General features: G+C 36.8%; 1 protein-coding gene across 4 annotated transcripts; it reads left to right on the forward strand.

Annotated features, from left to right (window-relative positions):
* Positions 1-21,292: 21,292 nt before the first annotated feature.
* Positions 21,293-105,359, forward strand: MINDY3 (MINDY lysine 48 deubiquitinase 3). Of its 4 annotated transcripts, XM_038530012.1 has the most exons (15): positions 21,293-21,618; positions 33,835-33,914; positions 37,532-37,592; positions 39,269-39,442; positions 42,778-42,829; positions 43,685-43,799; positions 46,486-46,559; positions 47,414-47,493; positions 59,706-59,776; positions 64,343-64,423; positions 82,387-82,459; positions 96,977-97,049; positions 99,428-99,515; positions 102,705-102,776; positions 104,405-105,359. In XM_038530012.1, the coding sequence occupies exons 1-15, from the start codon at positions 21,525-21,527 to the stop codon at positions 104,552-104,554; spliced, it is 1,338 nt and encodes a 445-aa protein (XP_038385940.1). In that variant the 5' UTR covers positions 21,293-21,524; the 3' UTR covers positions 104,555-105,359. The 4 variants fall into 4 exon arrangements, with proteins under 4 accessions (XP_038385940.1, XP_038385941.1, XP_038385943.1 ...); XM_038530013.1 differs by lacking the exon at positions 64,343-64,423; XM_038530014.1 differs by lacking the exons at positions 21,293-21,618; positions 33,835-33,914; positions 37,532-37,592 and having other exon boundaries at positions 39,363-39,442; positions 42,752-42,829.
* The last annotated feature ends 38,820 nt before the right edge of the window (positions 105,360-144,179 follow it).

Genomic DNA, 144,179 nt, shown 5'->3' on the forward strand with positions numbered 1-144,179 from the left:
AATCTCTGAATCTGTTTCCTTTTTTTTTTTTAAGATTTTATTTATTTATTCATGAGAGACACACACACAGAGAGAGGCAGAGACACAGGCAGAGGGACAAGCAGGCCCCATGCAGGGAGCCCAATGTGGGACTTGATCCCGGATCTCCAGGATCACTAAGCGCTAAACCCCTGAGCCACCAGGGCTGCCCTGAATCTGCTTCCTAATTCTAACAGATGTTACAGTTCATACCTGAACTGTATACCTGAATACCTACAGGTATTTACTCGTGTAACTGTGCACTGGGGAAAGGGAAATATCCAAACATTTCTAGAACTCTGTTAAATACAGAGTCCAAGTTAACAGTGACATTCAGACACTAGAAACATTATTATGGACCCCTATTATTTCAGAGGCATATGGGAACAAGGCAATAAAAAAGTCCTGAATAAGGTGTGACCCACAGTGGGTTCACTGGGTACTGGGTCCATGTACAAACCTCATGGTCACTTCCCTGGATCATGAAAGTAAAATTGGAATTGATATTACTTAAAGATAGTGACTCTAAGGAGGTAATTAGTATTCAATGAGGTCATAAGAACAGGATCCTAATCTGATAGGACTGTTGTCCTTATAAAAAGAGGAAGAGAGAAAGGGAGACGAGGAGTGAGACAAAGAGAGAACAAGAGATCTCTTGTGTCCATGAAAAAGGAAAAGCCATATGAGGACACAATGAGAAGATGGCCGTCTACAAGCCTAGAAAAGAGAGAGATCTTATCAAAAACTGGCATTAGCTTTCTCTTGGACGTGTGGCCTCCAGAATGGAGAAAATAAATGGCTGTTGTTTAAGCCAGTCTGTGATATTTTCTATGGCAACCTCAATAGAGTAATACAGCATGAAAGTCAAGAAGACTAAATAACTGGCTTTGCCTTTCTAATATGTACATATGAATCTTTCTTAAACAAGAGAGTTTTTAGATTATATGAGCTATATTATTTGTCTCAAATATCTCCTTTATGAATTTTGTAGAGAACATTGTGGTTAACCCCTCAAAATCCAATTCCACCTTTCTGCCTTTGTAAGCAACAATATTGTTGAGTAAATTGCTTGAGCTCCAGAAATGATTTCTGATTAGTATAAACCAATCATTGCAATCATAAAACACCTCTTACAGAGTGGTTTCTAACTTAAAGCTTAAACCAATCACAGCATAGCAATCCCCTGGCAACAGAGATGGATTTTTAAACTATTAGCCAAATTAAGGAAGAACACTTCTTCAAAGGTTGAGGAAGAGATGTTCTCTTTATTCCACTAGACATGAATGAGGAAAGAGCCATCATCCTAAAACTCCAAGAGGAACAGATCTTAAAAAAGAGCATATCCTTTGTATACCAGAGAGGAGATAATAAGAATATAGATCCTTGAGGACATGTTTGAACTACTGGATCAACCAATGTTGGCCTTTATTCTACTTCTGGACTTCCGGTTATGTGAACCATTTTCATCAATGATTTAAATCAAATTGACTTGTGTTTTCTATGCTGCAGACAAAAGCATCCTAATTGAAGCTGTAAACGATCACTTTTTCAATAAATACATAATGAAACCTACCATGACCCAGGCACCCTCTGATACATGAACAAAGCGGAAACAATTGCCTTTCCCTCATATAGCTTATTCTAGCCAATTATCTTTATTTGGATTCTCCATCTTCTCTACATTATCTACCATCACTTTACACATTGCTCTCGTCTTGTATATGCATGCTGGAAGACTTATTCCAGTTTGTCTACTTCAGTGCTTAACTCATTTTCTACACCACTAACTATGCTGTTTATCACCTCTGTAACAGAGGTGATATAACAGTCTTTCCTCTGCTCTACTTCCTTATGATGTTTTTGTTTTCTTCACAATCCTCTCCCCATATGAATCCATTTTGTATCATCCATCCCTATTTTCCTCCCTTATCTATCAACATTTAATCTCATATTTTCTATCTTTATGAGTTTTTTTAATAAGTAAATAGAATTTCTTTTTTATACTATTGATGATGCAAACATCTTCAGATGACCTCCTATGGTATTTTCCACTGAAAGATATTGTCTTCCTTCATCTGTTCTCTATGACCTTCAACAATAACACAAAATTAAATTCTCTCTTTTCAACAGTATCTTAAGTTATATAAACTTAATTTGTTATATGTTTATATATAATATGCAATATATATAACCACTTTGCATAAAATTTATCTGAAAACAGGGATCCCTGGGTGGCGCAGCGTTTTGGCGTCTGCCTTTGGCCCAGGGCGCGATCCTGGAGAACCGGGATCAAATCCCACGTCGGGCTCCTGGTGCATGGAGCCTGCTTCTCTCTCTCTGCCTGTGTTTCTGCCTCTCTCTCTGTGTGTGTGACTATCATAAATAAATAAAAATTTTTTAAAAATCCATATTTATAAAAAAAAAATTATCTGAAAACAATGATAAGCAATAATTTTTTCAATAAATAAAAGCATGCTTTCTACTATCAAGGAATATAAAGTTTCAAAGAAGAGAAAAAGTCCAACGTGATTAAAAAATCATTATCTACTTTGCTGGTATAAAGAAGAAAGGGCAAATATAAAGTCTTATGAGCTCTCACAGAATGGGTAAGTACCTGCAAACAAAATTTTAAAGAGCATAATGGCAGATAGGAACTGAATATTAACAAAATAAGTCTGGAATATGCCTTATTTCTGTTTTATGCCAGGAAAAATGGTATTTTCCACTCCTAACTACTCTATCTAGAAGAAGAACCACATCTGAAAATCAGAGATTCTGATTTAATTTAATTTAAACCAAATGAAGACAGAATCGCAGTATGGTAGGATAATTCATGGGGAGAATAGGATATATATCTTCTTTCAACGCAATTTAATAGAAATAACATTTGTACTATTCTGTACACTGCCATTATCCTCTAAACTTCTTCACTTACTATACTACAGAGTAACTATAGTTGTACTTAAAATTTAATCTTTTCAATCCCCATTTTGTAATGAAACAGAACACCCAGGTTAGACAGATCTGGCTTAGTCTAGGCTCCAACACTTATTTTCAGTGTAACTTTTGAAGATTTATCTTAATTGTGAATTCTGAAAAGAAATGGATTGTTACAGAGTTGTATAATAAGAATCAATGAGAATGAATTGGAAAATGTGTCTTTAAACCATAGAAATATGTTTAAAAACAATTACATATTAAACCTTCCATTAAAGACACATAATTTTAAGAATATCTATTAGCTTATTAATAAAATAAAATGTGTTTACTGTTTGATAATTGTATCACTTAATGTATAGCCCCTAACTTGGGTTTCTGCTCCCAAATGGATTGTATTTTGTCTACTTTGAACTGAATTTTTCATCTGCTGACCTACTCATCTGATACAAATGATTTTAAACATGTTTGTTTCATTTGTTGATATTTGTGTTGCCTACCTTTTTAGTACTGCTAAAGAACTATATCATTTTCATTTACTTTTCTCAGATTATCCATATCAACAACATAGGACTAATTAGCTTAGAAGACCTAGCTGTTCCTGAAATCACTGAGGAGAATCATAAGAAGCCTCAAAGTAATCTCTGTCAGGGAGTTCCCACTTTTCATTCCCACCTTCTGTGATCATGCTGTGACTTTGACAACCAACCTTGAGGGAATAGTTTTGCCAGCTTACATAATGAATCAAAGGTAGAACTAGGAAAGGGATGGAGCCCTGCATTTTCCACCATTTGTCATCTTTATGCCAGTGCATACAGGTTTTCCTGTTACAAACTGACCCTGCATGACTTGTTGCAACATGAGAGGATGCCCACGGTGGTGTTACTTCTGGGAACACTTCAGTACAAAGAGATCTCTTGACATAGCTGTGACCAATGTAATACTTAATAGCATCCATAAAGGAAAAAAAAACAACAACAAAATAGGTATTGTCTTGCTTTCCTCAGTATTAAAAAAAAATGCAGTGTTTTTGCAAATACAGAAGTATTTTGAAAATTACAGAATTAAAATGAGAATTTGTGACCATCTAAAATATTAAAGTATATGTCATATGTAAGTAGATATCAGAATATATAGCTTACCTGTCACAAATGCTATTTTTGGTTATAAATTGCTTCATAAACATAATAGCAAAAAAGTGCTCCTACAGTTTCTAAAAGTATAATACACGTTAGAAGAATCTACCCAATTTTATTCCACATGATTCTATCAATATAACAAGTTAAAAAAAAAAAAAACTAAACTAAAATCATGGAGTGCCTGGGTGGCTTAGTCGATTAAGCATCCAATTCTTGATTTAGGCTCAGATTACAATCTTAAGGTTCTGGGAAGGAGCCTTGTGTCAGGTTCCCTGCTCAGTGGGGAGTCTGCTTGTCTCCCTCTCCCTCTGCCCCTCCTTCTGCTCATGCACGTACTCTCTCTCTTTCTGTCTCATAAATAAATCTTTTTTTAAAAAAGAAAATCTAAAATAAAAGTTTATTAGGGTACAAAAGCAATGTCAGAATTATCTAGAAAAGATGAGATACTGACTGATACATACAACTATTCCAAAATGTTTCTTTTTCCTTTTGCAATATTCAAACGATAATACAATGCCACCACCTATTGATGGAATGGGAGAACTGAGGTCCTAAAATTACAAACAGCACAATATCAAATATTCATGGGAATTATAAATCAAGGTACAGAACATAGGTCATTAACCATTGACTAGATGACATATATCAGTAATATGTTTAGGTGGTAATTGATTTGTTCACATCCATTGCTTCTTTGACTTTCTGGCATTCTATGGAATGGCACAGCATTTCTTTAATGGCTAATTATAGTTTGACCATATGAAAATATATAATTAATGTTAATTTTCTTTCAAAGTAAATTTTAAGAGAAAAATATTGTGAGAATTATTTTTTTCATATAACATGTAGTCACATTGGATTGAATATTAGGGATCCACAGAACACATTTTGGGGAACCTAGACTTCATTTTCTGGAAATATGTTGGATTGGATAATATCCAATAAACACATTTTTTAAAGATTTTATTTATTTATTCATGAGAGACACAGAGAAAGGCAGAGACATAGGCAGAGGGACAAGCAGGCTCCCCGCAAGGAGCCCGATGCAGGACTCAATTCCGGGATTACACCCTGAGCCAAAAAGCACACACTCAACCACTGAGCCACCCAAACGTTCCTTCAGTAAACATATTTAAAAATAAACTTTATAATATGGAAAACATACTCTCCAGTGCATACTTGCAAGAAAGGAGGAGACATTCCCATAGACCAAACCTAAAGAAAAGCCCAAAAGAAGAGCCATAAACCAATGAACTTAATATCCCCCAGCTGTCCTGAAGAAATGTGTATTTGTGTTTGTGGGGTTGGAGATTGCTTTCAAAGTTCTTGGGTTTTGTTTTTGTTTGTTTGTTTGTTTGTTTGTTTAAAGAGAGTGACCCAGAGAGAGAGAGAGAGAGAACACAAGCTGGGAGGGGCAGAGGGAGAGGGAGAAGCAGACTCCCCACTGAGCAGGGAGCCTGACATGGGCTCGATCCTGGGACTCCAGCATCATGACCCAAGCTAAAGGTAGACTCTTAACTGACTGAGCCACCCAGGTGCCCCAGTTCTTGGGTTTTAAGGCGTCAAATCAAAAGACAGTAACTTGAACTTCTATGATGTTTTAGATGAAACTGAACCCTTCAAATCGCTATACCTTTAGTAAAGGTACAGGAAAAAACAAACAAACAAACAAAACAGCCACCAATGCAGGAAAATGACAAAGAAGTTTGTGTTGATGTGAAATCTAAATGGATCAATAAAAAAGTTGATCAATCCCTAACTTGAGAATTTGTGATACTGGAGTTTTCCTCTGACAGGATGAAGTTCTTATTTCCACAATCTATATGGTCCAGGAATGTTTAGCTGAGAAAGCGAGATAAAATTAGTCTGTGGCTGCATTACTGCACAATATCACTAGAATATCTGGATGAATCAAATTCAAAATCTCTTTGAAGGAAAAATAATCTAGACTATACAGCCATACAAGATTCTGACAAACAAAGCTTCACAGAAAATATACTTATAATCCAAAATAATAAAACCATCAAGGAAACATTTCATCATAAGTGAGTCAGATAACACACTCATAAAAGCTCTGGCAAACCTGAAAAACAATTATATAATTTATATAATTTATAAATTATAATTAAATTTATAAAAAGCCACTTGGGTGGCTCAGTGGTTGAGCAGATGACTTTGGCTCAGGTCATTATCCTGGGGTCCTGAGATCGAATCCTGCATCAGACTCCCTGCAGGAAGGCCTGCTTCTCGTTTTGCCTATGTCTCTGCCTCTCTCTGTATCTCTCATGAATAAATAAATAAAATATTTAAAATATATATATATAATTATATTCCCCAACCACTGAGCCACCAAGTGCCTTTTTATAAATTTAATTTTAATTTAATTATATTTTGTTTATATTTAATAATTATATTAAATTTAATGAATTTAATTATATTTTGTTTAGTGAACACATATTTTGTGATCTTGTTGCTCATTTAGAAACAGAATTACCATATATATATAATTAAACTAGAAATTAATAATAGGTTAAGAAATATTTGAATACTTAAAATTTACTTGGAAATAATAAATTAAGGGAGAAAAATAATGGAAATGTAACATTTCAATAAATGATGATTATGCAAATAATACATATAAAAACTTGTTTAATTCTTACCAGTTTTGTAGTACGAAATACTACATTAGAAAGTATCAGAAAGATTAAAAAATAATCAAACAATCTAACTCAAAATTAGAAAAAAAGAACAAATAAACAGGAGATAATCATTTTGCAACTCTTAATGAAGTCATTGATTCAGACAAAGATTTTTAGTGGATGCCAAACCATTAGATAAAAAGTTGTCAGAAAATGGAATTGATATAAAGCCCACACATTACTTGTTGGTGACACCTTCCACTTGATCAATATCAGCAACATTAGTAATTAGGCAACCAGCTTTTTTATGTGATGTAATAAGAAACACACAGTATTATTCTTAAAATGTTCTTGCAAAGAAGCATTTTACTAACTTAATAATGTATTCAAATAAAATCTTTATACCTAAACTTGCAATTTGTAGGGAATACCTATAAAAAACCTACAGTGATATCAAATACCTTATACCAAAACTACAAATCAAACAATCCACGAAGGAAACATGATATACACTTTAAAAATCAGGTGTTCTAAGGGAAGACTGATCTGGTGTCTTCAAAAAACTAATGTCATAAAAAAGAAGAGAGGGAAATGTTCTATATTAAAATTTCCTTTAGAGAAATACCATATATTTCCATTGATTGAATTATGGTCTGAAGAAGCTAGATTTGAAAGGCATTGATGAGCTAATGGAGACATATGGATAATATTAAATAATATTGAACTATTATACAGAATGATTAATTTTGTTAGGTGTGATAATACTGTTGTGGTTATGTAGAAATGTGTCTTAGTTTTAGAGATGCATACTGAAATAATTAGGAGCATAATGTTATGACATTTTTAAATTTATAAAAAATTTACCAAAAACAGATGAAACCAATGATGTAATTGTTAAATTTAGGAGATCGGTGCTTATAATTCTCTTGATTTTTTTGCATGTTTGGAATTCTTTATAATAACAGGTTTCAAAAATAAAAAGCAAAGAAAATAGAAGCAGCTTCAGAGCCCTGCTATTTTTTGCTAAAGTGAGCCAGACTTTAGCCCATCTAGGCTCCAACCTCACATAAAGCTGCCTCCTGATGTTACACAATGTGTGGCACTGAAAGGTGTAGGAGTAGAGGTCATTCATCCTTCAGCAAGTGTGGCATTCTGCTGAACAGAAGCCCCAAGAGTGATGATGACACTAATTCAACCTGGGAATTTATGATCATACACGTCTTCCTTCTCTGGTTTTATACTTAGCATTCCGATATGAACTGTGAGTCAAACAAATTTGGACAGCTCCGCTTGAGATAACCAAGAAAACTGGGAAGACATCCTGGGATAAAAAGCCATTTCAACTTTGAAACCAATTTTCTTATCCAGTTTTACCACTGCTGACTTAGTTTAAAACCTACAGAAATTTTTTTTTCTGGCTGTCTCATTCTATCCAGTTTATAAGCTTTACCCAACAGAAACTGCCACATTCTTCTTCCAGAATATGGAAAAAGAATTAGATTATTATATTGGTAAAAATTAAGCAGCTCAATTTCATATTCATTTATTTGAGCTTCAATCTATCCAAAAGGCATTCAATAAGTGCTGTGAAGGACACCTTGATTGGCAAGCCCTAGAAGAAAGGGTAAATGACATTGGGAGAAAAAGGTCTTGAGCATTAAGGGCAAAGTTTGCTACAGAAATTCAAAGAAAACATACTATCTATAGAATGAAACATGAGATGGGCTATGAATAATGATAGTTTTGTTTCCACCTTATTCACCCTTTCATTTTTTTTTCTTGCCTTACTACGATCTCCTTTATCATGTTGAATAAAAGTGATGATAGCAGGCATCCTTTTCTTGTTGCCAATCTAAAAGGGAAATTTTCTAGTTTCTCCACTAAGTATGATGTTACCAAAAGCTTTTTTATTTTTGGTTCCTGTAATGGATGCTTTTGGTTTCCATCAAGATTCTTTTCATTGAACCAGCCAACCCCCAGCTACTGAAAATTCTTGACAGTTAAAATTTACAGCTGTCTTTTTCCACAAAGAATTATCCTGGATCAAAGTGGAGCCATTGGAGCAACCAGTGCCTACTGACTGAAATAGAATTACAAAGACTGACCACTTTGTAAATACCATTGAGACATTGAAGAAAGAAAATGACAGGCTCATATTTGTTAATCAGCAGTCTAAGATAAAGTATGAGACTCAAATTCTCCTTGGCAGCATTAAAAAAAGACCCATTTTTTACAGTAAGGGAGTAACAAAGCAAAAGGACAGATAGAGAATTAATTTGTAATAATATTAGAAATTCAGAAGAGGCCAAATTCTCTTTGGCTAGGTTACAGCCCTCATAATAAAGTGGGATCCTGAGGTTTGGGATGGAGATATGTAGCCTCATTTCCTCTCCTCATGTGCCTATCCACAGACAGCTTAGATATCTTCCCATTATGACAATTGGCTCCTTATAAGGTGAAAGATCCAAGAGATAAGGCAAAAACTTCAGTACCTTTCATGACCTAGTTTTTTATTTATTTATTTTTTAAAGATTTTATTTATTTATTCAAGAGAGACACAGAGAGAGAGAGGCAGAGACACAGGCAGAGGGAGAAGCAGGCTCCATGCAGGGAGCCCAATGTGGGACTCCATCCTGGGACTCCAGGATCATGCCCTGGGCCAAAGGCAGGCGCTAAACCACTGAGGCAAAAAATAAATAAATAAATAAATAAATAAATAAATAAATAAATAAATAAACAAACAAACAAACCGCTGAGGCTCCTGGGCTCCCCAACTGGCATGTTCAACACTGTGCCTGGAAGTTACCCAATTCACTAAGGAAATTTTCTACTTTCCACAGTAGTGCTGAAGGCAGCATGTTACATGGAATCCCCTTCACTCTTGTTTCTAATAGTATTTTTCTCACTGTCCTTTAGTTTTAGAAAACAGGTACCATTACTTCCACAATACTGTGTTGGTCACACAGTTCAGCCCCATTCAGTGGCAGGAAACTATTCAAGGGTATAAATATCCAGAGGCATGAATCATTGTTGCCATCATTGAGGCTGAGTCCCACAGACCGCCCCTTGGCTTTTAATAATTCAAGTCTCTCCTACACATGAATTCTCATAAAGTCCCATAGCCTTGCAGCATCAGATTGAATTCCATGGACCTCATCATCTAAATTAGGTACAAGAATGTATGAGCTTCCTTGAATGCAGTTTCCAAGAACTAGTGAACTAAGATATAGTTATCTGGTCTGCACACCCATCAAAATGGTGGGGCAGGGATAGGGTAAACACAGTAGACTCTTCCACATAAAACTGGTAAAACAGGGATCCCTGGGTGGTGCAGCGGTTTAGCGCCTGCCTTTGGCCCAGGGCGCGATCCTGGAGACCCAGGATCGAATCCCACGTCAGGCTCCTGGTGCATGGAGCCTGCTTCTCCCTCTGCCTATGTCTCTGCCTCTCTCTCTCTCTCTGTGTGACTATCATAAATAAATAAATAAATAAATAAATAAATAAATAAATAAATAACAAAAAAAAAACAAAAACTGGTAAAACAGGAGGTACACAGGAGTTATGTGCCTATAGCATTTCTAAAATCTAGAAGGACACATCAGACACATCTTCTTAGTTCCTCAATTAGGATAGAATGATTCACTGTACTTTTGGATCTACCCTCTGAACTTTTGGTTCCACCCTTTATTATGGAAGCTATCTCATGTTTGCAGCTGGGTCATGTTCTCAGCCTTCTTCCTGTATAAATTTGAGGATTGAAAGTTCAATTTTTATTTTTATTGTCCCTGCTCCTTTCAGTTCAAATTAGTGCTGTTTCCATAAGTATGACTATTTTTAAATCATACATTTGTTTTTTTAAAGTTTTTATTTAAATTTCAGTTCATTAAAAAATAAAAAATAAATAAATTTCAGTTCATTAACATACAGTGTAATACTAGTTTCAGGTGTACAATATAGTGATTAAACGCTTCCATACCAGAAATGAACCCACAACTGTGTGGTCAATTTATCCTTGACAAGACAGGAAAGAATATCCAATGGAGAAAAAATAGTCTTTCAACAAGTGGTGCTGGGAAAACTGGACAGCAATATGCAAAATAATGAAACTGGGCCACTTTGTTATACCACACACAAAAATAAATTTAAAATGGATTAAAATCTAAATGTGAGAGCTGAAACCATAAAAATCCTGGAAGAAAAAAAAAATCCTGGAAGAGAACAAAATATGATTATTTTAAAAATCTTTGTGGTTCTCCTAGGAATCTTACTGAAATTTAATCCATTAGATAATAGGCACACTGCAAGTCTCTTCGAGATTGGACTCCCAGTGAGGCTACTGAAATACAACATACTTCAGATTCTTAGAAGCCCTACTATTTAAAGCAGAAGATCCATGAGACACACCTTTAAAACATTACAAGGACTCTTGTTTGACTGATTTTTCTAAGTTCTTTACAGGCATATTTTTCTTTTCATCTTTAGACCATGTTTTCCTGACCTTTTCCTATACTTAATCTTTGCCTGGAATCCATTTTTAAATGTTTACATCATTCATCATATGGAAAGTCCAGGAATTCTCCAAACCAGCAAATCCTTGATTTTTATGCTTAAACCGTTATTTCCTGAGCATCTCTCTCTCTTCTGGGATTTTACTACAGGCGACAAGAGGAAGCCAACTGGCATGTTCAACACTGTGCCTGGAAGTTACCCAATTCACTAAGGAAATTTTCTACTTTCCACAGTAGCGCTGAAGGCAGCATGTTACATGGAATCCCCTTCACTCTTGTTTCTAATAGTATTTTTCTGACTGTCCTTTGAGCCATCACTGTCCATCTCCTTGAGATTACCTGACTCCTATAAACAGTCTCTTTGCTTTTATTTCACTAACGTTTTTCTTTTAAAGGCCTTCCACCTTTTACCTACTTGCTAATTTCAAAGCAATGCTCACCTTGTTTAAATTTTTGTTAGAGTAGCATCACACTCCCAATACCAAAATCTCTATTGATTATCCATTTCTACATAAACAATTACCCCCAAATGTAGTGGTTTAGCATAACAATAAATATGTTTTACCTCTTAGTTTCTTTAGACAAGAATTTAGGTGCTGCTTGACTGGGTAGTTCTTACTCAGGGTTACTCGTGAGGGTCAGTCAGACATCAGCTGGGGCTGGAGTGATCTGAAAGCACAAATGGCCTGGAGAATCCACTTGAAGATGGCTTGCTCACATGGCTATCAAGTTGATGTTGGCTGTTGGAGGAAAGTCTCAGTTCTTCTCATAGTACTATCTTGGTGTGTCATGACATGTTAGCTGGCTTCTCCATGAATAAGAGATTCAAAGGAACTAAGGCAAAAAATTTAACATGCTTTATGACTTAGCTTCAGAAATCAAACGGTGTCATTTCTGCACTGGTCACACTGCTCGGCCCTATTCACTGTTGGAAGGGACTACACAAAGCCTGAATATCAGAAGATAAGGGGCATTGTGAGCTATTTCAGAGACTAGCTATCCTGAGACTGCTCCCTTCAACCAAGACAGAAAATCAAATACAATACTGCATTCTGGGAGGAATGTCAAAGATTAGTGCCACACTAAAAGACTTACAGGATACAGAATAATGATCCCCACCATAGTCTCCACTTAATTCAACAGTCTTGTCCGTTTTAGGACTGGATGAATAAAGGTGGATGTCAGTAAGATTACTTCAAACAGCTAAATAATAGCCCTTCATTACTCCTAACTGTGGGAAATGAACAAGGGGTAGTGGAAGAGGAGGTGGGCGGGAGGATGGGGTGACGGGCCCTGAGGGGGGCACTTGATTGGATGAGCCCTGGGTGTTATACTATATGTTGGCAAATCGAAATCCAATACAAAAATATACAACAACAGGGGATCCCTGGGTGGCGCAGCGGTTTGGCGCCTGCCTTTGGCCCAGGGCGTGATCCTGGAGACCCGGGATCGAATCCCACGTCGGGCTCCCGGTGCATGGAGCCTGCTTCTCCCTCTGCCTGTGTCTCTGCCTCTCTCTCTCTCTCTGTGACTATCATAAACGAATAAAAATTAAAAAAAATATATACAACAACAACAAAAAGAATAGCCCATCTTGCAGCTGCTTTGTGGGCTTTGGTATCTTCACTACAGTAGATTCATACAACTTTGGGTGTGTGGACTGTGGCTACTGATAAAATAAGTGTGTTTCTTCAATACTTTTCCGTAAGGAGTATCAGACAGTTCACAATCACATAGGATGGACTACAATACATATGCATTTATCTTGCTCCAAATTTGTATTATGTCTACTGCTTTCTGTTAAAAGATAGCCCCCAAAGATCAGGACTATCTAGAAATTCCATGAATATCACATTGGTACAGTATATTGATGATGTATTACCTATTGCTGCATAATGAAGTGTCCCAAACCTTAGGACTTAAAAAAAACCAATAAACATTTATTACCTCACATAGTTTCTGTTGATTAGGAATTTGGGAGAAACTGAGCTTAGTGGTTTGGGCTCAAGGTCTCTGAGGATTTTGTCATCAAGGTGTTGGTGAGGACTACAGTCATCTGAAGTCTTGACTGGTGGTAGAAGTCCCACTTTCATGTTGGCTCACCCAAGTGGGTGCTGATTATGCAGAAGAATACTTTGATCCATATGGATCACTCCACAGGGCTGTTTGAGGGTCCTCATAACATAGCAGGCAGCATCTCCTAGGAAAGCAAGGAAGTTTTCATGACCTTGCCTTGTAAATATTGCTCTATTCAATGTAAGGGGGAATACAAAAAAATGAGGAATAGCAGGGGTAGAGAATCACTGGGGATAGTCTTGGAAACTGGCTACCACACATGACATCATGTTAATTGGACCTGATAACTAAGAAATGGAAAGTACAGTTGATCCTTGTACAACATAGGGGTTGGTTTAGAGGTTCTGACTTCTGATGCAATTGAAAATTTGTGTATAACTTTTGACTCTTCAAAACCCTAACTACTAAGAGCCCACTGTTGGCTGGAAGGCTTATGAATAAAATAAGCAGCGAATTACCACGTTTTGTATATTATATGTATTATAGACTGTATTCTTTTTTTTAATTTTTTTAAACTTTTATTTATTTATGATAGTCACACAGAGAGAGAGAGGCAGAGACACAGGCAGAGGGAGAAGCAGGCTCCATGCACCGGGAGCCCGACGTGGAATTCGATCCCGGGTCTCCAGGACCGCGCCCTGGGCCAAAGGCAGGCGCCAAACCGCTGCACCACCCAGGGATCCCTATAGACTGTATTCTTACAATAAAGTCAGCTAGAGAAAATAAAATATTACTAAGAAGATCATAAGAGAAAATTTATAGTACTGTGCTATATTTTAAAAATCCATGTATTAAAAAAAAAAAAATCCATGTATTAAGTAGACCTGGGCAATTCAAACCTGGGTTGTTCAAGAGTCAACTTTACTCTGCATATCTGGTAAGTGATGTGCTCCAGACGGGGAGGGATAAATTCTGCAAAGATTCAAGGGCCTATCAAAACAGTTAAATGTTTCTGGGTTTATTGGTCTGGACTCTCTGGACTTCCCTCCAAAATAACGGACAAGTTATGTACCTTATACCTCCAACCGCTAAGAACAGAGCACAATGCTTAGTAGCCTGCTTTATGCTCCAGAAGTAGTACTTTCCATACTTATCTCACAATATTCTATCTCACTTATCATGTGGCACATGAATTCTTTTTTTTTAAAGATTTATTTATTTATTTATTTATTTATTCATGATAGACAGAGATAGGGGGGCGGGCAGAGACACAGGCAGAAGGAGAAGCAGGCTCCATGCCGGGAGCCCAACATGGGATTCGATCCTGGGACTCCAGGATCGCTCCCTGGGCCAAAGGCAGGCGCCAACCTGCTGAGCCACCCAGGGATCTCCTGGCACATGAATTCTTGAGTGGAGACTGCAAAAAGATGGTTTGCATTGCAGGTCAGGCTGCAGTAAAATAACTCTGCCCCTTCCTTGTGGTTCCCAAGATATCCCCATGGGAGAGGAAAAAATTTGGGTGGACCCCTCACAAGCCCCAGTAGGGAAGTTGCAGCACAGAACAAAGACTATTTCCTCATTTGTCCCCAACCTCAGTGTGCACTCTGCAATTATGCCAACTGTCCTGGCTAACTCTCAATTTGTCATTGCAGGTGGTATTTCCTCTGCCTGAAATATTTATCATTGTATGTCATGGCTCATTCTGTCATGTCTCTGCTTACATGCTATTTTATCATGAGTTAGGGAAGGACTATACTATAAAATTGCAACCCCCTACTCCTCACTCAGTACTGTCCTTTCTCTGCTCTATTTTCTCCAGAGGATTTAATGAAACACATGAAATTCTTCATTTATTTATTTATTTTTGTATATGATCCACATTAGAAGGCAAATTTGATGAGGGTAAGAATATTTGTCAATTTTTAAACTGTTGGATCCCCAATGTATATATAGGAAAGTGCCTATATAATAGTAAGTATTTATTGGATGGATAAATGCTAGACTCCCAATTTTATTGAATATCTAATGAACATCTTAATTTCAGTGTTCTTGAGATACTAATCATTATCTCTCATTGTGTATGGTAGGCAGACTACCTCCATCCAAAGATGTTCATATCCTAATCCTTGGAAATTGTGATACAACTTATGTAGATTACATGGAAAAGGAGAATTAGGTCGCAGATGAAATTAAGGTTGCTGATTAGCCGATCTTAAAATAAGAGTATTATCCTAGAGCAACTGAGTGGACTCAGTATAATCACAGGAGTCCTTAAAGCTGGAAGAGGGACAAGAGGAGGAGCTCAGAGTGCTGTGGTATTAGAAGAACATAACTAGCTTTTGCTAGCTTTAAAGATGGAAGAAGAGGGTGACAAGCCATGGAATGCAGGCAGCTTCTAGAAGCTGGAAGAGGCAAGGAAATGAACCCTTCCCAAGGCCAAAAGAAAGAATAGCCCTGCTAATGCCTTGGCATTAGCCTGGTGAGACCCCTGTCAGACTTAGGACCCCTCAGAACTAAGGTAATACATTTGTGTTAAGTCACTAAATTTTGTGGTGATTTGTTATGATTTCTATGGAAAATTAATACACTTCCTCCCTATTCTCTTTAGATCTACTTATTCTCCTACACCCTCTTTGTTACCAGGCATACAGTATAATACATGGTCATAACTTCCTTTCAGGAGTAGAGTTGGCCTCCTCAAATCCAGTTTCTATGTAGTTACTTCAGGAAACTTCAGCCTTCAGAAGACTAACTCCTACTTATTCACTCCTGTTTCCAGATCTGGAACCAAGCACATCTAAAGTTTGGATTCCTTTTTGTGTTTCTATTCTGTTTTTGATCAATAGAGATGCTAATCTTGTATTTAGGCACAGTTAAGTTTTATAAAATTTTTAATGTCACCTTCCTTTCATAGTAAATCATGGTAAATTAAGTTTTATCCATTCTGCTTCTAAAATGTCCATGGGATTTGCCCCTTATTGAAATTGCCACTGGTACTGTTCTAACTTAAGTCTTAAGCATCTCTTTAAGGACTATTGCAGTAACTTCTTAACTAGTTTAGCTGTTTCCAGGCTTTCCCATTTTAAACCACTGTCTTCACTGCATACTGCCAGTTCTCATAAGATAAAAGGATGATGTTATTGACTACATTGTTGAAAAATCTTAACTAGCTCTTATTATATTTAAAGTCCGTAGTATTAAGAAACAAGTCGTACTAAGGCCACAGCCTTTGGAATCAAATCACCCGTGTTCTGAACTTTGTTTCAGTACAGGTTCTGGGTTAGAAAAATCTGGGTTTCCATCCTAGTTTTTCCATTTATTGCAAACCCAGGGCAAAATTCTATCCTCCAAAGAGATCATTGTGGTACTTACTCCAGAATGGTGAGGATTCTGTACTGTATGTAATACATATAAATTGCTTAATACAGTCACTGGCATAAAATGTGATCAATAAATATTAGCTGCTTAACTATGTAAGAAAGTATTCAATATTATTAAGATTCTAGCCCTTTATATTAGTCTGCTCAGACTCCCATAACAAAATACCAAAGACTGGGTAACTTAAGTAACATTAATTTTCTTACAATTTTGGAGGCTGCAAATACAAAGATCCAAGTGCCATCAAGGTCAGTTAATGGTAAGGCCTCTCTTCCTCACTTATCGACAGCATCTATCCTTACTGTGTCCTCACATAGCCTCTTGTCTATGTGCACAGGGTATCAGAGAGATCTCTGGTGTCTTCCTGTTATTATTAGGACAGCCATTCCATTGGGTTAGGACCCTATCATTATGACTTCATTTGACTTAATTACCTCTTTTAAGGAACTGTCTCTAAGTATAGTTATATTGAAGGTTAAGGCTTCAACATATGGAATTGGAGGGGACACAATTCAGTCTATGGTACCCTCCTTAACCTGACATTCCTGACTCATCTCCCTCTAGTGATATAAATGCCAGGCTCCTGCCACAGTAGTATTTCATGCCCAAAATGCACATCCTCCCTTTCTTCGCTAGTCAAAATTCTATCCAGTTCAAGTGCAGAAATAACTCTTCTTCCATCTTTGCTACTATGGTACTTTGTTCAAACCATTAGCATAGCTAACATAAGAATATTATTTTTCAGCTGAGTATTTCTTTTACATATGATGTTTTCTGTTAAACTTCATAATCATTGTATGATGTAATTATTATTAATAACTTTCCTTCGTGAATGTGGCAAGTGAGCCTCAAAGAGGTTGTTTATTCATCCTATCAAAATTGAGAACATTAAAAAATGTGCTTATTTGTAGAGGATGGTACTCTTCACTCACTGATCGTGAAACATTGAAAGAGAAGCAGGTTTTATGGGAAAAAAATGTTTTATTTGACACATAGCCAGTTCGAGCTACCTAGAACGTATCCAAGTATTATGGACAAATATTTGTGCAAATATTATGTACCCATTTAATATAGTCTTAGATTAACATACAATTTGGGATTTAATCTTCTCATTCTATAATATTAGCATAGTTAAGCATTAAATGGCAAATAATTTCTTTTGGTGGTTAGTGAAGAATAACGTGTTAGTGAAGAATGATGCTAAATTATTTATTTGTTTATTCTATATGCTCAAAATTCTTTTTGTTTTCACTCATATATTTTAATTTCTAAGCAGAGAATTTTTTTAAATCATGTAAGTGGACAGGATCTGAAGTGAATGACATCTTAAGAGATTATCTAGAGGTAGTCCTTTTATAGATAAAAAAAAAACACAGTATAGCTAAAATGACTCATCCAAGATCACAGTATTCACATAAGAAGTAATATTCATATTTTCTCATTCCAATCAAAAGCCTGCTTTATGCCAGTGATTCTCAAACAGTATTCTGCAGAACATAAACTATGTGAGAAGCTTTGTGAATAAAATCATTTAGCTGTCTTTTAGCCTTGAATACAATCCTTTCTTAGAGACTTGCAGTGAACAGTTGTTTAATTTTGTTTAACCCGGAATTTAATGATTGAGCCCCCTCCCCAGCATGTATTAATGCTAGTAGAAAATGCTTTGGGAAATGATGCACTATGCCATACTTGAGAATGACAATGGTGGGCTTAAATGCTTGGTAGGAGAATTATCCTGCTGAGAAGAGGTTAGACTAATGCAAAGGATACACTTTCATTTGTTTGATGGATATACTCTGTTATTAGAAGATGTAGGGCAAATAAGAATAGTTTTATTAGTAACTGAGTATGGGTTTGTTTGAGTAACTTGCCTAGAACATATTAATCATATTGTAGGGTAGGTTTTTTAAAGATATGATTTCTCCTAGGTAAAGGAATGCAAATACACTAAATTAGGAGTTTGAGGGCTTCCAGTTAGAGAATTGTTGTTTCCATGGTAGTTGCTAGGAACCAGGTAATGAAGTCATTGTACTCTGATGGAAATTTTGGGAAAGACAGGAAACTAAACACAGGGTTTGATAGAGTAATTAATTCTGTTGCTGTGAGGTAGTAAAGAAGGTTAGCAGGAATTAATCATGATGTAAATCTCAGCTCAGTTTTATGGCTGTGCCCTGACTTGAATCTGAATGAAAGGGATATATTACTAATAAAATTTACATATGAACAGAAAGTTTCTGATTTTTTAGTACTCTTTTAGGACTAAACCTCATTCATGCAACCTCTGTACATCTTTTTTTTTTTTTTAAGATTTTATTTATTCATTCATGAGAGACACACAGAGAGAGAGAGAGAGGCACAGACACAGGCAGAGGGAGAAGCAGGCTCCATGGAGGGAGCCCAACATGGGACTTGATCCCGGGACTCCAGGATCAGGCCCTGGGCCAAAGGCAGGCGCTAAACTGCTGAGCCACCCGGGCTGCCCCAACCTGTGTACATCTTAATAATACACATCATTTTAATCAAAACCAGAGATGGTTTTAAGAAAAAAAAATGCTAAAATATGGAGCAATATAAATACTTCAAAGTGAATCTACATAATTTTCAAGTAATTATAATAACAGAAAGGTATTATTGTTCTGTACTATATATAAATGCAACAAACTTGACTGCTTCCAATATGTGTTATGTTTATATATAATTAGTGAATAAGAGAATTTTAAATGAATATTAATTTGCATTTTTATTGTATGTAAGCAAGTTCACACTTTAGGTGTTATAACTAATGAATGAAGCAACATAAATAATTTAACATTAATCAAATATTCCTTGTTAATAATATGTCCTAATTAAAAAATTTTAAACACTGCAAATAAAGAATATAGCCTAAAAGTGGAAAAGACCTATCAATGGACTGAAGATTTTGCCAGTCACTGTCGCTGGAGACTTAGAAAAATCACAGATCAAGAAATATTCTGTTTTTAAAATTACATTTTGGAAGTTTAGCCTTTTCCTCATATCTAAAATCAAGTCTATAACTACTATCTGTATATTAATGGAAAGAAAACAATCGTGGCCAACATCCCCGCCACTCACACAGGCTCTACAAACATAGACCCTTCTATGTCTTTCAGGAAGTGAAATAATCCCTTAAATTGTAAACCGCCAAGCAAATATTAGATGTTTAACTTGACCAATCAAATACTACTTCCCCTGATAGCTCATGTGCTGAAAGGTAATGAATTTTTAAATTTCCGTAAGGCAAGTATTAGTCCTTCATCTAATGCTTATTGCAATCCAGCAATGTTCAATGCTCCCCATGCTAAGTACTATGAATAAGACAAGTCCTTGACTTTCATAAATTTACATCCCAAGAGAATAAGTAATTCTTCGCAAATCCCAGGATGATGGTAACCATCGTAAGCAATTTCAGAAGCTAAAATTTTTACTCCAGATTGGAATGACCAGAATCATTTTTATTACAAAACGACATTTACACTATGTCTTGAAGAATGGATAAGATTTGCTTCGCAAAAATAGGGTCAAGAGAATCCCAAAGAGAATAAAAACTAGGAGGCTTATAGATATGGTTCAGGAACTCTGAGCAATTCTTTTAACTACAGCAAAGACGGCTGAAGTCAGAAATAAAGCATAAAGGAGCAAAGCCCTTTATCTGCAATCTGTAAGGAACCCATCCGATTTTTGCCCTTCTCTTTTAAATTCAAACCTTAGCCAATTCGTTCTCTTCTTTTCAAGCCGCACAAATGCAAATGTCTGCACAAACCAAGTGCAGCTGGATGCTTGTCAATGACTAAACCCTGGACTCCCCTCCACACATCCCACCCTTTCAAAAACTGGAGATGAAAACGCTCTACCTCTTCCAGACAGGCTGCTTTGAATGTCTATAAATAGCTTTGTAATCCTGCATTACATCTGGTAGAGACTTTTTTTTTTTTTTTTTTAAGATTTCATGTATTTATTCATGAGACAGAGAGCGGCAGAGGCACAGGCAGAGGGAGAAGCAGGCTCCATGCAGGGAGCCCGATGTGGGCCTCGATCCCACGACCCCGGGGTCACACCCTGGGCCTAAGGCAGGTGCTCAAGCCCTGACCCGCCCCCCCCCCCCCGCCCCACCGGGCGCCCCCAGGTAGAAACATTCCTAATGCAAATAAAACCACAGCCTCCGGTTATGTGTTGAATAGTTGGTTGGCCTTTACATGACTTACGGAGGCACCCAGTCTGAGTCTTCGAATTATGGGTGGCTCTCCACACAGACATGGATGTTTCCTCACCGAGACCCAACCACCGTCTTAGAGCCGTAGCTCAGTAGAATCAACATCACACATTTTAAAGGCGAGGCTCTGTTCCTACGCCCTACGGGCCTCGGAGCCTGCAGCCAGGACCAGGGCAGCGCGCCAAGGGAGGTGCTCCCGGTTGGTGACAACAGGCCCACGCCCAGGGAACGCGGCGCGCCAGCCCGGGCGAACACCGAGCACCCCACCTAAGGCCGGGGCTGAGACCTCGCAAGCCCGCGGCCTCCAGGGAGGTCCGAGGCTCTTCCGGCCCGCCACTTCCGCTTCCGGCGCGGCGACTCCCGGGCCCGCCCGGCGTGGGGGGGGGGGGGGCGGAGGCGGGGGCGGGGCGGTCGCGAACAGGGAGCCGGAAGTGGCCCGGCACTTCCGGTACGGGGAAACTCCTTGCTGCCGCTCGGGGCTGGCTTGACAGGCGCGGTGTCTGCAAGTAGCTCGGTGTCTCCTTGCGTCTTCCTCACGTCCACGCTCCGAGCTTCGTTTGCCGCAGCTGTCCCGCCACTCCTGTCTCCGCAGGCGCCCCTTCCCCATGTGCCGGGGCAGGAGTCCTGAAAGCGAAGACCCGCTCGCCGGTACCCCATCATGTCCGAACTGACTAAAGAGCTGATGGAGCTGGTGTGGGGCACCAAGAGCAGCCCCGGCCTCTCCGACACCATCTTCTGCCGCTGGACGCAAGGTACCCTGGCTGGGCTCTGGCTTCCCTGCACAGAGCCTCGCCGAGACGCCTCTGGCGCCACAGCCCCCCCCCCCCCCCACGGCTTAACCCCCCTCCCGCCCTGCACTCTTGTCCCACTTGTCCTGCTCGGGTCTGAAACTGGACTTTCTAGAAACGCCCTGCCTGCCTTGGGGGTGGGGGTGGGGGAGTGGTTGAGCTGGAGAATGGTTACAGCGAGATGGTTACACTCAGGACCCGAAGTGCCTCTGCCCCTCCCTGGGCTGGAGACACGGGGTGGTGATGGGATGGGGGGGGGGGGGTGACACCGAGGGCGTGCCCTGTGCGCCCCCCCCAGTCTTCACCCCCCCCCAACAAGGCTTCACGTTATTGGTGTTTGCTTTAATTTTGGGAGAGAGAGCCAAGTCCACTGGAAAGTCAAAGAGCCTTTGTTGTTTGTATCTTTTTTTTTTTTTTTTTTTTTTAAGATTCTATTTATTTATTCATGATAGAGAGGCAGAGGGAGAAGCAGGCTCCATCCCGGGAGCCCCGACGCGGGACTCGATCCTAGGACCCCAGGATCACGTCCTGGGCCAAAGGCAGGCGCTGAACCGCTGAGCCACCCGGGGATCCTCCCCTGTTTGTATCTTAACGATGTGGTTCGACGTAGGAGTCGGTGTATCAGTAGAGGGTTGCTTGCTGTCAGGTGCCCTCCCGACCCAACGTATCCCGGGTTTGGAGATGGGCTTAGTGATCTCTGAGGGTTAAAAGGAGCGTGGATCATAGCATTTCCTGTGCTGGTTTAAGGTTCCACACAGGATTTTGGAGTTACGTAAGGAGTTTTTTATTCATACGAGTACTAATGAGATAAAAATTGCCATTTATTGAATTTCTGCGCTGTGCCAAGCTCTGCATTAGGTACTTCATACTAGTAGTTAGTTACCTGTGATTCTTAAATTATAACGAAGCACTGCGTCGCACACTAGGTAAGGTGACTTAGGAAAGACTTACAAAGTTAAGTGAGGTGAAGAGCCTTTGGAGTAGGAAGGGTCGTGTAATGGAAAACATCACAGGCCAGTAAATGATAGCTGTTCAGTGGTTGTTCAGTCGTTTATTTAGACAATACCAGTTCTCAAAGGATTTAGGGGAATTTTAGCGTAGTGACTCCCAAGTTCCTATTTCATAGTGTGTGTTTTGTAACAAAAATTCGGGGTTTAAGTAAATCCCTTCCTCTCTCTCCCAGATATGGCTCATTTAAGAGCTGGTAAAATTAGACCATAATGTATTACGGGCAGCTTATTGAGTCCATCACTCTTGTTTTGCAAATGAGGAAAATGAGTGGTGGGGCTAAATGAACAGGCCAAAGTTGCACAAGTTGATAGAATGGGAGCGAATTTACAAGTCTCCCAGTTCTTAATATGGCTCTGTTTTCACTTGTTCCTTTGAGTTTCCAAACCTTAACATGTAATTAGTTTGGCTCTTTTTACACATTTTAATTACATCACTGAAGTCATATTTTCTGAAATCTTGGACGCCTGCATTTGCAGATTTTAAAGCTTACCTTCTACTTTGACTTCATTTATCCTAATAGTGAACTGCCCTGAGGTATAAGGGGCTTTGAAGATTTAAGAAAAATTGTACTTCCTGTGTAATTAGTCAGCATTGATTAAGCATTTACAACATAGAATAAGATAGTATTGAGCCTTTATGTTAAAACTGCAGATTCCGGGAGAATTCGGAGGCCTTTCTAAGGACTGGTTAAGCGAAGACTTTGGAACAGGTGTATTTTGGTCCCAGGTTCAAATGATTTGACTTAGTTAAGCCTCAGTTTCTTTCTCTATAAAATGCAGATAATAGTAGTGTCAACCTTACAGGGTCGTTGTGAGGATTGAAGGCATGTAAATCCACTGAGGCACTTAGCACGATATCTGACATTGGAAATTCTTAGGACTTCATTTAAAAAGTATTTAATTGGAAGGCTAAGCCAAAGATCACTCTCTGGCCATGACCTGATGATTACAAGAAATTATTGTTTATTTGACGAATACTTTATTTTTACTTTCATTATTTTTTTTTTATTGAAGCAAAGAGGATACGTGATAATTATTACTTAAAGTACGACGTTATGACATATGAGAATACTGTGCCAAGAAATTCCTTAACAGGATTCATTCAGCCACCACCTTTAAAGATATCTTTAAAGATAAAGATTTTTTTTTTTAGAATATGTTTATATTGTGGATATATAATTCTTCATGGTCTTATATTGATCAAGATTTTCAGGCAACCAAATATGTATTTTTAAGTTACCACCTCTGAATCAGAGGGAGGTTGTTAATTGGCTTTGCTTTGTTAACTGCCGTATTCATTTATTCATTTAGAGACAAAAATCATTGCTGACGATTGCTTTGGCAGTCATTTGGGATTATGAGAATAGGCACAAGACACTGCTGCACTTGCCTTACAGCATTTGTAATGTGACACCACCTTTGGCTCTATTTCCTAGTCTGTAACTTTGCTTTGACAACTGTAATCTTAAGAGTTTTTTGGAAGCAAGTTAAAGGTGTAAGATGTTTGGGGTAAGTATTTGTGAAATTATGTTTACATTTTTGAATTAATATTGATCATGTTAATTTTTTTTTGACACATTAAGACAAGCTGCAGGAGTTGCTGCAGCACAGAGTTGGATTTTTTAAATTAATTTGGCAGTTTCAGGTAATATGTGAAATCAGTGAGCCACAGAAGTGGCACATCGTTGTTTGAACTCATTTGGCAGTTTTAGATAATTCTCTCCTGCAGTTCCTTTTTCTTTGGGGGGAAAAAAGTTTGGTGGGGTTTTTGTTTTGTTTTGGGTTTTTTGCCAGTTTTTCTTTGAAAGACAAATTACATAATTTAAAGATTTGCAGTTGTTATTTTCTGACTTGGAAATTGAGTCTCCGGCTTTCTTTCCTCCTGCTTAATTTTCTGTGATCATTTTTTAAGAAAAGTATATTTTCTACCTCATTCAGAAGCACCATTTATCCTCTTTGTCCTTCTTCCCACAAACTACAGCAGTGTTCCAGGCCTCTGCAAGTCAGACTTGGTAGGTAGGATGGGAAGGAAGACAAGTAAGAAGCATAGCAAAATGAAGTACATGTAATAGTTATGAGCATAGTTATGCTCATAGTTATGCATAACTGAGTTATGCAGTTATCTGAAGAGTGTTCCAGGCAGAGAGACTAGCTGTTATAAAAAATGTGATGCAGGGGGATCCCTGGGTGGCGCAGCAGTTTGGCGCCTGACTTTGGCCCAGGGGCGCGATCCTGGAGACCCGGGATTGAATCCTACGTCGGGCTCCCGGTGCATGGAGCCTGCTTCTCCCTCTGCCTGTGTCTCTGCCTCTCTCTCTCTCTCTCTCTCTCTCTCTCTCTCTCTCTCTGTGTGACTATCATAAATAAATAAAAATTTTTTAAAAATGTGATGCAGAATATTCCTGGCTTTTTGTTTAAGGAGCAGGAGGGAGACTAGTTCAGCTGAAGATGCAATGAAGGAAAGGAAGAGTAATAAAAAATGATGTGAGAAATCCCTTTCAAAGAATGACCAGTAAAGCCTTATAGGCCATGATAAGGGCTTTGGCATTTATTCTGAATGAAATGAGGGGTCATTGCAGGGTTTGGAGCAGAGAAGAGACATGGCATGACAAGTTTTTAAAAGGACTGATCTCACTGCTGGGTTTGAAGATAGACTGTAGTGGCTTGAGAGAGACAGCAGGATCAAATGAGAGACATTTGCAGTAGTGGTGGCTTAGTTGGACCAGGACAGTAGTGCTAGGGATGGTAGCAAGTGGTAGATAAACCAACTTCCAGCAGAACCAAAATAAGAGTCATCTAGAGCCGACAGGAATAAGTACTAATCTTATAAATGAAAACATTTTGACTTATTGGGAATTTCTGTTTTCTTTTTAGTATTGATTGTCTAGTTCAGTGTTCCGCAAACTTTTTCTGTAAGAGAGTCAGCTGCATTTATTGTTCTGTCTCAATAGTAATCTCTGCCATTGCAGCAAAAGCAGCCCTAGATAATATAGGTATGGCGGTGTTCCAAAACAGCATTTACAGAAACAGGTCAACCCCTGATCTAGATTATAAGCTCTTAGAAACTATTTTTTTTCCTTTTTTCCCTTTCCCCTAAGCTTTATTTATTTATTTATTTATTTGTTTAACCTATAAGATTAACCCAAGAAGGAGAAATACATTTCCTATTTATATCAGTTCATTGTTTTGGGGGGGGGCTTATGGGAATGGGTTAGGGAATAGAGCTACAGTTGATTGAATTTGAACCTGTGGTATATGACAATTTTTGTTATGTAATATGAAAAAAAAGTTTAACAAATAACTTAGGATAAGTGAGGGATCAGTTAAAATATAAGTATCAAATGTATTTATAAGTTAATACATTTATTATTATAATAATTAACATTTTACCAAAGTAATAATGGTAAGTTATTATTATTACTACTACTACTACTACTATTATTATTATTATTATTATTATTATTATTATTATGAGAGAGTTAGCATGCATAAGCAGGGGGAGTGGCAGAGGGAGACAGAATTTTCAGCTGGCTCCCAGCCCAGGGCAGAGCCCAACTTGGGGCTTTGTCTCATGACTCTGAGATCATGACCGGAGTCGAAACCAAGAATCAGACACTTAACCGACTGAGCTACCCAGGCACCCTGAAACACCAGTATTGATTAATTTTTTCCAAAATGAGGGTAATGTGGATCATATCATTTCAGAAGTGTTTGTTGTTGGACACCTTTTATTTTTCTCAAGAATGGATATTCTTTTCTCCAACCTATCTGAATCATGTCACCTAAAATCCAGTTTTTCTAAACTTAAAATTTACAAGTTTATATGACAAAGTTAATTTCTTGGTACTTTGAATACATAATGTGTTTTTTTAGTTCAAAGTAACTATGATAATTTCTTACATTACACCATGCTTTACAGTTTCTGGAAGTCCTGTTTAATCCTTGCAACAAACATGAGAGATAACAAAGGATAAATGTAGTTTTCCTTATTTTAATAGATGAGGAAAATAAGGCACAGCTCAGATTTGATTTAACCAGTATTATCCAGTTTGTAATGATGATCCAGGTCTTTCTATGGGCTTTTGTTTACTTGAGAGCCTAGAATTATGGAGGCAGAAGTTAAAAATTGGTTTGAATGATATAGATACAGAGTAAGTCATGTAAGAGTAAAATATGGGAAAATTACGAAGAGGTTCATGGCTCAGGTTTAAATTAGTTAAGAGGTATAAAACAGATTTCTCTGTCTTCAGTACTATGAAATGTGATACAAAATTACATATTTAGGATTAGATGGCTAATTTCAGATCTAATCAGAAAAAAACATTTTGTGAAAAGACAATTCCTTTTAAAGATAGGAAATATTGAATACATGAATACAAGAGAAATAACTATATCCTAAAAAATTTAAATTCAAGTGAAACCTTATTGTAAAGGGAGAAGCCTACTTAGCTTACTCCTATTTTAGAATACTTAATTTACATTTAGTTGACTTTATTTCATTTTGTGCCCTAATAGCCTTTGTTCATTATCACTTAACACAGTCAAACATGTATACTGTAATTATACAGAATATTAATGTAATTAAACAGAATTTGGAATACAGCAGATCTGCCTAGAATTCTCTCCATGAGGTTTTTATATCTAGCTTACAAAAGCAACTCACTATAATGCTTTTCAGCTATAAGTCCCACTCATGAATCTTGAAAACTACATTACATTATTAGTAATTCTAAGGAAGGTAAGAATGCATTACTGATTCATGTTTATTACATACCCCGAAGTTTGACAGAACCTAAGTTCGCCTCTACCCTTAGGCCCAACATCAGGGATCCTTTCCTTATTTCTAGTAGGAACAGAGCTAGACGGACTGGGGGACCTCTTGGCTGTATCTCCTGTTCTAGGTTGGACCTCTGTTTGGTTATCTTGACATGATAACCAGCACCATCAGATCTCATTTGTCCTTATTAAATTTGTTCTGTGCATTGTACTGTTTCTCATCCTCCCCGTAGCCTGTTGTCTATTCTGTTTCTCCCATGCTGCTGTGTATCGATGGAGAAAATTGTGGTCAGCATCTGCACAAATGTAGTCCTCAAACCTTAGCTGAGCCCTCAGTGTTTGTCTCAGTTCTTTATCTTGTCAGCCTTTCTTAACGTTTTTCAGAATTAACATTCTCCTCAATTTTCTCTCGTTCCCCTCATTCTTACTCAGTAATATCACTTCCTCTTTGCCTGTATATATAATTTAGAAGCCTGTTAAGATTCACTTCTAGGCCAGTGGCTCTGAAGATTTTGAACTCCAGGCCGTATTATACTCTGAAAAATTATTAAGGACTTCAATATGAAAAATAAAATTAATGAGACCTGAGGTATTGTTTTACATTCCTGTAAATCTCTTTGATGTCTGGCTCATTAGAAGATAGCTGGATCCTCACATTTACTTTCTGTTCAGTCTGTTGCGGTCATGTTGTTAGGAAGTGTAGAAAATCCAGCCTCACAAAGATTGTAATTGGTAAGGTGAGAGTCTTACAACAGCCTTTTCAGATAATTGTGGCCATCTGTCTTTGCTACTACACCACAACTTGACAGGTGGTAGTTTCTTAGAGGTTATTTGCAATATGGAATCTGAGCCACATGAATTCATTGGGAATTCATTCCCAATGAATGAATTTTTTGTACTCTGTTAAATTGAAAACCATTGGTTTTGTCTTATATTTTGAGTGGACCTTTACTTGAGCATTTATTTCTAACACTGTGCATTAGTTCTTTAGGAGTCATTGGTCCACTGGTTTCTGCTGACATTTCCAAATGATAATACATTCCTTTTGACAGTATCAACAGTCCTATTACTATCACCACTGGTGTCATTAGAAAAATATCTAAGAATTGAGTCACTGTGTCAAGTTCACGGTGCTGGATGCGGGTTTTCCAAAATTTTAGTTATTGCTTGAAAGCCTGAAATTTTATCACTGGCAAAAATAACTGTCAGTTATTTTCCTTGAAGTATCAAGCTCACATCCTTCACTTCATTCACTTCTGAGAAAGGGTTTGCCACAAACCCAAGTCTGAGTAATCATAGTCTGTCAGTAGCCTCTCAGAATAAAAACAGTGCTCTACAAAAAAGTACTTCCAGCTTGCAATTCCGAAAATTACACACATGCTTTTTCTTGAGACAAAGATCAGTCATCATCAAGGTATGTAGCAGAGGTGCTTTATGGATAGTTGCCATTTTGTCATGCAGAATATTTTTTAAAAGAACACTTTATTCAAGGTCAAGATTTAATAAAAGTAGCATCAGTAAGGGCATTCTTTAGTTAAATGGCTTTTTCTTTATGTTTGAAAGAGGGTGGTTTTATTTACCAGGATGGTGACTGCTAGTACAGTTAATGACACTGCCTTCATGTGTTCTAAGACACCAACAGTAACACCCACCATTGCTATTGTACCGTTGCTATGAATGTCAAGTGTAAAGGTCAAATAATGTCTTAGTATCCTCATATCCTTATGAGAATTATTTTTACCTCTAGTAGATCCCTTGAAAGGGTTTCAGATTTCCAAGGTTCTGTAGACCACACTTTGAGAACCTCTTTTTATCCAGTCCCGTCTCCTGCCTCCATCACTACACCACCACTCTTTCAAGACTTGGAGTCTTTAAACGTCCTCCTTCTCATATAATCACTCTTCTCTTTTTAAACTCATGGCCCTCAGTCTATATAAATAATAATTCTTTATCCAGCTACCCTTTTCAGGTTACCATTTTTTTTACAATAATTTTTACCATTATTTTTGTCCAACCTAGAACAGGAGATACAGCCAGGAGGTCCCCCACTGCATCTAGCTCTGTTCCTAATGGAAATAAGGAATGGTTTAAAAAAAAAAAAAAAAAAAAGGTGAATCTCTTCACTTGTTTAAAAGTAGATCGCATTTACTTTTTGTCCTTGGATTCTGAATCACACCTCAACCCTTTAAAGTGGTTTTTCTCTCCAGTGCTCTAGGTTTCTTTTTTTGTATTTTCAGTAATGTGCTTAATCCAGTGTTTTAATTTATGTTTTTACTCAGTAGCATTTGTAGCAAATGACTACTCTTTACTTCCTGGAGGACTTCAGTGTGTTTGTTTTTCTCTTACCTTTCTAATCTTTGTCCTTTGCTCACTCAGCCTCTGCTTATTTTTTAACGTGCCCAACTCTGTCATCTTCGCTTTACATGTTCTCATTTACTTTGACTGCCATGTTGAAGATAATTCAGATTGCTGTGTTTAATCCTAATCCCAATTCCATCATCTTTGTTTTGCATTATCTCCTTTACTTTGACTGCCATGTTGAGGATGATTCAGATTGCTGTGTCTGATCCTAATCCCTGCCCTGAGTTCCAGACCCATATTTCCCCACTTCTAAATGTTGCCAAGTGGTTATCTCACAACTAAACTTGGCATACCTAGAAACAAAATCCTCCGCTATCTTTCCTTGCAGCAGTCCAGAGAGCATGAAGTACACAATATACTAGGAAAACAGTAATAAGAGAACAGGCAAGATACATGTAAGGCAAATAATAAGTAAATAAGCAATAATATAATATAGTAATCACAGATTATGAAAAATACTGGTTGTGCTGGGGATGGTAGGAGAGACCTACTTAGGTAGGATTATCAGGGAATATCTCTGAGGAGTTAACACCTAAAATGAGTCCTTAAGAATGAAAAGGGAAAAAAAAAGAATGAGAAGGATTCAGCTTTCTGAAAAGAGAAGGGGAAATGAATGGAGAAGGAATAGAGCTAACATAAAGATCTTGGGATGTTCTAAGGTCACTGTAGATAAAGTGAGAGTGAACTGAAGAAATGTGGGTTTGATAGTTATGGTGTCTTTTAAAGACATGAAAAGGAGTTTGACTTTCATTCTAATTGCCATGAGAAGCCACTGAAACGTATTAAGCAGGTTATGATAACATCTGATTTCCAAGTCTACCATATTCCTTTGGTAACTCTATGGTGAACAAATGACGATGGAGTGGGATCGGTGGGGAAGAATGAGGACATCTCATTGGAAACTCTTAACGGTACTCTAGGTGAGAGATGACAGTGGTTTAAACTTCAGGGTAGATCAGAGATGGGCTACAAATGGACATCTAGAAATCACGGTTTGGGGTCTTGAACCAAGAAGATCTTGCCTTAAAGTGACAGAGAAAGGTTAGCAAGTGTTTCAAGTGCAGGGCACAATATATTCAAAAAGGGTAAAAAACCTGAAAGAAAATAGATATTTGAGGACCTGAAAGAATCTCAGCCTGAAGTCTAAGAGGAAGAATGGTAAAGGATGAGTTAGGAGATTTAGGTAGAAACCAGATCATACAGGACACGTTAAGTAAATTAGACTCTGTTTATGTCTAGAGTTGTAATCTGGGCTGTATTTGAGGATTCCCTGATTATAACCAGTAATGGGAATCTTGGGAGTAGATGAGTTACCCAAGGAGAATGTATGAAATGAAAAGAACATAGATCCTAAAGCCAAGACATGAGGAACATTAGCTTTGAAGAGGAGTTGACCGAGGGGATGGAGAAGAAACTGAAAAGGGAAATTTGTAACAAGAGGGACCAGTAAAGCCAAGGGGCAAGGTTTTTCAGAAGAAATCTGTGGTTAGCATTTCAGATGATTCTCTGGAGAGTAATTGAGAAGAGCTTGTGAAATCATCTGTACTGTTCATTGACCGAGTTGGTGAGAATGAATTTGGTGCAGTCATAGGTTGAAAACCAAATTTTGAGGGTTGAATAAATTGTGAGGTAAGGAGATTGAGACAGTGCATTTAGACAACTAAGTGGGCTTTGAAAGGGTGGTGGTTGGAGTTTGGGGTGGGTTTTTTTCTTTAATGGTCAACTGAATTTTTTTAAAAATTTAGACTTAACTTTTTTAGAGAAGTTTAAAGTTTATAGCAAACCTGTGGGGAAGCTACAGAAATTTCTCACATACCTCCTACTCCCACAGCATGTATAGGCTCTGCTATTATCATTACCCCCCACCAGAGTGGAGTATTTGTTAATAAATGAACCTGCATTGACATATCATCATCACCCAAGGTCCATAGTTTACAGCTCAGTCTTGGTGTTCTACATTCTCTGGGTTTGGACAAATGTATAATGACATTTATCCATCATTATGGTTTCATAGTATTTTCACTGCACTAAAAGTCTTCTGTGCTTTGCACATTCATCCCTCTTCCTCTCTCCCTCCACCAATCCCTGGAAACTACTCATCTTTTTACGGTTTCCATAGTTTTGCCTTTTCCAGGATATCATATAGTTGGAATCATATGGTATGTAGCCTTTTCCAATTGGTTACGTCCCTGAGTAATATGCACTTAAGGTTTCTCCATGTCTTTTTGTGACTTGTGAGCTCATTTATTTTTTAGTGCTGGATTATAGTTTGTTGTTTGGATGTACCACAGTTCATTTACCCCATTCACTTACTGAAGGACAGCTTAGTGGCTTCCAAGTATTAGCAATTATGAATAAAGGTGCTAGAAATATCTCTGTGGAGGTTTTTGTGTTGACATAAGTTTTCAGCTCTTTACTCAAAGTGCTTTTGATGGATTCTTAAGGAGGATTTTTTTGTTTATAAATATGTAAGATACATGTTTAAGTCCTATTTGAAAGAGAGGGATTGAAAGGTTAAGAGAGAGGAGGTGGGATGGAATAGGATCCTCTATGCTATTTCTTATCTCAGTTGCTCTCACCTGGTGTCTCAAGCTAGAAACTTCAGTCTGCTCTAATTTCTTTGCCCCACTTGCACATGCTCATCAAATCTTAATTTTTACCATAGGAAATACTGTTTAGGTGCAGTTTCTTCTCTCCACACTAATGTGAATTTTATTAAGTTGATACCATCTCCATATGGCTGTTCAAACAGTCTCCTCCCCATTTTATTCCTTTAAAAAAGAGGGGAGAAAACAGTATGATCATATTACAGTTCAGTTAGGACTTGTCATGGTCTGGCCCTTCCCACTATTAACCTCTTGTCCGCTTTCCCTCTTCCAATGTACCATCTTCCCCATGCTACCCCCATACTATCCCTCAGCTATATTAAATTTTCCTCTGCCCCATAAACTTGCCCTGCTCTCACCAAACCTTTTTCCTTTTAATAAAGGTGTTTTCTTCACCTAAAAATCATTCCTCATCTTCATCCTTGCAAATTCCTATTAAAAATCACCGAGTCCCCTGTTGTGACTTGACTCAGAGTAAATCATTCCTTTCTGTATCCAATAATACTGTATTCATACTTCTGTTTTATGTTCATTTGTTCATCTGTCTGTGTTCACCTGTATCATTGGCTCCTGTAGACCAGACACTCTGTCATTCATGCATACATGCTGGATGCTTGCTGTAGTATCTTAGGTTCATTAAATGTTTGTGGGATGAATGACTAAAACTACAACAGTTAGTGAAACTTTACGTATTCCAAGCATATTGGAATTGGAAACCATCATTTTAAAGATAACTAGACAGAGATCTAGGGAGGCGAAATGATTTCCCAGCAGTGTTACAGAGAGCGTCTGTCACTCAGTCCTCTGGACTTCTGGCCCTGTGCTATCTGTAGGAACATCTACGGGTCACTCTCAGTCAGTGCTGGCTGGGTAATAGCGAAATTAAGATAGAGCTGGTTTGAACACATTCACTGTCTATGATGCCATTTAATTTTTAGTTTATACAATATGACTCAAAGATTGAAATGCAAAAAGATTCTGTATGGAAAGGGTCCTAAAAATTCTGGTTGAATTCAGTAGATAGACTCATCTTTCTTCAAATAAGTTATTTAATTTAGTGTTCTTTTACAGAGGTCCACACTTTATCCCCCTAGTCCATTTAGAGGGATTCCTAGGTAACAAAATTTTGTGTGTGCATGTGAGAGAGAATGAGAGAGAGTGCGTGCGTGTGTGTGTATGTGTGTGTGTGTGTGTCTGTTTACATGCATTTGGGGCACAGGGATGGGAGCATAGGCTCCAGATCTTTTTTCAGAGGGTTCCTTGATTCCCCCCCACCCCCCCGAAAGTTAAGAACCATTGTGCCTAAATAATTTGGAGATATTTTGCTTTTGTAATAAGTGATCTTTCTCAAGCAAAGTACATTAAAAATTCTTTGGGCTGCTGTTTGAATTACATTTTTAATCTTTGCTACTTGCTTTCATTTTTAGGGTTTGTGTTTAGTGAATCAGAGGGATCTGCATTAGAACAGTTTGAAGGTGGCCCCTGTGCTGTTATTGCACCTGTTCAGGTAACATAGACTACTTTACCAACTCCTTAGAGGGACATGTTCAAACGTTTCATACTTGACTTTTCATTTTCTAAACTGTCTATATGTAATGAGATATGATCAGTTATCTCTTTTGTTCATGTAAATTACTATAAATATCCAAAATAAAAAGTGAATTCAGAACATGGGCAGGTTATACAGCAATAGCCTTTCAGCTGTTTTTATTGTCAAGAAAACGTAATATGTGTTCCCTGACATTCAGAAAACGAGGAATTAATGATAATGACCTCTTTCTAATACAGTGATCCTGTCAAGTTATGATTTTTTATGCCGTTGTTAGGTATATCATAGCAATAGTATTATTTTCATTTCTTTATGTAAAAATGATTTTCCTACAAAGTTGAAGATCAGTTAATATCTTCATGCTCTAAAACCCTACACATTTTAAAAATAAGTTGTATTTTATAGTTGTAGGCTGTAGCTTTGGCTTTTAAAATAAAATCGTAACAACTGACTTCAGAATTTCCACAATTTTTTTAAAAAGATTTTTTCTTTGCACAAGATAGTGTTAATCTGAATATATGTGTATGATTTTGCATCCTAATGTGTTGTTCAAATTTCAAAGGCTGATTTGCTGCAAATGTTACGTAGTTAAAACCATGAATTGAATTTTCAGTTTACTTTAATACCTAAATTGTCTGAACAGCAGTGTCATTTCACAACTGTGCTAAGAAGAGCTGGAATTTATTATGTTTTAATCAGCACGTTTTGAAAATACATATTTAATGTGATATATATTATTCATTGGGCATAAAGAATGCATTCCTGAACTGTTAGCTGCAAAATAAATTTGTCTTATACCCCACATTATTAAATTAAAAATTTATATGATTCCAAAATATATCCTTTATGGATCATCATTTTATTTCTTCAAAGGGCAAAATTGATTTTTTTTTTTTTTTGCTTTAGTGGAATTATAAAAAAAATTAAGAAAAATTTGAATGTTTGAATGTTGCCTGGGAGTTACTTAATATAAATTTAACTGTAAATTAGTAGTAGAGTTGTTATACTTTTAGGCTGGGGCAGTTTTGGTTGCTAGCAGAATCTTATCTGAATTTGAAGATTCCTTGTCCTGTCTGTATTTAAATTAGGTTATATTGACACTGCCCCTACTGGATTTTTACTAAAAGTCTATTTTTACTAAAAGTCTATTTAACTATATTGTTAAATGCGAGATGTACCACAGGAGTCCCCTGTTTTATAAAATTCAGTATATTTCCACAATGATAGCTATTTTTGCAAGGGATGATTGTAATGTTCAAAGCCCTCTTGTATCTTTGAGGTGGTAATTTAGTTTCATAGTTACATAAATCTTTTCAATCAGAAGAATTTTGTGTTTTTTAAAAATATTTCAATGTAAAAGTCAGAACTACACCATTGAGCCTAATGAAGGGAAATGAGCAAGTCCTAGATATTAAAACTTTTTTAAACTATAAAAATTAGAACATGATACTCTTGCCAAAAGAATAGGCATATTATGGAACCTAGTAGTTAATGCAGGAGTAGACCACGTTACATATAGCAATTTACCGAGAATTTATTATGTATCATGATAAAGAGGTAACTATAAATCAGTGGTAGAATAAAATGAAATTTGATGAATGTCACTGATAAGAGTGGTTGCCAGTTTGAGGGGAAAAAACTGAATGTAGGTCATCTGATACCATGTACCAAATATGTTCTTGGTACAATATTTAGCCACAGAAAAACAAATGCTACTATATTGTCAACACTAAGAGAAAGGGTGAGGTCCAGGCTCAGGAAAATATTTGCAGTGACTATTAGCATTAAGTGGATATTGTTTTTCTTATACAATGAACGTGTACAAATTGGTTAGAAAAACACTAAAACTCTAGTGGTGAAATAATGTGTATGCAGTCATAACAGGTGGAATAATGATGGACAGCCAAAGAATCATGATGTTCATCCTCACTAGGAATCCATAAAAGTACAAATAAAACAGTAACTAGATTCTATTACTTACTCTAAGTTTTAAATATAAAATAATTGCCAGTGCATGTAAGAGTAGGATGATGCTGGCATATTCATATTGCCATATAGTACATTTGTACTTTGATTTGGGGAAAGAATTTACATTATAACAGGAACCATAATGCAGATTTTTTTTGACAAAATCATTGTATTTCTGTGAGTCTTTCTTAAAGAAGTAATCCTTAATATGGAAAAAAGTTGTATTCAGTATGAAGTTTTTATATTTATAGTAGTAAAAGAAAAAATTTATAAACCTAATGTACTGTAGTTTAAATGTGAAATAAGGTTTGAGTAAATTTTGATAGCTCAATCGGCAATTAGAGATTAAGAATTATAGTTATGAATCCTGTGGGAAAACAGAAAAATGGGAAACATAATCACATACCCATTATGCTTCTCACTTGTAATAAAAATTTAAAGCAGGTATAAAAGAAAGACTGGAAGGAAGCATATCAAAGTATAACAGCGATCGTATTAGTGGTGAAATAATGGGTATCCCACCTCACTTTTCCCAAGTTTTGTAATCTAGTTATATTCCTCAGTTTTATGGTTATTACCATACTAGGGAAAAGTTAGAAGCCCTTATTTGTAGTATTTGTAGAATTTACTTCTATTAAGAATGTTAGACTATTCCTTAGTTTTTTGTTCAAGCACTTTGAAATGATTGCTTATTAGGTGCCAGGTACTGTGCTAAGTGCATTATGTAGATTATTTCATATAATCCTCACTGCAACCTTTTAAAGTTTATGCTATTATTATTTTTGGTTAGTAAAGTAGTGGAACCAAGATGCACCCCTAGGTGTGTCTGACCTCTTAGCAATACACTACAGCTTTCAAACATGTGAGAAGCGTCAAAGAACTTCTTTCTTGGATCTGCCCCCTGTAGATTCAGATACAGTAGGTGGAGCCTAAGGATCTTCATTTTTAATAAACAAGTCAGGTGACTAGGATGGAAATGATCTTTCAACTGCATTTTGAGAAGGAAACACTATACTGAGCTGCTTTCTATCAATTCATGAGTGTAACATAGTTGACGCACTTAAGGAAAGTGAGAAAGCAATTTGTTTTTTCTTTTGAATCTTACAGTTTTTTTAGTTAAACCAGGAATTTAGGAACTCCTTATCTTATAATAAAGTGATGAGTCTCTTTATTCTCATATCACAAGTCAGAACTAATAGAGCAGAACCACCTTTGTATTTTGATTTCTTTTCCCCCAAGGAATCTAAGAGAAATGTAGTCTTTTCCCTATTTCTAGAGTCTTCACTTTGTGAATGAGCAGTAAGTTTCTTTAATTTTCAGGTTCTGTGTCTATTGTTTTGAGTCAGTTATTCTATTTGCCAGAAAATACATATTATGAAAGAAGAATTTTATGGATCTAGAATCAAGTTTATAGTAGTGTATTCTGAATAATATGCTCATTTACCATTGAATGTGAAGGGAAACTATCTGAATTTTTTTTAGCACTATTAAGTAGATAATAAAGGAGGTACAAATTAGGGTTGTTTTTTTTTTTCTATTTTAAAATAAAGGAAAATGAAGGTATGCTTATAATGCATTCTAATAACTATTGCTTTAATTGTATAAAGGCATTTCTTTTGAAGAAGCTCCTGTTTTCTTCAGAGAAGTCTTCTTGGAGGGATTGCCCAGGTATGATAGTGGTCTTCTATAAATTTTTCCTTCACCTTCTAATTTATAGATGATCTATGCAGCTTTCATTGGCATTAGTTGAACTGAAATTATTTATTTTAAAAAGTAAACTATAAATGGGATTTTTTTCTTGAGATTTATTTTTTTCAGTGTTTCAGAAAGTTCTGTGACTCCAAATTTTAATGTGTATACTCAGAAATTCCATTTCCCCAAGACTTCTAAGACAGAATAATAGAACAAAGGGCAAAACATTTGGCCTCTCACTAAAAGGTTGGGCCATTTCCTTGAACTGTTGAATGACAGTATGGGGTAAGGAAGAGTCCTTTGTGTTTTGTCTTAGCTCTGAGCAAGAACTCATAGTTATCTTTGTAATCCTGCAACTTTTAGGACTGTGCCTTACACAATGCAGATAATACTGCAAATAACTCTGGATTAAATCGCAAACGAAGCTGTCCTAGCATCTGCAATATGATTAGGTCAGAGAGCTGTGTGGTGCTGCCTGATAATAACAAACATTTGCTTAGTACTTGACAGTTCACAAAGTCTTTCCTTCCCTAAGTGAACAATTTCGGGTGAACCTCACAATGACTTCTGGAAGAACATGGGATATATTCTAATCCTAGTTTGGTATATAAAAGCAAAAACTGTTTCCATTCCAAACCATACCCATAGAATCTGTTGATTGTAAATTTAGGAGTTAAAGTGTCATTCGTGTCTTTTTTATTAATTAATAGCTGAAATGCAACATAAATTTTAGTAGAAAAGAAACCAAGAATACTATTAACATCAGTGTTTTATTGGTAAAATTTATAATATTTCTTGCATAGAAATATATTCACATTGATAAAATATATAGCATTGTTATAAATGTAAATGTCATGGTGGTTATAAAATAAAATGACATAATTCCTGCCTTCAAAAAACTGCTCATCTATTAAAAGAAGTAAAATTCTCCCCATAGCATAAAATTTTACATAGGGTACACATACACATCTTGTCCCATTTGAAAGTTTCAGGGGGCAGCGCTGCTTTTGGAGAGCTATACTGCTTGAAAATGGAAGGTGGCTAAGTCTCAAGAACAAATTATCTGAGCATTTTTCTCATTGCCCTTTTCTATAGAGGTCTAATGTTCAGATCACCGCAGTCTAGTATCAGGAGTTTCTATATTATGCAACATAACCATGATGGCATCTGCTGATGTCATGAATTGTGGTATTGTATATGCTGTGTGTTACCTCATTATCCTTACCCTGTGGGACAAGGAGATCAAAGATTAGACTAACTCAGAAATGAGGAAAAAATAGAAGTCTCAGCAGACCCTCACAATGTGCCTGGTTCTGACAGGAAAGGAGACCTCAGGGCTCCCGTTGCAGCCTAAGGAAGGGGAAAGATCAGTATCAGGTTATTCCAAGTAATGTATATATTCTTCCTCCTAATTTTTAATTCTTCATTTTTCAGCATTCTTTTTCTAATTAATGGCAATATTTAATAGTGATGACATTTTAACCCTCAAGCACTTTTTTTTTTTAATGTAAGATTGGTTACTGGGGGGAGGGGAGGAATCTTCCACTTAAAATGCTTGATTTTCATTATTAAAACATTCTTAATATTGTTATCCATGATAGGATTTTTTTTTCAAATAAAATCATTATAACTGATACTTTGGTTATTTTTAGAGGAAGAGCGGAAAGAACTCCTTTGTCATACCTTATGTGATATTTTAGAAAGTGCTTGTTGTGACAACTCTGGATCTTACTGCCTGGTTTCCTGGTTAAGAGGAAAGACAACCGAGGAAACGGCTAGTATTTCTGGGAGTCCTGCAGAGTCTAGTTGCCAAGTGGAACATTCTTGTAAGATACATTTTTATTTCCTGAAGTAATTTCTTGTATCTTTGTTGTAATGAAACTACTGAAAAATTAAAAGATATATATTTAAAATTTTCATAATACATCTTTTTTAGCCTAAGCTTAATTGATGAGCCTTAATATTTTTCATTTCCCTGTCAGTTATTTTAGTTGCTGGAGGATATTGCACTTGTGTATCTTGCATTTTTGGAAAAAAGAAAGGAAATGCATCTATTAAACTTTTTAAAAAATTTTAGTTAATTTCTGCTTGATGAAAAAAAAAAAATTTCTGCTTGATGACCCTCTCTGAGCTTTGGAATTCTCATTTAGAAAGTTTGAAGAACATAATCCTACATACTTTAGTTTTAGATGCTTTAATGTTGGTGTTTGTTTTTTTCTTTCTTTCCTTTTTTTTTTTTTTTTTTTGGTATTGGAAAAGGGATTTTTGGACATAAGAAAATTTCTTAAATATCTTTGGTTTCTTAGAGCAAAGATGGGGGCATTATTCTTCATTACATTTTGTTTGGTTTCCTCCTGAATTTTTTGGACATTGTGTAATACAGTCTACATGTAAGGATTATTTTAAGGTAGTTTTATAAAAGGGATTTTATTCCTTCATTCAAGTTTTTCATTATTGGGGATTTCTCTTTAAATAATAGCTACTCTTATTCATAAAAAACATATATTCTGTGGATTTTTTAGCCTTTGAAAATTCTTATGTAATTGACCTCAAAACTGCCAGAATGAACTAGTAAAATGGAGACTTCTGGTTGTACTGAAGCTAGGTAAAGAGTTGCTTTTCTGTTTTTCTTTTCAGGAATTATCTTGCTAGTATGTGACTTTTGATAATTGGTAGCTCCGTGTGCTTATATTGAAAAAGTGACTTATTCTACCTATGATGCATTCTGTTAACTATCATCTCTGCAGAAATTATTTTTAAAGAAATTGGACACCTGATTTATAGAGAGTACGTTTTGATTACTCATGATACACATCTCAATTTCCATGTAGGATTATCCCTAAGGTATTACTGTCTCCACAGGCTGAAATGGCTCTGATAATGTCAGCGTCTTCTTTCTCTGCAGTGATAGTGGCAAATTCTCATAGTACATTTGCAAAGAATAATTTTTAAAATTTAAACAGTTGAATGACGTTTCCTTTTTAGGCCTTTCAAACATAGCCTTTCAAAAAGGATTTAACATACTTTTAGAGTTGATGATGACAGCTGAAGAAAACAAGTGGAAAATATTTACAAGGATGGTAGTCAAAAATCTTAAGATTGGTTTTAAAGTATTTTTCAGGTTTTACTGGGTTGCGTGGAAGCATGTTTAATAGTTGTATTTAGGACATGAAACTTCAGACAGAGGAAAGTTGTTTTAAAAAATTTTTTAAAAGTTGTTGAAAGAATATCCTCTTAAAGCCAATCTATATATTAATATGCAAAAAAAAAATAGTAAGATCTTCTCTTTTAACATTTTTCATTTGTATTTTTGTAGTACACTCTGAACTTAACCATGGGGTATACTGTACATTTCTGTAGTTAGAGGTTAAATTGCTCTAGGTTAAATAGCCTCATAATGTATTCACTTTGGTATGTCAGTAACTAGGTGGGCATGTTAGATTTAGTTCCTCTTCAGAAAACATATTTTAGTAGTTTTCCACTTTGCTTTGCCTTATTTTAAAAGTGGACATGAAATCAAGCCGTATATTAAATCTGTTCTTAGTACTGTAAAAATTTTTAAAGTTTTGTTAACTGAAAATTTGAGAATTTGCCTTAGATGTTGACAATGCAAAGAACTTACATTACAGTTTTTATTCCGTATAACAATCTGTTTTACCTGTTCTTTCCTTTGTTCCCAGCTATGTTCTTTTTCTTGTGTTTTATATTTTTTCACCATCCTGCCTGCTAAGCTTTTTATTTTGCTTGCCTCTTTTCTCTAAACTATCTTTATGTCTACTTTCATAGTATATACCCAGTAAAATTATTTAGGTAATCAAGCACTGCAAAGCAATTAGTACAATTTGGAAAAGGTTAGGTCGAATTTTTATTTTATCCTGAAATTTTTACATGTGAACTGTTTTCTCCCTTGTCAATAGTACATTGTGCTCAAACATTAATTTCATTGGCTTGTGTGGTGTGTGTAGTTTTTGGCTTTTGGTAACGCACACTTGTTTGCAGTAGTGAATACTCAGGTTCAGTTTCAGTTTGTTTCCCACACAAATCAAAAGCTTATTGAAATTAACCCATTGGACTGGTAAAAATTTTTAAAAATAGTTTAAAACATTTGAAAATTAAAATGATTTTGAAAGGATAGCCTAATGAAACCTTTTTAATCGTAATTCAAAAAATCCTGATTTTGAATTCATGATGAATTAATTTCTTTCGTTCTCAAGTAAGAATTAATATTTAAAAGTACTAAGATTTGCTTTATAAAATATATATAAAATTGTTCATTGTGACAAATTTTTTAGAGTAGGCATTTTGATTCATGTATGAGAGCTTTAAAGATGTTATTTTTGTAAAGGGAGCCAAGACTCTCTGGATTCAGATCTCAGCTCTGCTTGTTGTTTGGTGGTGCTCTAGGGAAGCTTCTTCTCTGCCTCATGTCCTCTTCTATAAAATGGGGATAATTGTGTTGTTAGAGGACTGAATGAGATAAGGCATGTAGCACATTTAGAAGGAGGCCTGGCATGCAGTATAGAGTGCTGCATAAATATTATCTTGGATTTAAATGATTTCTTTCCTTTGTTATTTTTTAAATTTGTAATTGTACTGTATTAATCATAATCTAAATAAGTTACTGAAAACTTCTCTAATAATAGTTGTACAAACAAATGAGGAAACAAACTTAAAGCTGTTGTTGAACCTGTGTAGTTTCCAAGTGCTATGCCTTTTTATACACATTAGTTTAATAATAATTAAACATTAACCTACAGATTTTATATTATAAAGGAGGAAGATTAGCTATGATGATTTTATTTGGATCTATGAATTGAAAGATTATTTTAAAGTGCAGGACACATTTCAGTTGATGTGTGAAGCACTCTGTCAGTAATTTCTCTATTTTATATATTATCTTCGTATAACTGAATTGAAAATAAATGTTATTATTTAATCACCCTTCTACATTCTCAGTATTATACCCATTTTAGTTATAATCATGGTAACTAAGATGCTGAAATAGAAATTTGTGTAACAATAAAGTTGAAAACAAACAATTTTAAGGGAGTAAGGAAATAGGGAAAAATTTTGATTGCTTGAAAGTATTTACAGCCTGCTGTGTGTATCTTGTGTCATTTATTTGCCATGTGTAGTGCTGAAAAGTGTCTTTTATGTATAGCTGCCTTGGCTGTCGAAGAGCTTGGCTTTGAGCGATTTCATGCATTAATTCAGTAAGTAACATTGGAACATTTAAAATACTTACCTTGTGGACACATTGCCATTTTAAGTCTGTTCATACTTGGAAAGGTACTTAGATTTATGTACTTGAGGATTAATTTGTTACCAGTTTTTTAAAAAAAATAATTTCTAAATGTTTACTTAAATAAAACTGATTCCTAAATTAGCTACCAGAATGTGCTTTTCTATAATATTAAAAGCTTCTTCATCATTACAATGAAAAAAAACATTCTAGCTTAATGTTTCTCTGACCTGAAGGAATACAAAGATTTCTGATAGAATAAATATTTGAATTATTGTTTCTTGTTTACCAAAATATGCCTTCTGTGACTTTCATTAAAAGTGCCATATTTTCATTCATTCAACTTTTTAGTATAAAAGGTAAGGATAGCTATGTTGATAGAATTACAGGTGGCATTTGAAACATGACATTAATTTTTTTAAAAGAAGCCACAAATGTACACCTTATCTTTGGATTCAGATATTTATTACATAATTTTCAGGCTTTACAGAGTCAAGTTTTCTTTTTTCTTGAAAACTTCTTAGAGAGGGCTACTTCATTTTTAAAAATGTATAATTATTGTAGAATTTATTGATGCCAGACAGTTCACCTAAGTGTTGAAGAGTTTTCCTGCCAAGTAGGCACTGTGTTTTAATGGTATATATTTAGCAACATTTGTCAGCAATAGCTTTTGCTTTTAATGGCTAAATTTGTATTTGGAAATTTGAGACACAAATCTCATTTGTATGTATACAGTTTAATGTATAAGGTGATTTAAAAATTTTCCCATTTGTCAATGGAATTATTCTCATCATGGTACTAATACTTAATTCTTTTCTCCCCCCAGAAAAAGATCATTCAGAAGTTTATCAGAATTAAAAGATGCTGTCTTGGACCAGTATTCAATGTGGGGAAACAAATTTGGAGTGTTGCTTTTTCTGTATTCTGTGTTACTGACAAAGGTTTGTTTAAGATGCTTCTTCTGGCTTTTATCAGTTTGAATTTCATACTGTTTTTCATGTTCTAATAAGTAATTTTATTTTAGATACTGTTTCTAAATCTCAGAATAAAAATCTCTTGTGCCCATGATAAGGAATCATCAAGTTCTCTTTCCTCACCACTCACTTAGTACTTAACCACTTTCAAACTTGGTTTTACTCCCAGTCTTCTGTGTTATAGAGGTTATCAATCATGTTCTAATTATGAAATGCACTCAGTTCTTCTGAATTTTATTTTCTTTCATCTTCACAGTATCTGGCATTTGACCTTAATGCCTTCTGAAACTTTCTGACCCTCAGTCCCTCTCTTAACTTACCTGATAAATCACTGTGCCTTTGTATAATATCTCACAATCTCACCTCCCCCACACATACCTTTTTTTTTGATAGCTTCATTTTCTTCTTTATCTCCTGCTCCTTTCTTTCCCCTTCTAAAATTTTATATTCTGGAAATTTTCAGTCCCTGTCTACCATAGACTTTTACTTTTATGGGCATTTTAATCTCTCAACTTTTATGTGGATAATTCCAGTGTGTACATCTCCTGTCCTGCCTTTTTTCCCCAACTGCTAATCTATCTGTAGCAGTCTGTTTCAGTTGAGTATGCTGCTTGATTTACCATATCTGCTATCAGACTTCTTTCATTTGATAGATGTTTATTGGGCATTGACTCTATGCAGGCAACTAGAATTATAATGTAATATACATTTTTTAAAAAATAAATCCTCCAGTACTATAAAAAATAAATGGACACATTAATAATTCTACAATGGCACTGTTTTTTGGTGTTCATTTATTGCATGCACAAAGCATGAGGGGAAATAGAACAAGATATGTCTGAGTTATGGATTTGGTTTTTAGTTTTTGGGGACGAGGGGTTTGATGGAATCAAGAACAGACTTTCTCTAGTAAGGACCATGTGACAGAAGTAGTGTCTTGATGGATGAGGAAAAGTTTTCTAGATGAAAAGCTGTGGAAAGGTTTTCTGAGCCATGGAAACAGCAAGTATAAAGGCATAATAGATTGGGGGTTTAACACCAGAAGAACAATAAGGAGTTAAGTATTCCTGCAGCATAATACACCAGAAAGGCAGTGGTGAAAGATGAGATAGTACACTGATGTAAAAAGGCTCAGAACATGAAGGCCCTTGTATTCTCTGCAAAAAATAATTGCAATTTTACCTGGCCAAAATTAGAGCAAAAATTTTGGACAAGGTAATAGTAACATCTTTTCTGTTGATAAGTTTCCTTAAATTGAGGTGAGAGTTGCGTGGGAGGGAGTTGGTGATGGGGTAGGAGACCAGAGTCAGGACTATAAGAAAGAATGGTTATTGAACAGATGAACCTAAGCTAGGGCAGTGACCAGAGACATGGAAAAGAAAAAGAGTATTTAGAAGCATCTTCTAAATTTGGAAATTTAAAAACATTTTAGAAGTCTGTTTGAGAGAAAGAACGAAAAGTACTTTGTAGTTGGTTAGATGTGGTTAATAACAGTGTGTGGGATCTGAGATGACTGGTCTCTTATGAGTTTGGCTTTGTTCATTATTCCTCCCGTTTTTATGCTCAAAACTTTTGATACATCCTCTGTCTCTTGCCCTTTACAGGCAATAAACCATCATGTCTAGCTGGTCTTTGAAATGATGCCTCTCCCTCACCAGTGATTATGTCACTTGTTCATATTATTCATTTTGGCTTTTATCATAGCCTGCTTTGTATCACTTATAAGGAGGCAAGTGCAAAATATCATATTTGTTTGTATTGTCCTACAATATGTAGGCATTTGTTAAATATTTGGATTGCTGATTAATGTTTTTAGTCCTTAAAATAGCCTTAATCTGATAGAACCAGTGGTTAAAGTTAGGTGGTGAAAGATAGTTTCTCTTTGTTCTTGGGGGTTGATGAAACGAAAATGCCTCGGTCTCCTGCTTACCTAGATATTTGGGGATTTGGATATCCTTTGAGGAATTAAAAAATATCAGAAAACTAGTTTTTAAGAAAATAAGAAACTTCCTGCCCTCCTAGTTTTATACTTTGTCAGTACATGTTTAAATTACTGATATTTCTGAGAATGCAGTCAGAACTCTGTTTTCTTTTGTACTAGTTAGACGTTTTGTGTATTTAAATTAACATCTCTATCAACACTCATGTGTATGTCTTTAATACTAATATGTTTTTTAAAAAGCCTAAGTAAATATATCAGATGCCTTAGCAGGTGTATTAAGTCTGAATTTACTTTAGTCTGAAATTAAATGAATATTAACTCTTGGATTAAATAATTTTCTCCTGCCTCCTGGTAAAACTTAAATATCTCTCAGTACCCCTTTAGCCAACATGCCATGAAATCTATTACCCATGAAACAGTCAGTGCTCTTTGTACAGAGTCTATGAAAGAAAAGATATTCTTGGAGAAGCTACTTCTTACATTATCATCTAATATATTCTCCCGCATCAAATCTGGGTAATATTTTGGGAGAAAATTTACTTAAATAAATGTTTTATTCATTTATGGTAAAAAATGGTCAATTATAAACTACTATAATTTTCATTTTAGTTTTTTTTTTTTTATTTTTTTATTTTTTTATTTTTTTTTTTTTCATTTTTTTTTTTCATTTTAGTTTTTAAAATAAGCCAATGAATTTTTTGGTTCCTTTAGGGCATTGAAAACATAAAAAATGAAATTGAAGATTCAAATGAACCTTTGATAGATCCTGTATATGGACATGGCAGGTAATTAATTAAAATCCGTTATCTCCCTACATGGACTTAAGTTTTTAGAAACTTGACTTTAAGATAAAACACTACTAAGTCAGATAATTTTGTAAGTGTCAACAGCATAAAGCCTGTGGATTTGAGCAGTCCGTGCTTTATGCATTGCTTGCTTTAGGTATAAAATTATCATTTCCCTTCAGGTTTATGTATGCATTGCCCTTACTGTGGCACATACTTTTAAGATGACAGCAGGTGGTATTTTAACAAATTGTTTTATGTTCCACTTAATTTTTTAGCAAATGAAATTTATTCATTTTGACTTAGAAATAAGTCTATCCTTTCCTATTTGTAAATGCTTTCCTCTTGGGAGAAATATTTGTTCCTTATTTTTCTCTGAAATCACCCTCTTCCCCAAGCTCTTTATGTTTCTACTAGAATCAGTGGAATAGTGACAGTAACCCAACTCTATTATATAGGTCCTTCTCTTTAGATCTTTGTACCTCAGAGAGTAAAATTCAATCATTGATCAAACAAAAAAATAATAATTACCTATATATTTATAGATGATTATAAGTATTAAGTTTTTAGTCTTAGAAATCTTTTTCATCCATTTAAACGTGTGATGTCTTAAAGTTGTTAAATTTAGATGAATATATGCAACAGTAGATACCATTGTGATGATACACTTAGTAATATATTTAGCAAAACTGTTTTTCAGTGGTGTGTATAAAATAAAAATGCAAGCTTTTCCCTAAGTTTGTTTTGTAACTAGCATAATGTAGAAGTCGTTACTTTATGTCTTACTACAGGGATCATTTGAGAAGAAAACTAGTTTATTCATATTTTAATTGCTTTTAAATTTTTATTAATAGCCAAAGTTTAATTAACCTCCTACTGACGGGACATGCTGTTTCTAATGTGTGGGATGGTGATAGAGAATGCTCAGGAATGAGTAAGTATATTTTTTTGGTGTGTTTCTCTCTTTGATAATGACTATTGCCCTAGAGTATGGTTGATTATTATTCATCTACTTAACTGCTCTGCAGTACTTAGAGGTTAAGATAAGTGCTTTAATATAGAAGAATCCTTACCTGTTTTCAAGATACTGTTATGTAAAAAAGTGTGGAGTTTGGAGGCAAACTTGGATTGAGATTCCAAGTATAATACTTTACTCAAGTTACTTCTTCAACCTTTAGTTTTCTCTAGTATAAAATTGGGATTGTAGGACTAACTTCTTTAGAAAGTAATAAATAGATCTCTTATTATCTAAATCTAGAACATATTTATCCAGTGGTATCTGTAAGTCTCAGACACTATTGCATTTTCTTAAAATCGAGGAGAATTATAAATACTGTCATTTAAAATATTTGTTTGGTGAGTCTTGTGGTTTTCCCTATATTACATTTAATGTGTATAATTTCCTTTGAAATGCTGAGCAGATTTAATGCTACCTGAGAATTTTAAACCTCCCCCTCCACCACATCTCCATCTCTGATCTGTTACTTCTTTGCTGTAGCTTCATATGCTCCCAGGGACATTGAAGTGAAACACATTATCAGCCAATTTAAGAGCTAATACACAGTTCTGAATAGAATTCCCTTCTGCTTATTACGGGGTCAGTCTAAATTCAGTTATTTACACATTCAGCTTATATTAACTACTATGTACCTCTTTTTGGAGCATTTAAAGCCTAGAACAGGAAGCTTCTGTAGTTCACCAGGAAATTTATTTCTTCTGTAATGAGATGAAACCATCACCATGTAGCAGAAACAAATATTATGATTGAGTTGCTGCTTTTTACTCCCATTTAAATAAGTGAATCCTGATCTTAAATTTGAGTTTTTCCTCAAATTTTAGGAGTAGGTATAGTTAATTAAACAGGAAACAATACAATATTAAGGGGGGATAAGTCAGTAAAAATTACAGAATTTCAGGTTGAAAAGCACCCTAGCACAATCCAGCCCTTCGCTTTACTATTTCAGAAAAGTAAGAACTACCTTCCCTCCATACGTTAGATAAAATATGCAAGATTGTTCACTCAGTGTGTAGATTAGAATGAGAACCTAGTTTTGCTGATTGCTGGCAAAGGATAAAAAAATTCATGGACCAAAAACTACCCAAGATACCTTGTTCTGTTTTTTCTAAGTGAGTCCATCCTATTCTTGAACCTTCCTCTGATTCAAAGCTATGAAGGCATTTAATCCTGCCAGTTAAAGGTATGTCATTCTTCCTTCAGGAATAGGCACTCACCCACATGGTTCTCTACACCCTCTCTTTTTCCTTCCCCTGGGGTTTCTGGGGCCTGAAGTATTTTATATCCTCTTAGATGATCAGAGAAGGAATATCTGATTCCTGTCAAACCCTGGGTGAGGTACCTCATCTCACTTGTCCCTGTCCTTGCTACTCCTGCTGTGCTATGGCTAATAAATAACTCTTTCCACCTGGACTTAGTTGTGCTGCTCTGGCTCTTGATACTAGTGATCATGGTCCTCCTCTCCTCCTCCCAGAACCAGACTATTCTTACTATCGTCCTCGGCTTTTCCTCACCTATCCTCCCAGAGGCTTTCTTTTCTTGCCATGAATTTGTTACTTTCCTCATAGGATATTAGTTACCCAACTTTTGGTTCTTGTATATAAATTCATTATTTCCTGTTTCTTGAAATACTAGCTTTCAAAGCTATTGTCCTGCTGTGAATTTTTTTTTCAGTATAGTTTAAACATCAAAACTAAGCTGTGACTTCGAAATAGTTATCTTGGAAAAGAAAATAAGCAGGGCATATTTCTTTCATTTTCCCTTAATTGTTAGGAATGTTGACTTGAAGTTGAATCTATTTTCAGTCACGGACTTACAAATCTGTACGTTTTTCAGATTTATTGGATGTTTTTGAATCTGACAACATTCCAGGAGGTTGTGATATATGTAACATACAATGAAAAATTATAAAGAGTTACTAGTTGTAAAATCCTTAGGTAAGCTGCTTTACCTGCTTTAATTGAATCTTCTAGATTCAATTTCTGCAGTTATAAAATACGGAGCTTTAATGCCTTCCTCAAAGATATGTTTTGAAGATTAAGATCACATTTTAAAACACCTCAACTGGCTGTAGGGAGAACTCAGCTTTCCCTCAAAAGCGTACACACCTAGTTTGGGGAAATGAAAACGTGCACGCAAATTACTAGAATATGATGTAAAATGAAGCATGTTGAGAAAAAGTATTACAGAAGTTCAGAGGATGGAGAAAACTTTTCCTAATATGTTTATGTTGGGGTAAACAGAATTTAAATAGGAGCTAACATTTTAATGGGGCAAGATGGAATGAGTGAGAGGGCATTTTGAGAAAAATTGGAGGTTGTATTTAGGGGCTGGAGACAGATCAGACTAATTAGAGCCATGGTTCTTAATCCTGACTACATATTACCCCTTGGGGAGCTTATAAATAAATAAATCTGAATTCTGAGTGGAGGAGCCTGGGCATGATAATTTTAAAATTACCCCAAGATGGTTCTGACTTGCAGGCAGACTTGAGAACCAGTGGATGAAAGCACTGGATCTGCGAAGGGTTCTGGTAAGAGGAAAGATCATAAACATGGGGCTGGGTAAGAACTCAGAGGATCTCGAATACAAACAAGTTTACATTTTAGTTAGCAAGCATTAGGAAGAGAATCATTGAAGGTATTTGGACGGAAGAAAAAAGAGCACTAAGCTGAGATTTGAACAGGCATAGTCTGATTCCGTGTAAGGAGCATATTTAATCCTTACAGTAAACAGAATCTTGAGTGCGATGATAAATATATAAGATAATGTGGAAGAAGTTTATCTTATCAGTTTCATACCCTGAGAGGGAGGTAGTTGCCTCATTTATGGAGAGATACTGGTTTGAGAATTTAATCCAAAGATCTTGTCCCTGATACAAAGCTGGTGAATGAGCAATGCTGTATTTGTCATTGGAGAAGAATGAGGACTAAGAATAGACTATGAGTTTAGCAATTAATAAGATCTTTGCTTTAAAAGAGCAGTTGAGATAGAGATCAGATCATAGGGAGTAAATATTTTAGCAGTGTAAGCAAGGAAATCTTACTGATGAAAGGAAAGGAGGGAAAGAAAGGAATTGATTGACAAGGTGAAGAGATGGTGTATGTAGGCTCTGTTTAAAGGGATGGAAGTCACTTAAGTTGTTTGTTGGCCAAGGGAAGGGAACCCCAAAGTAAATTGGGTCAAGAGTAACAGTAATCTCAGAAAGATGCACAGTTCTGCTAAAAAATGAGGAAAGAATGTGCTGAGAAATAGGCATATGAAGTGTGAAAGATTTAAATTGGGAAAACTTTTGAGATTTTGAAGTTTGCTGAGAGTGGACAGAGGTAAAGTTGGAGGCATAGAAAGAAGAGAAAGGGTTTGAGTCTACTATTATAAGAAGGAATAAAAAAAATGGATCATAGGAGAAATTTTTAAATGTGCAGTGAACAGTGAGAGGTAGAGATGAGTTTACATAGAGTGCTTTGGAGTGGTTCCAACCAGTAGAGCTTATAGTTAGGCTTTTTCCCAGCAGTAAGCATCAATCAGGCAGTTGAAAAGAAAATGAATGTTATGTATTATCCAGGAAAGGCCAAGAAGGCTCAATGGAAGATAAATAGGGCATTTTTCTTGCCTTTATTAAGAATATCAATGTTTGATCAGTCATATATTTCATATTTTATATATATAACATATAATAAACATTTTTTTCCCAGTTTGTCTTTTGCCTTTAGTTTGCTTATGGTGAATATATATATGGTTACCATTTTTGACTATTAGAAACAAATACTACAGTGAAGATTTTTGTATATAAATCTTCACATATTCAAGTATCCTTATAGATTTCTAAGAGTAGAATGTATGCTAAAATTTTAGACATCTTTGAGTTTTATTAATAGCTTTATTGCGATAGAATTCCTAGATCACACATGATACTATTTAAAATGTATAATTCTGTGGTTTTTATTTACTTATTTCAGTTTCACGGTTTTTAGTGTTTCTTATACTTATGTAGCCATCACCAGATCAGTTTTAGAACATTTTTTTTATCAGCCCAAAAAGGAACCCTTGTGCCCATTTACAGTCACTCCCCGTAATCCCCTGCCCCTCAGCATCTAACAAATATTGATCTATTATCTGTTTCCACAGATTTGCTGAAATTGCGGATTTCTTGTAAATAGAATCACATAATATCTGGTCTTCTGTGACTAGCTTCTTTCACATGGCGTGTTTTCAAGGTTCATCCATGTTTTAGCATAGACCAGCACCATACTCCTTTTTATTGGTGAATAATATTCCATTGTAGAGATAGACCATATTTAATGTATTTATTCATCAGTTGATGGGAATTTGGCATCTTTCCATGTGGCTGTCCTGAATAATGTGGTTTCATTTTCCTTTGGTATCTACCCAGGAGTGAAAATCCTGGGTCATGTGGTAACTCATATATTTAATCTTTGAGGCACACCTGTAAAACTGTTAGATAATGATTGATTACCTTCTAAAAATCTGTCTTACCAACTCCTCATGTATCAACTTTGCTTTTAACAATGTAGGTGAGTTCCGTTTTTCTGCATCCTGGCCAATACTCAGAACCGTCCATCTTTAAATATGTCATCTTACTGATAAGTCCCATTTCTCTGATTGCTCCTGAGCCTGTATGTGATCATCTTTTTTGTGTGTATGTCAGCTTTTAGTATTTCCTCTTCTGGGAATTGCTTCTTTGTAGCTTCTAGCATTTGGGGGAGAAAGGTTATTGTCTTACTGTTGCTAGGAACTCTATAAATTCTTTGTGTTTTAAAAATGTGTTCTAAATATTTTCCCTCAGCCTTTTTTGTCCCTTAACTTTGCTAATGGTATCTTCCATTATACCAAAGATTTTCATTTTTATGAAGATAAATCATATCATCTTTTCTGTTATGGCTTCTGTTTTGTTTCTTTAATTTTTTTTCCTCGAATCGTTTTGTATTTCTCCCACCACAAAATTAAACTATGTCCTAGTATTTTCTTCAAATTCTTTTGTAGGCTTTTTTTTTTTAATGTTTAGCCCTTTAATCCATTTGAATTTTTTTATTTATGAGTGGTGTGAAATAGAGATCTACCTTTTTACTTTTTCCCAAAGAATTGCCTAATATCCTAACTTGTCATTTCTCTACCGGGCATACCTTCTTGATCAAATAACAGGTTTTCCCATATGTATGACACACTTTTTTATACTCTTCTGTTCCACTAATCTATTTGTGAGTTCTTATGCCAAAACTATCTTATTGTGTAGTTTTATGTTGTTTAATACTTGTCACATTTCCTATTATAATAAAAATAATATAAAATTATTATAGCTATTTTTACATTATCTAGTCCAGTGGAAGTTTTTTCATTTTTTTAAGTTGTAGTTTTAAGAAATTTGTGAGGTTACATTAAATTTGTAGATTATTTTAAAGAAGTGCCATCTTTACAGTACTAAGTCTTACCATTTACATCAGGGTTTTTTGTATCTTTTAATGAAAGTATATATTATTTAATGAAAGTATATATATTAATGATCGTATCATTTTAGTTCCCAAGTCATATAGGGATCATATAGTTCCCAAATCCATGTACTTTATTCTACCTCAGCTGTCAAAACTCTTTTGCTTCTGCAATAGAGTACGAATAAAACTGCAGTAGAACTAGTCATCTAATTTCATTTTTGACCACACCCCCAGTCTTTCACAGTGGCTGGGGGGGGGGGGGGTATTTTAAAAACTAAGTCAGATCGTGACAATTTCTCACTTAAAACCATTCGATGACTGGCTTCCCCATGCACTTAAACTCCTTATGTATGTTCTCAAATCCTTCTGTGGTTTGGCCCTTACCTGCCATCTCTTTGTTTTGTACTATTGCATGTCTTCTGAGTGGAGATTTTCTTTGCTTCATTTGTCTACAAGTCAATTTTTTCTCTTTTCTACCCTTAAGTCATTCTGTTGTATTGGGTACTGTGTTTTATATGTATTGTACATTTATTGTTTGATGATTATTTGAATGTTTCTTCATTCTATGGGATTGACATAGAGTCCGTTTTTGCAAATCAAAAACTGAGAGCTTGCTTTTTCCTTTTTATTTTTTTAAGATTTTATTTATTTATTCATAAGAGACACAGAGGCTGAGACATAGGCAGAGGGAGAAGCAGACTCCATGCAGGGAACCCAATATGGGATTGATGTGGGACTTAATCTGGAAGTCCGGGATCATGCCCTGAGCCAAAGGCAGATGCTCAACTGCTGAGCCACCCAGGCATCCCTCTTTTTCCTTTTTTTTTTATTTTTTATTTTTTTTTAATTTTTATTTATGATAATCACACACGGGGGGGGGGGGGCAGAAACATAGGCAGAGGGAGAAGCAGGCTCCATGCACCGGGAGTCTGACGTGGGATTCGATCCTGGGTCTCCAGGATCGCGCCCTGGGCCAAAGGCAGGCACCAAACCGCTGCACCACCCAAGGTTCCCCTCTTTTTCCTTTTTAATGTAAATCTTTCTTACAGTCCATCCAGGGTACGCTTAAATAGTCATTGAAAGTTGATAAACTTGGGGTCCCTGGGTGGCGCAGCGGTTTGGCGCCTGCCTTTGGCCCAGGGCACGATCCTAGAGACCCGGGATCGAATCCCACGTCGGGCTCCCGGTGCATGGAGCCTGCTTCTCCCTCTGCCTATGTCTCTGCCTCTCTCTCTCTCTCTCTCTCTATCATGAATAAATTAAAAAAAAAATTAAAAGAAAGTTGATAAACTTGTGATATGTAGATACAAAAAGAATCTAAACTGAAATTAAGTATTTTTAAAATTTAGTATTTTTGTATTTTTTAAGTAATATGAATTGCAATTAAATGGCTTAGTATACAAATTTTAAGTGTTTGGTTTATCATAATTTGTGTAATTTATCATAAGGGCAGAAGTGCTTATTTTCTCTATATTTTATTACTGTAGAAATACATTTAATTAGCTGGAGCTAAGTTGCCAGATAAAATACAGGACTCCCAGTTAAATTTGAATTGTGGATAAATCATTTTCAGTATAGGTATGTGCCATTCAATATTTGGAATATAATTTTACTAAAAAATTGGTTTTTCTTTTAAATCAGAAATTTAAGTGGGCACCTTGTGTTTTTATTTGCTAAATTTGGCAACCCTTGCTAGATACCAGCCTTGTAACAACCTGACTTCTTAGGAATAAACAACCAGTAAATGGGTTTGAAAAGCTCTTCACTTTCAAAAATAGATTTCACAAAGTTCATAGGTCAGATTGTGTATATGTATGCAATTTATGTATCGGTGAGATAGCCAGGTCTTTCTCAGTATCTTATTGCTTTTTAATTTAGCTATTCTAACATTCTTGCACATAAGTTCTTCTTAAATTTTTCTAACTACAGATTTTTTACCCTACTTACTCAAGGATATTACCCTACATAATTTCATCCTAGCTTATTTTTCAACCATCATGAATCTATTCTTGAACAAAATTATGCAACTTGCTCTTATGTCTTTGTTCATCTACTCCTTTTGCCGAAGACCTATATCCCTCCCATCTGTGCCTATGCAGTTCTTCATTGCCTACTTCATATGCCATCCCTCCAAGGAGCACTTCTTGATTTTCACAGCTGAGCGTAATCTATCCTTACCTCTGAGCATTTTGTTTTCGTGGCACTTACACATTCTATTTTGATACCTATCATTTGTGGGGAGAGAGGGTGGTAAATTACAGTAAAAACACTTATGATGAGATCTACCTCAATGAATTTTTAAGTTAAGATACAGTATTAACTATAAATATAAAGTTGTACAGTGGATACCTAGAACTTACCTTACATGACTGCAGCTTTATTTGAGTACTCACTCCCCATTTCCTCCTCCTTCCAGCTCCTGGCAACCATCATTCTCCTCAGCTTCTACGAATTTGACTATTTTGGATATGTCATCTAAGCGGAATCATGCAGTATTTCTCCTCTGACTCGTGTATTTCACTTAGCATAGTGTCCTGAAAGTTCATTCCTGTTGCCACATATGATAGGATTTCCTTCTTTTTTAAGCATGAGTAATTTTCCATCATATGTATATATTACAGTTTCCTTAAGCATCCATTCGTTGTTAGACTTTTAGGTTGTTTCAACATCTTGGCGCTGGTAAATACTACTGTAGTGAGCATGGGAGCGCAGGTATTCTTTTGGATTGAATACCCAGAACTGGAATTGCTCTGGTAGTTGTATTTTTAATTTTTTGAGGAAACTCTATACTGTTTTCCATAGTTGGTACACTATTTTACATTCCCACCCATAGTATACAAGATTTCCAGTTTCTGCATATCCTTACCAATGTCTTATGATTTGCCTTTTTTTTTTATAATGGCCAGGCAAACGGATGTGGGGTGATACTTATGTTAGGTTTTAATTTGCAACTCTCTGATGATTAGTGATGTTGAGCATCTTTCATATTATTGTTGGTCATTTATATGTATTCTTTGGAGAAATGACTATTCATGTTCTTTGCCCAATTTTTAATTGAATTATTTGGGTTTTTGCAGCTGAGTTGTAGGAGCTCCTTATATATTTTGGTCATTAACCCCTTATCAGATACATGGTTTGCAAAAAGGATCTTGTCTGCCTCATCTTTGTATTCCTCATGGTAGCTTTGTATTCCTGAACTATGCAGCCTTGATGGGTTCTTTTCCCCCCTCAGTACTTGGCACTCAGTACTGTTTCTTAAATAAATGCAGTGCTGACTTGGAAACCAGATAACTGCATCAAATTTAAAAGGTCCAAGTGGGCCTTTGATAGATGTGCTGACAGCAGTGACAAGTGACAAAGTGGAAGAGAAGAGATAGGCAAACTGAGGAATATAAAACTCTGCATATAAATATATGTATGTATATATAGTCCTACTGAAACAGGGTTAATAGAGACTCCTCATGATTAATCTTAAATGTGAGGCTAAGAAAACAGAAAATTCTAAAATATAATGACACAATTACTAGGATTTGCTGCAAATACAAATTGATTTCATTGAGACTTATTGAGACAAGTCTTATTTAAGTAAGTTGTGTAAGTTATAATATGTGAGGTTGGTATGTCCTTACTACATTTACAACTTCATATACTAATAAATATTCTTAAGGATGCACATTAGCTATCAAAGATAAAAATCTTATCTTTGATAAAAATATATATACATATATATGTGCTTACTGACCTAATCTCAATTATTTATTACCCATGAATTATGAACAGCTAGTTTGGTATAGTTAGTAACATATTTATTATAAATATACTATTTTAGGTATTTAAAATTCCAAGGAGAAATAGATTGATGTAGTATCTAATCATAACACTAGGTGGTGGTATCTGATTTTAGAAATTAAAGTGTGGCACTATTTCTCAACATATACGTTCTTTGAACTTGAAAACGTTTAGTGCTTAAATCTCAGGAGAGGAAGCAAAACTTTGTAAGGCAATAGAGTACCATTTCTACTTCTTTGGGTTGCTTACACCCCTCACTCCTTTTTCCTTTTGAATGCTATAATCAAATGATTCACATATTTTTTGGTCTCATATGCTTGACACTTAGGAGTTTTTGGTTGTTGGGGTTTTTTTGTTTTGTTTTGTTTGCATTTGACACTTTTAAAAATGGAGATCTTGGGGCACCTGGATGTCTCAGTTAAGCATCTAACTCTTGATTTTGGCTCAGGTCATGATTTCAAGGTTGTGATCTCAAGCCCCATCAGGCTCCACACTAGGCATAGAGCCTGCTTAAAATTCTCTCCTGTTTATAGATTCAGTCTGTTGAGATATATCATTTGGACTCAGGAAAACTTCACTTTACACTTATAAAAGCTTGAGAATCAAAAAAAGGGCAATTAGCACCTTTTTTATGGAAATCATTTTGATTTCATATAGTCTCTAAAAGGGTCTCATGGACCTGTAAGAATCCTAACACACAATTTGAGAACTACAGCTGTATCTCCCCCAGTACCTGTAAGAAGCTAGTGAAAAAATATAAACTAGATGTATAATTTACATATAGATTCTGTTAATTTTGAATTTTCAAATCCAAAAGGTTGCACAACCAGTTTTTGGCTTACACTATCTGAATGTTGTACTTAACGATACATACATAGTATGACCAACAGTTGATATTATTATATTAATTAATTACAAAAATACAATATCTTAATAGAAAATGGATAAAACATGACCAGATGGTAAGAAGGAAACAAAGTTATATTTACATTGTATTTCAGTGGTCATAATTTTTAGCCACAAAAAAACAATGCTTTCTAGAAATATATATGGACCCAAATTACTGTTAGAGTTCCATTTAATGCACATTAGCTGAAAGCTGTAGTCTATAAAAAACTTGATTATCATCATAGTTACATCTCTGTTGTAGAATAATCTCGTCTTCATTGTCTGAGCTTTGTCTCTTCTTTCTTGGCCACATCCGTGACATCAGCTCTTATCTCTGTGCTGATTCCCAGAGCTCTGTTTTCTACCCTGACCTCTCTTCTTCATGCTCTTGAACCTAACTTCCAGTTGTGGATCCATCTCTAGCCAGAAGTCCTGAAGTTCTCTCCAGGCCAGCTTGTCTATAAACAAACTTCTGTTCTCAGGACTTCTTAATCCTTCCTTTTGTTAATCACCGTTTATCAAGTTCCCCAGATTAGAAACCTTTAAAAGAAGGCTTGAGGGATCCCTGGGTGGCGCAGCGGTTTGGCGCCTGCCTTTGGCCCAGGGCGCGATCCTGGAGACCCGGGATCGAATCCCACGTCGGGCTCCCGGTGCATGGAGCCTGCTTCTCCCTCTGCCTGTGTGCACCTCTGCCTCTCTCTCTCTCTGTGTGACTATCATAAATAAATAAAAATTTAAAAAAAAAAAAAAAAAAAGAAGGCTTGAAATAGTCATCACTCTTTAAGTATATTGATTTTTCATACTTCTTTGTTGTTTCCTCTGCCTTGAATTTTCTTCATATTCTCTTCTTGGTGCCTAGAAAACTCCTACATGTGCTTAAAGATTTAACTCAAATGTTAATCCCCCTTTTATTTTATTTTTTCAAAGATTTATTCAAGAATGGGGGTGGGGGTAGAGAGAATCCTCAAGCAAACTCCCCCATGAGCACAGAGCCCCACATGGGGCTCTATCCCACAACCCGTGAAATCATGATCTGAGACAAAATTAAGAGTCAGACACTCAGCCAACTGAGCTACCCAGGCGCCCTTCAAATGTTTTCACTTCTATACACTCTCCCTAATTCAGTAAGCAGATGTTCTTTTATCACTTAAGATAAAGTGTGTATGGGGTACCTGGATGGCACAGTCCATTAAGTTTCAGACTCTTGGTTTCAGCTCAGGTCATGATCTCCAGGTCATGGGATCAGGGCCTGCTCCCCATGGGGCTCTGTGCTCAGCATGGAGTCTGCTTGAGACCCTCTCCCTCCTGTCCCCCCTCTGCCCCAACACCCTTGCATGCATGCATGTGCTCTCTCTCTATCAAATTAATAATAAAATCTTTTTTTTTAAAAGATAGTGTATATGTATGTATAAACATAGAAAAGACACCTTTTTTTTCCATCTCGCTTGATAAACTTAGCCTTTGTAAGGCAGATACCTTGTTCTGCTTGTACTTATTTCCCAAATCTTAAGCATACTGTATTTATAGGTGAAACAGATGGCATCAAAAGCCCATGTTTTAAGTATTATGCAAGTAGGTTCACTGCTATCCAGCGATAAATATTACAAATTAAGATTAGCATATTCTTTAAGTCAAGTCAATTCAAGTTAGCTGTTTTGCATGGATATTATGAAGTATCTCTTCTTTATTTTTGCCAGTAATTCCTTCAGTTTCATAGGGGGAAATGTCCTCATTTTAAAAGCTAAAATTGAATATAAGATTTTATAAAAAATATACATCTGAAGCATCATATCACCCATCACAAACATGATCTAATGATATTTTATAATAAGTAGTAATATAATGATTTGATGAGAACTCTTTAACAATACGTGCTAGGTTTTAAAGTATACTTTTGGATAAAATTTAAAACTTTGGTATAAAATATATGTATGCATCTATATTTACATATAAATAATTTTCAGATTTATGTATGCTAATGCAGTAAAAACTTTTTTTTTGTAGAACTTCTTGGTATACATGAACAAGCATCTGTAGGATTCTTAACATTAATGGAAGCTTTAAGATACTGTAAGGTAAGTTGATTTTTACGATATTTTCAGTGCTTTTTATTCACATGTCCACTGTTACAGTATTTTCTCCTCTGACGACATTTAGCTTACTGTTACTATATAGTTTTCAGTTCCTGATCTCCTTTCCTAAACTGACAGGCATATTAAGTTAAGCTGGCTGATCATGCCAAGTTTTCTGTTTGTAAGGTTTGTCCCTTTTGAGGGTAGAAAGGAGAACCCTTAAAAAAAAAAAAACAATTTAAAAATAGAGACACCTATCACTGAAAATATATTTTTTGGTAAACCAAGGGAAAGGCTGTATTGTTTCTTCCTCATAACAGGTTGCTTCACTGAAACAACTGGCAATACTTATTAGGCAAAGGAAAAGAATTTGTTAGATGCCTAAGTTTTAACTTTTGTCTGTTCCATCTGAAAAATTATTTCACAATTAAACAAATTCCAATCATATCACAGCATTAACTTCTTTAACACATGGGCTAAGGTTAGGAACTGCCTTGAACCTCTCGTTTATTGATAGATATTTCGTTGCTTTCCTGCATAATCTGAAATAACTTTTGAATGTTCCAAATAGCTTTAAATGGTTAATAGTTCAAATCATTAATGATTTGCACCTAATGAGATGTCCTGATTTTGAAGGAAGGAAGAAGTAGATCTAATTTTCTTTTCCATTTTAGACTAGTGAGTCCATAGCAGTAGTTCAATGATGATGATTTGGTAAAGTAACAGTGTCTTGCCCTCTTTCTTTCTTCCTTTCTTTTTTCTTTCTTTTAACTGGAAGTGTTCTTCTTTCATGACAGCACTTGGAAAGGAGTGATACGGGTATGACAATCAAAGAGGTTTCATCCTGCCCTTATCCATTAGTAGGGATCATAGTATTACACAGTAGTAATTCTTTTACAAGCTAAAGCTGTTCTGAAATAGCCTGGCAACCAGAGCATTAAGCTGCATCCCGTTCTCCCAAGAAACACACACATTCATAGATCCTAAAAGTGTGTATGCATACATGCACATACCCGTGCACAAATAAAAATGATAACTTCATAGAGGTGATGAATATGTGAGTTAACTTGATTTTGATGATTTTTTCACAGTGTTTCCCATACAAAAACATCAAGTTGCACACTTTTAATATATACAACATTCATATATCAAAGATATTTTAATAAAGCTGTTCTTTTTAAAGCACATGTGTGTGTTTTGCAGGAGGATCGGGTATGGAGGTGATAAACTGTGAAATCTTCACCATGTGGCCTATAATGCCCTTATCTTGATCCTGTCTGTCCCTCTTCAGTTGCTTTGCTCTCTCTCTTGCTGTGCTCTAGCCCTGCTGGTTTCCTGCCAGTTTCTCAAACACACCCAAGCCCTTTCCTGCCTAGTAAGACTTCATACTTGACGTCATTTCTGCCTGGAATACTCCAGCTTATAAATGGATAGGCTCCCTCTCCTCTTCAGGTCCTACTTAAAATGGTGCCTCAAAGACCTTTTCCTTGGCCATTCCTTCAGTGACTTTCTTTCACAATTTTGTAGGAATAGTCACTCTATAATGGTCTTTTCATTATTTATTTTTTTAATCTTGAATGTGCTTTTTTATTGTCATCCCCAGTGGATTATAGACTCTAAAGCTAGTAACGGTGTCTTTCTGGGTACATATTTGGTGTTCAGTAAACATTTTTTGAATGAATGAATGGCCAATTTCACCAGAATTGTAAGCTTTTCTGAACCATGCTTTTGCTTTTCTTTAGCTGTTAGGTAGAACAGGGGAATGCCTGTTTTCCTCCCTAAGATCTTAGGGGGAAAACAATAGTGGCTGTGTATTCTATTACATGTTGATCTAGAGTTGTAGCTGTAATTGGTATTTTATAAGATTTAAAGATTTTTCTAGTGGCAGGACACAACAAAAGGCAGAACTCTCTATTATTTACACCTCCAAACAAGAGAGGGCTACCAGACAGGATCACAGGGGAATTATACCTGTGAACAGGGTGACAACAAGGTGTGACCATAGGGCCAGTATTGGGATGGAGTTAGCTAGGTTTCATGGGCTCCCAGTGGACTGGATAATTTCAGTGAGCTCTGAGGCTCAGGACGCTCTCTGCTTGTCTGACACCTGGCTCCAGGGTACTTAGGGCCATACATAGTGGCCAGGAGTATGGGAGACCTGGAAGGGAGGTGGATGGGATGGTGTAATAAGGCTTTTTGAAAAACTATGTCACACTGTGGTGTTTGTCTGTACATAACTGTAGATGTTCCTCTGATGACCTGTATACATTTACTTTTCACTATACATTTAGAGAATAGCATTAAGGAAATCATTGTGTTTGTATTAATTTTATGAATCTGAGCATTTCCGTTTTTTAGTATTGTAGCAAATTGCTCTTTACAAATTAACATTTTCATATCATTTTGACTATATGTGTTCATTAACACAAATGAAAGTCTTTATACACACACATACAATGAAAAAGGTGATTCTGAGTGCTTTCGACTGTGCCCTTTTTTTTTTAATAGATAAGCCACCTACTGTAAAACCCACCATTTTGAAGTCTGCAATTCAGTGTTTTTTTCACAAAGTTGTGCAACCATCACCACTTACCTAATTTCAAAATGTTTTTCTTAACTCTGACACAATCCTCTAAACCCATAAGCAGTCACCTCCCTACTCCTTCCCAGCCTCTGGCAGCCTTCTTTCTCTGTGGTTTTGCCTATTCTGGACATTTCATCTAAATGGAATCATACAATGTGTAGCCTTTAGTGTCTGGCTTCAGACACTTAGCATAATGTTTGCAGTGTTCATTCTTGTTTTAACATGTAATAGTACTTGGTTCCTTTTTATAGCCAACTCTTCTGTTGTATTATATATCAGTTTATCTTTTCATTGGCTGATGGACATTTGGGTTGTTTCTGCTTTTGTGCTACTACAAATAATACTGCTATGAACATCCATGTATGTAAGTTTTTTGTGAATGTTTTCATTTCTCTTGGATGTATACCCAGGAGTGAAATTGCTTGTCATATACTAATTATATGCTTAACTTGTTGGGGAACTGTCAGACTGTTTTTCCAAAGTGGCTACACTATTTATGCACTTTTATTTTTTATATTATTATAAGACACTTAATGAGTTTGTACCCTTTGATCCTACCATATATATAATCCTCATATTTTACTTCTACCTTAATTAAATACACACAAATGCACACTCATTTTCTAAAAGAGAAATTAAATAACATCTAAACTTTTCACCACAAGAGGCAGCTACCACATGAGGAGTGGTAGAAAACCTGATTTTTAATTCCAGCTCTCTACTAGTTACCTGTTTGAATTCATACAAGGCACCAATCCCATACACATCTCTGTCTCCTGATGTGAAATTGAAGGACTTGGGCTGAGTACCTCTAAAATCCCTTCTACTTTGAATCTGTGATCAGACCTTTTCCTTTGTCTTTGTCCTTTACTCTTACTCTCTTTTGTCCCCAAACCATCATCCTTCCTGCTCTCCTGGTTCACCACTGCCATCAGCATATCCAGCTCATCCTTCTCATCACAGGACAAAGAAACTGATGTTTCTGTGCATGGATACAAGAGAGTACCTATTTCCCACATGGCTAATGATAAGAAAAATTCCACAGGTCCATAGTGGGGGTTGAAAGCAGGGCGTCCTATCAGGGCTTTGACTGATGAGGCAAGAATTACCCTGACTGCTGTTAAGTAGCCACTTGGAATTTCCCCGTTTCAGGGAGTCTGTGTGAGAAAAGAAAATACAGCAAATTTGATTGGTAAGGTTGTTTTTAAGTCGTATTCTATCCTCATAAGAGTATAGAATTGATTGATGGGAACATGATGGGATTTCCCAAGTCTATTTTTTACTTGCTGATTTTAAACTTTCTCAGTCACACACAAAACTGATACTCTCAAATTTTGGATACTGTAGCTTTTGAAGATTAAATCTATAACTTTGAGGCAGGCTATAAGTATAACTTTTTGTACATTTTAAGGAGACTTTATATTGTAGAACTTTGAACTTCTCTCCAACCATGAAGAGTCAAGAGACAACATTCTTTTGTATTCTTAAATATTTTGGAGTATATATTTTGCTTTAGAGAGATGATTATATTGCCCTAGGTTCTTTGAAGACAGGATGTGCTTAAGGCTTTTTCCCTTTACTTATTCATAAATATATTCATTATTAATTTATAATTGTTTTCCTGATAAAGTAATTACCACCAAATTTATAGTTTCAGAGTTTGAGAACCATTCTTTCTATCTAGCAACTTCAGTAAAACCTAAGAATGATTCTTAGGGTTAAACTAAGTTTTTCCAGCTGTGTTAAATCTGTATTATTGATACTCTGATACAAAGGTGTGATGTAAGCTTAGCCCTGACAGTCTTTATAACATTGATTTTTACATTCAGCATTTGACCTTATGGGTAAGGCATTCTGGCACAATATATTATTCCATTTAAGTATGAATTGGACTTTTCAGTTATGCTTCGAATATTCATGGGCAAATATTCAGCAGGCAGTATAAAATTTTCATTTGTTTGTTTATTTTGCTACATTTGTTCTAGGTTGGTTCTTACTTGAAATCTCCAAAATTCCCTATTTGGATTGTTGGCAGTGAAACTCACCTCACCGTATTTTTTGCCAAGGTATGCTTATAGCAGGACTTTTTTTTTTTTTTTTTTTTTTTTTTTTAAGTATGACATCAGGCAACAAGTAATATAAGTCCATATTTAGTTTGGATCTTGTGCAAAATTCAGTATATTCCTACTAACAAGTGGATTGTTCCAAAATCTAAAAAAGTAATAGTAGAGAAAATATTGTTACACTGCTTTAGTTTTATAATTATTTCAGTAAAATCTGTCATTATTTTGTTAAAATTTCTTTATTTTTTGTGACTTTAGAGCTTTGGCTTTTGATATTTTTCAGAAATCAGTCTGTTAACTAAATTTAAAGGTTTTAGATTGCTCATTTCTAGAGAGGATAAGAATCTAATTTATATAATATAAGATAATTTGTTATAACATCTAGGAGAATATTTTTAAATCCATTAATAGTTCAGTGGTATAGAAGTGTTCTTTTAAGATGTTATATTTCCTGCAATTTCTATATGGTTATAATATTAACATAGATTAAATGCACTTGAATATGTTTATTTTAAAATCTTGAAACAAACCCCTTTTCTAAATTTCATACTTTAACTATAGTATTTCTCCACAATGGAGTAGTTACAAGCTTTGGAGTCAGACTTCATTTGAATCCTAACCTTCCCATTTAAGAATGTGGTCCAGCCTCTCTTCTCATGTTTTTAAAACGGATTTCTGGTAATACCTAGCTTTTAAATTTGTAGTCCGATTTAAATATAAAATGTTCAGCAGTATTTAGTGCAAGTTATGTGCCTGGGAAATCTTGGCTGTTGCCATCATCATCATCCTCACTGCCATTGCACATGGGGATGCCTAGTGGAGTTGCTGATGTTGGAATAAAGGGAGAAAACATAGAATTATTAATTTTGAGGTTCCTTATGTCTATAGGACTTTCCTGATTACCCCATACACTTTTTTAGATTGTACTTGTTAGTGTTATTTTGTGTCTGAAAGAAGTACGAATTGTATAAATTGTACCAAAGACTAAACTGACAGCACAAAGTCGTGTGGATTTATTTACTCCCTTTTTATTGGATTCCTTTTAATGCACTGCCTAAATCTAGGTAGTGGATTTAGAGCAAGATACATACTTACCTTTTCTTCAAGAGAAAAAGCTATAAAATATAACTCAAAAAGTACAGACTTTGACAGAAATACAGTCCTAGAAGTACTGATACGTTATATTTAGTCTGAAAGCTTGCTGTTTATTTCTCTCCTGAAGTAGAAAAGAAGTTAAACGCATAATGTAAAATATAGAAACTGAACACTTTAATTCCAGAGGGAAGGATATCATCATTTGACTGATTTTTGTGTCAAGTGTTCTAAATTTCCAGAAAAGAAAATCAGTTCCAATTTACATGCGAAAATGTAGTTTTAAGCTAATTTTTATTTTAATGCCTAGCTCCATTTTTCAGCACAGAAAAACTAATAAATTCTATGAAACAATGTAAGTTTCAAATATAAAAGATAATAAGATGAAAATATTTTAAATCTTAAAATTTATGATTGATACTTAAAAGATTTTGTCATTAAGTAGCAGAAAAGATTTTACAGAGGGTTAATAGAAGGAACAGTCAACTGAGCTATATAAGTATGGAGACATTTTGTATTTTATTTTTTATTTTTTTTAGTTTTGACATTTTGTATTTTAGCATCTAAATGTTAGGTTTGTTGAAAGATACCTTCTTTTTCTGTGAAACATACACTTCCTACCCACCTGCTGGTGTACTTTGGTGTTCCCATAGCATCGATCCTAACAATCTGATCCATTGTTCAATTGCACTTATCACACTTCCCATACCTTTTTGTGTGGTATGGTCTGCAATGAGCCTTGTGTGGGACAGGGACTCTCTTATTCATTTTAATCATAGACCTCAACCACGTACAACAAAGTGTTGAATGAGAGGCATAAAGTGCATAGAAACAGAAACCCCTGCCATGCCAGTTGTCCGCATGACAGAAGAGCTCTGTGTATGCCTTCTAAGTCAGACAAGATTTTCAGCTATGTATTTGCCTCCCTGAAGCTACTGATAATCATAATAGGAAAATGTACACATGCAGAAAGTGATTAGAGAGAATTTTATTTTATTTTTTAAAGATTTTATTATTTATTCATGAGAGACACACAGAAAGAGGCAGAAACACAGGCAGAGGGAGAAGCAGGCAAGCAGGCTCCCTATGGGGAATCCCAAGCGGGACTCGATCCCAGGACCCGAGCCAAAGGCAGACACTCAACCACTGAGCCACCCAGACATCCCTAGTAAGAATTTTATAGTAAAATTTTAGGTTCCTCAACTAGTACAAGTCCTAAAAATCACATATATCACCTTATTTCTCTTTTAGAACTCTTGAATTTTATACTAATTGTTATGTTTTTGTACTTACCTTGGTATCTCTGGATCTGGTACATAGTCTGGCACATAGTGTAGGGGATTCATTAATTCAGTGAATAAAGCCTATGCATGAATTTTCCACACTTGGGCTCCAGTGATATTTATATCTTGTAAAAATATTTTTTCATGACTCATTCTGAAGCTTCTTAAAAGCATGGGTACTTCCACTTCAGTGTGTTTTAAAACAACTGAATTTAGATTGTTTAAATATGTTTTTTAAAAAGAGTTGCAAGTAAAGAATTTTTCCCTTTGTGATAAAAGCTGGAAGATCACATACGTAGTAAATGAGATCAGTAATGCTTGATGACATTTATTAGGTCCAGTTTAAATTTTTTTTTAATGAAGTAGTCTTCTTTAATCTTCATCATGTAGACAATACTGTAAATTTTGCTGTTCTTTATATTACAAGACCTATTATTTGATCATTCTTGCTTTGATATTTTTGTATTTAAGAAAGTAATTTTGGCCTTGTTTTTGTTACTCAAAAAGTAATCTGGGGGTTTGTTTTTCTTCTTTATTTTTGAGTTTTGGCTTATTTATTTTGGGAGGGTTCACTCATTTTGTGTTCCATGGCCTGAAACATACAGCAGTTTAATGTAAATGCTGAGGTCTTTTTCTTTAAAACTGATAGGTTTGCATGGATATGTAGTTCATGTGCTGACCTCTTTGTGCTGATTATGATTAAGTAAAAAAGCCTGTTTAAAGGTCACAATTTTCAAAGTAATCTGTAATTTAACATTTTAAACTGCTTTTGAATAGCAGTGTAATTCTTCATGTGACACGTCCGAGGTGATAGTAGTTGCAGCTGTCATCATTCGTGTGTATATTCATTTGTCAAATGTTTACTGGCACCTAGTATGTGCCTGGCATTTATGCCAGGTACTGTGAAGACAGTGGTGAGCAAAAGAGATGGGCTCCTGTTCTTACGGAGGTATACCTTCTAATGGGAGAGGCAGTAATCAAAGAATCACTTATAAAACTATAAAATTGTAACTATGGTGAGGGCTGACAAAGCACAGGTCTATAAAGCCCTAAGAATTTATCTTAGTTTTGGAAAATTATGAATGTTTCCTTGAAGAACTGCTGTCTACCCTGAGCATCGGGGTATTAGTAAGATGAAACTACAGGAAGAGAGAACAGAGCCTTCCTTAGATAGGTAGTAGTCAGAGCCAAAGACTGGTGGGAAAACACTGGAAGAGAAGGGTAGGAGTACTGAGGATTCAAGGGGAAAGGTATGAAATGAGGGTACAGAAGAAAAAGCAGGTCTTTGACAGACTGTTCAAAGAGTAATGATAGCAAAAATCAGTGGCAGGAATAGTTTTGGGGGAGATAGGAAAGAAACAGGACTAAATTTGCACTTTGCAAAGGACTATGGCTAATTGTGGAAAACAGACGTGCTGAAGGGTAACTTAGGGCGTGGGTATAGAAGACTTTTGTAGTATTTTGGGTAAGCAGAAGCTATAGGTTTGATCAGGGTAATGGCAGTAGATGTTGATGGAATATATAAATGTGAGAGATTTGTTCCTGAAGTAAGTTGACAAGAAGACCTTGTGACAGATTGGATTGGATAGACAGAGGTAGAGGAAGCCAGTGAGAGGAGGGTTGTTAATGATTAGTCTTAGGGTCTCAGCAAGAGCTCAGCAGCTTTGTTCTTATTGAATGTAACCCACTCATCAACCCACTTTAATCAAGCAATTAACTTTTCATTGGGCCAGTTGACACAGTCAAGAGGAAGGACTGAGTCACTGTAGTTCGAGGTGTCTCAACAAAATGACCCAGCCACATAACCCCACGGTACAGTTTACAAGTCCCACCCACATGGACAATGCTTGGAATGTTTACATGAAAAACAGAAATCAGAGCAGTAGGGGAGAAAGAACTCAATAAAATAAATTTATTTAAAAAAAAAAGGAAAGAATGGAGATCGTGTAGGGCAGTTAAGGGATCAAAAGAAAACTAAGAAACCAAAACCGTAAGAGAAGTTACTATATCCATGAAACTCTGAAGGCTATGAGGAAAGAAATTTGACAAACAAGAAACTGAAAACTTACTGAAAGAATTGAAAGACAAATTGAAGAAATCTCTCCCCTTGATCATTGGCAGTAGCTTCCTGACTGAAGACTATGCTGTTACCTTTAGAGGAGCTGTAGTATTTTCTTAATTCAGTAACTAAAATGACCCTGTGAAAATTTAAGTCACTTCCTGTTACTCTTCTGTTCAAAACCCTACAGTGGTTCCCCTTCATTAAGCATAAAAGCCAAAGTTCCTTAGAATAACTTGATAGACCCTACCTCACCTCATCTGATTGACTCCAGTTGCCTTTCTAATCACATTTCCTACTCCGCCTTCCAGTCTTGCTTGGCCACACTGATCTTTCCTCTACCTCAGGAAGGAGGCAGGCCCTTGCACTTGCTATTCCCCTTGCTTAAAATGATCCTGCCTCACTTGTCTGTATAAAGGATTCTTTTCGTGATCCTGCCTCACTTGTCTGTATAAAGGATTCTTTTCGTCCGTCAGCTTGGTATTCAAACATCATCTCCTTAGGCCTTCCCTGGCTGTCTCTTCTAAAATGCCAACCACTTCCTCTCTCTCCCTTTTCATTAACATTCTCACAGATATAGGTATATTTTAATTGAGGAGAAATTCACCTAACAAAATTAACCATTTTCAAGTGAACAATTTAGTGGTATTCAGTACATTCAGAATATTGTACAACCACCACCTGTTAGTTCCCAAACTTCCCCGTCACTCCATTATGAGACCCTGTGTCCATAAGCATGTACTCCCCATTTCTCTCCAGAGCCCTGCTTTCAGACTATCAATTTACCTATCCTGGATATTTCGTATAAATGGAATCCTACAACATGTGACCCTTTGTTGGGGATTCTTCCACTGAGTGTAATGTTTTTGAGGTTCTTCCTCCTTTGGCACATTATCATCACTACTCAGTCCTTCATAGGGCTGAAAGATGCTGTGTTGTATGCATAGAACACAATTCAGTTATCTGCTTGGTGGGCATTTGGTCTGTTGCCACCCTCGACTAGTGTGAATAACGCGGCTGTGAATGTTTTTTTACAAGCACTTGTTTGAGTCCCTGTTTTCAATTCTTTTTGGTAAATACCTAGTACTGGAATTGCTGGTTCAGGTGACAATTGTCTGTGCAACTTTCTGGGGAAACTGCCTAGCTGTTTCCACAGCAGCTACACTGTTCTGCGTTCCCAGCAGTAGTATACAAGGGTTCCAAGTTTTTCCACATCTTTGCCATCACTGGTTATTTTCCTCTTTTCTTTTTATTGTTATTATAACTGTTCTAGTGAGTGCTAAGTGGTCTTTATGATCTTGATTTGCATTTCCCTTATTAGTGATGAAGGGTGTTGATCTTTGATTTTATATACTTTTTGGCCATATGTATATGTTCTTTGGAGAAATGTTTATTCAAGTCCTTTGCCTATTTTTGAGTTGAGTTGTTGGGTTTTTTTGTTGTTGTTATTGAATTGTGTTTTTAATATGTTCTGGTTTTAGGTACATACTGTATACTGTATACTTGTTTTATAGATCTGTCTTTCTCACGAGTAAGCTCTCTGAAGGCAGGATTTTTGTCTGTTTTGTCTGTTGCTGTTTTCCACTGCCTATAACAGTACCAGACACAGTGTTGGTGCTCAGTAAATTTTTGTTGAACACATGAATTGCAGAAAACACTGAAGATTTGTCTCATCAAAAACTGTGATATAACCATGGCTGGTATTTGAATAAGTGGGGAGATGGGGACTTAGGAATGCTAAGTTGTCTTTGATCATAAGAATTTAGTAGATCTTAAAGCTTATAAATCATGAAATAACAGTTAATTTATGCAGTATCTGTATGGAGACTAGAGCAGAAGGACTCGCTTTTGCTCTTCTGTTTGATCAACTTAAATACACATACAGATTTTCTCCGAATTAGTGAATAAAAACAACTTTGGTGAGAATTTGTAAATAAGCATTGTTACATACACATATACTCTATCATACTTAAAATCTATGCGCATGGTTTGAGGATGGGTAAGAAAATTGTTCCTATTCAGTGAAATAACTTTTAGGACTGTAAGTAATAAACTATAGTTTATTTTAAAAGAGGTCTAAAGTTTGTGATTCTAAATTTCAGTGCCATACTGTGTACTTAATAGTTATCCCTTGATATTTGATATGTCCAATAGTCAACTTTATTTTATTGGAACCTTCTTCCTGACCCATGGAGACTCAACACATTTTGTAGTATTGGAAGAGATTTTTCACAATTCAATTTTATCTGAAAATCAGTGATAAAAGTCAATTTAATAATTGACTTTTATGAGCAAGTAGAACTTCAGATTGATTATAACCATCTTTTTTTATCTTCTTTAAGTTTTTAAATTTAACTCTCCGCTGCTACCTTTTATAAGTCCTCTTCCATCTGGCATAAAAAAGTGATCTTTCTTATTAAACCTCTGTGTCTAGGAAATAGCAAAAATGACATTGGACTCTTGATTTATCTAGAGAATATGGTTGCAAAACATACATAGAAGCCATCCTGTGTAAGTGGCTGTTTTATACTTAATATCGAGGGGGAATGGCACATAACCTAACTGCAGGGATCATATAGGAACTCAGTCATCAAGCACCAGGGGTCCCAACAATACTGCAATAATGAGGATATGGGTGAGATAAAATGCAGTATGTAAATGGACTGACTTCTTCAAAGAAGGAAACTTAATTTCCATTAAGGAGGGTGGAGAATTCTCCAACTCATTTGAGCCATGACAGAATAAAATTTTCGTATCTGTACCTTGTGAGAAAGTATGCTTTGTAGGTAGGGTAGTAATGTTAAGTCATCTTACTAAACGTCATCATACCACGGTGCTTTTTTTTTTTTTTTTGATTCAAGTACCATGGTACTTTTGATAAACTGAAAATTTACTTGAGTAGTAGATGCTTGAATATAGAACCTATATTTTTAAACTTATCTTTCTTGAATTCTTTCCCTTAATTTAAAAAAATAGCTCTTATGGTTAAAACAAGCCTATAAAACATTTGTAACATTTCAAAGCATCTCTTAAAAGTCAGGTCTTTTCATACTGAAACATATATTTTAAATGCCCAAATTTCATCCGACGGAATGTTTGGGCAGTTGTCCACTTACCTTTTTCTTCTCCTCTAACCATCATTTTTCTCTCTTTTTTTTTTTTTTTGTCTTCCTTTTTTATATTTTGGTTTTAAGATTAAATTATTCGGGTCATTTTGATAATTTTCTCTTGAATTGGAATTAATTATGAAATGTTTCGAGCAAATTCAAGGATGAGAGCTTTACATTTGAAATTATACATACGTACGATTAGAATTCTCATCTACATTTTATAGTCTGGGACCAGCGAAAAATAATCTCTCCAAAATTGTACGCTAGTAAGTGCCAAAGCCAGGATTCAAACTCCACAATCTTGTGACTCTGTAGTTTTTCACTACTTGTGTCCCATAGGATAACAAAAAAACAATTAGAATCGTATGTATAAAGTAGTAGACTTTTTTGTCTTGTTTTTATTGTGCATTTCAGTCTCTATAGGATAATAGCTTGCTGGTTCAATATAAAAATAGCTGGAACCCACCTATGTACATCTAGTTTCATCTTTGGAAGATCAGTGACTAATTTCCCTGGTAATCCATTTCATACTTTCTTTTGAAGTTGGAGGGATGAGTTTTACATCCCTTTTTGTTCTCTTTTATGGTTATAAAAAGGACTCTTTGTGAGTGTAGAGTATCACCGTTGACCTTTCCTGTGATAAAGCAGTTTTCCTTTTAGGTAAGAACACATGAAAACACATGACTGTTGAAACTAAGAATATATAAAGAAACTGAATGTAATGCAAAACATGTAGCTGTTCCTGCATGAGCTGACTGCTTTTACTGTAGTATCTGTTACTGAGAGTCTGCTGAGAATTCTTTATCCAGAGCAAGCTCTTTTGTGTGTTAATCCTTAAGTGTAACATTAGGAAGACCACTGCAATTAAGTGTTAGGTTTCTTTTTTTTTTTTTTTTTTTTTTTTACGTGTTTAAACCTGGATAGCTCTACTTGACTGTTAATAGATTTCTCTACATTGTCATAAACACAATTTTAAGAAGTAAAACAATGCTTTATAGACTTTATTTGTTAAAAAGAAAATTCGCCTCTGTGTATCTTACATTTTTGGGTAGAAATCGTGGACCTTGGGATGCAGGTAAATTCAAAGTCTGGCATTCTGCAACTCGTAGACAGTGTTGCAGTTTGGGTTTGCTTTATTAATGCAGTTTTCATCCCATCCATTTATCTTAAGTAAATTTGTGAGTTTATGCTTATGTTTCAGAATGTCATGCCTTCTCTCTTACAGAAAGGAAATGGATTTGAGACCTAAAGTATTTTTATACTTAAAGTCGTAACTTGTCATGTGTGCTTTTAACACCTATCCTCAAACATAAGAATAGCATCTGGTATTTGAACGACTTGGAAAATTTGGGTAGAAGTCTACATAAATTAACAATTTTCAGTTATAAAAATTAGTGAAAAAAACTGTGAATTTTTAACCACAAACTGTTTCCTAACTGCTTCACACACTTTGGAGGTACCTCTCATCAGCTATCTGTAGGGTTATGCCACGGATTTGTGCCCTCATAATAAAGCTTTTATTTTTAACTATTTTTATCAGAGACCTTTCAAAATGTATTATAAATATTCTTGCCTCTTTAAACAAAGTAACAATTAAATTGCTTTTATGTTTTAATACCTACTTCTTTGAATGCCCTTAGGCAGCCATTTCTGTGTCTGGTTTTTATAATTTTTAGGAATTTAATTTTTCTCTTCGTTAATCATGTCAGCCTGCTGACTGAAGGAAGTCCTTATTTCCCTTTCAATTTGTTTCTAATAATTTTTTGTTACAGTAGAACCCAAATAATTGTCCAAACAAGGTAAAATATTGTTGATAGAAAGGCCTATGGTTGTTTGTCATGAGTAAAGTCTGTGAGTTTTAATTGGAATCAGCACCACTGATGGGTCGACACCTCTAGGTGTCTGTCGTAATTGATGAAAATAATTGCAGTAAATACACTGGATAGCAGAATAGAGCATAAGCATTACATCACGTATGTAATGTATAATAGAGTTAACAAATTTGTGATTTTATTTATCTATGCTTTTATGTTACCCTCTGCCCAGAATGTAATCAAAATCCTGCTCATTATTCATGGCCCAGCCTTGACATCTTTTGTGTTTTGACTCCTGCTTCTTACTCCCTTGTTGCTCCTAAAATTTCTTCCCTCTTTCTACCTTCTTGTGATTGCTGATATGAACTGCAATTTACCTGTTTTCCCACAGGACCTAGTGTAGCTAACATTAGGCATTGTACTAAGTACTATTGAAATGCAAAGATGAATGATACATTGTAATAGTGTTCTATTTCCATTTACTCAGTGCTGCCTGTGTGAGGCATTAATACTAACCATCTTGCATGCATTCCTCATTTAACCCTCAGGGCACCCCTGCTAGGTAAGTGCTGTTCCTCATCTACATTTAATAGTCTGGGACCAGTGAAAAATAATCTCCCCACAGTTATATACTAGTGAGTGCCAAAGCCAGGATTCAAACTCCAATCTTCTGACTCCGTAGTCTTTTACTACTTCTGTCCCATAGGATAACAAAACAAAACAAATAATTACACAAGGGTGGAATAGAGACTGGAAGAGAGAAGTGGGTGCAGAGGATCAGATACTTGAATTAAAGAACATGATAAGTTTTGACTTAATACGAAATGAGGGCTATATTCTAGGATTGGAGAAAAGATTAGGCAAAAAGACAAGAGATGTGAGATGTGATCGTCCATGCTGTATTTGGGGAGTAGTAATTGGAGAGGCTGAACCATATTGGTTGTGTTAGAAGATTAAGGAGGTTGCAAAGGTTGGGATCAGATACAGGACTAGTTGGAATAATCGTTTATTCCCAGACCATCTTCATTATACTATGTTGCATGCTTCTCTCTCTCTCTCTCTCTTTTTTTTTTTTTTTTTTGTTTGTTTACATGCTTCTCTTGATGTGGAAGACTTAACATGGATATGCAAGGCATGAAATATAAAGGATGTATGGAAGTAGAATAACTTTGATAATGAACAATAAGAACTTTTCTCTAAAGCTCTGATAAAACTTAGTATTAGAAATTTGAGTATTGTGACTACTTTTAATAGTCAAACCCTGTTGAAAATAATATAAAAGCAGGGCAGCCCGGGTGGCTCAGCAGTTTAGTACCGCCCTCAACCCAGGATCAAGTCCCACGTTGGGCTCCCTGCATGGAGCCTACTTCTTCTGCCTGTGTCTCTGCCTCTGTGTGTGTGTGTGTGTGTGTGTGTGTGTGTGTGTGTGTCTCATGAATAAATAAATAAAATCTTTAAAAAATAATAATATAAAAGGAGAAAGGATTTGGCGGTGGGGGTATGGTCAGGGTTGTCCCTTACTCTGCATTTGTACTAATGCAAGCATGCCAAGCTTAAGTTACATGGTGTTGTGTGAACTACAGTATAATGTTCATAAGTATTCATTTTCATATGAAACATAGAAAGTATATGTGGAGAGTCCCCTTTATGCAGCTTGTATTATTAAAATCAGCGTCAGTGGATAAATGTGAAGGGAAAGACCAGGAAAACATAGGCCAGCTATGAACACAAAGAGCAAATATACATGTGGCAGAAGCAGAATCAAGCCCCAGCCAGAATATTAGGTTTTAATTCCTTTTGCCAGCTTCCTGAAGTAACCCTGAAGCTTCAGTGGTTTATTCAGTAAGGAGACAGTGAGAGCAGTCCATCTCAGATAGGAGGGTTAGTGACCACTAGAATTGTTTAGATTTGCCTGCACGTGTTGGTGATTGAAAGCATTTCAACAAGGTGAGTTTTGCCATATTTAAATCCTCTATAGGGGCAGCCCCGGTGGCTCTGCGGTTTGGTGCCTGCCTTCAGCCCAGGGTGTGATCCTGGAGACCTGGGATCCAGTCCCACATCGGGCTCCCTGCATGGAGCCTGCTTCATGTCTGCATATTTCCTTCTCTGCCTGTGTCTCTGCCTCTCTCTTTCTCTCTGTCTCTTTCTCTGTCATGAATAAATAAATAAAATCTTAAAAATAAATAAATAAATCTTCTATAGACCATGCACCCTGTATTTACCTGTACTGGGTATACCACTCCTACCATATCCCTTCTCTCCAGGCACACTCTGAAGCTTATTTCTCTCTTAATTCACATGGTGGCTGCAGTTGTGTTCCATGTGCCTTCTTCATTCCCAGATCTGGACTGAAGGAGGGAGCATCCTATGAGGAATGTGCATTTCTCCTGGTAGAGGGAAGAGAGAAAGACACTTGGCAACCACAGGTGGTATTTAAAACTTCTAGGAGCTAGCAGAATGTCTCTTTTGCTTATATTGCTCTGGCCAAACCCCATGTCAATGACAGTAGGAAGTATACCCCTCCCAGAGAGGTACTTCACATCCTATAGCCACAGGCAGTGGCAAATAATCCTCCTACAAATCAAAGAGGTGCAAGAAATTGAGAACAATACCCTCTACCACCATTAGGTTACTTTGTGTCCAGATGATTTAACAGACTTTAAAATGATTCAAATGATACAGAATCTCTACTTAGAAATAAGGAGGAAAACAAAAAAAAAAAAAAAAAAAGAAAAGAAATGAGGAATTTTCTATTTGATTTTTTATCTGGGTAGTCATTGAATATTACCTTTAATCAAAGAAATCAGAAAATCGATTTTCTTGAATCGTGTAGGTATTCATGTGCCTAGAGAGGAATGGCTTAGGTTTGCTGTTCTCTTAATGAAATTTGTTAGTTAAAAGGTCAACAGCTCTTCTCTGCCCAGTTCTTCAATATTAAGCAAGAGAATACAGAAAATGATTATAAATACACAGGAGATTCATTACTCAAAGTGGATGCCTTAGGCCTTAGGGATGAATGCTCTGGCAGGAATCAGGTGAGAAAGGCTGGAAGGATTATTAAGGGAAGTTGTATAGTTACAGTAATAGAAAAACCCATTCATCAGTATTAATAGTAGTAGTAGTAATGATTTTAATCATGTCCATTGCATATTTCCTCCTGCCTTATTTCTACTTGTACATTTAGAGTTTGTTTTTTTTTTTTTTTTTTTTTTTTGGAGAGAAAGCCTTGAGGGGCTTTCCTTTGTGTTCCTTTCCTGATTTTGGTAAGGCAACACAAATCAGCGCTACATAACAGTGGGCTGTTGTGGAGATAGCTGGGGGCTTTTGCACATTTTAGGGGAAGTAATGGCAGACTAAGGAAAAAGACCACTGTCCTAAGCTACTACTTTCTTTTGTTGTGCATTACCTGAAGAATATTATGTACTTGAGAGCGTCTGGTAATTGATTTAAAGTCTGTTTCATAGTGATTTCCAAAATAAGTATAGTGAGTTTAAGAGTCATTATGAAATATAAAGTGATTTTAAAGCAAAACATTACTTAAGACTTAAAGGGAGATTATGTACCACGTTTTTCTTTTGAAGGGCCCTTCATGGCACTCAGATATGTTGTCTACAAGCTAAACTGTAATTTATATATGTGTGATCATTCCTGAAGTTAAAACTCTCAGAGGTTCTTTGATTACTGATGAGAGGAGATTGCTCTTGATAGTGATAAAAGGTATAATGAATAAACCTTAAAGACCTTTGCAGTAATGAGCTACTTATACCTACCCAATGAACTGAACACAGGCCTGCCTTATATTTCAGTAGGTGTTTAGAAGGATAGCTAATGTTACAACATTTTTAAAAGGTTTATGGTGAACAGCAAATAATTATAATAATAGTGCAGACAGAACTATGTGAAAAAGAGATATTTGTTTCATGACTGTAGGATATTAGATAGTCCCATTACAGCTTGGCTTTCTATTCCCCCTTCTCTTCTATATAGCACTTTGCCAGTTAGGAAAGTTGGTTGAGGAGAGATAATTTTAAAAGCTATATTGTTTAGCAATCCCTATTGGCCAGTAAATTGGCTAAATAAAAACTGTTCATTTTAACATCCCTCTGATAAAAGCATCTGATTTGTATTTGACCAAGTAGAGAACTACTTTTAGAGTGAAAAGTAGTTAGGTCGGGTCTAATTAGGTTTAGTATCTTTTCCCAGTGGCAGTACCTAAAAGAGTTTCAGATGCAGTACACATGGAAATTTTGTTCTATTTAATAAAGCTAGTGATGAAGAAAATAAAATGCTTACAGGTATCCTTGCTGACTTGGATAACTCAGAATTCTATCATTGAAAACTATAATTCACTGGTTTTCTGAGGGTAGGGGGTTGATACATGTTTGAATTTTATTTAGAAGGTAATTTTTTAAAGATAATTTTAATATTGTTCATCAAAATAAGCATATAGTTGCATATTTTTCTCTCTTCCATTAGACTGTGACCATAAATATACAGCCTAGGTATTTCTTTACTGCTTAATAGGCTTACTGGTATTCAGAAAGTTGTGGGTATACGGGTAGTTGTATACGGAAAATATATTAAATATGTAATCTAACAGCTATTGCTATAGGAAGTCTTGGAAATCTGAAGGGTAAAGTTCTCATTATTCCTCACACTATAGTATACATCTGTTACATGAGAGTTCTATTTTACTTCATCCTTTATGTTCAGCGAGAAAAATACAGCAGTTGTACCTCTCACTAAAATATTTTATCTTAAGATTGTAAAGGACACTTTCTCCATTGAATGAATTCTTTACTTCCCACTCAAACTGGCTATGCAAATATGAAATATATTTGACATATATTACCAAATTTACCACATGCATCATTCTGTTAAAGATCTTTAAACTAGGAATCTTGTTCAGAAGTGTTTAAAAACATTAAATAAATTGCTCAAAATTAGTGTTGGCATTTGTCATTTTAAATCATAAAGTTAAAAAGAGTTCAGCATGAAACACTTTAATGGAAATAGGCCTTTTTATACTTTCCCAGATTTCATCCATAAGCCTTTAAACATTACATGAATTTAAACAAGCTTTAACAAGAGATCATTTTCTATAATAATCTAAAAAGCATTGTAAACATTCAAAGTAGGCAAGCCAATAATCAATTTAGAAGACTGTGCTGGCTTTTATTTGTGGATGAAAACTTTTGGAATATTTTCATTAGAATTTAATTTTGGGGGAAAGGGGAACCCTTTGCTTTTTTCCCCTTCCCTCTAGCATAAACACATCTTAAAATTAGTGGTATGGTTAAAAACAATTAATTTCTAAGGAGTTTAGCAAATTAGCTATTAGTATATCCTTGGTACAAAAGGAGCAAAACAAGATTTTTTTAAAACAAAATCATTGATGACAAAATCTACTTTATTAGTAATGACCATTAGAGTTGCTGGTTTCATTATGTGGAACCTGACTGACTGGTGCCACTGGGTTGTATTTTGAAAGAAGAGGAATTTTCTGTTGAGGTAGTTCCCGTCTGGGTTGCTTGCTCACGTCCAGCGTTTTAAAGCTACGTGTTTCACACTTCTGAACTTCAGCCAGGAACTGGTCTAAATTCCTTTTCCGCAGTCTTCCATTCTGACATCTTTGAAGTAATCTGCTGTTGTCCATTTCCTTGTCGGTTCTCCAGCCCTGGCTGCCTCCAGTGCTCGGGTCCTGTTCCCACTAGCCTGTAAGCAGCTTGTGATCTGCAGGCATAGAGTGTTCATCGTGTGCTCAGCATTATGAGAGCTCCATGTTTCTACTTCGATATGTAACCATCACTTCCTAACCCCTAATGTTCAAAATCAAATTAATTCTTCCATCAATGCTGATTTCCCTTTCTCACTGCTGCTCTTCTCACAGTTCCAATCCCCTACCCACAGCTCTGCTAGTTCCTTTCTAGCTTGGATCCCCTGCCCTCTTTCTCTATGAGCAGAGAGCCAAAGTATCTTCTTTGTAAAACCTTACAAGGGACACCTTTATGTCCCCACATGTGTCAGAAAGAAGTCATGTTTAATAAGTGCCAGGGCACTTGGGGAAATATGTTCTTGACATTGTGGGGCAGCAAACTGGCCCAGAGGCCATATCAAGCCACCAACTATTTTTGTAAAATATTTATTGGAACACATCCACTCTCATTTGTTTATGTATTACTGTATTGTTTTGCTGCTGAGATCATATGGCCCTGTTTACACTCTGGCCCATTACAGAAAAATACGCCAGCCCCTGTTCTAAATGAACATCTGTTAAAGCAGAGTACACTAGGAGTTGTGCCCAAGCTTCAGATGATCTTCTATATCAGGCCAGCATATATAGCCTATTCAAACAAGAATAATATATTTCTAAAGCCAGGTTTTTGTATGTTCATAACTAGAGGTAGGAGATATACAGTGAATGTTTTCGTTATGTCTATTTTAATTTTCTATGTTAGCATAGTATATTATTTATTTATAGCTCTTAGAACTTAGAGATAAGGCATCAGGTAGTTCACTTTCAGTTCTTTTACATGCTTGCATTTTCTGACATCTTTAATGCAGCTCTATCTTCTCTCCTCAGCCAGAATTTCAGTGACAAGTCCCCAGATTCCTACAGCCATTCTAAGGGGAAGAATCACAAAGAACTGGGGTTGGAAATAGTTAAGGAAAGCTTACAGTGAACTACATGGAGCAACTTTTGCCATTACAGTTTGGAAGTGATCATCGCAGCTACCATTATTATGGCCCCAGTGTTAGTAATTGCTCCCTAAATTGGAGAGCTGACACTGCAATCCTAGTGTCAATACAAAGTTAACTATAGAGCTAAGTAAGGCTGTACTGGTGATGTGATACATTATAAAAAGGGAAGAATTTCTAAGAAATATTGTTCTAAACAATATTTGGCTAAATAAATACAACCCAAGAATCTGGTAATATCAACCCAAATTACAAATGCATTCTTCCTTTGACCCAGCAATCCTACTGTGGTGCTCTGTCCTACAGATAAAACTGCACATGTGTGAAATTACATGATCAGATATATTTGGTCCAGCACTGTTTAATACATGAAAGATTAGACACTAACTGGGTATCCAGTGGTGAAGGACTGGATCATAAAATCAGAAAGGTAAAAAAAAAAAAAAAAAAAAATCAGGTATTTGAAAGGCCAGGTGAAAACATGCCACTTGACAGGCAATTATTTGCAAAGTAATACTGAAAATGCAGGGAAAGGAGAACCTAAAAACTGCTATCAAGAGGTACTAAATGGGAAAAAATTGAATATTACCATATTTTACTGTGTTATCAAATAGCACTTTTTTACTTCAATACATGAAACGTGTAAGGGTTTGCATATATTGTTTCCCATTCCCATTTGGCTTATGTTCCCAAATAAACTGAGTCACCTAGTCTAATGATAAGAACCTATGCTAATTAATTCTTATACTTTGTTCCTCCTTCTCTAACATAAAGTGGGGGCAATGATTAGGACAAAAGTTATTTATAAAAATTTATTTTTCCACAGAGGAACAGCATTTCAAATTGTATTTAACAACTTTATCCTAAACTTATTACAGAGATTTCAAGAAGGTAAAAGGAGGTACTTAGAAACTTGTTCTCTGATAAGGTTTGTGTGAGTGAATATAATTACAGACAAAAGCTCAGGCCAGTGTTAGGAATAGCCAAGCCCAGATTCCAGATATCTGTCAGTCAGGTAAAATTGCACAACAGCTCAACTACGTGGAGTAAAGGTTTGTGGAAAGTCTGAGATAACGCTAAATTTTGTGATTATTTTTTATAAATTGTAATATTGCTGCCAAGAAATTAATCATGATACAGAATTAGTTTTATGGGGCAAGAATTCTGCTTTCTAGATGTTTCCTCTGAGTTAAGAAAAAACGCTGGACGTGCAAAACTTGATGATCTGTGGCTAGGTATTGCCATTATATGCTTACTAAAGTCATAAATACCAAATGCATTTCTCTGTAATCGTTTGCTGTCCTATATATCTCTGGATTTAATTTTTAAATATTCAAAAAGTAGATATATTCTAAGTTATATTTCTTTTTATTTGAACAATGATATAAAGCAAAAGTGTAAGTCATTAGTTTTTGCAGGTTGCACTTTTATAGTAATTACATAATATTAAGACTTTTCAAGTTTTTTTTTTTAAGATTTTATTTATTTATTTATTTATGAGAGACACACAGAGAGAGAGAGAGAGAGAAAGATGCAGACACAGGCAGAGAGAGAAGCAGGCTCCATGCAGGAAGCCCGATATGGGACTCGATCCCAGGACTCCAGGATCACAACCTGGGCCGAAGGCAGACACTTAACCGCTGAGCCACCCAGGCGTGTTTTCATATAAAGATTCAGTATCATATTCACAACTGTTGCCCATGGTTGTGGTAGTATTCCCATTTTTCAAATGTATAGTTAAGGCCCAGAGAGTTTGTAACTTAGTCACACACATCTGATAGAAATATGACTCAAAATCTTCTGATTCCCCATGTCCTAATTCCTCACCATAGCCTCGTATTTGTTCTGTTTATTTTTAAGATGATGATATTATTGTAGCTGGTTGATAGCATGCTTCTTATCTTTTCAGGATATGGCTTTAGTTGCTCCTGAGGCTCCTTCAGAACAAGCCAGGAGAGTTTTTCAAACCTATGATCCAGAAGGTAAAAGATTTTTATCATTTTATTATCATTGATTTAGTGTTTTAGATTTTTTTTTTTTTTAAGATTTTATTTATTTATTCATGAGAGACACAGAGAGAGAGGCAGAGACACAGGCAGAGGGAGAAGCAGGCTCCATGCAGGGAGCCCAACGTGGGACTCGATCCCAGGTCTCCAGGATCACGCCCTGGGCCAAAGGCGGCGCTAAACCGCTGGTCCACCCAGGCTGCCTGGTGTTTTAGATCTTTAAATAATTTGAAATGTGATTGATAAACCTGAGTTTTACTCAAAAGCATTTTTGGATTATTGAATGAAGTGTAGGTTGCACTTCTTGAAAATTTTAAATGGGAAATGTGACAATGAGAACAAATAAGGATGCCTAAGTGATTGTCAGATTCTCACATGGCATAAGATTTGTAGGTTTCTTGAGATAACAAAGTTAGAGTTGCTTGAATCTTGACCTCTGATAGTCTGGGTTAAACAGGAAAATACCACCTTCTAGATAAGTGTTTTAAAAAGTTATTCCTTTATTCTGTTATTCAAATTAATATTAAAAAGTCTTCCAAAATACTTTTTTAAAAACCAAAATATAATTGACAAGTATTCTGTAAATTTAAGGTATACAAAGTGTTGCTTTGATAATTTATATATTGCAAAATGATAACTGCAGTAGGGTTAGCTAACACCTGTCATGTCACATAATTACCGTTTTTCTGTGGTGAGAACAATTAAGATCTAGTTCTTATCAACTTTGAAGTCTATAGTACAGTATTTTATACTATAATCACCATGCCGTGCATTAGCTCTCCAGAGCTTATTTATATACTAGTTGCAGGTAACATCTTAAACATCTCCCAGTTAACCTACCTCCCCAGCCCCTGGTAACCACCATTCTACTTTTTGTTTCCAAATTCAGCCTTTCTAGATCCCACATACAAGTGATGTTGTGCAGTGTTTCTTTTTCCCTTAGTGTAATGCCCTCAAGGTCCATCCATGTTTTTTCAGAAGGTAGGATTTCCTTTGTTAGCATAGCTGATCACTATTCCATTGTATAAAAACATCTTCTTTATCCATTTATCCATTGATGGACATTTTGTTTTCATATCTTGGCTGTTGAGAACAATCCTGCAGTGACTGGGGTAGCACAGATCTATCTTCACACTAGTGATTTCAGTACCTTTAGATAATACCAGTAGGATTGCTACATCATATGGTAGTTCTGCTTTCAGTGTTTTGATGAATTTTTGTATATGTTTTCCTTAATAGATGTACCATTTTATATTTTCGCCAACAGTGTATAATAGTGCTCTTTTCTCCATATACTATCAACATTTATCTTTTGTCCTTTGGATAAAAGCCATCCTAATGGGTGTGAGGGATGCCTTATTGTAGTTTTGATTTGCACTTTACTGATGATTAATGATATTAAGTGTCTTTTCATATGCCTATTGGCTGTTTGTATGTTACATCTATTCAGACTGAGCGCCCTTTTTCAATTGGATTATCTTCTTCCTCTTCTTTTTTTTTTTTTTTTTTCTTTTTGCTACTCTGTGAATTCTTAATGTGTTTTGGGTGTTAACTCCTTATGAGATAGTTTGGGAAGATTTTCTCCCATTCTGTAGGTTGCCTTTTTAATTTATTATTTCCTTTGCTATGCAGAGGCTCCTTAATTTAATACAGCCCCACTTGTTTATTTTAGGGTTATTTTTGCCTGTGTTTTGGTGTCTTATCCAAGAAATCATTGCTAAGACCAATGATACTGATCTTTTTTCCAGTGTTTTCTTAAAGGAATTTTACAGTTTCAGGTCTTACATTTAAGTCTCTGATCCATTTCTTTTTCTTTTTTTTTTTTTTAATGATCCATTTCAAGTTAATTTTTGTAAGTGGTGTAAGGAGTCTAGTCTCATTCCATTTCATAGCCATCTCATATGGATATCCCATTTTTCCAACACCATTTATTGAAGAGACTATGCTTTCTTCAGTGTGTGTTTGTGGCATCTTTGTCAAAAGTTAGTTGACCATGTATGAATGGGGTTATATCTGGGCTCTGTTCTGCTGAACTGGTCTATGTGCCTGTTTTATTTCAGAACCATACTCTTTTTATTATTATAGCTGTGTAATACTGGTTGAAAATCAGATAGTATGACGCCTCTGGCTTTATTTCTTTCTCAGGATTGCTTTGGGTGTGCAGTCTTCCGTGGTTCCAGACTATCTTTCTATTTGTGAAAAATTTCTTTAAAATGTTGATAGGGATTGCATTGAATCTGTATGTCACTTTGGTTACTATGGACATTTGCACAATATTCTTCCAATCCAAGTATACAGGATATGTTCCATTATGTCATCTTTGATCTCTCATCAATGTCTTACTTTTTGGTCTATAGGTCTTACATCTCCATCGTTAAACTTATTCCTAAATAATTCATTGTTCCAGTGCTATTGTAAATGGATTGCTTTCACTGGTGTATACAAATGCAACTGGTATCAGTATGTTGATTTTACATCGTGCATATTTTCTGAAACCATTTATTAGTTCTGACAGTGTTTTAAGGGAGTCTTTTGGGTTTTAAATATGTAAGAAATTATGTCATCTATATATGCTTTTTCTTTTTCTTTTTCTTTTTCTTTTTTTTTTTTTTAAGATTTTATTCATTTATTCATGAGAGACACAGAGAAAGAGAGGCAGAGACACAGGCAGAGGGAGAAGCAGGCTCCATGCAGGGAGCCCGATGTTGGACTCGATCCCGGGTCTCCAGGATCACGCCCTGGGCTGCAGGCAGCACCAAACCGCTAAGCCACCAGCGCTGCCCACCTTTTCTTTTTCTTAACCAGTTGATATGGCTAGGATTTCAGTACTGTGGTAACTAGAAATGACAGGCATTCCTATCTTTTTTTTTTTCTGATCTTAGAGGAAAAAGACTTTTTTTTGTCATAGAGTATGATAATAACTTGTAGGTTTGTCATATATGCCCCTTATTACACTAAGGAACATTGCATCTGTGTGAAAATTTTTTTGTTTTTAATTGTGAAAGGATTTGTATTATGTTAAATGCATTTTCTGCATATTGAGATGATACTTTATTTCATCTTATTAATGTGACATATACCGCATTTATTGATTTTTGTGTGTCGAACCATCCTTGCATCCTGGAATAAATCCTACTTGATCATAGTGTATGATCTTTTTAATGTGCTATGGGTTTGGTTTACTAATATTTTGTTGATAATTTTTGCATCTACATTAATCAGGGAGATTAACCTATAGTTTTCTTTCTGGTAGTGTCATTACCTGGCTTTGGTAGCAGGATGATGCCAGCCCCATCATATGGTTTAGGAGTGTACCCTCACCTTCAGTTTTTTGGTACAGTTTGAAAGGAACTGGCATTAATTCTTAAGTGTTTGGTAGAAATCATCTGTTCCTGGGCTTTTGTTTGTTAAGAGGTTTTAGATTACTTTGTCAATCTCCTTTTTGTTACTCACCTGTTAAGATTTTGTGTCTTCATGATTCTGTCTTGGTAGGTTGTATATTTCTAGAAATTAGTTCATTTCTTCTAAGTGGTCCAATTTGTTAGTGTATGATTGTTCATAGTAGCCACTTCTAATACTTTTATGTTTCTGTGGCATCAGTTTTAACATTTCCTCTTTCATTTCTGACTTTGAGCCCTCTCTTGTTCTTGGTGTGTACAGCTAGAGCCTTGTCTTTTTTTTTTCAAAAACAAGCTCTTAGTTTCATTGATCTTTTCTTTTGCTTTTCTGGTCTCTATTTCATTTGTTTCCATTCTGATCTTTGTTATTTCCTTCTTTCTGCTAACTATGGACTTAGTTTGTTTTCTAGTTTCTTGAGGTATGAGATTGAAATCTTAAACTTCTCTTAAAACTGCTTTTGCAGTATCCCATAGGTCTTGATATGTTGTGCTTCCATTTTCATTTGTTTGACAGTATTTCTTGATTTTCCTTTGAGTTATTTGACCCATTCATTGTTCATGAATCGCCATATATCTGTGAATTTTCCAACTTTCCCTCTGTTACTGATTTCTAGTTTCATACCTTGGTGGTCAGAAAAGACACTTATTATGATCTTAGTCTACTAAGCTTGATAAAACATTTTTGTGATCTATCATGTGATCTATCCCGAATATTCCAAGTGCATTTAAGAATATCCATGCTGTGCTTTGAATGGAATATTCTACATATGTCTAAAGTGTCATTTAAGTCCATTGTTTGCTTATTGATTTTCTGCATCAATCATCTGTCTATTGTTAAAGTGGGGTATTGAGTTCCTCTGTTATTTCAGTGCTATCCAAAATTCTCCCCCATGGATTAATGTGTCTAATATATTCAGGTCCTCCAATATATGGTGCATAAAGATTTATAATTGTTATATTCTCCTGATGAATTGATCCCTTTGTCATTTAATGACCTTCTTTTATCCTGTTACAGGTTTTGGCTTAAAATCTTGTTTTGCCTGATATAATTACCCCTGTTCTCTTTGGTTTCCCATTTGCATGGAAAATTTTTTTTGATCCTCTGAGAGTCCTTCAAGTTGAAGTGAGTCTTTTGTAGGCAGCATATATTTGGGTTTTGTTTTTTATCCATGTAGCCACTCTGTCTTTTCATTGGAGAATTTAAACCATTTAATGTTTGAGTAATTATTGGTAGGTAAGTACATACTGTTGCCATATTTTGAATTGCTTTCTGACTACAGTTCTGTAGTTCCTTTCTTCACTTGCTGTTTTGGTGAATTGATTTTATAGCAGTATGCTTGGATTCTTCATCGTTTATTGTAGATTTTTGCTCTGTGATTACTTTGAGGCCTTTAAGCTGATAACAATTTAACTTCAGTTACATCAAAAAGTCCTACCCCCATTCATGTGCCCTACCCATAATTTATTTTGATGTCCCAATATGCATTTCTTTATATAGTATATTAACATATCATAGCTATAATTATTTTTAACACTTTTGCCTCCTAACCTATATGCTAGAATTCAAAGTGATTTACACACCATCACAGAATCAGAACATTTTGTTTTGTTTGTCCATTGAGATATAATTGACATATAAGAGGTGTACAGCATAATGACTGAGTATATTGTGAAATGATCACAGTAAGTCAGGTTAACATCCATTTGCCATACAGTTTTCTTTTTCTTGTGGTGAGAAATTTTAAGGTCTATTCTCTGAGCACCTTTAAAACATGCAATACAATATTACCTCTAATCACCCTACTGTTGTAGTTGTTTATGTATGTTGTATATTAACCCTTTATCAGATACATCACTTGCAAATATTTTCGCCCATTTGATAGGTTGCCTTTTCGTTTTGTTGATCGTTTTCTTTGCTGTATAGCTTTAGTTTTTTGTATTTTTGCTTCTGTTGCCTTTCCTTTAGTGATAGTTGACAGTTTTACTTTATCCTTTCCCACTTGGATGCCTTTTCTTTTTCTTGCCTAATTGCTTGGCTATAACTTCTAATACTATGTTGAATAAAAATGGTGAGAGTGGACATCCTTGTTCCTGATCTTAGAGGAAAACGTTTCAGCTTTTCACTTTTGAGTGTGATGATAGCTGTGGGCTTGTCAAATACAACCTTTATTATGTTGGGTGATTCCCTTTATATCTACTATGTTGAGAGTTTTCATCATGAATAGATGTTCAGTTTTGTCAAAGGCTTTTTCTGCATCCTTTGAGATGATCATATGATTTTCTTATCTTTCATTCTGTTAACATGGCATATTGTATTGATTGGTGGATATCACACCATGCTTACATCCCTAGAATAAATCCCACTTGATTGTGGTATATGATACCTTTACTGTATTGTTGAATTTGGTTTGCCAATACTTTGAAAATTTTGCATCTGTGTTTATGAGGGATATCAGCCTGCAATTTTCCTTTCTTGTGCCATTTTTGTCTAGTTTGGGTATCAGAATAATCATGGCTTTCTGAAAAGAGTTTGGGAATATTCCTGCCTCTTCTGTTTTTGTAAGAGTCTGAGAAGAATTGGTATGTATTCTTTTAATGTATTTAGAATGAAGCCAGAAGGTCCTGGACTTTTGTTTGTTGACAGGTTTTTTTGATTACTGATTCAGTTCCCTTACAATTGATCTCTTGTAGGTGTCTAGAAATTTATCAATTTCTTATCTAGTTATCTAGTTATTTAGTATGTAATTGTTAATAGTCTCTTCTGATCATTTGTATTTTCTATGATCATGGTATCAGGTGTCCTATCTTCTGAGTCATCTCTTATTTTCTTGGTGCATCTAGTTAAAGGTTTCTCAATTCTGTTTTCAAAAAACACCTCTTGGAGACTAAAAAAAACATCAAACTATTTCATTTCTTTCCACTCTGATCCTTGTTCTTTGTTTCCCTTTCATTAATTTGGTGCTTCACTTATTCTTTTCTTTCCAGTTCCTTGAGCTATTTGACATAAACAAGCTTCTATTACACTTCCAATTGGGGGTTTTGAATATGACTATATATTCACTTTTACCAGTGAATTTTATGTTTATTTAAAATAGTTTTCAGGTTACTAATTTAGCATCCTTTCATTTCAGCTTTTAAAACCCAAGTACTTCTTGAGGGTAGACTCATGGTGATAAATTCCCTCAACTTTTGTCTATCTAGGAATATGTTAACCCAGCAAAATTGTCATTCAGAAAGGAAGGAGAGAGTAAGTATTCTTTGTTGACAGGTTTTTCTCTTGAGCACAAGCTCTCTTGGCCTGCAAGGTTTCTGCAGAGAATGCTGCCACTAGCCTCATTGAGATTCCATTGTAGGAGTCTTTTTTTTTTTTCTGTTGCTGCTTTCAAATATCTCTTGGTTTTTTTGTTGTTGTTGTTGTTTTGTTTTGTTTTTTAGAGCTTGATTACAGTAATATGTCTTGGTGAAGATCTTTCAGGATCTTTCAGCTTCATGTACCTGGATGGCCATTGCTCTCCCCAGATTTGGAAAGTTTTCAGTTCTTTCCCTGCTCTCTTTTCCTTCTAGGACTTCCCTAATGCAAATATTGATTTTCTTGTTGATGCCCAACAGCTCTCTTAGGCCTTCTCATTCCTTTTCATTCTAATTTCTTCATTTTCCTTTGACTTGATAATTTTGAGGGTTTTTTTTTTAATATGTATGTATTTATTTATTAATTTATACATGAGAGACAAAGAGACAAAAACACGGGCAGAGAGAGAGAGGCAGGCAAGGAGCCTGATGCGGGACTCGATGCCAGGACCCCAGGATCACACCCTGAGCCGAAGGCAGATGCACAACTCCTGAGCCACCCTGGCATTCTGATAATATAGAATTCTTTTGCCTAATTGAGCCTATTGTTCAAGCTCCTTGTTGCTTTTTCCATATCGTTGATTGTGGTGTTAAGGTCCAGATTTTTAGTTCCTTATGATTTCTACTTCTTTGAACTTTTTTGGTCACATACTGTTTTCTTAAATTCATTGCGTTTTCTGAATGCTCTTGAACTTTGAGGAATTTCCTTGAAACACTTATTTTGAGCTCTTTTTCAAATAACTTATGGATAATCATTTCTCTGTTGTCAGTTACTGGAAAATTACACTGTTCCTTAAACAATACTATTTTTGTGGGGTGTTATCTTCTTCATTTTTCTGGTGGCTTTGCATGTCTGTGCCATTGAGGTTGTAGTCACCTTTTCCCACCTTGTTGGACTGGCTTCACTGGGAGAAAGAATTTACCTGGAAGTGGCTTCAAGGGCATCAGCTAGGTGGGATACAGCATCTTTTATTTTGGGGAAGGCACAGTCTTTGTGCAGCTTCATCAGCTGAGTTTGACATTGAGCATAGTGTGGGGATCTTCTATGGCTAAGACTGTATAGTTCCTACAGGTGGCAGTGGCTGGTAACACTATTGCAGTCCTCAGAGGCTGGGTCTGCTGGGATATTCCTGTTCTTCCCTTTTGCCTGTGGGTGGAAGTTCTTGCTGAGGTTATTTTCTGCTCTTTGCCTTGTACACTGGCACTCAGAGCATTACTCAGAGTGTCACAGAGTTCAAGATCAGGCACATGGGGAACTATCATAGTTCCTGGGGCACAGATGCACTTGCAGCTGTGACACTGGTGTCTGCAGTATACACGTGTGCAGATCTCCTGTAGAACTGGGCTTTAGAAGCTCACCATAGTGACTGGCTGGTGTGGGTCACACAGCAGTGGCAGGGGCCTCGGGCTGGTATCATGTAGTAGCAGCACAGCCTTCATATGTCTCAACTCGGCTCAGAAGGCAGTCACAGGCTGGCAGCACAATCTCATTGGTAGCCTATTAAAATAAAGCTCTATGTCAGGACCTGGGGAACTGAGCTCAGAGCAGTGGCAGCACATCCCCAAGAATGATGGTTCAGAACTGTGATACAAGATGCCTGAGTGTGAAGGCATTGGTAGCCCTTCCCAGCCATGATGTGCCAGATGGTGCCAGTCTGGGAGACCCAAGATGGAGCACAGACCTCTAGCTGCTCTAATCCCACATACAGTAGAATGCTGTGGTGCCTCCCCTCTCAGGGAGTGAGACAGCAGTCACGGAGTTCTCACTGCAGCAATAGCTCTGGGCAGCTACATCAGCTTGAATCAGCATTGGTGAGGACTGGCAAAGGCTGCAAATGTCCACAGGGGTGAGGTTCCTGGGGTTCTTCTGTTTTCCCTTATGCCATATGGTGAACTGTCTCTGAGAGGATCCCTCCAGGTATAAGAGAAATTATCATCATGATTTTCTTTGAACTTGTGCTTTTCCACCTAGGAGTTTCAGTTCGCATATACATCACTGCAGTGTCCATATCTTTAGCTAGGTTGGTTTGATCAACCTTGGATTTATATATAACTAAAACCAAGTGATGCCTGAAATACTATTCTAAATTACAATATAGGAAAACCTACATTGTTGAATCAGTAAAGTCCTTTTGAACTCCTAAATGGATTCAGATTTTTTATCTTGAAATTTTTTACTCTTGGGGATCTATTTTTTTCTTAACACTTAGTAACAGTATAGTTTTAGGCTAGTTGCTTTTGGGTCTATAAATCTGTTTTCCTATCAAATGAGAATAACTTATCTATTTCTTAGAAGCATCATGAGGATTAATAATGTGGAAAGAACCTTGCCCAGTGCTTAACATAGTTACTTTATAAATGGGCGTTCCTTTCTCTATATACCTCAACTGGTTTGTCACTGCAGTGACTTGACTTTGAGTTAGCTTCTTCCACAACTTAAGAAATATACTAGTTTATTTTCTCTTGGACTTAATCATCATCAGTTTTCAAAAATGTATCATTCTAAATCTTTTAGTTGGAAAAAAAAATCTTTAGTTGGGCAGTAAAACTGAATGACCTCTTTCCCCCACTATTGAATGAAATTAAACTGAACTAAGTAAGGCTAATGAATAATCCCAAATTCAGAAATGAAAATAAACACCAAAAAAAAAAAAAAAAAGAAAATAAACACCAATATGTGTGCTCATAACCTAAAAAGAATCAGATAGCTGACATATACAAAGCGTTACACATGAGCTTTAGAGCAAATTCATAGTTCTATTTTTTTGTATCCCTTTTATGGGGGAAAGTATTTGGATATGTATGTCATATTCAGGGACTTTTTTTTTTTACAAGTTTTAAAAATAAAATTTTAGAAGTAGGTTATAAGGTAGATTGATGTGACCAAAGATATGAAACAAAAGAATATTAGAATATTTTGAGGTATCAGAAACTCAGCTGGCTGCCCAGGAAGCAGGACCTGCACATCGGAGTGCCCACAGTGGGGGCTGCTTAGCCCCAGCAGCAGGGCATATGTAACCCACCCAGGGGCCACCCAGGAGCTCCTTGTTCTGCTGAACAGGAGGGAATTGGACCACAACACCACTACTTTCAAGAGCAGAAGGTATAGATGACCTTACCAACTGCATAGAAACAATTGAGGAAAGAGGACTATCTCCCAAATGAAAGAACAAGATAAAACTACAGAAAAAGAGCTAAACAGAATGGAGGTAAGCAATCTACCTGATAAAGAATTCAAAACAATGTTCATAAAGATACTAACGGAACTTTAGAGAGGAGTGGGTGAAATTTGTGGAAACTTCATCAAAGAGATAGAAATTATTAAAAAAAAAAAAAAAAAAAACCCACAGGAGATGCAGTAACTAAAATGAAAAAAATGAAAAATACACCAGAGAGAATTAATGTAAGAACGGATCAGCAGTCTGGAGGACAGTAATAAAAAAGCAACAATGCTGAATAGCAAAAAAAATTAAAAAGTGAGGCTGGGTTAGGAGACCATCATCAGCCATAGTAGTAATCTCATTGTAGCGGCCCCAGAAGGAGAGAAACACGGAGGAAAAACCTACTTGAAGAATTAACAGCTGAAAATCTACCTAATATGGAGAGGGAAACACACATCCAGGTCCAGAAAGCACAGCGATCCCCAAACAAGATGAACCCACAGAGATCTACAACAAGAATGTAATAGAGAATCTGAGAAGCAAGAGGAAATGGAAGCAGTTGCATACAAGGGGAACCCTATAAGGCTATCAGCTCATTTTTTCAGCACAAACTTTGCAGGCCCGAAGGGAGTGGCTTAATATATTCAAGCTGAAAGGAAAAAACTTAGACCCAAGAATACTCAACCCAGCAAGGCTATCATTAAGAATTAAAGAAAAGATACAGTTTCCCACACCAACCAAAGTTAAAGTCATTCCTCACCATTAACCAGCCTTACAAGAAATGTTAAAGGGACTCCTTTAAGTGGAAAAAGGCCACAACTAGAAGAAAATTAGGAAAGGAAAAAGTTTCATTAGTAAACACAAAGACTATAGTCAGATGTCTTCCTAAACTGCTAAATATAGTAATGTTGGTATCAGCCTAGATTCAAATCCCACCTCTTATTTACTCAGTTGTGTGACGTTGGGCAAGTTCCTAATCTGATTTCTCCTCCCTAAAACGGACTTACTATCTACTTTACATGGTTATTCAAGAATAAATTGACCACGTCATTGTTAGAAAAAGGTGGCACAGAGCTTATTCAATTTTCTTCAGGATGCTGAATTCTACGTAGATGGTAGTTGAAATGATAGACAGATTTGTGTATTACACACAATGGGATTTGTTTTGTTTTTCTCTTGTTCTTTCTTCTCCCTCACCCCTCCCCTGATAAAATTACAAGCAACCCGGTTTGGGCAAAGGATATACATTTATATTTTTTTAAAAGAGCACTTTAAATGCTATTTCTTTTAAGTCAATAAGATATATTGACAGCCATCTTTTGCCTGATTATAATGTGCATTTGTGCAACCTTTGAGAATATTCATCAGTCATCCGAAAGTGCCTTTTGTTCAATTCAGTTTTCTTTCTTTCCCTTAAATGGTAACATTTTCATCTTGCTGCTTCCCTTCTTGCCCTGTGGTCACTGCCATTCTTCCCTTGCTGTCCCATGGTCAGCGCTGTTTCTTGTAGGCCACCCCCGCCGTAGTTTCTCTGAGTCCTGCCACCCTGTTTTGTAGCTTTTCTATCCTGTAATACAAGTGGTTCTGCAGCACAAGCATAAATTAACTACTCTTTTGTTTACAAAGCTTTTTTGTTTTTTTGTTCTTTTTGGGTTTTGGGGGGTTTTAAGATATTTATTTATTCATGAGAGACACAGAGAGAGAGAGGCAGAGACATAGGCAGAGGGAGAAGCAGGCTCCATGCAGGAAGCCCAGTGCAGCACTCGATCCTGGGACTCTTGGGACGATGTCCTGAGCCAAAAGCAGATGCTCAACCACTGAGCCACCCAGGCATCCCTACAAAGCTTTTTTGGTTGAACCACGGTGCCTGAAATGGAGTACCTTGTTGGAACGTGAAGTTAGGACTAGCTGGCATAACTGTAACATAGGTCCTTGGGCAGCCAGTTGTGTCAAGCCTGGTGCTAGCCTGAGGCTATGGAATCCTTAAGATGCAGGAGCCCACATCTACTGGGGAATCAGATGATATACTAAGGCAAAGAGGCCAAGGAACGCTGAAACATGGAAATGTCGAAGGATAAAAGTTGCATACTTTTTTCTATGGGTTATATTAAATTGCAGCCATACATTATTAATTTTTAATAATAAGATTAGGTAAAGTATAATACAACATTTAGTAAAAAGGAGTTTATTATTTGACTGAAACAAATGACATTAAATCACCTAGATCTCAATTTTATTCTCTATTCCCAAGGAACTTGACTTTCTTATACCTACTACAGTTCTAAGTGCTGCCATGCTCCCACCACCACCACCTGTACCCCCATCTCCTCACAAGTTGTCTCCTGCCTCCTCTGTAAATTCCTGGGATTTACTTTCCTCCTGCAGCACAGTTTCACTAGTGACAAGACTTGCTGGGCTCTCCCTATTATTCCCTTGTCTTTTAGAACAGAAACCATGAATTCGGTGCCAATGGTGAGCTTATCAGGAAATTACTTTACTGTAACTTTGGCTCTCCTTTATCAGCACTTTTTTACATTGAGTTATTCCTTCTCTGCCACTTGACACTTTTTACAATCTGTTGATTTAAAACTTATTTTTAAAACACAGCTTTTCCCCCTTTCAAGCATTTTAAAACACATTGTAACTGCATTTGAATATTTACATGGTAACTGCTTGAGATCACAACTGGCATCCCCTTTTGTACTCTTTCCCCCCCTCCCTCCCCCGCTATTCCCCATTCTGAGCTTTAAAGCCTCTGGAAATCTGTTTATGTTCATCTGGTTAAGTTATCAATGTGTCCAAGCTCTAGAGCACTACCTAGGTCTGCATGACTGGTCAGCAAATGGTCCTCACTGGTATTTCTTCTGCTCTTGGTACCAAGGTATCATGGTATCTCTACTTCCATCGTCTCTCAGGAATTCGTTGTTTAACTACTAGATATCCTAAGCTTCATCTACTTTCAGACTTTTTAAAGAATTTGTCTGATACTTTATTTGGTATGATTCAAGAATAAAGTAACATCAAAATTGCCTCTTCTGATCAGGGGTATAGTAAAAGTCTTTGGTATATTATGAACATTGCATTACAGTCTAATTTTAAAATACTGTCTACATTTTGTGCATAATCACTGGGTTGGTAGTTATTGTCGTTCTACAGAATGTCTGTGCTTAAGATACTCATAGGTATCTTAAAAATATGTTGGAATGTTTATGCTTGAGGTTAATCATGTTTGAGTGAAGAAGGTTGTTTTCCTCATTGCTGTTTGCGTACTTTGTATGGCCAGTTAGCTTCTTCTGGGGGTGGAAGCTGAGTCTCTACTTATGTTAAGAGATCAGACTGTTTCTATCAGGTGGATATACATGATAACCCCCAAAACAAGAAAACCAGTGCAGAGAATTGTGCCTGTCATCTCGTGGCCAAAGAGTGTTGAGGTTTTAGCTGTGACTTAACTAAACAAATGAATTTTCTACCTTCTAAACTGATCAAAGTTAGGCTTACAAAGCTTGAATATTTTCACAGGTACCTGTAAACAAGTTCTTTACTCTCTGTGCCTCAAAGTATTGGTAACTGGAAAATTTGGTATTAAGCCTTCACTTTTAAAAATTGTACATTTTTAATTATCTCCAATGATTCTTTGCCTTTTTGTCAAGTCCAGTTTTTCTTCAAATGAGAAAGCATCTGCTTACAAGGTTTAAGACTTTAAAACCTTAACTTCTTTATATCCTTTCTGCTAGAGTACTTGCTACATCCCAAAAGAACAACTCCATTTTATTCTGGATTATAGAAGCTTGTACATCTTGTTCTCCATGACAAGACTTTGTTTTTAAATTATCTAATTCCTGAAAAGGATATTGTTACAAAGTTGATTTAAAGCTGAAACAGTCTCCAGGAATGAGTAAATGGGTAAAGAAACTCAGGCATTGCACATTTAAGGGAATGAATTTGCTTGTTAAAACTGATTTCAATGGCCCTACACGCCTTTTTTTGTGTGTCAAGTGCTATTGCATCATCCAAGCTTGGGCCCTTTCCCAATGCTATTTCCTCAGCAAGCCCAAGAAAAGGAATATTTTCCATAAACTAGTCTTCATCAACCCTTTGATTCTGTTCTGAATTTCAACTTTTGAATTTTTCCCATTAAATCCATGGCTTTTATTTAAATCAAGTTCTTTATAGGGGTAGCTCATGTCTTATACTATCAGATAGCATAATAACATAATAACAGCACATAATAAACATTCTCTCAAAAAGAACATTATCATTGACATTATAATTAAAGGAATTTGTTGGTAAAGACTTACTCTAATTCAATTTGTTAAAGGGAATCTAAAGGTTCACATTTTTAATCAAAGATATACCTAACTTGCTAAATAATTATCACTTTAAATAGAAAAACACTTTTATCATTGAAATATATAAGCCTGTTTAAGGAGTAATTTGACTTTAAATCTGTGCCTCTGTTCCCAAGAAAACTAAAAGAAGAGAGCATCTAATAATAGGCACAGTTGCCTCTTAGGTGATTTTTTTCATAGCATTTCTTGAAGCAAACTCTTATTCTAAGATGCTAATGCTTTTTTTTTCCCACCCAGATAATGGATTCATACCTGATTCACTTCTAGAAGATGTGATGAAAGCATTGGACCTTGTTTCAGATCCTGAATAGTAAGCAGTAGGAAGTATTATTTAACTGATTCAAAAAGATTTCCATTAAATTTAAAACATTACATTTTTGCCTTTTTAAAAAAGTCTAAACCTGCATAGAGGAAGCTTAGTCCTTTATATAAAGAAAGATTTAGGAAGAAATCAAACTGATGAGTATAGCAAAGACTCAGCATACTGAAAATGCTCCTTTCCCCACTATTTTTCTTGCTACAAAATCTTTTCCATTTTTTAAAATTTTGTGCATAGGTGAAAGTAATGACAGTTATCTGTAATGTCTGTATTGCTAGTTGCCCGTCTTAGAAAGCCAGCAAGTTTCTGACTTCATGTTAAAGATGAAGACATTGATCAGAGACACTGGACATTCTGTATCATTAAATTGGCTAAAACCTTTGTGAGCAGCCCCAGTATGTTAGAGAATTTAGTTTTCAGTACTGTCAGATGTTAATATCATGTCTTCTTCATTCTTTTATATTTTGTACATTGATACATCTATAACTTCTTTCATAAATTTGTGCTTTTTGTTATCCATGACAAAATCTTTCTCATTAAGAGGATATATTTTTGTATTTGAGCAATCGATATAAAGATCACCTATGATCTATGCTAACTTTTCCTTTTTCTGCCCTGTTTTTTTAGTCTGAAAAGTTATGTGATGAACAGATTTGAGCTTACAAAACACTGAAGGAAAGGATTCACAAAAGCATCATCAAACATAATATAGTCCTTAGAACTTGATCCTATTCTGTTTTTAAATAGTTTGTTTCATACTTTCAAAGAAAATACACCAAACATTTTCAAATTGCTCACATTTGAATTAGTTTGTCCAACTCTTACTACCTAGAGCTCTGATATTATGCATTATTAATAGACAGTTGTTTCCAACTTAAAGAGGAGGAAGTCAATTCAGAGAGTTGAACTTGTCATAATTATATATTTTGGAATTACGGTTTTTGTAAAATTTTTTTAACAGTTTTCCAAGTAAAGACCATCTTGTTTATATCACTGTAATATGCAAAAGAGAATTAAACTCCAGTAATTCTGGTTATTCACAATTCTTTTTTTTTTTTTAATTTTTATTTATTTATGATAGGCACAGAGTGAGAGAGAGAGAGAGGCAGAGACACAGGCAGAGGGAGAAGGAGGCTCCATGCACCGGGAGCCGGACGTGGGATTCGATCCCGCATCTCCAGGATCACGCCCTGGGCCAAAAGCAGGCGCTAAACCGCTGCGCCACCCAGGGATCCCTGGTTATTCACAATTCTTAAGAGAAAAAGGAAGAAAAGTTTTTTTCTCAAATTCTTACATATATGGCTATATATCACCTACTTTTCATTTTTTTAATCAGAATAATTATAAAGTTAGTCCAGTTGAGTTAGATTGTTTTTTTAGAAGTAGCTGACAAATTGGACTGAGTTCTTCATTCTGTGTTTTGGCCTAGTCACATTTATGCTATGTGATGGCCTATAAACTAGCAGGGCCACATTAGGATTAATGAATTAAATGCATTAAATATGACCTTGCCTTCATATCCTAACCCGCAGCCCATACTCAGACCCGCTCAACTGTCATATCCTTTGCATGTTGCATAACAAGGAATAGTTAACCTGGCATGTACAATTTGGGAGAGAACATGGAAAATGAAAATTTTCTGCAAAGGCCGTTTTCATTTTTACAACTCTTGCCTACTTTCTAGTCACACATAACCCCTTTCACCAGCCTTGGCTCCACCTAAATGGCAAGGCTAAGCAAAGCACTGTTCACCATAGGCTGCTCCCAGAATAACATAGTATGTGCCACTCATTGCTTTCACTAGGCCTCAGCTCTCCAACAATAGTCTTTCCTCTTCACTCTTCAGGTTACATTATCTAAGAATTTTAAGCTACCTTCACATTTGGTTTCTGAAAGTAGCCTTTTGGGAGATGTTTTTGATTACCTGACAGACCACTGCCTTTTGACACTGTCTTTTTTTCCTCTTTGAGCTTAAAAACCAAGGTTTAAGTTAAATGCCTCATTTGCTTCATAGGTGTATGCCTGAATTTAACAAGAAGAATGGCCTTTGGGAGGTTATAAGCCTGCGTTTACAAGCCAAGCTTTTTAAAATTACTTTACCTAATAAGGGACAATGTTCCAAAGTCATCATCATAATTTAAATTCTAAATAGTAACAGAGTACTCTGGTTTAAAAATACCCAAGTTTTGGCAAATTAGATGTCATTCCTGTGTATTTGTCATTAAGGGTCTAAAAAGAACAGCTCTTAAGATTTTTGGCAGGCAGATGTGTTATAGTACTAGTAATTTAATCTTTATGAAAGAAGGAAAATAAGCTTTTTCTCCTTTGGTATCCACTGTTTTTCTTTTTTTTTTTTTTTCCTCCCATAGTATAAATCTCATGAAGAATAAATTAGATCCAGAAGGATTAGGAATCATATTATTGGGTCCATTCCTTCAAGAATTTTTTCCCGATCAGGTAACATAGTTGAAGAAATAAATCTACTTAATGTTTTGTTCTATTGGGATGAGCTTTTTGTGATTATTTCAGCACTTCTTTCCTACTCATGTAAGATGTTCTAACATGCACATAGAAGACGAAGAAAGCACTGTTATGATGTAAATATTTTCCCATACAGAGAGGATAGAAGGGTATGCGTGCTATAATACAATAATGCAAAATATCTGAGGAGGAGGTGGTGGAAGAGTGTACATACACCAGTATACACACACTATGGTACTGTTTCTCTAAAGGAAGGATAATATTCAGAAATATGTGTAATAAAAAGAGAAAGATCCTCTTTATCCACCTGAACCCTATTTTCCTTTTCTCGGGTCACTGTTATCATAGATGGTATGTATCTTTTTTGGAGCTTTGAATATATTTAAATAAATAGAGAAAGTAAAGGAGTCCGTAAGTAGTGGAGATGACAAAGTTCCAGGAGAATTTTAGAGTAAAAGGAGAACCTCTGAGTGGAGCTATGCTATTTCATATTAGGACATGTCTTCTAACTGGGCTTTGATAGGAGCTAGTCTCAATCTCCTGAGTTACATCTACATCATTGACAAAGCCAATTATTTTCTTCATGTTTCCTAGCTCAGTGAAGGACTTTACTGCTAAACCAGATGCTTTAGGCCAGGCATATTGGGATCATTTCCTCAGATACCATCATGGTTTAAGTTAAAGATCATTGTTTTAATAGAAATGCCAATTTCTGTATTGCCTCTCTTATAGAGAGGCCAAGCAGCAAAGTGACAGAGGGAAAATGTCAGGATATATCTTAATTGAAACCTGAAATACCAAATTATTATCTTTAACAGAATAGACAATGTTACACTTAATCTTGGTAATTAAAAGAGAGCCCATATTTTCTAAATCTGGATCTGTTATGGTTGGTGTTGAGTAAAGAAAGTGAGGTAAATTCAAAAAGTATATCACAAGATAGCTAGACTTCTTTAAATTTTAGTAAATGCTTCATGAAAAAAATAAAATTACTGGATTGTGATGTCCTGTTCACACTCCCAACTACTAGGGTGTTTTCAGAGTTCTTTTTTGGAATATAACAATGTGTTTTACATATCTTATAAGTGTTGAGTAAATTTATAGCATTAAATTAAAAATTACAGCACTGATTTTAGGGGCAGATTTTGAAAAGTGCTTGGGAAATATAAAAGTGGGATAGTTACCACCTCTTTTGGAAATCTGCATGTTAGATGTAATTCATCACAAGATAGTACTTGTAATTATCCTAAGAACTTACTAGTTCAAGAAACAGTTTTTTATGTTGTATTCCTTGAGCTAACTGAAGAGAATTTTAGTCCCCTGGTCTTTCCAAGTGTAATCTGCAAAAGCTGGTTAGAAATGCAAGTCTTCAGTTCCCTTCCCAATCAAACACCCTTCAGAGGAAGACCTCACATTCCCGCCTACTCACATGCTCAACTTTCTGTCACACCTCTTTGATCATACCCCACACCACTGAGGTCCTCTGTATAACGCTTTGTACCAACAGACCAATTTAGTGAAACTCAGTAAAGTTGCAAAACTGGGTCAGAAGGACAGCCAGGAGAATATATATCTAACTTCTGTAATCTCTACAAATGCTTAAAGTAGGTGCTAGGGAAGAGCATTTCTTGGCCTCAAGGAGAGAAATACAGAGAAGCATTTCAAGGCAATTTGTTTATAAGAATCGCAGAGCAACTGCCATCTTTTAAGCCCATAACTATGCATTGGCTACTGTGTGCCTTATAAATTAGGTACTATTCTCTGCCGCTGCCCCCCACCCCCCCATTTTGGCAATGAGGAAATTGAGGCTTTAGAGCATTTCAGAAAACCGCTTGAGGTCAGACAGCCAGACAGTGGCTAAGGAGTCCAGGGTCGGTAGTTCGCCAGTGTGTTACAACCACCTTCTGTTGATATTTTAGCATTTTGTGCCAACTGTTAAAAACTGGAACTAAAGAATATAAGTTGTGTATCCATTCCAGTAAAATAAAGTATATTAACTCTGATAATAGCTCATTATCCAAGAAACTAATTCCATCAACTCATGTATACAATTAAGAAAATGACCAAGTTACTGATTTTTCTGTTTTATAAAGCATTTTGATAGATAACAAGAAAGCAAAAGCTTAGATCTCTTTTCTCAATTTTCAAGGGGTTTTAAAAAAAATGAATATGCAAAGAGCCAACAACAAAAAGTCTTTTCATGGGAAAATGACTAATAGGTTTGCCTAAAACAGAAAATTCAGACAATTGAGTAGTAAAGGTAGATTAGGTTCTGTATTTTAGGATTCTTGGTTGCAGATGACAGCCTGAAATGACTGAAGTGGGAGGGCAAGGAAAGAACTGCAAGGAATAGCTTACAGGCGTTCAAGAACTGAAGCAGCAAGCCTCCTACAAAGATGGAGCCACCCTTGCCAACAGCTCTCTTCTCTTAGTTCCAAAAAAATGGAACAAATTCTGAGGAGGAGCAGGACCAGCTTTTGTCCCACATGCATCCTCGTATTAATCAAAGAGAAATCACTGGAGCCTGGTGCCTTTTTGGTGGGGCCAGACCATGAATGACCTTAAAGCCAAGTTAAGAGAATTGAACTTGATCTTTAGCTAACTGGGAACAAAGGTTAAGGCAGTAGGAATAACAAATTTAATAAAATAGTAATTTAATAATATCCAATAAAGATTCCAAGCACTATAATTTTGCATTTTCATTCCCATAAGGCTCTTATCACTACCTAAAAACTGACAATATTTAGATGGGGGAGAAGGGTGGAAACCCCTAAACCGATATTGTGAGCCAAATGGAAAATACTGGTACCTAGATGTTGTTTGCAGGCTGACGAAAAGTGACATTACTGCTCTTATGTATTTACTGAAAGGAACAAATTATTTACAACCAGGAATAAAAAAGAGGTAAGATTTTAGGAAATATTTTTGTGTTTTTGAACCCTGTCCTTTAAAAAAATACTTCTCCACTTTCTTCTTTTCCCCAGAAGCAACTCTTTTAGTTTTAGGTTTTCTAGTAGATAAAGTCTTAAGGCTTCTTGCTTTATCAAAAGATTGCCCAACCAAAGGGTAAGGATTTAAGAAATCTGCATTTTCCTTTCAACTGCTAATTATAAATTGCCTATCATAAAAATATAATTTAAAATTCTAATATTTTATTTATAATAGGGCTCCAGTGGTCCAGAGTCATTTACTGTCTATCACTACAATGGATTGAAGCAGTCAAATTATAATGAGAAGGTATGGTCTTTCAGAGTAATTTGTCTTTATCTTAATTGGTAAATATGAGTATATAACAAGGTTTGATTCCCTTAAAATATTCCAAGAGTCTCTATTCTATTTATAATTACAATATATTTTAGAACAGGTTATGTTTTGATTTGATCAGTATATGTTAGTCATTGAGAGCTGCATTGGAGTTTTGGGACAATAATTTCACCAGGACAAAATAATTACATGTCCATGCATTTTGTTGTACATACATCTTGGCTGTACAGATTTTTTTTTAATTTTTTTTTTAATTTTTTTTTTTTATTTATTTATGATAGTCACAGAGAGAGAGGCAAAGACATAGGCAGAAGGAGAAGCAGGCTCCATGCACCAGGAGCCCGAAGTGGGATTTGATCCCGGGTCTCCAGGATCGTGCCCTGGGCCAAAGGCAGGCGCCAAACCGCTGCGCCACCCAGGGATCCCTGTACAGATATTTTAAATCAGGTTTTGCCTATCATATAGGTCCTGTTTTATCTGATAATTGTAATAACTGGAATTAAATTCTTTATGGGCGATTTTTCAGAAAAGGAAATTGTGCTGTGGGGAGTTGATAACGTGAGTTGTAGTTTTATTATACCAAATTTATTGCATCACAACTAGAAAGTACTCTTAATGAAAATAAAGATGCAAATGTGTTTTTATGGAAACCCCCAGTTAAAGCCAGTAAAGTTGTTTCTTTGGGCTATTAGTCAAATAGCTTAGCTTTTATATTGGAAGAACATAACTATAATCGTGTACCAAACACTGAATATATAAAAATATAGATACTTTAGAGGAAAGCAGTCTGTATTTAACATATCCCTACAAAGAGAAATTAATGACTGACTTACGTAATGTACACAGTGAGCCCTTACAATGAGTTAGGGAATTAGTATATTTTATTTCATAGAGAGTTCTGAAAGTTTATTATTGCAAATTAAATCAGAATAAAACTGGTTTCCAATATCCACCTGCCCATGTACGTTTTGTATGATCATCACCACTGTACATAAACACCTGGGCTAGTTTTATCTGCCAGGCTTCTTCTACTTATCTGTTTATGTCCTGATACCCTTAATTTTTTCTCCATGATTTCTCATGAGTACTGACTGAGTACACATGAATAGCATTTCACAGTTATAATAGTAAATTTATGACAAACATTCAGTTTGCTTCCAGCTCCGGAAAGTTACACTTTTAAATGGAAAGAAAATGAAGTCCTCCCCTAAAGGAGGACTCTCTCCTCTCATGCAGCAGCATGACCATTCCAAGGGCCTCCATATTAAAGCAGTGAGAACTAAATGTTATATAAATATTTTTTCCAACTGGAATATATTAATTAAAGGATGATTTTTCCTTTATAAGAAACAACCTGCATGTATTTTAGGGCTCAAATATGCTCTTTTTTTTTTTATGATCTTAAATTTAAAAGTCAACTGCTAATATACTCTCAGTTAAAATGTATATCACCGTCTTGTTTACAAAATTTCTATTGAAATAAAATTAAGGTTCCATATGAAACAATATGCAGTGTGGTATTTGCTAGCCCATGAGAAATTTTATATCCTTCAATTTGCTAAGAATATCGGTTGATTTTTGTGGCTTTCTTTGTTCAACAGGTAATGTATGTTGAAGGGACAGCCGTTGTTATGGGTTTTGAAGATCCCATGCTACAAACAGATGACACTCCTATTAAACGTTGTCTCCAAACCAAATGGCCATACATTGAATTACTGTGGACCACAGATCGCTCTCCTTCACTAAACTAATTTGCCTAAGTATTTATAAGGAAGATTGTAATAGCAGATGTTGAAAGAGGGATGCAAGACTGGCAGTTGGCTACATTAAGCTATACACTGGTATCACTAATTGTAAATAACAAAACTTTTTCAGTGTTTAAGATATGTTTAAATTATTTGTTTTAAAGCTTTATGTTAAAGGTTACCCTATTTTAACTCTATGTGAAATTTACTAGCAAAATTAAGCTTTAATCCGACTTCATCACTTTTACAGATAATTGGTCATTTATCAAATTATAAACATCCTAATACTCTACAGCATTTGTATACTGAGTATCAAAGTTACTATTTATAAACTTATACATTGGGTTTTTATTTCAATCAGACATTTTATGGTTTCAGTGATTCTGGCTTGCAGTCTATCAGCTTCCACGCTGAAATGTACAAAAGTTAAATCTTTGTTATTTCTTCTCTAAAATCTGGTTTCCATTAGGAATACTGATAAATTATCAACCTGGATTCTTTGCCAATTGGCTTAGCTCTGGCATGTTTATAAAAAGTAGAAACTATAAGGGAACATTACCATTTATTCACTGATATAGAGGATGTATTTCAAAAAATGATAGGTAAGAGAATCTATTTGATAGTCTTAACACTGTTAACTTTTACTGTATTGCCAAATACACTTTTCCAAATTTATCCCAGCAGCCCTGTAAGCCAGCTTTCTTGTATATTTATGTGATAAGTGCATGAGAACATCTGTTATTACATTAGTATATTGCATTATTTATTATGATCCTGGTGGATGGTCTAAATAAACACTTTTTTTCTTTAACTGTAGCTTTGCATTTTTTATATTAGTGACTCAAAGGAAACAAATACTTTACAGTGTTTCTGCCCAGCAATCCTGAGAACAGTAACACCCTGGAAAGGAGACCAAACCATATACTGACTTGAGAGTTCTAAATAGCCAGGAACACTAGACCCTGAGCAGACAGTGACAGAAGCCCCATCCTGTGTATTTTAGGGAGAGATTACTGTATTTCACTAAGTTTGTTGCCCAGCAATTTTGAAGTGTGAATAGCCAGAAATACTTTCTTTCCTTCACTTGAGGAGTATTTGGTTTTTGGGTTTGTTTTTGTTTTTGTTTTAATGATTTTATTTATTCATGAGAGACACACAGAGGCAGAGGCACAAGGAGAAGCAGGCTCCCCAGATGCTCAACCACTGAGCCACCCAGGCATCCCAATAAGTGTTAAGTGTCCTCTTAGGAATTTAAGAACTGAATTTTAGGGTGTCTAGGTGGCTCAGGTGGTTAAGCGTGAGTCTTCAGGTAAGGTCATGATCTCAGGGTCCTGGGATTGTGCTCTGCATTGGGCTCCCTGCTCAGTGGGGTGTCTGCTTTTCTCTCTCTCTGCTCCAGCTCTCTGTCTCTCTCAAATAAGTAAACAAAATCTTTAAAAAAAGAATTTTACCTTCAGGTAAAATTAGCTAAATATGTATTTGCTCTGAATTCATTTGGGGTTTTCTTTAAATTTTATTTTTATAGATGTTAACGCTAATATAAGTAGGCTTTAGCATAAGAAAAAAGTGACACAAGACTTTATGTATGCTTTTTGGTGACATTATGTTCAGGCACATGATACTAGCTACTAGAATTACAGCTGTGCGATGTCTTTTTGTTGTTAATCTTAGCTACTTCCAAATGTACATAAAACACATTGTGCTAACTCTGGTCCCAAATTCCATAGGATTATGAAAAAGCATAGATTTTCTCATAAACATTGAGCCTACAAAACAGCATATACTTTTTACGATTGTTATATAACAAACCATCCCAAAAACTTCATGGCATAAAACAATTGTTTTACAAATGGTTATTTTATTCCTCTGTGGCCGAGGAGTATAAACAGAGCACAGTGGGGAGTGCTGGTCTCCTTCTCAATCTGGATACTCAGCTGGGAGACTGGAGGAATCTTTACTCACAGGACTGGACCTTGGCTCTGTCTAAGCAACAGATAGAGGACACTATACATAAAACTCTAGATATGTTTTCTTTACACATACAAGAGTGGATGACTATATGCTACTATATGCTGGGCCATAAAGCAGTCTAGAAAAACCCCCAAAAGTTTGGAAATTAAGCAGCACACTCCTAAATAACCCAGTGGTTTAAGAGAAAGTGGAAGTTAGAACATGTTTTACTGAATCATGATGAAAATGAAACAGCAAAAGTTACAGATGTAACTAGCAATGCTTAGAGGGAAATGAATGGCTTTAAATATATTATTAAAGGTTTGGAAATTGGAAAGCTAGGATTTCGTCTCAAAGTAAATCAAAGAAAATAAGAGAAAAGGAGTTACATACAAAAGAAAGATTTTGTAGTCCTTCTTCACACCATATACAAAAAATAAAATGATCGGAGGTCTTAATTGTAGAAGCTAAAACCATAAAATTCCCAGAAGAAACAGAAGCCTTCATGACCTTGAGCCCGTAGCAATGGTTTTCTCAAAATACCAAATACAAAAGGATTGTCTGGACTTCACCAAAATTAAAACCGTTGTGTGTGAATGGACCTCATTCAGAAATTCTCCCATAGAATGGGAGAAAAATATTCCAAAATCCTATGTATCATAGGGAATTTGTGTCTAGAATGTGTAAAGAATTCATAATAAAAATAAGTATTTTTCATTGTGCAAATGATTTGAAGACCTGTATCTCCAAAGGTGAAATACAGCTATCCATCTAGTAAACATGAAAAGATGCTCAACATAATTTATCCTTAAGGAAAATCAAATCAAAACCACAAAATACCATTTCACACCTACTAGGATATCTAAAATCAAAATGGGAACTATTGTTGGCAAAGAGGTAGAGAAATTGGGACCCTCACATTGGTGGCGATGTGAAATGGTAAAGTCACTTTAGAAAAATAGTTGGTACAGTTTCTCAAAAAGTTAAATACAGAATTAGCATATCATCCAGCAATTCAATCCTAGCTACATTTACACAAAACATATTTACACAACAGCTTTTTTGTGGGCATTCATAGTGAGTTATTCATACCCAAAAATGGCAACAACCATAAATGTCCATCAAATGATGGGTAAATGTAGTATATACATACAACTGAGTATATTTGACAAAAAAAAAATACTAATTACTGACATATGCTACAACATAGGTGAAACTGAAAACTTTAAAATAGGATAAAGAACCCTATCACAAAAAAAAAACATTTATTATACGATTCAATTTATGTGAAATGTCCAGAATGAGCAAGCCATAGAGACAGCAATGGGATTAGCAGCCCCCAGGGGTTGAGGATAAATGGAGTAGAGGAACATAACCAGAGAATAACTGATACATAATTCTGAATATACTAAAAAACACTGTGAACTGTTAAGAATTTAAGAAAAAGGAAATAGATATATAATAGGAAAAAAGCAAATCCAGAAGTTTATTCATTGACAGAAACTAATAAAATTGATAAACCTTCTAATAAGACTAAGAAAAAAATAAGAATAAAGATGTATTTTAAAAAAAAAGATGTATTTATACACAATGGCATATTACTCAGCCATCAAAAAGATTGAAATCTTGCCATTTGCAATGATGTGGAGGGAATTAGAGGGCATTATGCTAAGCGAAATAAGTCAGAGAAAGACAAGTACCATATGATCTCACTTGTCAAATTTCAAGAAACAACTGATGAACGTAGGGGAAGGGAAGGAAAAAATAAGGTAACAGAGGGAGGCAAACCATAAGAGACTCTTAACTATAGGAAACAAACAGTTGCTAGAGGGGAGGTGAGTTGGGAGCATGAGGCAATTAATTGAGTGACGGACATTAAGGCGGGTACTTGATATACTGACTGCTGGATGTTATATGCAATGGATAAATCACTAAGTTTTACCTCTAAAACTAATAATACATGTTCTGTTAAGTAACTTCAATATAAATAAAATCTAAAATCTGAAAAAATTAGGAAAAGACAAACGATAAATTCTCCAGGTATTTAAGAAATGAGGATATTACTATTATGGCAATAAATTTTAAAAATTAGATGAAATGACTAATTATTTGAAAAATAAAGCAGAACTGATACAAGAAAATCTTAAATCCATTTAAAAAGTTTAATCAATACTTTAAAGCCTTCCCTCAAAGAAAGTTCTTCAGGACTTCACTAGCAAATACTTCCAAACACTGAGAAATAAATAATACAAGTAACCCCAGAAAATAAACAAAAGAATATTTCGTGAACCCAAAATGCACTGAGAGGAGGCCACAACCTGACAAAGACATTACAAGAAAGATTACAACCAAATATTTCCTATGATCACGGACACAAAAATCCTATAAAATAGGAAACCCATGAATAAATCTCTGTGTGTGTACAATGTGCTTATATGTAATACATAACTAGTGAGAATTGCAGAAGCATTAAGATCATTTAATGTTAAAAAAAAACTGATTTAACAGATACAGGTGAAAAAACATTATTTGCTAAGTATCTGTAACCATATCATTATCTCAATAGAGAAAAGGCATTTGGTACGTTTTCATAGGTAACCTAGACATAAATGTTAAGAACAAGTAAATGGAATAAAAATTTTTTTCTGTAAGCTTTTTAAATAGTTTCCTGGATCTTACATATTTGAAATATTGAAGTTTTGCTAAATGAGTTAATTTAAATTTATTGAAAATCTATGGGATACCTGGCCTGGCTCAGTCAGTGGAACATGCAACTCTTGACCTCAAGATTGTAGGTTCAAGCCCATATTGGGTGTAAAGATTACTTAAAAGTAGCATTTTGTTTAAAAAAAAAGTTAAATTCATTGAAAAATCTAGACCATTTCCCAGTAAAATAATGCAACAATTACTGTACATAAGTTTATCTACTTTTGGCTTCTTAATACAGAGAAAAGATATTGGAAAATAGAAACAGGCATAGGTTTCCAAAAATTATGAAATATATTCATAAATTTGCAAATTTAAAGAATGCTAGTAAAACAGTTTACAGTCATTTACTTCTTATTTTCAGTAGACATTGGGGTTTCTTTGGATTAAGAATTCAAAATAATATTCGAATTAAGTCTACTCAAAGTAATAAGGAAATTATCTTTGTATGCCAGGAAAGTAGGATTTGTTTTCAGTAAGAGAAGGTATGAGAAATGGAAATACACTTTTTTGTTGTTGAGGGAAAAGAAAGCAATTTTGTCATAAAGTGAATGTGATTATTTAGAGAGGGAAAACAGGACAAAATCAGAATGTAAAAAAGAAAGTTGAGCAAGTATGTGGAAAAGGAATCTTTAATGTGTGGTCAATCTGGCTAAGATTAAAATTATTTTAAAATGAATTCTAAAAAAAATAATAAAAAATAAAAAAATAAAATGAATTCTAATATCAGAAGTAAGCTGGTGTAAATTTAGAACTTGATTTTCTTTCTGTTAAAAAGACAGTATTCTTGGACTTCTGGTCTGCTTTTGGTAACAGATTGTGAAGGTTTATCTTTAAATTATTAAGTTCTGTGATAATCTGTGATCCAATTTAGGCAAACATTTTTAGAACTTTTGACATTTTTTCCCCAAACTTTGCAAAATCAAACTCTAAGAGAAATCTTTTTGACCTGGAATATTCCAGTCGGTTTTGTTAAAGTAACTTGGTTTATTTGATATGTAAATTATATGGGGTAATTAGGTTTATTTGATCTGTACATTATATGGAAAACATTGTCAATAAGTAATTCTAAGCCTCCTTTATATAGTATTTATATAGAACTTCTAAGATTGTAGCGTGAAGTCCATTCTCCTTCTGTAAGAAATAGCCCCTCATTGCCAGACTTTTGCCATTCTGATGTCCTTTTAGTGTGGCAATGGTGTGCTCCTGAGTCAGAAAATAAGATGAGTGAATGATGGCTCTAGCAGTCAGGGCTTTGGGAAACCCAAGATAACCACTTAGCTCTCCCTGGCACCATGACAAACCCCGTTTTTCAGTTTTTGCATTCCTTCGCCCACCATCGTGCACTTAAACGGACTCCAGTTATGAATAGACATTGACAGAGAGAATCCTATAAAATTTTCTGAGTGCTCTACCAACAATGTCTGACCTGTTAGATCCATAATCCTAGAAAAACTGGTTTTGTTCCCAGAGGCTTCAGGCCTCCTTCTGGACCCCCTGAACACCTGTACTTATACTTCATTCAACTGCCACTTAGTATGAGTTAGCCATATGTTCTTGTTACTGTACATAACAATCCTGGATGGTTTGAAGCTTTGTCTGATGCAAGGCTGCTGTCCTCACGGTGGCAAAGAAACTGTTAAGAGAATGTTTCCCACTTGGCATACCTTCCTCAAACTACAGTGATCGAGGCGCCCAGTTCACAGAGCCTATTCTATGAGCCTTAACAAAGACCTAGCAACCTTCTTGGAAAAACCACTGTCCCTCTCATTCTCAATCTTCAGGCAAAGTCAAGAGAACTGATGGGATCCTCAGACTTAAAAGTAGTAAACTTGCCGAAGCTACCAGACTTCCCTGGCCTAAGCTATTGTTTTTAGTCTTGCTGGCTAATAATCAGTATCCCCTTTGGGAAACAAACTCTTTCCACGCAGGACAGCCACTGACAGACCAATGTCTATTGCTATATAACTTTCTGCTGATCTCTTACTATCTCATGCTAACATGACCAGCTGTGATAAATCTTTAACGTCTTATATCAAAGCAGGTCATCAACAGATTAAAGACAACTTCTTGGGTTCCAGTTTAAAGGATCCTGTTGGTCAATAGTGTGAAGCCTGGTGATCGGATATTCTGGAAATGTCATCAGAGAAAAACAGCCCTCAAACCTCATTGGAAAGTACGTTACCAAGTGATCCTGACCACTGACAAGGCTGCAATATTAGAAAGCACTGAGCCTTGGATAAAGATCTCATAGTTGAACAAGTCTTCACCGGGCATCAGGTCCTGAATAGATACTGAAGACCTCCACATCAAGTAGATGAGGAAGAGAAGCAGCTGACATTGGGGTAGACTGCTTCTACCCAAGATGACAGATAACTGAATATTAAAATATTTGTTCTTTCCCGTTACTTTGGCATTGCCCTGGAAAGATAATGCCTTCCTCTCTACCTCCCAGGCCATTGGAACAACACAGAGAACAATATTTGAACCACTGAGAAAATCTACCCCTAACTTTCCACAAGCAAAGTAAGATATCCCATTGATCAACTGCCCTGATGCTACATAATCATGTTAGAAAAGACCTGCTAACAGGTTTTCATGATTCAGGATGCACTCCTGGCTTGTCCCTACTTCCGTGTTTAAAGATAAATGTACATGAGACTATAATCAGGAACTTCATAATTCTTGAAGTTACTGAAAAATCTGCTAAAGCATTAGCTGTCCAATAAAGCTCCTTAGACTTGGCCAAACGTTGTAGTTGGTAACAGGATAGCTCTTGATTATCTTTTAGCTAAGCAAGGAGGAGTCTGTGCTGTGGCTAACATCACTTGCTATATCTGGATTAACACTTCTTGGGAAGTGAAACTCAATTACAGAAGATCACTGAGCAAGCCACTTGGTTTAAAAAGGTGACTCCCTTCAATGGGATCTTGCTTCAGAAGAATCTCCCATGTGTTTTGATTGCATTCTTCAATTGCATTAAGTCAATTTTCCTTTCAGTCCTGATGTCTGCATTGACCTCTACCTGTTGTGGGCTGTGCTTGCTCTCTGTGATGTTAGTGAGACACATGCTGACCACCTCTGAGGGGGAGTGTGACTGCAGAAGGGTGTCAAGGGAGGGTGTTAGCAAAATTGGCCCTGAGCCACTAGTCCCAGGCCAGATACCCAGTGCTGCAGTAGCCGGAGTTGTGGAGTGTGGTAGTGGTAGTAGCCAGGGGTGAGTGACATCTGTGCATCCAGGCCTGGGTGTAGCACATATTCTCTGTGCATAGTGGTGGGGCATGGAGCATAGTGGCTAGAGCACATGGTATCTGCACACATGGCAGCTGGGTGGGGTGCACAGAGTGTAGCAAAACTGGCGCTGAGCCCAGGTCTCAGGCCAGCAGGCTTGGACTGGGTGAGTCCTCAGGAAAATTTATGGGTGAGGCACACTGCTAGCAAGTTATGTAACAAATGTCTTTGTAGTACCAACTCCCACAGGTGGCTCTGTTTTTATGCTGGGTTGGGGAAGCAAAAGGACACCTGCCAGTTCCTTTGATCCAAGAGAAGTATCCCCAACATGCTCTGAAATCAGTATAAACAGATCTCCCTCCCTCCCACTGTGGAAACTGTGCTCCTATGTTGCCTCTCCTCAGGCTGTTGTCTCTTTAAGGGCAGGGACCAGGCTATCAGTCACCTTCCAGGCTCACCCAGTACTGAGGCAGCTGACTTTTAAAACCCCAGCCTCCAAACCAAAACTTACATGGAAACAAATGAAAATAAAAACACAATCATCTAAAATCTTGGGGATGCAGCAAAAGCAGTTTGAAGAGGAAAGTTCATAGCAATACGAGCCTACCTTAAGAAGCAAGAAAAAAATCTGCAACAACCTAGCTCTTAAAACTAAAGGAGCTAAAAAGAACAACAAACAAAACCCCAAACCAGCAGAAGGAAGGAAATAATAAAGATTAGGTCAGAAATAAATTATATAGAAACTAAAAAAATAATAGAACAGGTCGATGAAACCAGGAGCTGGTTCTTTGAGAAGACTAACAAAAATTGATAAACTTCTAGCCAGACTCATAAAAGAGAGAGAGAGTGACAGGGAGAGAAAGGACCCAAATAAACAAAATCACAAGTTAAAGAGGAAAAATAACTATACCACAGGAATACAAATAATTGTAAGACAATATTATGAAAAACTACATGCCAACCATTAGAAAATCTAGAAGAAATAAATTCTTATAAACATATAACCTACCAAAACTAAAGCAGGAAGAAATAGAAATTTTGAACAGACCAATTACCAGCAAGGAGATTGAATCAGTAATAAAAAAAAACTCCCAACAAAAGCCCAGGACCAGATGGCTTCGCAGGAAAATTGGATCAAGCATTTAAAGATGAATTTATACCTATTCTACCCAAACTGTTCCAAAAACTAGAAGGAAAACTTCCAAATACATTCTATAAGGCCAGTATCATCCCTATACCAGAACCAGATAAAGACACCACAAAAAAGAATTACAGGCCAATCTCTGTGGAACAGACATGGAAAAATCCTCAACAAAATACTAGCAAACAGAATCCAACAATACAGTAAAAAAAAAAAAAAAGTCATTCAACATGATCAAGTGGGATTTATTACTGTGATGCAAGCATGGTTCAATATTCACAAATCAATTGATGTGTTACATCACATCAATAAGAAAAAGGATAAAAACCATATGATGATCTCAATAGATGCAGAAAAAGCAGCTGACAAAGTACAAAACCCATTCATAAAAGTCCTTAACAAAGTAGGTTTAGAGGTAACATAACATAATAAAGCCCATAAATATGAAGAGCTTACATTATACTTAATAGAGAAAAACTGAGAGCTTTCACCCTAAGGCCAGAAATAAGACGATGGCCACTTTCACCACTTTTATTCAACAGAGTACTGAAAGTCTTACACACAGCAATTAGACAACATAAAGAAATAAAAGGCATCCAAATCAGTAAGGAAGAAGTAAAATTTTCACTTCTACAGATGATATGAGGCTATATAGAAAATCCTAAAGGGGTGCCTGGGTGGCTCAAACGGTTACGTGTATGCCTTTGGCTCAGGTCATGATCTCAGGACCCTGGGATTGAGCCCTGAATTGGGGTCCCTGCTCCTGGGGAGCCCACTTCTCCCTGTGCCTCTGCCCCCTCCCCACTCATGCTCACTTGCTCTCTAACCCAAATAAATAGAATCTTTAAAAGAAAGAAACAAAGCAAGCAAGCAAGCCAGCCCTAAAGACTCCACCAAAAAATTAGAACTGATTAAATTCAGTAAAGTTGAAAGATACAAAATCAGTATACAGAAATCTGTTGCACTTCTACACACGAATAATGAAGCAGCATAAAGAGAAATTTAAAAAACAACCCCATTTACAATTACACCAAAAATAACCTAGAATAACTATTATAACACTGAATGTTTAACTGAAATTAAAATAAAAACTTTAAAAAAAGAAAGAACAAATCAGATAGTTGGAACAATCACAAAGATTTGAGAAACAAATAGAGCAAACTGGACCACTTTCTTACACGATACACAAAAATAAACTCAAAATGGCTGAAGGACCTAAATGTGAGACAGGAAACCATAAAAATCTTGGAAGAGAGCCACTAAGAGCTGGGTTTTATTTTTAAAAAAAAATTTTTTAAGTGACAAGCAATTAGTTAGACTCACCAAGAAAAAAAAAGAGAGGACCCAAATGAAATCAGAAATGAAAGTGAAGAAGTTACAGTCAATACCACAGAAATATATAGGATCACAGGAGACTACTATGAACAATTATATGTCAAAATACCTAGAAGAAATGGATAAATTCCTGAAGACAAACTATCAAAACTGAATCATGAATAGAAAATCTGAACAGACTAATTACTAGTAAGGAGATTAAACTGGTAACTAGAAACTTCCCAACAAAATAAGTCCATGACCAGATGGTTTCACTGGTCAATTTTACCAAATATTTAAAGAAAAATTAACACCAATCCAGCTCATACTGCTCCAAAACTACAAGAGGCAGAAACCATTCCAAACTCATTGTGTAAGGCCAGTATTGCCCTGATATCAAAACCACCCCCAAAGAAAAAAAACTACAGACCAATATGAACATAGATGCAAAAATGCTCAACAAAATATTAGAAAACTGAATTCAAGATTTCATTATAAGGATCACATACCATGATAAGTGGGATTTATCCCTGGGATGCAAAAAGGGCTCAACAAAAACAGATCAACAAATATGATACATTAATAAAATGAAATGAAAATTTAATATTAAATAGTCCATGCTACCCAAAGCAAACTACAGATTAAACACAATCTGTATCAAAACTCTATTGACATTTTTCACAGAAATAGTAGAAACCATCTCAGAATGTGCATGGTACCACAGAAGACCCCAAAGAGCCAAAGCAATCACAAGAAATCAGATAAAAGACAGAGGCATCACATTTCCTGATCTCAAACTATATCACAAAGCTAGTGTCAAGACAGTGTAGTATACAAAAATAGACACACGGACCAATAGAACAGGAGAACCCAGAATTAAATCCCTACACATGCAGTCAACTAATATTTGATAAGGGAGCCAGGAACATCTGGTAGGGAAAGGTTAGTCTTTTCAACAAATGGTCATGGGAAAACTGAATAAATACACACAGAAAAATTAAATTAATTCAAAATTGACTAAAGATCTAAACATAACACCTGAAATAATAAAACTCCTGAAAGAAATATAAGGAAGAAGCTCCTTGACGCTGGTGTCAGCATTGATTTTTTAGATATGTCTCCAAAAGATACATGAAAAAAATATATAGGGGCAATAGGGTAGCTATCCATTGGGAATTTGCTCAGGTCATGATCCTAGGGTCAAGCCCATGTGATGTCGGACGCCCTCCTTGGTGAGGAGCCTGCTTCTCCCTCTCCCCCTCTTCTACCTGCTGCTCCCCCTGCTTGGGCATTCTCTTTCTGTGTCAAATAAACAAACAAATTCTTTTAAAAAAAGGGGGGGGGGGATTCTTCACATGGGACTACATTAAACTTAAAAGCTCCTGCACAGCAAAAGAAACCATCAACAAATGAAAAGGCAACCTACAGAATTGGGGACAATATTTGTAAGCCCATAGTAAGGTGTGAATATCTATAATTTATAAAGAACTTGTACAACTCATTTTTTTAAAAGATTTATTTATTTGAGAGAGAGAGAGGCAGAGCATGAGCAGGGCCAGAGAGAGAGAGAAAGAGAGAGATAAACAGGCTCCTTGCTGAGCAGGACCCCGAGATCATGACCTAAGCTGAAGGCAGACACTCAACTGACTGGGCCACCCAGGCACCTCTTATACAACTCAATATTCAAAAAAAACAAAACAAAACAAAAAAACCTCCTAACAATTGGATTTACAAATGGGCATAGAAAACTGAATAGATATTTTTCCAAAGAAGACATCCTAAAGGCCAGCAGGTGCAAGATAAAGCATTCAACAGCAGTAAGTAATCATCAGTGAAATGCAAATCAAAGCCACACTATCTCCTCACACCTGTTATGAATGGTTATCATCAAGATGATGAGATAACACAATAGGCAGGGATGTGGAGAAAAGGGAATCCTCGCGTGTTCTTGGTGGGATTGTAAACCAGTTCGGCCACTGTGGAGAACAGTATGGGGGGTTCCTCAAAAACTTAAAACCAGAACTGTCATGCAATCCAGAGATCCTACTTCTGAGTGTACATCCAAAGGAAATGAAAGCAAGTTACCAAAGGGATGGATGCGCTCCCATGTTTGCTGAAGCATTATTCACAATAGGCAAGACATGGAAACAACCTTAAAGTCCATCATGGGATGAACGGATAAAGATGATTTACAATGGAATGCTGTTCTCCCAAGAGAAAAAAGGAAACCTTGCCATCTGTGCCAACATGGATGACTTCGAGGCTATTCTACTGAATGAAAGAAATCAGACACAAACACTGAGTTATATCATTTATATGTAGACTAAAAATAAAGAACTCATAGACTCAGAGAACATATTGGTGGTTGTCAGAGGCAGGGGTTGGTTTGGGGGTGGGTGAAATGGGCCAAGGGGCTCCAAAGGTATAAACCTCCAGTTACAAGATCCAGGATAAGTCCCGCAGGTGTAACCTGCAGCATGGTGCATATAGTTAACAATACTGTAATACATATTTGAATATCGCTAAGAGAGGAGATCTTTAAAGTTCTCATCATAAGAACAAAGGTCTGTAACTGTGTATGGTGATGGATGTTAACTAAACTTACTGTGATTTTCATTTTGCAATACAGTAATCATATATCAAATCGTTCAATTATATACCTTGGACTACTACAGTGTTATAGATCAATTATATCTCAATTGAAAAAGGAGGTTAATGATAGGGATGTATAAATAATTATTGATGAACTAGGGACGCCTGGGTGGCTCAGTGGTTGAGCGTCTGTCTGCCTTTGGCCCAGGGCGTGATCCTGGAGTCCTGGGATCGAGTCCCACGTCGGGCTCCCCGCATGGAGCCTGCTTCTCCCTCTGCCTGTCTCTCTGCCTCTCTCTGTGTGTCTCTCATGGATAAATAAATAAAATCTTTAAGTTATTGATGAACTAAGCAAAAGAGACAGAGAAAGGCTAATGAAACAAACATATCCCTTTTCTTTCAAAATCAAACACTGACTGCTGAATGAGTCACCCAGGAAACCACTGATCTTTTAGGCTTACCCCAGTCCATTCCAGAAAGATGGATGATCAAACAGAAAGAGCACTAGATTTGAGATTATAAAATCTGATTTTAAATCCTGGCCCTATCACTTATATGACTTTCTCATTTAGCAAGCGTGCACCTGCTAGATGCCAGGTGGTGTGAGGACTAAGTCACTAATGTTTGCATTCGAATTCCTCTGCTGTAAAATGGGAATAATTACACCCGTCTCACAGGGTTACTACCCAAGTTAAATGAAATAAGCTGTGACTGTTCTGGACTCCCATTTAGGCTCAGTAGTGGCCAATTGAAAACATTTTCTCTTGCCTAATTCCTCACCATAAGATTCTTGATAACAATCAGAAAAAAGGGCCAACTAGGAACAAAGGTCACACTGCAGGTCAAGTTCAGCATTAGTTCTGACAGTACCTCAGGTATTGCTTTCACAAAGTCTTTCAGTTATAATAAGAGATACCATTTTTATGGGGTCTCTGCACCAGCCACTGGTCTTAAGACTTTTCAACAACCCTACTACAGTTTCACAAGCACAGTACCTAAAGTTTGGAGATGAAGTTACTGTGCATAATCAATCACACAATCAGAATGTGGCAGAGCCGAGATACAAGGCTGGTTTTGTCTGTCCCTTGTACCCTGGCCCTGACCACCAGGGAGCCACGGGGGTCCTGAGTCCAGAGAACAATGAATGTCACCCATGCTTTCAAAGACAGGGCGACTTTGCACAACTTACTACAATGAGGCACAACAAGACCTGGTCTCATCTCTGAATATTTGCTTCTAGTATGGATTTGGGCAACTTGCTTAAATACCTTTACTTGCACTATGTGTAAGATCAAGTTGAAAATGATATTCATGTTCACTCACAAGAACTTAGTGATTCTCACCACACATACTAAATAAGTATTAAAGATAAAGCATTCCAGCACATACTAGATGATCAATGGATTTTTTTGTTGTTGTTTTCCTGCTCACCTCTTCCTCGTGAAGAAGATGGAATGTGAAAATCACAGTATGCCATATGGCCTGGGAGACACTTGCACTGCATTCCAAATTACACCAGCCCAGAATTTGTAAAAAAAAAATAACTATCTAATTGGAGGGGAAAAGATACACCACGTGACTTCCTGGCATACAGACACAGTGTGTATCCTATCACTGTATGTAGCTTAAAACAATTTTCTAAGTATGCAAAAAATGTTTTGCCAGGGAAATATTTTGATTTGAGTAGAAGACTCACAGTACAAGAATTTTTTTTTTACCATGTTCCAAATCAGAATTAATGCTAAACATCTCCCCTGAAGAACACTAACTCATTCTATCAACACAGTGGTTACATTATGCAATAATATTTTCCCCCTTGTCAATGCACTTTTTCTCTTGTTCACACTAACTGGTGTTACATATTAAACCAATTGGCTAATTCTAAACAAATATTTTGAGTGGAAAAGCAAATGCGAGCAATTTCTAGCTGTCTTGCAGAATTAAATGAAAACATTTTGTCACATAGACGCACATATAATCGTGTAAAAATTTAATAGGGGAAATGCGCCATATCAAAAATCACACTGTTCCAGAAAAACAAACAAAGAAATGGTATTTTTTTCACGTACTAAATTCCCTATAACGTCTTGCTTAGTTACTGTCACACTTCTCATCTACTGATTTTCTATTTCAAGTAAGTCGGTACCACTTTTTCCTATACGGCAGAGTTCCAGAATCCTAATGGAAATACACAACCTTGCAACAGGTTGGAGCCAAAAGCTAACCTAGTGGATGTTTCTGAGGGCACAGTGGACCCCTGTCACTGGTCCTAGCTCTCACTAGCTAGGCAGCCCTGAATACGTTGCTCTGTTTCTATCTTGTTTTCCTCACCCATGAAATGGGTTGTTTTGAGAATTCTAAGTATTTTGCACGCACTTTCTGGCTCCAAGTAAATACTCAGTAGGTGGTGGGATTTACAATCTTTATCACTGATTTTCAGGTTATTTGCTTGCCGACTAATGACTCCATTTCCTGATCAACCAAAAAAAGAAAAGTAGTCCTTTTCTAAAGGAGATGGTACACAAATCTTTTGGGACTAGACAGGAAAAAAAATAGAACTACATTAAAAATATTCAGGCTCCCAAACAGTCCAACTTCTTGTGGAACAGGGTGACAGTTTCCAGTACATTCCCCAGTGTGGCTCTGCGTCCTCAGTTACAATCAGTGAGTCTTGGGGCTTCTACGAGGTAGCAACCAATTCTCATCCCCACCTTATTGAACAAACTGGGGACTCAACCGTAGTATGTCTGGTTGTTATTCAATACAGCACCCACTTGTAATCCATGTTAATAATCACCCACTCAAGCAAGGGAAATTTCATAATTTTTTTTTAAAGATTTTATTTGAGAGAGAGAGAGAGAGAGAGAGAGAGCATGCATGTGTGAGCACAAGCAGGGAAGGAGCAGACAGAGAGGGGGAAACATACTCTGCTGAGCAGGGAGCCTGACATGGGGCTCGATCCCAGGACCCCAAGATCATGACCTGGGCCAAAGGCAGACGTTTAACCAACTGAGCCACCCAGCCGTCCTGTGAATTGATTTTTCTCTTCAACGGTTGCGGTTATAAGTTGCCCACTGTCCCCAGTACATGTGAACCTGGTACAACCACTGTAAAAGGGAATTAAGAGTAAGATAACATATTAAGATTCAGCTGACTAGAGGTCCCATAATACAACAAATGAGGATACCCAGTGGCCCTACTGAATCTTGCCTGGTGAAATCTGAAATGGGATTGGTGATGAGATGAGCTTAAACACCTCGGGCAATGGCACAAAAAAAGGCTGCTTTGGGTATAAAGGATTCATTCTCTCTCCTCATATAGAGCCAACCTTGAGCAGACAACAGCATTGGCTTGGCTGCCCAGGAGTCCTACGTTCATGGAACAATTGCACGTGGGGCGTGGGCACAGACTTTTGGGCCGAGGAGTTGAGGTCCCATGCTAAGAGGTCTAGGAAGAGGCCATACAGAGGGTGGAGGTTGCTGAGAGGTGGGAGGAGACCAAACATAACCCCCCTGGGGCAACGTTTCTAAGAAGAAAAGGTGTGGTAGCCAGGACAGGGGTACTTAGGAGCTAGAACCAGACACCCCCAAAGGGGTGAAATCCAAGATGGGGGAACTCTTTACAAACAGCAGGCAGGAGCACTATTCAGAAAGACACGGAGGCTACCTGTTAGAGTTCAGGTTACATCCCCACTCCCCAGGTGGGCAATCAGAAACTCAGAGGCTGAGGCCCAACGCTGCTGGTAAGTGGTAGAGCAGGGGCTCCAACCCGAGTCCTTGAGCAGGACCTACCCGTCCCTAAGCCGAACAACGCTGGATTGATGAGCAGGGAGCCTTGGTCTCCAGGGGCGGGGAGCCAAGCCAGTTAGTACCCTTCCTTCTGCAGTCAATTCTCTGCCACCTCCAGTACGGGTCCTTCTGCTTCCCCATGTTGCACTGGTTCACCAGCTACTGTCCTACCATCACTTTCCTCCTTCCTTGAGTAAGAAATTGAGAGAAAGGGGTGGCGCAGAGAGGGTCTCTGGGGTGGTCTGTCTGTGTGGGAATGCAATATTCAAAGGGCATTTCCTGCTCAAATCATGTTTGGGAGCCTATACTGGGGCTTCCCTCCCTAAAACCAAATGAAAGAGGCATCAGGGGAAACACTTTTCATAACCCTGGGTGCTTGCAACACTGAGAGATCTTCCTGGACAGCATCCTGGGGATCCGTTCCTCTGCTGTTCTGAACCAGACTGAAGAGAACTGGAGAAGCCGACCCGACACAGAACGACCTGCAATTCTCCTTCTTGGGGGTTCCGGGGGGTTGGGGGCAGTTGTGCTTGAACTCCCTCCAGGGGCCCACTAGGAAGCAGCCCACAAGAGTCTAGTATGTCACACGTCAGAGAACTGCAGAAGGGAGCCCATCAGCACCCTGTAACCAACTCATCCATATCCCACCTCCCCCGCATCACCACTGGGAACCCATAAATGAGACCATCAATGGCAGGTTACTTTCACCCGGGAAACAATACCCGGGAAATGAGTACAGCCAGCCAAGAGAGGGCAGCAAGACCTTCCAGTTACATCCCTTCTCTCTCCCTCCCTCCTTGCCCAGCACATTGGAGCAACATCACCAGCACTTTGCTCACTCCCAGTCCAAGTAGGCAAGGTCCCTAAGTAAGGGGGGGAAATGGAGGGTGATAAGCTTGATACTGAGTTTGAAACTCGAGTCTTAGATTCATTTCATAACTTCAAGTGAGTTGAAAGTTAAAGACTCTTAAAGTAATTTAATCTCCACCCTGCCCCCTGAGCCCCCACCCCACACAATCAAACCAGCAAAGGAACCTGTCAGTTTTACCTTCAAAATACGTCCATAATCCAACCACCTCTCACCACCATATTGCTTCTCTTCTGCGTGCAAGCCACCACCCTTTTTCCTAGAATACTCCAAAAAGCCTCCCCAGTTGTATCCTGGTTCCCAAAACCTTGCCCCTCTACAGCTTATTTTTAACAAACCAGATGGAACAATCCTCTTAAAATGCAGCTCAGATCATGTCACTTTCCTGTGCAAAACCCTCCAGTGGTTGCCTTTCTTGTTCAGAATCAAAGCTTAAGTCCTTACACTGGCCAATGTTGCCAGACATGATCTGTACCCACCCTACCCCCCACTCTCTCTCATCTTATGCCTAGAACTACCCTATAAAGACACTCATATGTTCTAGCCACAACTGGCCTCTTGGCCAATTTTCAAACTGTCACGCACACTCCAGAAACAGCAGCCAACCTACAAAGGCCATATAATGTAATCTTTGTCATTGTTTTTAAAGGTTGTTACCACATAGCTAACTCTAAGCTAACTGATACACTTATTTAATTATCTGTATTTTCCCACTAGAATGTAGGTTCAGTCAGGACAAGGGTGTGTGCTTGTTTTGCTCATGACTCGATCACCAGTGTTGTTTTCTTTTTAAAGATTTAATTTATTTATTCATGAGAGTCACAGAGAGAGAGGCAGAGACACAGGCAGAGGGAGAAGCAGGCTCCCTGCAGGGAGCCCAGTGCAGAACTCAATCCCAGGAGCCTGGATCATGACCTGAGCCAAAGGTGTACCACTGAGGTGTACCACTCTACCACTGAGCCACCCAGGTGTCCTCAATCACCAGTGTTTAACACATAGTGGAAACTCAGTAAGCATTTGCCGAATGAATTACTGTATCCAAGAATTTGTTGAAGGATGAGAAAGGGAACTTCTGACAAATTATGGTTTAAGCCAGCAACTGAGGGGGGAAAAGATAAAATGTTTTGACACAGTACCACACAGTTATCACACAATAATGAGCCAGTCATCTGTGTGCTTGGTACATAGCAAATGGTGCATTAAGGTTGTGTTATGCCTAGGATTGTTTGTATGTCAAGGACATACAATTGAAATTAGGGTAGAAAGGCCAAAGGCATTTCAAGAAGGGAAAACTCTGTGTTGGGGCTGGGATGCTGGGATGCTGGGATAGTGGGAAATTCCATATGGCCTTGCTCATGTGGCTGAGCTGATGCAGACTGGCCACTGGGAGTTCACATGGGGTGGTGTCCAGGGTCCTCAATTCTTTTTCCACATGGACCTCATCACATAACTGCTTGAGCTTCAGCACAACACAGAAGCTGGACTCAAAGGGAGTCCTCCAAGAGAACAAGTCTCAAAGTGCTCGTGCCAAGCAATCCTCCACTCGTGTTTCATTAGCTGGTGTTTCAAGGGCCAACATTAGACACATGGCCAAGCTCAGAGATCGTGAACAAGGTGACTCCATCAGGACAGGAGCATCAGGGAACATGGGGCATTGGGAAAGCCAAAGGAACAACTTCTCACAGCCATCTCAGGGAGTGTCTGGACCACAGACTCAACATCCAGCATCTAAAATTAATCACTTAATCCAAGTGTAAACTCATTTGAGAGATCATTTCACTCAAACCAACTTCGCAAGAGCCTGATTTATAAATTATGTGTCAATTATTCAATTTTTCCTGGGAACTCTGCCTATATTCAAACCCAGTGTCATTCACGTATGGCCAACAGGTCCTTAGTTACTTGGTGAGTAAGCCATCAGTAAAAAGGATAAAAAATTTAAAAAAATAAAAATTCTGCCTTGATAAAAGGATATTATGGCAAGCTAATAACACCTAGTACTATCATTCTCCAAGTCAAAGAATATTTTCATCTCGATCACTGGAATTGGGCATTAGAGTCAAAGCAAGGAGCCCCACAGGCAATGCTAGACAGAGCAACTTTATTTTACTCTTTAAAATTTCTACTCTAGAGTCTTAAATATTGGCTCATGCAATTATTCCACATTTAAATACCACCAGATTACCAAGGACACATCTACTAGTTTAATTTTAAATTGATGGTTTCTGGATAAAATTCAAGGATACCCATTTCAACAGCAAAATATGTACATAATATCTCACATTTAATTATTCTGATAGTTAATCACATTCACTTCTTTATGCTTCTACTTCACAACAATTGTACAGAGTGATATTTTTGTACTTGCCTCTGACTCCTAAAAGGAATATACCGTATTTGGGCATAACATTTGAACACAAATTTTTAGAAACAGCAGCCTGGCATCACTCTCCAGAATGCTAGAAAAATATAGAAAGACCGAAGATGGAAAAACAGATCAATGATATGGGCCATGACTAGGAAAGGGAAGAAGGAATGTGAAAAAACACAGCAAAGAAAGATCAATGGGACTTGCTTTGAGGGTTGTATGGGACTGAGGTACAAATAAAAGGGAAGAAATAAAGAGGACTCCAAACTTTTCATTTAGAGGATTGAAAAAACACAACTTGAGAAAGAAAAATTGCTTAGAATTAGATGGAAGAATAGGATGAGGAGTTATTGGAGGCAAGGGCTAAGTTTCCGCAGGTATGTTCTGAGCTCCCACAATGTGCCACAGTGGTCTACGCTCCAGGTCCCCGTGGGGGTTGAGACAAAGACATTGTCCTCAGGGAGCTTAAATTCTGCTGGAGGAAGGCAGACTGTAAACATGTAGGCGAATAAGGTAACTTCCCTAATAATGATTTACAAATGCCATGAAGGAAATCCAAACAGGAAATGGAGAGAGAGTGAATGAGGCTAATAGGAGAGATGGCAACGACATCACCTCAGAAGGTCAGGTAAACCGGAGAGCTGGGGGATGAGAGTGAGCTGGTGAGGGAAGCATCTGAGAAGGCAAGCCAGGCAGAGGGAGCAGCACATGCAAAGGCCCTGCAGCGCGGAGTAGCTTTGCATGTTTGTGGGTTAGCACTGAGAGAGACGAGGTAGGACATCAGTTTGGGAAAGGCAAGCAGAAATACGATTAACACCTGGGCTTCGAGCCATGGTGAGAAGTTTGGATTTTACTCTTTAAGTGATGGGGTGCCACTGGAGAAGGTGAAACAAGCAGGTGACAGGATCTCATATAAAAGAGCACTCATCCTATTGTCAAATCAACATGCTGTACACCCTAAACTGCCACATAAGTCCATCTGCAGGAGGCAGGGGGATGCTCTAGATGCTTTATAAAGGTGTCTCATAAAGGTGCAGAAGTAGGGGTGAGAGACCAGCTAGGGAGCTACTGCAGGACTTGGGGTAGGAGCAGTAGAGGTGAGAACTGTCCTATTGATGGTGGATATACTGTGATGGAAGGCCCTATGATGCATTCAAGGGGGGATGTGAGCAAAAGAGTTGAGCACCTAAGATGATCACCTGCAGACCCCAGAGAGAGACAGTGGGAGACACACACAAGGTGAGATATGAGGGACAGCAAAAATAGGGTTGCGAGATACTCAGGATGGGGGTATTTTCTAGATAATTAAAAGTATAGTGTAAGAATTTAGGGGAGAAGTTAGGGAGGCATAAGTTTAAGACTTATTAGCTTGATGGGGCACCTGAGTGGCTCAGTTGGTTGGGTGTCTGCCTTCAGCTCAGGTCATGATCCCAGCGTTCTGGGACGGAGCCCCACATCGGACTTCTGGCTCAGTGGGGAGTCTGCTTCTCCCTCTGCCCCTTCCCGTGCTTATGCTTTCACTCTCTCTCTCAAATAAATTAATAAAAATCTTTTAAGAATTAAAAAAAAAACTTTCAAAGTTTAAATTAAACATGTTTTAAAGAGTTATTAGCTTGAGTATGATGGCTGACATGTTCATGCACCCTAACAGACTAAGCAGAGTGGGAATAGCGAGTCATGCCAAAGGGAATAGTCCTATTTAGAGACTAACAAGATGAAGGAGAGTCACAGGGCCATTTACAGACACAATGGCCCGAGGAGGGAGAGCGCCAAGTATACTGAAGCTGTGACTGACGGGCTCCAGGTCTCAGATGATTTTATCTCTTAGCAATGCCCAATATAGGGACTTGTTTGTTGGTGTGTCTACATTGTCCTGACCCAAGAAAATGTTTCTTAAATCTGAGAGGAAGTCCAAAAGACTTTAGGGATCCGGCAGGATGAGGTCTTGGAAAAGGCCAGGTAATTCAAAAACAACAACTTTTGGCAACCGTTGACAATGGAATCAATTAAAACAACAATGATAGATACTGCTGGACACCTATTAAATGGGAAAGAACCCACAACACTGACAACATCAGTTGTGGGCTGAGAGGTGGAGCAACACAAACTCATTCACCGGTAAGAACACAAAATGGTACCGTCACTTTAGAAGACAGGTTGGCAGTTTCTTACAAAACTAAACCCCACCTTACCATATGATCTAGCAATCACACTTCTTGGTATTAACCAAAAAATGTCAAAAGACTGTGTCCACCTCAAAACCTGCACATCGGGGGATCCCTGGGTGGCTCAGTGGTTTGGCGCCTGCCTTTGGCCCAGGGCTTGATCCTGGAGTCCCGAGATCGAGTGTCGCGTCGGGCTGTTTCTCCTTCTGCCTGTGTCTCTGCCTCTCTCTTTCTCTCTCTCTCTATCATGAATAAATAAATAAATAAATCTTAAAAAAAAAAACCCGCACATGGAAGTGTATAGCAGCCTTATTCATAATTACCAAAACTTGGAAGGAACCAAAATAACCTTCAGTAGGTGAATGAATAAAGTTATTGTGGGACATCCAGACAATAGCATATTTTAACAGCACACACACACAAAAAAAAAGAAATGAATTTTCAAGCCATGGAAAGACATGGAAGAAATTGAAATGCATACTGCTGAGTGCACGAAGCCCGTCTGAAAAACGTACATAGTTTGTGATTCCAACTATAAGACATTTTGGAAAAAGCAAAATTGGAAAAAGTAAAAAGATCAGTGGTTGCCAAATGTTAGTGGGCAGGGATGAATAGAGCACAGAGGATTTTTTAGGGCAGTGGAACTATTCTGTGGGATATTGTCATGGTGGATACATGTTATACATTTGTCAACAAAATGTACACCACCAAGCGTGAACCCTAAGGTAAACTATGGACTTTGGATAATTATGATGTGTCAGTGTAGATTCCTCAATTGTAACACATGCCCCACACTGGTGGGGGTGTTGATAATGGGGGAGGCTGTGCTTGGTAGGAAGCATAAGGTATATGGGAAATCTCAGTGCTTCCTGTTCAATTTTTCTGTTAACCTAAAGCTGCTCTTTTAGTTTAAAAAAAAAAAAAAAAAAAAAGAATCAGAGTTGTGTGGCCCAAAGTAAAAGAACAGAAACCCAGAAGCACAGCCAGAACAGTCCGTGAGATAAGCACGATTGCTGCTTTTTTGTTAGGTAAAATCCACTCTTCCCATTGCTCAGGCCAAAAACCATGGTGCTGTCGTCATTCCTCCCCTTCTCAAGTTCATGAGCAAATACTGTTGGCTGTACCTTCAAAATACATCCGGAAGGTAATTGCTTCTTTGCATCTCTTTGATCTTTTCTTCCTAGGTCATTGCAAAAGCTCCTAATTAGGCCTCTGTATTGCCCACCTTGATTTCTCAAGATCCGATTTTCAGTGCAGGAGCCAAGGGATCCTGTGAAGGTCAGAGCCAAAAGTCATGCCTCCCCTCAAAAACCCCTAGATCTGGGGCACCTAGGGGACTCCATCAGTTAAGCATCCGACTCTTGATTTTGGCTCAGGTCATAACTCAAGGTCATGAAATTGAGCTGTCAGGCCCTATGCTCAACATGGAGTTTTCTAGAGATTTTCTCTCTCCCTCTACCCCACCCGCTACTTTGTGTGTGTGTGTGTGTGCGCGCGCGAGTGTGCATGCACATATGTGCACACTCAAATAAGTAAACACTTCTTGATAGAACTCTCTCTCTCAAATAAGTAAATCTTAAAAAAAAAAAAATCCCGCAGACTTCCCATCTCACTTAGAGTACATATCCTTTTATGGCCGAAAAGTCCCCTCCATTGTGTGGCCTCCTCATCCTCTCCCCTGTGTCTCACCTCCCTCACCCTCTCCTCCATCCACGCTGCTTCCCTGTGCTCCAGACCCACGGGGAATGGCCTGAGTGCCTCCTGCTCTTTCTGCCCAGAGTGTTTTCTCCCCAAGATACCCACATGGCTCACACACTCATTTCCTCTAGATCTGTAAGATTTTATTTATTTATTCATGAGAGACAGAGAGAGAGAGAGAGAGAGAGAGAGAGAGAGAGGCAGAGACACAGGCAGAGGGAGAAGCAGGCTCCATGCAGGGAGCCCGATGTGGGACTCGATCCCGCGTCTCCAGGATCACGCCCTGGGCTGAAGGCAGGCGCTCAACTGCTGAGCCACCCAGGCACCCCTCATTTCCTCTAGATCTTTATACAACATCTTATCAGTGAGGCCTTCCCTGTCTACTGTGTATAAATTAGCAGCAGCCCCCAACCTGCTTATGATCAGGCATTTTGCCCTCTTCCTTACCCTGTGTTACTTTTCTCCACGCCATTTTTTTTTCTTTTTTTTTTTTTTACCATTTGGTCTGTCTTTACTGGTTTATAATTTTTATGGTCTGCCTTTCCTCTCTGGAATGTGAGTTTCGTGATTTGAAAGACTTTCATCTACTTCTGCTGTATCTCTCCACCTAGTGCCTGGCCCATCTCAGGCACCTGAAAGACATTTGTTGGATGAATGAATGAATGAATGAATGATAGAAGAAAGTCCCAACTTTTTAAAAGTTCATGCGACAAATAAATTGAAAAGTCAGAGACAGCGTGCTGCAATGTCTCTATCTTAGTCCATTTGAGCTGCTTTAACTATGTACTATAGTAAGCGGCTTATGAACAATGAGAATTTATTTGTCACAGATGTGGGGGCTGGGAATTCCAAGATCAGGTGCCAGCAGGGTCAGTGTCTGGTGAGAGCCTGCTTCCTGGCTCACAGCCAGCCTTCATTTCACTGTGTGCTCACCTGGTGGGAGGCAAGGCAGCTCTCTGGGGTCTCTTTGTTGAGGGCACTAATCCATTCAATAGGACTCTGCTCTTCTGACCTAAACACCTCCCAAAGGCCCCATTTCCAAATATCATTTCATTGGAGATTAGGTTTCAACATATGGATCTCAGAGAGATACATTAGTCTATACTAGTCCCCTCGCAAAGTTTTGCCAAATAATTTGAGAACAAATGATATATTGCTGATTTTTATTGATTATAGGAGATCTGCTCCTCTGATTATTCTACACTGACCCATCAAACTGATCTATGTTTTCTATCTTTCACTTACATCTGACTTTTAAAGCTCATTCACTCATTATAATCTTTATGAACTACATTAAGTTCTTAGGATGCATGGAGTTGATTATAAACTCCAATGAAGCCTGAACTTAGAAGGCCTTTGCTTCTCAGTTGGCTATTTTTGGATGTCTTTGCTTGAACACTGCAACCAAAAGGAAAAACAAAAAAGCACTACTTACTCTCAAGGACTAGACAACAACTGTCCTGTTTATTAAAACCTGATAAACTTTTCAAACTCTGTTTATCATTCATTCACAAACAAAGCAAACTGCAAACAGGCCAAGCATGTTTTTGATGACGCGTCAGTTTGTGACCACTAAGAAATTACAGCAAAAGGAGAAATCACTCATCCTTTTCTCTTGGTGCTTTTAACTACACTTACCAAGGCAACAGATAAAACCAGCTTAAGGTTTTTAACAGCATCACTCAACCAGGGAAAACATTCATCACTACAATTAAGTAGCACCACTGATATTTTCCTTTTTATCTTCTGTTGATAGTTAAAGGAAAATATGGATTACCTTCATTGAGCCATTTGAAAATGCAACCAAAATTCCAGATTTTGTGATATCTTTACAGTTACAGCTTTTTCTTTTCTATGGCTTTGTTATTGCTATTCTATCCTCACCATCCCTTCAAACTTCCTTATTTAGCCAGGAAATACGTGGAACTTAATTAAGAAGAGTGAAGTATCTCAGTATTCTCAACGTGAGAGAACACTAGAAGTTCAGACACTGTTGTGCTATGTAGCAATAAAACAGACATCAGGCTAAAAGTTGTCTGTTACTTCTATTAAGAACTTTGCAAGGTAAAATCTCATTGTGAGTCTCCATCGTCTGTCTCTATGGGAACTGTAAAACATCAACACATGATCTGAAACATACAGTATTTCTCCTACTGAACACAACAAACCACAGTTGAGTTGGAAAAATTCTTTCATAGCTAAATTGTTATCCATAGATCAGTATTTACTCTCATATTTCTTAAATTGAGGTTGGGATTAAGAACACTTCTTCGGCCCATCTGTCCATGTAATAGAACTATAATAATTAATATAGTGTGATACAGACCCAGGAACAGAGAGATGAAGGTAGCAAAATAGAAATTGTAGAAATGAGCTCATGGTGCACAAGCACAAATTTAATATGTAGTATTTCAAAGCAAAGAGATAAAGATGGATTATTTGTATGCTAATATGCATCTATTTGAGGAAAAAAAAATAGTTAGATCCTACCTCATACCCGGTAATAAAATGTATTCAAATGCATTTGACCCTCTAACAGTTTTCCTAGGGGTTCTGTTAAAGATGGAGACGTAGACCCTTCAGAACTTACTCCTTCCATGAACACAATATATCTACCACTATATGTGAAATAATTCTCTCTGAAAGAAATTCAGAAACTAGCCAAGTTAACTTCTACACAGTAGAGAAATCCTACCATAAATCCCACCTCTGGCACATACATTTAGAAGGGAACTCACAACTCTCAGCTTCTCTCTTAGGAGTCAAAAAGTTGCATCTACCATCTAGTACCTCAATTTTTAAGACCTGCACCTGAGAGATTGGCCCCCAAAACACCTAGCTCTAAAGAGCAGTGATGCTTGGGACCACAGGACCCAAAAGGCTTTGTAAGCAGGATCACAAGGACTCACTGTGGCTAACCTCCCAAGGCTCAGTACAAAAGCAGCTGACTAAAATGCCCATCTCCTAGTCTTTCCATGAAAGAGATCTATTTGCTTATCTTCAGCCTGAAGTTCAGACTCCTAATTTAATACAAATCTAGGCATTGACTACAATCTTCTGCAAAGACTGGCGAGATCAATGGACACCATCTTTGTGCACTCTCTTTCTCTCTCTCTCTCTCTCTCTCTCTCTCTCTCTCTCTCTCTCTGCCTGCCTCCTGTCTCCATGAAAGGAGCTCTTGCAGCTTCCATCCACAAGACATAGCACTTGATTGCCTGGCTCTGGAGGTTACTTTCACCAATCCCAAAGGTCTGTAACAAAGAAACTGCCTATTCCTCCGGAGCTCAGTACAAAGGGAGCAGATAGAAACACCTATCTCCCAGTCCCTCCCTGAAAGAGGCCTACTTGTGTACTTTAAAAGAAGCCACCTAGTGCTATCTATTTCCCTCTTAGAACTGCTTTTGCTGGGGCACCTGGGTGCCTTAGTGGTTGAGCATATGCCTTTTGCTCAGGTCATGATCCTGGGATCCTGGGATCGAGTCCTGCATCAGGCTCCCCTCAGGGAGCCTGCTTCTCCCTCTCCCTGTATCTCTGCCTCTCTGTGTCTCTCATGAATAAATAAATAAAATCTTTAAAAAAAAAAGTTATCTGTCTCCATGTATTTTTTTTCTTCTTTGATTGCTTTGTTGACCCATTGGTTGTTTAGTATCATGTTTTTTAGCCTCCACGTGTTTCTGTTTTTTCCTGTTTTTTTTTTTCTTGTGATTCATTTCTAGTTTCAGATCTTTGTGGTTGGAAAAGATGCGTGAGGTGATTACCATCAACAGACAAATGGATAAGAAGATGTGTGTACATATACACACAATAGAATATTATGCAGCCAGAGGGAAGGATGAGATCATGCCATTTGTGATAACATGCATGGACTTAAAGTGTATTATGCTAAATGAAATAAGTCAGACTGAGAAAGACAAGTACCAATGATTTCACTCATATGTGGAATCTAAAAACAAAACAAGAATAAGCAAAGAGAGAGCAGAATCAGACTTAAAGATACAGAAAACAAACTGATGACTCTGCCAGAAGGGTAGAGGTGTGGGGGGATTGGGAGATACAGGCTTCCACTTATAAAATGAGCAAGTCATGGGAATAAAAGGCAGAGCAGAGACTATATAATCAATGGTGTTGTAATAGTGCATGGTGACAGATGGTACCTATACTTATGGTGAGCACAGCATAATATAGAAACTTGCCAAATCACTATGTTGTACATCTGAAACTAATGTAACATTGTATGCCAACCATACTTGAATAAAAAACAAGTTTTAAAGGAGATACTGCCTACAGCCTGTCTTCTAATCAGCCTGCATCCAAATGCTTAGACCCTTCCCTTTTGAACATTGGAAAGTCTTGTCACAGCCTCAACTCTTGGGAGCCACTAAGAGTAAAGGCAGCTTGGACAATCAAAAAGTTCAGAGAAACAACCAAGAACTAGGGCAGGGCTAAATGATAAGTTTCATCTCCCACAGGAGAACACTGCCTCAAGGCTGGGAATTGTGACTCTTATCTACACAGAAACCACAATGAGAGTCAAGGAAAATGAAGAAACAGAGAAATATGTTGCAAACAAATGAAAAAGATAAAATTCAAGACATAGACCTTAATGAAATGGAGATAAGTGACTTACCTGAAAAACAGTTTTGAAATAATGGTCCTAGGGACCTAGCAGTTGAGCCTCTGCCTTTGGTTCAGGGCATGATCCCAGGATCCTGGGACCGAGTCCCACATTGGGCTTCCTGTAGGAGGCCTGCTTCTCCCTCTACCTATGTCTCTGCCTCTGTGGGTCTCTAATGAATAAATAAGCAAAATCCTTTTTTTTTTTTTTTTAAAGGAACAATGGTCCTAAAGATGCTCTGTGGCCTCAGGAGAATAATGCATGAACAGAGAAAGAGATATAAGCAAGTACCAAACAAAATTATAGAGAAGAAGAATATAATAACTGAACTGAAAAAGTCAATAATGGAGTTCAACAGCAGAACAGATGAAGTGGAAGAAAGGGATCTTTAAACTCATATATGGGAGGAGCACCTGGGTGGCTCGGTGGTTGAGCAGCTGCCTGTGGCTCAGGTCATGATTCTGGAGTCCTGGGATCGAGTTCCACATCAGGCTCCCTATAGGGAGCCTGCTTCTCCCTCTGCCTATGTCTCTGCTTCTATCTCTGTGTCTCTCACGAATGAATAAATAACATCATTAAAAAATAAATTAAAGGGATCCCTGGGTGGTGCAGCGGTTTAGCGCCTGCCTTTGGCCCAGGGCACGATCCTGGAGACCCGAGATCGAATCCCACGTAGGGCTCCTGGTGCATGGAGCCTGCTTCTCCCTCAGCCTATGTCTCTGCCTCTCTCTCTCTCTCTCTCTCTCTGTGTGACTATCATAAATAAATAAAAATTTAAAAAAATAAATTAAAAAATAAATTCATATATGGGACTGTAGAATTTACCCAAATAGAAGAGTTAAAGGAAAAAAGAATGAAAAAGGTGTAGTTTAAGGGATTCATAGAACAACATCAAGCAGACCAGTTTTTGCATTATAGGAGTCACAGAATAAGAAGCAAAAGCTTATTGGAAGAATAAAGGCTGAAAATGTCCCTAACCAATGTCCATCATCAAGAAGCCTTAACATTCCAGTTAAGATGAATCCAGAGAGACACACACTGAAACACATTATAATTAAATTGCAGAAGTTAAAGAGAGAATTTTTAAAGCAGCAATACGAAAACAACTTGTTAATGTATATTATATATATATATATAATGTATATTATATATATATATATATATATATATATATATATATATATAGGAACTTCCACAAGACTATCATCACATTTTTCAGCAGAAACTTTGTAGGCTGAAGGGTGGAGCACAATACATTCAAAGTGCTGAAAGAAAAAAATCCCAACCAAGAATTCTCTACCAAGAAAAGGTGTCCTTTATAATTTAGGAAAAGTTTTTCAGACAAGTGAAACAAGAAGTTCATCACCACCGTAATGGCCTTACGAGAGATGTTAAAGGGACTTCTTCAAGCTGAAACAAAGGGATTCTAATTAGTAACAAGAAAACACATGAAAGTATATGCCACACTGGTAAAGGTAAATATAAATTCAGAATACTCTAATGTCATCTTGGTGGGTAAATCACATTTAAATCTAGCATGGAAAAAAAAATAAATCTAGCATGGAGGTTAAAAGACAAAACTATTAAAAATGACTACAACTACATGATTTGCTAAAGGGCACACAACATAAAAATATGTCAACTCTGAAATCAAGACATAAAATATGGGGGAGAGTAAAAATGTAGAGCCTCAGAAGCAGTCTAATTTGTTATCAGCTTAAAATAGATGTTTTATATAAGCTTCACAGTAATCTCATAGCAAAAACCTGTAACAGATACACAAAAGGTAGAGAAAGAAATCTAAGCATATCACTACAGAAAAATCATCAAATCACAAAGGAAGAGATAAGAGAAGAAAGGAACAAAGGAATTTTAAAACAGGCAGCAAACAATTACAAAATGGCAACAGTAGCTATACTTCCATCAGATTAAATAGATGTTCAGACAAAGACTGCCATTATATAATGACAGTTTTTTTTTATTTTTTTTCATAAAGATTTTATTTATTTATTCATGATAGACATAAGAGAGAGAGAGAGGTAGAGACACAGGCAGAGGGAGAAGCAGGCTCCATGCCAGGAGCCCGATGCGGGACTCGATCCCAGGACTCCAGGATCATGCCCTGGGCCAAAGGCAGGCACTAAACCACTGAGCCATCCAGGGATCCTTAATGACAGTTTTTATATAACAAGGAGGGTCATTATATAATGGTAAAGGGGTCAATCCAATGAGAGGATAGAATATCTGTAAGGATTTATGTTATATACATGATTATATGTTTATATTTTTATATGTAATTGTATATTTTTATATAATATACTTGTATATATAATTATATATTACTTATATTGTATTTATATATTTATATTATACATCATATTTATAGTTGAAAGTATTTATGCCTGTGACATAGGAGCACCTAAATATATAAAGCAAATATTAACAAACCTGAAGGGAAAAATAGACAGCAAAACAGCAATAGTTAATGGACTTCAATACTTCACCGTCAACAATCATCAAGATGGAAAATGAATAAGGAGACATTGGACTGAATCTACATATTAGGCCAGATGCACTTACATAACATTTCCATAACATTTCATCCAAAAGCAACAAAACGCATATTCTTCTCAAGCACAAGGAGAAATAGATCTTCTTTCTAAAACAAGTCTTAATAAATTTAGGAAGATTGAAATCCTATGAAGCATCTTTTCTGACCACAATGGTATGAAACTAGAAATCAAATATAAGAATACTAGAAAATTCACAAATATGTGGAGGTTAAATAACATGCCTCTGAACAACCCATGGATCGAAGAAGAAATCAGAAGAGAATTTTAAAAATATCTAGAGACAAATGAACATAGAAATACAACATAATAAGGCTTATGGGAAACAGCAAAAGTAGTCCTAAAAGGGAAGTTTATAGCAGTAAATGTCTACATTAAGAAACAAAAAGGAGGGCAGCCCTGGTGGTGCAGTGGTTTGGCGCTGCCTGCAGCCTGGGGTGTGATCCTGGAGACCCGGAATCGAGTCCCACATCGGGCTCCCTGCATGGAGCCTGCTTCTCCCTCTGCCTGTGTCTCTGCCTCTCTCTCTCTCTCTGTGTCTCTCATGAATAAATAAATAAAATCTTAAAAAAAAAAGAAACAAAAAGGATCTCAAATAAGCAACCCAACTTTATGCCTAAAGAAACTAGAAAAAGAAGGACAAATTAAGCCCATACTTAATTAGTATGAAAGAAACAACAAAGATCAGAGCAGAGATAAATGAAATAGAAATGAGAAAATACAGAAGATGAAACTAAGAGCTGGATTTTTTTTTTTTTTGAAAAGGTAGAAAAATTAACAAACCTTTAGACTCATTGAGGTAGGAGAAAAAGAATCCAAAATCAGAAATGGAAGAAATTACAACTTAAACCACAGAAATACAGAGTCATAAGAGATTGCTATGAACAATCATGCCAATAGATTAGATAATAGAAATGGAAAAAAAAGTAGCAACATAGAACCTTCATATAAAATCTGAATACTGATTACTACTCTTAGATTGAATCAGTAAACAAAAATCTTCCAACAAACAAAAATTTAGCACCAAATGGCTTGACTGGTGAATTCTATCAATTAAAAGAAATTAATACCAATTCTTCTCAAACTCTTCCACAAAATAGGAGATAATACTTATAAAATCATTTTACAAAGCCAGTATTATACTGACACCAAACCAGACAAGGACATTCCAAGAAAAGAACATTATAGGCCATATCCCTGATGAACATGGATGCAAAAATCTTCAACAGACTATTAAGAAACCAGATTCAACAATACTTTAAAAGGATCATACACAATGATCAGATGGGATTTAACCCTGTGATGCAAGGTTGGTTCAACATCTGCAAATCAATGTGATACATCATTTTAACAACATGAAGAATAAAAATTAGATGATTGTCTCAGTAGATGCAGAAAAAGCATTCAACAACCTCAATGTCCATTCATGATAAAAACTCTGGGTGAACAGGGAACATTCCTCAACATAAAAAAAATCCATATGGGGTGCCAGGGTGGCCCAGTCAGTTAAGCATGAAACTCTCAATTTTGGCTTAGGTAATGATCGCAGGTTTTGAGATCAAACCCTGCATCAGGCAGGTGACAAAAAAGGAATAAAAGACACCTATCTCAGAAAGAAAGAAGTAAAACTGTCTCAATTTTCAGAGGATATTATGTATATTTTTAAAAACCCTAAATACCCTACCAAAAAAACCCCTATTAGAACTAATTAATTAATTCAGCAAAGTTACAGTTTACAAAAATCAATTTACAAAAATCTGTTGGGTTTCTACACACTAATAATGACCCATTGGAAAGAGAATTTTTTTAAATCCTATTTTTAATTGCATCAAAAATAAAATATCTAGGAATAAATTTAACAAAGGAGGACCTAGACACTGAAAATAAGACACTGATAAAAGACACAAATAAATGCTCACTGATTGGAAGAATAAATATCGTTAAAATATCCGTAACACTCAAAGCAACCACAAATTTAATGAAATCTCTATCAAAATTCCAATGGCATTTTTCACACAGAAACAGAATGATCATAAAAAATTCATATGGAACCACAGAAGACCCTGAAGAGCCAAAGTGATCTTGGCCAAGAAGAACAAAGCAGGAGACACCACACTTTCTGATTTTAAACTATCTTACTAAGTTATAGTCATCAAAACTTGGTACTGACATAAAAATAGATACACAGATCAATGGAACAGAACAGAGAGCCCAGAAATAAACCATACAGATGTGATCAATTTATGACAGGGGGGCCAAGAACATACAGGGTGGAAAGGACAGTCTCTTCAACAGTGATGGGAAAACTAGACAGCCACATGCAAAAAATGAAACAGGACCCTCATTTTACATGATATAAAAAAAATCAACTCAAAATGGTTTAAGGACTTGAACAGAACACCTGAAATCATAAAACTCCTAGAAGGAAACACAAGGAGTAAACTTATTGACGTTGGTCTTGCAATGATTTTTTAAAAATTTTATACCAAAAGCAAAAGCAATAATAAAAGCAAAAATAAGTGGGACTACATCAAACTAAAAAACTTCTGTACAGCAAAAGAAACCATCGACAAAATCAAATGCCTATTGAATGGGAGGAAATATTTGAAAACCATGTTTCTGATAAGGGGTCAATATGCACAATATATATAAAGATTTTATACACTTCAAATAGCCCAAACAATTTGATTAAACGATGAGCAGAAGATCTTTCCAAAGAAGACATGCAGATGGCCAACGATAAACGTGCTCTACATTGGTTAATCAGGGAATTGCCAGCAAAAGCAAAATGAGGTGTTACCTCACACCTGTGCAAAGGGTTATTATCAAAAAGACAAGAAATAACAAGTGTTGATGAGGACAAGGAGAAAAGGGAACTCTCGTGCATTATCAGTGAAAACGTAAATTGGTGTTGCCACTAACCAAAATAGTATGTAGGTTGCTTAAAACATGAAAAACAGGATTACCAGATGGTCTAGCAATTCCACTTCTGGGTATTTACCCAAAGGAAATTAAATCACTACCTTAAAAAGGTATCTGTGCCCCCATATTCACTGTAGCATTATTTACAGTAGTAAGACACGGAAACAACCTATGTGTCCATCAACAAATGACTGGATAAAGAAACCATGGCAAATATACACAAGAGAGTGTTACTTAGCTATAAAAAAGAGTGAAATCGTGACATTTGTGACCACATGGATGGATCCTGAGAGCACTGTGTTAAGTGCAATAGGTCAAAGACAGATGCTGTATTATATCCCTTCTATGTGGAATCTTTTTAAAAATTTTAAAAATTGAACTCCTAGATAGATGGAACCGATGGAGTTTGCCAGAGGCAGGGGTTGGCATAATTTGTGAAGGGGCTCAAAAGGTACAAACTTCCACTTACAAGATAAATAGGTCCTAGGATGTACTATAGAGCATGGGGCCTACAGTCAACAACCCTGTGTTACACATTTGAAAGTTGCTAAGGGAGTAGATATCCAAAGTTCTCATCACAAGAAAAAAAAAATTATAACCATGTGATAAGGATGGATGTTAACTAAACTAACCGTAGTATCAAATCATGTTGTTTGCCCTCAATTAATACATTATATATCAATTATATCTTGATAAAACTGGAGAAAATTTTTAAAGAGTACTAGTAAAAGTTCTAAGTGACTTTATATGGGCTTGGGATAGAAAAAGACTTTCTAAGCATGACAGAAGTGGGAAAATGGTAGCACAGACCTATAAAATTTTATAATTTCTGTATATAGGAAGCCATAAGTAAAATTAAAAAGGAAATGACAAACTAGAAGAAAGATACACAGGGGCACACCTGGGTGGCTCGGCGGTTGAGCATCTGCCTTTGGCTCAGTTGTGATCCCGGGGTCCTGGGATCGAGTCCTGCATCAGGCTCTCCATAAAGGAGACCATGTCTTTGCCTGTCTCTGTGTCTCTCATGAATAAGTAAAAAAAGAAGAAAAACACACATATGCAGCTGACAAAGTGTACATTACCACCCTGTCCCAATAGGAAAATGCTTGTAGGATGTAACAGGACCCTCACAATTAAAAAAACAATTCTCTAGCTTTAGTTTCTCTCTTGAAAATTAACAATCACAATAATGCAGGTAAAGAGCTGAGTACTGGTCTTGCCAGAGTTTCTAATAGAATTGGTGTTACTTATCACCGCATGTGTGTGCGTGTGCACAAGGGCATCTGCACAGACCAGCTGTACCAGTCAGCCCAGAACTGATCAGTGGTAAAACTGAAAGTCCAATATCCTAGAAAACTCTTCAGTTGGCAAATTGGGATGGCTGGTCACCCTACCACACATGCACATACGTAAACCTATAGCAGAGGACCTGAAAGACTGTGCATCAGGGTTTTAACACGGCTTAATTCTGGGTAGGAAGTATTACACCTTCCTTTTATTTTCTTTGTTATGCTCAGTTATATATTCTAATTTTTCCTATAAATGAATGCATTCGTGTTATGATAAAAAAAAACCCTCTCATTTATTCTAATTTTTTAAATGAATTTAACCTCTACAACTCTTAATAGCTATGGAGTGATTTCCAAAATATAGACTGAGTCAAATAGTAACAGCTTTTATGATATGAGAAAAATCTTTAGGCCCCAAGACATGATATGGTGTCAATTTGCCAGCACTAAAGAAACATTCCCTGTACATGGTTTCTGCATTTTAATGTCTTGACAGCATGGAAAATACAAGAAAGTCATTTAATCAACGGCAAGATAGGCAGCTATGTTAGTAGCAATGGTTTTAGTGCCGTCAGTAAAAATTGCAGATGCTTCATGTTTCTATTGCATTTAATATAATATCACCTAGGATGTCATCATTTCAAAGACTATGACTTACATGCTGAGATTTTGTCCATTGGTCACTGGGATTCTGTGATTATGTAATGAAATTGATGGCAGACTGATAGATTCTATGACTTAAATTGAGGGATTTTTAAATTCCTATTTCCTTAAAATTTGAAGTGTTCCTAACTTAAATACATACTCTGAAGGGTCTTTCTTTAGAGGAGTGAAGCAGGAGAATTGGCAGGTGGGTCCCAGAACTTTGATGAGAAAAAAGAAAAGATCTTTTCATTGTTTTTTCAGTACCCAGGGAGCTGTAAATTCAAAGATGTGGCAGGGAAGGACACGCTGTGGGGCCACCTCCTCCTGTGACCAGGAAAAGCTTCGCAATCCACCCAGAGGTTCATCAGTACCAGTGGGATGGTTTCACATTTCCTTATTTAGTGCCAGCAAGCTGTTAATGGCTTGACTCAAGTCTTTCCAGTTACCGTATTTCTGAATACTTCCACATGAGATTTAGAACGTCTGAGTTGTTAAGAGAAAAAAAAAATTTGGAGCACTGGAAGCACACAAGACAGCCTCTGATTCCCTAATTCTACTTCCTAGAGCTAAAATCAAAACACACACACACACACACACACACACAGAGCTCCTGGCCAGAACCTCATGTAAACAGAGATGTAACCCTGTAACTTGGCCCTATTCAGAAAACCCAGGATCTCTGATTTAAACGGTTCACCTACGTTACCAGAGCCGATTTAGCCATAATTCCAGGTGTGTTCAAAACCCTGTCTTTTGAATCTAACACAATTTTCAGCCTTTTTACACTTAATGCCTCAGCCCCCTTTACAGAGAATGGTCTGTGCTTATCACGGTTGGCCTCAATTACAGAACCTACATCAAGTATCTGGGATTATATTACTACTATATACAGTCTTCTCTGGCTTTGCCCAAGACAAAGGGTCTCTTTTCAGCAATTACAACTAATCAAAAACAAATTGAGCTTTGGGCTTTACCGCCCTCAAAAACAAAACAAAAACAAAAGCCAAACCACACAAGAAAATATTCCTATAGCGGTAAAAATGCATCTCCCAAGATGTCCCTCTTTCTCACTCCCTCATCTAACCCCCAGTCCTCTTGAGATGGAAGCTAAAGAAGAAAGTAATCCTGTAGATTTTATTGAAGAATTCATGAAAAGCCTACTTTCTGGCCACTATCATAATTTGTAGGGAAGGTATGAGATGTACATGGACCACCCCCTGGAGAAGACACAGTCTTTTTATTTTTATTTTTTAAATAAGATTTTAGAGAAAGAACATGAGAGCAGAGGGGGTGGGGAGGGGCAGAGCAGACTCCCCACTGAGCACAGGGCAGGATGGGGCGCTCCATCCCAGGACCTGGAGATCACGACCTGAACTGAGACCAAGAGTCGGACACTCAACCAACCAAGGCACACAGGCACCATATTTTCAAAGTACTGCAGCAGAAGGAAAGCCACACAAGCCCTTGAACGTAGCAGAACGATATGAACTAACTGGTGACAAATAAGCAGGTGTGGGGAACCTCAGCCTGTAAAGTCTGTACCCGAAGTGGGGTGCTCAGGTTCACACTAACTCTAGGACCCAAGACTGAACAACCTGTGAGCCGCTGACAACATGTGGGCAGCTGACCTCTTGTTCGAAAGGGCTGTCCCTGAGGCAGCTCCCTAACTCACACAGAGTCTGCATCACATTCTCCAATTTCCCAGGTGCTGGCGGCAGCATCAGTGTTCTTTTGGGCCTTGTGGTACCTAACCTTTCCTCTCTCATGCCTTCCATTCCATTACCTGGTCCCAGATATTTTCCCTTTCTCCTCATGATGTAGCCGTTGGCCTCCTTGCCTCCTGTACTGAGCTAGCTCCTCACCTACCTGCCCCTGCCTCCTCCTATTTTATCTCACATCTAGAAACAAAAATCTTACTTCCTCAGGAAGTTTTTGTGATGCTTCCCTAGACCACAGGATGTATTCACTAACCCCAAATTATATGTATTGTTATGATCAAACAAACCAATGATGGATTATAGGGGAACTTTGCTATGTATTCCTTTCCCCATCATCGAACCACCTTCACCCCAGTTACAAACAGCAGCACCCACCCTCTTTCTCATCCCTCATGAACCACAGCACCCACAGGCCACTAAGCCCAAAGTGAGGAGATGGAACAATGCCTCTGAGCAGTTTGATTTTGAGCCACAGGGAGTGGGAAGTCCACTTTCAACCCAGACTCTAAGCAAAAAGAGGCTGCTCCCACCAAAGCTGCTTAAAATAACTACACAGAGTAAGTTGGCTGGACAAAGAGATCCTTCTCTCCCAAGGAGAATAAAGTCTGCAAAGAGAATCCAAACACAGTTTGGTATAGGCAGAGAGAAAAGTCAGAGATATAGACCCAAAGAGGCTGCCTAGCATTTGCAGAACATGTTGGAAGAAGCAAAACCTTCCCTAAAACAAAAGCTCTGTCACTCAGAGACTGTACTGGGAGTAGTGACAGGAGCAAAGACTAGTTATTTTCTGTGCTTAGTTACAGGGACTTTGAAGAAAAAAAAAAAAAAAGAAAAAGAAGAAAGAAATAAAGAGGTCACAGCTGGTGCAAAACAAAGGCCTGGAGAAAGAGGATTCCAGACATGAGCCTCCAGCCCACCCTGGTTAACGCTACCCTAGGTTCATGACTGAGGAAGTAATGAAGATTGTTACTCAACACTGTGCGCCTTTATTGCATTGGGGGAGAGATCTGAACAAACCTGTAGTTCCTTGCTGAGAGCTCTCATTTCAGAGGATGCGTTCAGTCATTCTCAAAAAATCCTTTTGTTGAATATGTGAGATACCGCTCCCTCCTAGAAGGAGTGAGAAGACCCTTCCTACTTTCCCCCTTTGTAGAGGTCACTGATCATTTAGCTAGAAAACCCTTTGAGCTCATCCCATTTAATTCTGTCTTTGCATAGTTAGGTGCATTTTCATATTTCTTAGTACTTATATATGTTTTGATGTTTATTTGTCCCCTGTTCCAAGTAAAAGGCTGTACCAGATACTACGAAGACACAAAGTAGATCTAGCACCTAGCACGTTATTCTTGCCTTCAAAGGACTGACAATCTAGTAGCATGAAAGAAATAAGAGGCCAAGAGTTAAACAGTGACAAAGTAATTAAGAAATAGCTCAGTACTGGTGGTAAGTGCTAGGGGAATCAAAGGGAGAAACCCCATGGGAACTTGGTATTGCTCCACTGTTTCTTTCCTACACGCCAGGAAGTAGCATTGACTTTTCTTACTGAGTCTTGCTGCATGGGTCTAGCCCTTTCAGTGATAAAATGAATGGGAGTTTGGGTGCTGGGCTTGAGTTACAATGCTCCATCCAAAGAACCTGGGAAGGGTATTGAGAAAAGGTCACTTGGCCACTAGAAACTAAGAACCAGCACTTTTGAGAGGCATTTATTATATCCAGTTGGGAATTCAATCCCAAGAGGCTAGGGTTGGAGAAAGAAGAGATGGAGAGAAAACATAGGTGAGAGGGTGGCCATTGGCTAGAAGGCAAGAAGCCAGCCATGTGAAATGGTTTGAACCAGGGGTGGGCACAGCGTCTGGGAACACCCCTGAGCCAAAGAAAATGGTTGTAGTAGCTTTTAATAAAAGCAATTGCCCCCTTGAGTTTTAGTGGGATGAGTCATAAAAGGGGCTCACTGAACTTGGACATCACCCCCAACCCACTCTGACTCTTTCCTGTCAGGAAGAGAGGGGTGGCACTACCAAGGGCAAACCCTCACATTCCCTAGAACATCG

Source organism: Canis lupus, chromosome 2 (assembly GCF_011100685.1).
Source record: "Canis lupus familiaris isolate Mischka breed German Shepherd chromosome 2, alternate assembly UU_Cfam_GSD_1.0, whole genome shotgun sequence".
Lineage (NCBI taxonomy): Eukaryota > Metazoa > Chordata > Mammalia > Carnivora > Canidae > Canis > Canis lupus.

What these genes read in the sequence shown, in the direction of transcription:
- MINDY3 (XM_038530012.1), top strand. Translation starts at nt 21,525, where the DNA reads ATGTCCGAACTGACTAAAGAGCTGATGGAGCTGGTGTGGGGCACCAAG. An exon ending in TTGCCAAGTGGAACATTCTT is followed by an intron (nt 39,443 to 42,777) that starts GTAAGATACATT and finishes TTTTATGTATAG; the next exon opens with CTGCCTTGGCTGTCGAAGAG. An exon ending in CCTGTATATGGACATGGCAG is followed by an intron (nt 46,560 to 47,413) that starts GTAATTAATTAA and finishes TTTTATTAATAG; the next exon opens with CCAAAGTTTAATTAACCTCC.